The following is a 143824-nucleotide window of genomic DNA, read 5'->3' on the forward strand; positions in this document are numbered from 1 at the left end:
TAACTGTATATTAAGAAAGCATCCCAACCCAGTCCAGTCCAACCCCATCAGTCTAATCTTAACCCATGTCTGATACCAATCTATAAAGTCCTCTTCAGACTCCCGAAACACATGCAACGACACTGACTGCAGGACGATCACAGGCCAGTGGGTAGAAAGTCTTTGGGTCCAGGTGCGATCTAAGCATCTCAGCACTGACAGGAGTCTCTCCGTGGCTTCTCCGGCTTCAGAGGTCTGGTTGCATCGGGGTAGGTCCATGTGGCTTGTCAGCTGTAGTGTCTTCCAGGGAGTTAGCAGAGAGTTTCCTACCTCCAAAGAGAAACTCTGCCAGAGCTCCCAGAATCCTCAGGAGAAGGCCATGCCCATACGGAGGCCTCATTGGTTATAGCTTGATCGCCAGGCCAGGCTCCACCCTTCACTAGTTAATCCTCTCAAATTGACACTAGATGACGTAACTACCACAGTTGCCATCTTGGGGTTGTGCGGCCTCTCTCCTGCAGAGCCTCTGGGGTAGTTAGGACCCCCAACCTCTGAGTTAGCAGGCAGCCAACTGCCTCCCTGTTCTGCCACCAGCACTCCTGCGTTAGCCCCTCTGTGGGTTTGGGGGCAGACTATGGCCAGAGCCGTTTTCATTCCGTGTCTCGCATACCGGAGCGACAGCGCTAGTGGTTCCTGTGGCTTCTTGCCCTAGTCCAATCTTATAAACCCAAACCCTTTATCAAGTTCATTCTCAAAAGTGGGGATTAAATCGCCGTGGTCACTAGTTTGTAAGAAGTGTGTTGTCCTTTATCACCGTACGCAGAGCTGCGCCCATAAGCTTGGCTTTAACGGTCACTAACACAGTGTCACATCGGAGACCGTCAGCCTCCACGCTGCAGCCTGGCCACCTCTCAGATGCTGCGGGTGCACGCAGGTCTACCCACACACACTCGAGCCGCCAGCCTTAAGCGCTGGATCCACAGACCCGCAACGCGCTTTTCCCGTCTTTCGTGATTAAAAAGCTCCATCAGTTGAGGGATGCTATTTGGACTCACTGAATATTGAATTAACGTGTGATGAATTGGACCTCGTGAAGTATTCATGAGTTCTCATTTAATGCTAATTAAATAAAAAGCAGCAGACAGACGTGGGCAGCTGAGGTCCCCGGGAGAAGCCCCAGCCCGTTGGGCTGTGCAGGTTCGGACGCAGCACTGAAGCCGATCTTTAACGAAGAAAGAAACCAAACACGAGGTTTCTGAGGCTGTAACTCTTTACAGGGGCAGAAACCTCGTCTTTGTCCTGAGGAGCAGCTGGCAGTTTGGAATTGCTGGCCCAACACGTAACCCACTAGATCCCCCCACTCTTGGGGGGGGGGGTTGTTAAGTACGTTTGAGCACCTTGAGAGGGAGGCTGGAACTGCTCACCAGTTGAGGCTTTCTGCACCTGCGCCCAGCCCGCTGTTTGACTGGTCTCATTACCACCACCTAGTCCTGGCTCAGGTCAAGTTCATGTCGCATCACAAAGGGAGGCTAACTATATGTCAGATTGGGCCAGGAGGGTGATTACATCATGCCATTGAGCATCTTGGTGTAGCCGGGTGAACACCAATTCGGAGGGGCCACGCGTCAGCCTGTGAGCGTCCATGAGGGGCCAGTGTCCAACCCTTTCTCTAAAGAAAACCACAGTAGCGTATGCAGCCACGAACTGATCATTTCTTTTCGTAATCAAAATACACACTAGATGGTTTCCATTCTATCTTAAAGTAAACCATCCACCTCCGTGCTCAGAGGAATCTGTCAGAGCCCACACTTGAGGGGCTGGGGTCTCCGCTTTCCGCTGACGGGCCCGCCGTCCTGCCACTGGCTTCACCGTCCGCTGGGAAACATCTGTGCTTTCTTCCCTTCTCGGGCTCCTTTTCACCTCACCTGGGTTCGGGCGCCGCGGTTTCCTGGACACAGGACGACGGCTGGGTGTGCACCAAGATGTGAACAGGACTGAGTAGCAGTCACGGGATTACAAGTGGTTGCTAGTTTCCCGGTATTCTCTTGTGGAGACTGTATTTTAAGGCAAACAAGCACACATTACGTTTTCTTGTCCACCTGAGAAACCTGCCTATGAGCGTTCTGCATGTGTGCATTCCAGGTGAGAAACAGCAGCCTAACATTGTCTGGAGAACACTGTGAATTTAATAAACTCAGAAAAACAAGAACGCTATTAACATTCTAGGAGCCAGGGAGACAAATCCGTGTGAATATAAACTGCTTGCAAGAGGAGGCTGTATTTTATCCCCAATCGACCAGGTTCTCAACAGAAAGGGACGCACACACACATTTTAAATGTGCTCCATAAGTACACTAGACTGTGGACAGTGAAAGCGTACTTTGTGGATAGGTCTCTGCAAACTCAAGTTTTTTGTTGTTGTTGAGTTGTTTCTTGATTGAGAGAGTTGGTGCGCACCAAGGAATGTCCATTTTAATCTTTTTCTTTTTCTTAGTGCTGTTGCTCTTGCTGCTAGCAGGCGGGCTAGCTTCTTTTTCTTTGGGATGCTCCCGCCATTTGCTGCCTCCTGAGGGTCACATGCAGGCTCCTTTCTGGGGAGAGGTTTGTTTCTTCCTATTGGGGAGAGGCGTCCCTTCTGGATCACTGCTGACCAGCTCCTCCTTAGACAGACTCAACTTTTAAACCGACATTTTCTTGATACATTTTCAGTCAATTCCAGTTGGATAAATGAGTATCCCTTAGTTTGCCCAGTGAAAAATCCCAACTTGGCTTCCCATGGGATTTTACCTGAGTTTATTACCAAGAGAGGAAACCACTGTGCTTTGGCTTAAGTAATTCTAAATGATCTGGAATTCCAGAACCCGGACATGAAATGCTTCGGTCCAGCCAGCCAGCCAGCCAGTGTTTTTGTTCTGCTGGCTTGCAGTCATTGCCAGTAAAACAGACTTAAAATTTTTTTCAAACTGAAATGAACCTGTATTCACCGCAGATACAAACAGCCCCCCAACCCCCTGCCCCCGGACTTGGGGCTTTATCAAATGAACTGTTCAGAAAACATCCACCAGAGCAAACACCACCACTTGCAATCAGGTTTTACTGTCCTGTCTGCCACTGGCTCTGTAGGGGACAGAATGTACATGTGAGTAATTTGATTCAAGCATCTCCCACTGGTTTCCACATTCCCTTCTGTTCAGTTAGCAACGATAGATACTTGCTCCTTTTTATTCAGTCTTGAGAGAATACAAATGCCTATAAATCAAAGCACACAGTGGTTCGGAAATCTGAAAGTTTATTTACGTGATAATCTTACATGTTAAGAAACAGCCACTCACAGCTGGTATTTGCAAGATGGATTAAAAAAATAGCCCATTCTGAAAACACACATACAGTAATAACTTCTTATCTAAATAATTTTAAACCAGTCAGTTGTAGAACAATCTAAGAATAGCCTCAATCTCTTAGAAGGTAAGCAAACAAATAAAAAGTGCTCAGGTTACATTTGAAAAATAAGATGTGACCATCTGAGAAACCTTGCAGTCAGTGACCTGAAATAAAGATCTTTAAATGAAGATGGCAGTAGGGGGCTGCATCTGTTATATCCATGTGCCTGAGGCGGGGGGGGGGGTAGGAAATTTATTTCCAATCAAAGGGGGGCACGACACAAAGGTGGCCGGCAGTTTCCTGCCTTGAACTGGCAGCGTGACTTGTCTTGACAGGTGGGACTACCACTTCTTTAGATGAGCGCCATGAACGCCAACTCGGTGTCTGCTGGAGAGCACCTGTCAACTGACAGGTCCCTTCTCTTGACAGGCCTCTTCCAGCCTACTGGCAATATTCACGTGGTCAGGACTCCAAGGAACAAAACATCATCTGATCATCGGGGCCAACGCTAGCTCTTCTCAAAAAGCCAAAAGCACAGTAGCGACCAAGTAAGCAGACGGTCATGCCCAAGTCATCCTGCAGATTCCTGGACCACGAGCCTTCTGAGCGGTCTCGAGAGGATTCCGAAGGGCATTTCAGCAGGACGGGAAATCCAAGGAAAGGCTTCTGCTGCTGGCCACCCACAGGGCGTGTGGCAGACGGGACACCCACACTCGGAGCCGGGGAGTCCCTGGCATTGGGATGTCAAATACTAGGCATTTCTTTTGATACTTTGCTCTTAGAATCCAACAAGCTGAAAGTCCTTCTTTAGTGCTGATCTAAAGTTAATGAATTGTGGGCAAAATGGAATCATTTATTCAACTGGCTACAATAGTGGGACTCAAATTGCTAACACTAAACCTTTTAAAAAGCCTGGCTTTTTAAAAGACCAGTTGATAGAATGGAGTTTGCTAGGGACTCGGTGGCCATGCAGCACAAGTTGGGGAGCTGCTGAAAAGGGGAACCCGAGAAACTAAGTCCCTCATGCTCACCAGGTGGTGAGCTGGGCGCTCCTAGAGGCCCAGCTCCAGCTCATCTTGGCACCTAGCACAGTGCCTGCCACTGTGACCATGGGGATGGGCAGGGGCCCGACCAAAATAAAGGTCCTCTCTGCTCCTGTCACTCAGAGCAGTGTCTTCTCTTTGGCCCACAAGGAGCAGACTTTCATTTTCCGCTCAAAACCAAGCACGGCAACCCCCAGGGCAGGCGGAACAGCCCCACAGGGTTCCCGGCCTGTCGTGTTCACAGAAGTGGGCTCCCACATCTCCCCTGTGGGGCCACTGAGGGTGGTGTCAACGGTGCGGTCTCTGCTCGCCGCTGAGCGCATGCACCACCGCGCCATGCGAGCAGTCTTCAGAACACAGCTCAAAAGGACGCTGACCCTTCATGAAGCGATGTTTGGCTTCGGGAAGAACTCGTCTTCCTCAAGAACCAAAGACAAGTCTCCAGTCAAAGAGCAGACAATCTGGGAACACAAGGGGGCTTCAAAGCGCCTGGAGAGGTTTTCATTCCATTTTCCCCATATGCTTTTCAATTCCCCCTGTATTTACATTTTATAGGCATAGATCAAGGGAGGTGCCACCTTAAAAAAAACACCCAAAAAATCACCATAAAAATCCTTAATTATTTAAGATTCTCTGAAATACAGCAAGTTATACAACACATAGCGTTTTATTGTCCACACAGGACCCTCCTGAGACTGAAGAAGGATCATCAGTCACATCTTCTGGGAGGCAAAAACCACGCTAAGATACAGGCAGGAATCTAGCTGTCCTCGGCGCCCAGACACCTGCTCTGGAGACAAGAACATGTCCGTTTTGATTTGGTTTGTCTTCGGGGAGCCCCCTCGTGTCCCTGTCAAGTCCCTCTCAGGCTACGTGTAGGCGGCAGTTTGCTGCCGTCCGGTTGCTGTGCAGTAACACAGACTTCCAACCTTCTTCAGGGGCTCTCATATGAACGAACGTCATAAGTGGGTCTGAGGGGTTTGTCTGGATTTCTGATGGGGGCTGTGGTGGGGGTGGGGGAACCCCACCGCGATGGCCAGGTAAATGACTTAGATCACCTCCCTTGTTCCAGATATTAACAACAAACGAAATTTAGCAAGATACCCCCCCTAGCCAAAAAAAAAAAAAATGCCAAGCCCCATGTATGAGGTTTGGCTCCACAGTGTACAAGCCTTTACTTGAATCATGGGAGTCTCACAGATACATGGCCACCACAGAGTACTTCCGGAAAGCTGCTAACAGCGGGAAGGAAACGTCCTGGTTTCGGGGGAGGGGGGTGTCCCCGAGATCACAGCCACCATGCCTGAGACACTGGGCAGAAGTACCAGGCAGGAGGAGTCCCCTGGACGTGCCCTGTCGGGGGCGAGGGGGTGGCAGCTGAGCCGGTGGAGCGCGTCAGTTTCTGAACAGCAGCATCCTCTCAGCACAGCTCTGCCCCACCAGGCTGGCGTACTGCAGGACCGCCGCGTCCTCGCTGGGGTCCTTCCGCTGCTTCTTGTATATGCTGTAAGGCATGATGGCTTTCTTGTGGAACACTTGCACCCGCCCGGGCTCCTGGCTGCGGTCTTCATCCACTGTAGGGCAAAGGACACAGTGATGTCAGCCTCACCCATCCCAGCTGGGCCCGGCTCCCCATGCCCCCCTCCAAGAGGACACACACACACACACACACACACACACACACACACACACACACACACACACACCCGGCTCCCCGTGCCCCCTCCAAAAGGCCACCTACACACACACACTTGCACTGGAAGGGGCACACACTTACACAGTGAGATGTCCACTTTGCACAGAGACTTCTAGAAACACCGGGGGTGTGGTTATGGTTAAGCTATCATGGACTGTAGCGCAGATTTCATCACCAACCCACCAAATTGTGCTGAGACATCACAGTTTTAAAATGACTTCATGAAATACAAATTCCTTTTTCTGAACTGCTCCCAATTCTATGCACGTTCCCAGATGAGGCTGTGACTGTCTACGTAAGAAGGCACGTCAGCATCACTTAGGTAGAGGTGAATCTGCATATGCCAGGTTCCTGCTGGCACCTTCCTCCCCACTTTGCCACCCCCCGCCCCGCCGGAAAGAGGTACATCCCCCCCCCCACCACCCAGGCACACTGGATTCTCACTGGCCACAAAGTTAACTGTGCAAATGTGGTCCATACAAGGGAGGACGACTCAACTAGTAGGAGGCACAGACTTGGCGTGTGCTAGAGTGGGTGCAGTTAGAAGACATGCTGATTAAATAAGTCACTTAACAAAGGACAACTATTGCATGCCCTCATTTACATAGAGAGAGAGGAAAGGGCATATGAACAGAGTCACGTTTATCACCGGTTACTAGGAGAAGAAGGAAGATGGTGAAAAGGGTTAATGATGGAGCCCCCACATGGATGAAGGGTAAGGTGACACAGCCTTTTATTGTACTTGCGGTCAGTCAGGGACATATCTTTAAGAGCTGACCTGGTTAAAGTTGTGTGGCAGATTCTCAACAAAGCGGGGGGGGGGGGGGTCGGGGGGAGTTGGATGACTGCTGAGGGTGTATGTGCAACACACAACCCAATGGGATATGGGTTCTTGGGGTGGCAGTTTAGGGCCATGGTTTCACTGGAATCCGTTTGTGGTTCCTGGGGTCTTACAAAGCTTGCGAGTTGCCATCAAGGTACAACTGGTCTCTATTCTCAGGAGAAGGAAGAGGACGCAAAACCTACATAAAACCAACTGCCTCCACGAGGAACTGCCTCCCCCTCCTCCTGAGCCCCGAAGAACCGACTAGTGCCCAGCTACCGCGACAGGACCCTCGGGGCAGAGGCCACAGAGGAGTCGTGATCCAAAGGTGAAAGAGGTGGAGCACGAGTTCAAATCCTCAAGGACTCCAGACTCGCTGCCATCGTGAATGTTGAAGCCCTGAAACTATGTCCCTGAGATTTTCTTGAAATAAAAATTATTCCTTCATGTTTTCTTAAAGAAAAACTCAGAATAATTTAGCTTAACTGGATAGAAACCATAGGGGGTACATGCTATGTAAACTGGCAGGGGACAACTCAAAAAAGAGGTTGTACAACTTAAAGAGCATGATCACTTTCAGTAAAAGGTATAAGAGGGGCTCAGTTCATAGAAAAGTCCCATTATCTTTTAATTCTACTTTCCCATACACTTTTTGAAGTCCCTTTATATTATTCTCAAAAACAACACACAAAATTGTATAAAAATCAAACCTAGGAAAGCAAACAAAACTCCTACCAGATATGTAAAGAGCCTGGTCGCCCAAGAGTTAAGCACCTGGGTGCTACCCCAAAGGTTCGAGATTGGAACCCTCCAGCTGCCCAGAGGAAGAAAGGGTCTTGGAATCGGCTTCCACAGAAAACGTGACAGCCCAGGAAGCCCCACGGGATTGTCCCACCCAGAGTCAGAATCCGCTTCACCGCACACAACCACCACCAGACACTTAAAATACCGAAAGCAGTCATGCTGACTCGCTCGAGTCAACAGACGGCAGCCCTCATTCTCAAAACACCTTTGATGATGGCCTGGACCTGACTGCCTCCCCAAAGTTGCCTGTGCTCGCTGACAGCACCTCCAGCTACCGTATGCTCCAGTGCGCATCCTGTGTGCATGCACACCAGGCCTCTTCCCGTGAGGCCCCGGAGGAAAGAAAACGGAGTCATTGCAGAATTAGAGCGCCTTTGCCATCACAGTCCACTGAGACGTCTAAGGAGCCCTGGGAGCAGTGGGAGTTTAGCACTGGGCTGCTAACCACACGGTCAGAGGTTCAAACGTACCAGCTGCTCCACAGGTGAAAGATGAGGCTACTTCTACCCATAACAATTGCAGCTTCAGAAACCCCGACCTACAGGGCATTTTCACTTGTGATCTCTAGGCTTTAATACCCATTGCAATGGCTACACAGAACTCACAAAATTCACAATTAAAGGGTTTATTATGAAGGAAGTAAACAAGTTGTTGTGACAGTGAGAAAGGCTCAGGGCATGTTACCAAGTTCTTTGGGGTCTGCTAACAAATGCCAGAAGAAAACCACTCAACTCTGAGCCTCAGCAGTTCAAGCTCCACGGGCCAAGCAAACCCAACACCCTGAATTGTGTCTACAAGCACCCCACTCCAGTAAACCTCAGCCTGAAGACATTCAGCTCCACTACTGCGGGTCAGCAAGCCCCACTCTCCCAATTACGTGCTCAGAGGCACCCCACTCTGCAGGCCAGCCTCCTGCACCAAACACTCAGCTTTACTCGTCCCTGCGTTGGAAAGCCCATCACTCTCCCACGCTCTGGCTCCTGGTTCTGCTGCTGCTCCCCTGACGTCACAGGTGTCGTCTGGGTGCAGGAGGTTCACTGTGCAGGGACCTCGGGTCCAGAGGATGTGCTCCACTCCTGCATCTTGCTGGTAATGAGACTTCCTCCTACTTCTCAGAGGGCTTGTCTGATGCACAGCAGGATGACATTCCAGGCAGTTCCGTCACACTCACTCACAGGGGAAGCCTATCAGTATCTTCAGCCACCACCTTTTTGCCAGACACATGCAAGGAAAGTCCTTTGGAGGCGTTAGACTCAGCGCAGTGGGTTGGGGTGGTGGCGCAATCTTGGAAATGTGCCCCGGAACTTCCTGTGTCCTTCTTCTCTGCCTCGACGGAAGGAAAAACAAAGGCAGTCTCCCAAGATGAACATCTGCTCGCTCGCGATACAAACACGCTGCCAACTCTATGACATTTTAATCTTCAAGGAAAACTCTGGTGGGCAACAACTGCTTGCCTGTTTTTCCTCAATTCACAAGAGACTCACTGAGCATCACGGTGCCAAGGAAGAGAATCCAGAGATCAAAGCTCACCTGTCCTTCTTACAGGGATTTACTCATTTGTTATTCCTAAAGAGACTTCCTAAAGTCTACGAGATCCAGAAGGACGAAACACTCTATTTTCTCCCTCATTACTTATTGCTGCAGCATTATGACAGAAACATCAAACAAGTCAGTTTCTTGACCGGTGCTCGTGAGAGCTGTCGTTTAAATAAAGGACGGGCGCTGCAGTTGAGGCAGCGACACAAAGTTGGACTGAATGGACACAACTCCAGAGTCTCACGTTCTGAACAGGCACACGACCTAAGGAGAAACACTAGGAGAATTCAACTCTGGGAGGTCAAATACGATTTAGTGTTTGAAAGTGATGGGCGATAGCTAACCAAGGTTTCTACCCTTCTCAGGGAGGGGAGAGGAGAGCAGGAAAGATGGGGAAGGACAAAAAGAAGAGATTCCCACAGGAGATGGCAGAAGGATGGGGCATGGCAGAAGTGACAGTTCAACCAGTAACTATCCAAACCCAGCTGTTGCGGCACTGCAGTGACTTGGGAATCCACCGCAGAGAACTGCGCGCTCTCACCGTCTGCAGGCCTACCTCGCTAGTCGGCTTACTTGGAATGTTAATGGTAAAATGAAAACTAGAAAGGAAATGTAATGATACTGTCCTGGTAAAATACCCTTTAGTAAGACTAGCTCTGTAGTTTACCCAGACATATAGCTCACATGTGTACATTCCACCCACTGAAAGGGTCCAATTCAATGGTTTTTCAGAGACCTCGAGGGTAGTATATCCTGTCACCTTTGGGCCACTGTCCTTACCCCCGAAAGGAAGACTCTCCAGTCCCATACTTGTGGATTTGCCTACACTGGATATTTCTTACCAACAAAACCATACGGCACAGGGTCCTTTGTAAGGGCTTCTTTCACTGAGCATGTTTCACCCCACTCCGTGCTGACTGCTGCTGGGCTGTGGACAGACCACAGGAGCTGCTGGGCAGCTGGAGCGCTGTGAATAACTGCAGTGGACCCTCACGGACTAGTGGCTGCGGGGCTGTGTTTCCACTCCTCTTGGGCTTGCTCCCAGTAGTGGAACTGCTGAATCATACAGTAACTCCATGCTGAGCTACTGCCGGTGTGTTCCAAGGGGCGACACTGACGGTTTGTTCTAAGGGCCTCTCTGGCTGTTGTGTGGAAAGGGGACCCTGGGAGATCATTACACGCTTCTGCCATCATTCGCACAGAGGTAGTGTCACTCAAATGTTAAGTACAGTGTAGGTCCCAAAGCCCAGCTCCCATCTACAGGGACAGCTAGCCACGAACCGCTCATGTCCAAAGAGGACCTGTGGCATTGTGTTGCTCTTTGACTCCTTCCAATGCAATGCAGCCAGAAGGGTTCTTCCTGAAGTGCTTTGAACAACTCTACTTGGAGAATTCTGTGTGTGCACCTTTAGGCACCCCCCCCCCGACTGTTTTCTTCTGGAGGCTGAAAGGAGGGGGTGGCATGGTGCAGCATGACAAGACTCATGATTGAACAGGCATGCCTCAACTCCATCACCTACTGCACAGTACAGTCACTAAGGTCAAAGGGTCCCCCTGTTCTAGACCAGTTCTCAACCTATGGGGCGCGACCCCTTTGGGGGTCGAACAACCCTTTCATCACAGGGGTTGCCCGATTCATAGCAGTAGCAACGTGACAGTGATGAAGTAGCAACGAGAATAATGTTTATGGTTGGGGGGGGGTCACCACCACATGAGGAGCTGTGTTAAGGAAGGTGGAGAGCCCCTGTTCTAAACTCTCATGGCTACATCTGAGCCTGCGTCCTGAGAACTGTGGAAGGCCAGAGGACCTCCTCCTCCTCCCTCAAGCTCACTCTGTACGACTTTCTCGGTTCTCCTGACCAGAAGGGGGGTCCTCTGGCCTGACTCCTCCCTTCTCTCCTTGGCCAGCCAGTGCTGGGAGGGACAAAGACCCCTCTCCCAGGCCAGGCTCTCATCTTGTCCCACTCTCTCTCCTTGGAGGGAGCCCACCATGGCACTGTTTTCAGGACCAACACCACACCTCTCCTGTAGGCGCACAGAAAACTACTCAGCACCCCCTGGCAGTGAAGAGGTTTTGTGCAGCAGCCCCTCATCCAGGACACAGTGCTGGTATGTGCTTTTACAGCTCCTCTGGATCATTTTACTGCCCGCCCCTCCCCACCCAACCAGGCAGCGGTACTGCTCATTTTAGGAAACACTCATCAATCAAAACTAATTAATTTTTCCTGTGTTTCAGAAGACTTAGTGGCGTAGTGGTTATTAACTACGGGCTGCTAACTGCAAGCTCAGCTGTTTGAAATCACCAGGCGCTCTCTCCTGGGAAGGATGACAGGTTTTTCAACTCCCATTAGAGTTCCCATCTCGGAAACTCAGAGGCAGCTCTCCCCTGTCCTATAGAGTTGCTATGGGTTGGTATCGACTCTGTGGCAGTGAGTTGGGTTGTTTTCCGTTTTAATTCAAGACTTGAAAGTCCCATGTGTGGCTCTGGTGGGACTCGTCCTTGTTTGGAAGGCACAGCTACATGAGCCGGCACAGAGTGGCCACATTTTGACAGACACAGATGCAGTAAACCGGAAATGGCCAGGGCCTGTGGAAGGGGAACCCTGTCAGAGAGAGGGAACGACACGTCTTTTCCACTAAAAGGAGGGAGAGAAATATGCTGAGACTGCACCCTGTCAAAGGTCGAAAGCTCGTGAGACTCAGAAAAATAAGGCCGTCCCACGGCATGCCCGTGCGCACAGGGTCACTGCAGTCACACGAAAACTGGAAACTGCAAGCACACCTCAAGGGGAGGCCACTCATGACCGATGATCCATCACCACGTGCAGCCTTAGCAAAGCGTGCAGGCAGAGGTGAGACCAGCGCTGACAGCAGCCCAGGTGCTGGGGTAGGCAGGGTCTGAGTGTCGGGGGGTCAACGAGCACACTGCACTAGTCTGACTCATGGGGACCCTACATCTTGACTGGGCAGAAAGCCTCATCTTTCCCCTGTGCGGTGGCTGGTGGCTTTGAACTGATCTCGCGGTTAGCAGCCCAATGTGTACCAGCACCGGAGCTCATACTCGGACCTTTAAACCAATTCTATACGATACAACTGCAAAACCCAGGACCAGAAAAAGGACCTCGACGTCCCATCCATCGGTGTCCACTACTGTCGCGTGTGTGTGTGTGTGTGTGTGTGTGTGTGTACACGGGTGCACTCAGCAGTGCCTGCACACAGGAGAGTGTGAGTCTCCACATTAGGTCTTTTAAAAACACTTTGGGGGCCTTTTTTAAAAGGAACCCGTGTGGCACTGTGCATTAGGCGCTAGGTGCTGACTGCCAGATGGGGGGCTGGCCCAGTGGTCTCCGAGTCTGCACGGACCTGAGGGCCGTGGGTGTCCAGCCCAGGTGGGCTGCAAAGTGCGGACCCATCACTCCCCTGGCTCTCCTGCTTCCGGCTGTTGGTGAATGTTCGCTTCAGGCACTGGTCTTTATCCAAGACCCAGCGCGGATAGAGCAGGGCAAGGAGAGCGGTGTGGTCCACGCTGGCAGACCCTGCTTCATGCTCCCTTACCTGTGTCATCTTCACCTGGAAAGTCGCTGCTGAGCAGCTCCTCAGTGCACCCCTTGTAAACCAGTCCCCTTCCTACCATTCCTCCTCCTGCCGGTGACCTCCCAGAAACGGGTCTTCTCCACGCAAAGCAAACACAGGTCAGGGCACTGGGCGTTCCCTTTCATCATTTTCCGGAGCTGCCTCCTCCACCCGGCAGTACAGCCCTTGAGAACGGAACCGGATGGTTCGTGTCTGTGTAAGGCCCGCACCCAGACGCCGAATCCCTGAGGTGCCAGGGAGCCAAAGACACGCGGGGACAGTGTGGAGTGCCTGCAAGCCACGGGGGTGATTTGAATCTGTGCTCTTCAGAGACAAGTCCCAGCCACAGATAATCAGAGCAACTGCCCAGCTTTGAGCAATTCTCCAGTTAATTAGCAGCACCTGCTTATTACTCACTGTCTGAATTCCCAAATTAAATCATTCTTGGATTATTTCCCCTGCTTTCTGAATGTGGTTCAAATGTTGAAAAGAGCCTGGTCACAATAGCTTGCCGTGCTGGCCCTGTGTCTGGAGTCTTTATAAAACTGCTCATCAACCACGATCAAGCCTATGGAACGGATGCCCTTGCAGGCGATTCCTGCGGAGACCCCGGCTTATCTGGAAGGAAAAGGGCTTATCTGGTGCCTCATGTTTTGGACAAGTCCATGTCTGCTTCTCCAGAGAAGTTGAGAATTCCAGAAATACACTCCATGGACCAATACCCACACTCCAGACTTTGCAGCTACTAGCCAAGATCAACTGATGATTTCTAGAAAGAGAGAGAGAAAAGTTGGGTCCAAACCCAATGGTAAATCCAGGCCCAAAGCAGCTGAGCTGCTTCAGCAACATCCACTGATACTTCTGAGACCGCTGTGAGCTTCCCCAGGTTACATCTGCACATGATCCTCTCGCCCAGAGGAAGAAATGCTTTAACTGCTTACAGCTACTTAAGAGCTTGGGTGTTTTGCTTTAATCTTTCTTGATTAGATCTTTCCACACCCTTCCTTGTGCTCCAGCCATGTGGAATATTCCATCTACTTCCAGAGCTAAGCTTTCATTCATACTTGCTTCTGATGAAATCCATTGGTTATGTGCTGACCTGAGAAGTATGCCTTCAAACTCTGATACATAAAGTCAGACTCCATCTACAATATTCTTAATGCTACAGTGAAGACTCCAGAATAGCTCCCTCATGCAAACAACGGGTCTCTGAAACTCTGGGACATCTTACAACCAATGAGTGGGTCACTGTCTAATTGGCAGTGTCTCTTCCCCTAGTGGCACATACAATAAAAGACTTAAAACTGACGACGTCTTGGAGCCAAAAGATTAACACAGTCCAACTAGCATTTAAACAGCAGGCTTGGTTCTTATTTTTATTCTCTAAATTAAACTTTTTAATTCCTTCACTTTAAAAAAGGTCACTATCTCAAACGAAACAAAACACACCACAGCAAATCTCAACATACCAAGACCATTTACAAACATGTTCTGAAATGTCATGGGGTATTTTTTGAATGTACTGCAATGATTGCATATTGAGCGCATAAAGGCTAAGCAAACATATTTTCAAAAAAATTAACTGCAAGACTATCTTGAAAAGTAACCCTTTGAAAAATAAGCGGTCATTGACCGTCCTTAGTCATTCACAGTGAATTATTTTCCCTGTGCTTTTCTATGAATGGTCTCAGCAACTCCCACCAAACAGCCTCAGGGGTCTGAGTAAAGGAAGGAGGGTAAACCCTGAGATGTTGGAGAGGGCAAGATCTGACAAAATCATAATTTATAAATGATCAAGGGTTCATGGGGGGGGGAGTGGGAAGGGAGGGGAAAAATGAGGAGCTGATGCTGGGGGCTTAGGTGGAGAGCAAGTGTTTTGAGAATGATGAGGGCAATGAATGTACAGATGTGCTTTACACAATTGATGTACATATTACATATGGATTGTGTAAGAGTTGTATGAGCCCCTAATAAAAGGATTTTTTTAAAAGACTCAGCTGTTAGAGGGTTCACTGCCATCACCATTCTCCTGAGCATCAAATGAGCCAATGCAGAAGCAGGAGGGGGATTCACTGCCAGTCAGAAGAGCCAGGAACAGAGCTGCTCATTGGGATTCACGTTCCTGGCACTGCTGACAACAAGGAGAGCCGACTGACCGCACTCCCCACAGGAGGCGCTGTGCTTCCCGGGAGGCAGAGGTTGGGTGAAAGCTCACACCGGGCACAGAAGGGAGCAGTCCCTGGGAGGCGGGCGGCCCTCTGTCCGGGTCTGCGTGCAGGCGCCATTTCAATGTCCTAAAGCCATAATCAAATAGTGCAGACAGCGACACCCAGTACGGATCAAGTGCCCCCCCCCCCACCCCCCGGCACGTTTCGCAAGATTCAGCACAGAGAAAAGGACCTCCACTGTCTTGGAAGCACCCACCACGCTCAAAGAAATGTCCTCAGGGGACTTGTGAAGACGGGTCCCAGGCAAGGCCTCGCACCATGTGAGCGGCCAACGACTAACTCGCTGGATGGCAGCTTCGTCGCGCCCCCGGGCAGGGCACGCTCGGCAAACAGCCGACGGGAGACCTTGGACGTTTGCCTCAACGGGCACCCTCGTCATCACCTGCTCATTTCACTCATGAGAGCTTGTTCCGGAAAATCCGCTTAAAGATCCAAATCCAATTCCTATTTACTTGACTACCCATTCCGTGCGGACCATTTATTCACCCACCTTTTCAAGCTGGGTACAACAGAGAGATGGTCTCTTTAATCTCCAAGCACTGTAAGAAAAACCGCAACCTTTAAACCAGCAAGACCGGAAAGGAGAAGATGAAAGAGTCCCAAGCCGTGGAGGGTCAGAAGCATCTCCGGCTCATCAGAACGCTCATTGGAAGGGGCTTTTAGATACACTTTTGTATCTAATCTTCGGGGAAGACTCTCACCTTAAGGGACAGCTCTGCTTCCCCTTGAGAAAAACTAAAAGGAGAGTTTCTTTCTTTTTAGGGGGAAGTGGGAAGTGACCACATATAGGCTTTGAGTCCAACTTTGAAACTGGAAGACAAATTCAATGTCTTTTTCCCAGGCAATACAGGTGGGGCCACTGAGGTGTAGCTACGCCCAGCATGGACCGACTAGCTCCTGAGGGGTTCTTTGAGGAGCCTGAGGCGAACGCAGTGTTGCACCCACATCTCTAGACGCTCGAGGCTCGGCCAGGGCTCCTGGCGTCTGAGTCATCAGAAGCTACGGCACACCACCCTGTGTAGGAAGTCCCCAACCTTGCTTTCACAGTGTCTGCTCGAGTTGGGCTGACAGCAAGGTCAGCAGTTTGAAGCCACCAGCTCCTCTGGAAGGAGGAACAGCTCCAGAAACCCAGAGGGCAGCGCTCCCCTGTCCTTATGGGTCCCTGAGTCAGAATTGACCTGGCGGCAGTGCGTTTTCAGAGAACAAACATACCAACATTAAGGATTCCATTTTTAAAAAATGTTTTAAGAAAAAGAACTGTGCATTTTAGAACTGATAATAAATCTCCACATTTATTTATTTATTCCCTATGGGATCCCATTTACTCTTCTCCATGTCTTGAGAGTTTCTATTTGCTCCCCCGCCCCTTCCCATTTCTCTCCTTTTTTCTCCTCAGGTGCCCCAAGTGAAGGCCACAAGAAGCTAACAGGAAAGCGCCTGTAATGAAGAGCTTTCTTTGAAGGAGGCTCTGTGGGGCTCTAGGGGCTCAGAGCTTAACAGCACCGAAGGCAAGGTCAAGGGAGGCCAGCCTAGGAGAGGCGAGCCAACACCCGAGAAGGAATGTCCACTGCCATCCAATCAAAGGGGCCAGGGCAGAGTGTCCACGGTGGAAAACTTGTGAGACATGGAGAAACAAGGGCGGCCCGCTGAGTGCCAGCTCTCACAGGCTGCAACGATTACAAAACCAGGCCACGAGTCCACTGAGGGCTCAGAGGACGGCGTGGAGGAGGACAACTTCGGGTTGTGGGAGGTCCTGAGCTGACAGGAAAGAGAGTGGAGGTGAGCCTTTTCCCAGAGTGAGCCGTGAGGGGAAATAAAAGGCAAATGCGGGGGAAAGCCTGTGACCCAGATGGGGAGCAGGATCCCATTTTGGCTAACACACTTTTGTCTCATCCTACTTTTCGTGGACACTCAGTAAGGGAGGCCCAGGATCAGCTTTATTTCAGAGACAAGCCATCTAAGGCCAGAGGGGCTACAACACTGCCCAGGGCACACAGTCACGCAACTTCTGGTGGAGCCAGGATCTGAACCCAGGGCCTCCGACCAGGCCCTATTAGACCGATTCATGCACAGATTTCTCTGAGAGGACAGAAAGCAAGGCTGGAAAAAGAGGCTGGGCAGTATTGGGCACGAGGAGGACGAGGGGCAGGACCAGAGGGGAGGAAAGCTAAGAAGAAAGTGTGCTGCCACAAAACCCAGGGCAGCAGCTGGACCTCTGCGTGCCCTTCCGGCACTTTCTTCAGACCACTGCCCAATACTCCTGTATCTTCTCCACTTTGGCTGGACCATCAGTCAGGCTGGTGCGCAATGTCCAAGCTCTGTGATGCTTGTAAAAGGAGTACTAACATGTGGCCGTCCTCAGAGCTCGACAAGTTCTTATCTCAGGGCAAAGCTGGGTCAGTAGCCCAACAAACACATGATGTTCCTTGCTTTTTGCAAGCCTGGTTTGTGGGGGCTGTTGGGGGGTAGGGGGGCAACACTTCCCTCGATCTTTGCAATCACACAAGCACAAGCATCCGTACGCTGTCGTTGTTAAATGCCACTGAGTTGGTTCCGCCTCACAGACTGCAAGCATGAACACAGACCAACCACTGCCTGGTCCTGCCCATGCTCATTTGAGCCCTGCTGCAGCCGCCGGGTCAAGGCAAGCCAACTTGTTGAAGGTCTTCCTCTTTTCCAGTGACATTCTGCTTTACGGAGCACGGTGTCCTTCTCCATCTTGATTACAAGTCTTTGCTAAAGTATGTGAGATGGCGTCTGGCTATCCTCGCTTCTAAGGAGTACTTCTTCTGAGACGGAGGGTGGATTTTCCTAGCATTGATAGGCTTCACCGAAACCACCATTCAGGGGCAACGGTTCTTTGGTCTTCCTTACTCGCTGGCCAGCTTTTGCAGGTTTTATGGGATGACTAAAGATACCATGGATTGGGTAAAGTGCACCTTAGGTTTCAAAGTAACACCTTTGCTTTTTTATTACTTTAATGCAACCGATTTGCCCAATGCCACATCATTTGATTTCCTGATTGCTGCATGTCCCTCAGTTGTGGATCCAAGTAAAATGACAAGTACACTCTTTTCTCAGATTATTATTATATTGTTTGTTGGTGAGGATTTTTCTTTATGCTGAAGTGCAATCTATAGTGAAGGCTACAGTTTTGGGTTTTTTTTTTTGCTTTCAGCAAGCAAAGTTGTGTCATTTGTAGATCTAATCCTGATGTCATGTTCTTCATATAGACCGACTTCTTGGATTGTGTTCAACAGATTGAATAAGTAGGGTTAAAGACATAACCCTGACATACACCTTTTACAATTGTAAGCCACCAGTACCTCCTTGCTGCGTTCCACTGGCCACTTCCTACGCCCTGGCTGGGTTCCCCACAAGTACAATGAACTGGACTGGAATCCTGACCCTCGGCCACATCATTCCTCACGTGTTACGGTCTACACAGCTGAGTGACCGCACAGTCAACAAAACACAAGGAAACACCTTTCTGCTATTCACAGGAGGCTCTCATGGCACAGACAACTAAGCGTAGTGTTGGCGGGTCGAGACCATCTGGAGGCATCTTAGAAGAAAGAGATGACTTCTCCTTCTAGAAAATCAACCACTGAAAATCCCAGAGCAGTTCTACTGACACAAGAGGTCGCAGCAGCTGGAGCTGACTCGACAGCACCACACACGCACTCCAGTCGATGAGCCGTCTAGCTGAGCCCTAGCACAGACTACAGTCACGCTCATGTCGTCCATGGCGAAGCACAGAGCTGCCGCCCCTCTGCTGAGCTCGGCCACACTTACCTGCTGCGGGGTCCGGGTTGAGACGGCAGTACTTGGAGTTGTCCAGCGAGGGCAGGCACTGCCCAATGGGCACCCAGACATACGTCTCCGGACACAACAAGTCAGAAGGTCTGTACTGACCCTGCAGAGACGTGAAGGAAAGAAGGCAGGTGTTACTAACACACACATTCTCCCACTCCTTACAAGACTTGAGTTCCAGGAAGGGTTTTTATCGTATGTTTTAAACACACTTCAGTCAGACGCCGCTTTACTGTAAATACCTTATATACCGTATATACTCAAATATAAGCCGACCCGAGTATAAGCCTAGAGTGGAAAATGCAGAAGCTATTGATGAGTTTCAATAATCAAAACAAATGAAAATAAAATTACTAAAAATTGAGACATCAATGGAGTAATGTATTTAAATATTTATTTTAAATAAAAAACATAAATAAAAGGACAAGTCATTTAACATTAGTAAACCAGCACAGTAAGTGGAAAATACGTTCAACAAAAACAATAAGGTATCAACAATGATACCTTAAGAGTACTATTCCCTGAGCTCAATCAGCAACCAAGCTAAAATGTAAAGAGTTAGAATCCTTCAAAACTAGATTCCTCATCATCATCCGTATCCCAATGCAGAGCTTCAGCTGGTGTGAGGTCATCATAGACGCTGTCCTCACCGAGATCGCCATCATCACCATCACTGCTGTCATTTTCATACGAAACGCAGTCTTCACTGCCATCCATAGCATTACTAATACTACATTTCTGGAAGGCACATCGCACCATGTCTTCTGGAATGTCTTCCCATGAATCTCACACCTACTTTGCTATTAACTCTGTGTCAGGCTTCATGAGATTTCCTCCTTTTGTTAGTCGGGCTTGACCAGATGACATCCATTCATGCCACATCCTTCGCACAGAATCTTTAAAAGGCTTATTCAAAGATATATCCAGAGGCTGCAGTACAGATGTAAGCCCACCTGGAATAATGGCTAAAGTAACTTTACTAGATTTTGCCATTTTTTTATGTCATCCCATAGGTGGGCTCTGAACAAGTAACGATGGCTATTTCTTTAAGGCTGCTCCTGGTCGTTGGTTCCAAATTTCTTCCAGCCATTTTTTTGTTCCGTCATCCATCCTGCCTTTAACATGTGCATGCACAGTAATTCTTGGTGGGAGATTGATCTTTTTAGGCAAGGTCTTTCTTTTAAAAATAATGACAGGACGCAGCTTAGTTACATTAACCAAACAGGAAAACTGTAGTGTTTTTTTTTTTCATTTCCTGTGGTTTTGAGAAAAATGGTTTTTTCTCCTATACTTGCCACAGTTCTGTTGCTTGGAAGATCCAAAGTCATGGCAGTTTCAGCCACATTCACAATATCTGCCAGGTCACAATTATAAATCCTTCTTTGTTTTATCATAAATGACTGGAATGACATAATTTTTTCTTCAAGGTCTTGTGGCAATTTCTGGGAAATCTTTTGTTCTTTGTCTCAAACATAGTAGGCCAAACCTATTCATGAAGCGGGTACACCATCCTGCTGACACAACAAATTTTTCAATCAATGCCTGGTGCTTTATATTTGTCATCCTTAGCCATTTGTAGAGCACGCATGCGGATTCCCATGCGTGTTATGCAGTAACCATTTTGATGACATTCCATAACCCATTTATGTAATTCACTCTCTAGAAGTCCATAAAAAGATGTTAAACCATGAGGAGCTTTTTTAGCTTTTGGAATCTGTTCCAAGTCAGCCTTCATTTTCCGCCACTCCCTCACGTGCTTTTCATCAACACAGAATTCCCTACTTGCAATACTGTTATTGCTCTCTTCTGCTCTTGACACAACCTTCATTTTGAAACCAGCCTCATATGACCGGCGTTTTTGTTTTGGTTCAAGAGTATCCATTTCTAATAGGATAAAAAAACAAGACTTTGAAAAAGAACTTTCATGGTAATGCTCCCCCTCCCCCTGCAACGTGTTAGCCTGGCGGAGGGGGGGCAGCCATGCAGGCCGGGGGCGTGGGGGGGGGTGTTGCAGGATGTGAATTAACACAGAGACCAGAGGGGAGAGCAGCCAGACACATCCTTACCAGTTCAGTTGCCTGCATAAGTGAATCACTAGGGTGCTTCTGCGAATTGGCGCTGTCCACATCATAGGACGGCTCTGATTGGTTAGATGTGAGTAAACAAACACTCAAAGCCCTGCAGTGTCAGCGGGGCTTTCAATGAACAGCGGAGGAACGGCAATCACCTGCAAGATAACAGGCGCTGTCCCATTACATTGGGGGGGGGGGGGACAGCGAGATGTTACACCTCGCTGGGGTACCACTGACCCATGTATAAGCCAAACCCCAGTTTTGTTTGTGCTGAAAAACTCGGCTCATACACGAGTATATATGGTAGTTGTGTATAACCTGAGTTTTTACAGCACATTTTAAATGCAGTTTTTGTGGTAAACTTGGTGCCTCGGCTGATATTTGGGTCGGCTTATAGCTGAGTATAAATGGTATACGTGACCCTCCCTCTCGAAAAATCAAGTTTGACTAAAAGGCTCCCTGGGGCCTGGAAGGCCGAGTTTTCTCTCTCTCTCTCTCTCTCTCTCTCTCTCTCTCTCTCTCTCTCTCTCTCTCTCTCTCGGCACGCTCCACACAGGGCTCTTCTTTCAGAGCCGAGGGCTACCAGCGCTCAATGTTCAAGCAACTGTCTGCGAAACGCACGTCATCTTCCAGGCACCAGATGAGGCTGCTTTTCATATGTCAGGGCACTGTGTAAAGGGCGCAGTTTTTCCCAAGTAGAATGGCACTGCCCAGAAGTACACACTTTTTCTTTTCAAAATCCTTTTTGGGGGGCTCATACAATTCTTACTACAATCCGTACATACATCCATTGATCTTTTCACTTTATAGATGCAGCTCATCCTATCCATTCTAGTGTAATGTATCTTAAAAGTCTTCTCAATATACTCCCATGCCAACCCGAACTGAGAAATGTGCTAAGTAACTTTTTAAAACCCAGTCATTTCAGAAGAACACTTGTGAAGCTAATTTCCTAAAGCTTCACAGCTGTACTTTCAGAAAAGTTATTTGTTTATAACTCAATTACACAGCCCAATTGTAAAACAAAATCCATACAGCAGATGCTGGAACACACACACACACACACACACACACACACACTTTTACATAAAATCCCTAAAGGTCCAAGAACCCTCAGAATTTAGTAAGGGCACACAGAATATCCTAAGCTATGAACTCCAGTCAAGACTTTGGTCTTTCATTTAACAAGAACGAGAATGCAATTCTTACTCTTGATAAGGCTCTTGAAACGGGCAAAGCCTCTGAAGGAGTAAAGGTTCCTCAACTGATTATTCATCTAGTCAGAAAGCAATTCTCAGCAAACTCCCCAAACTTGGCACCATACAGATTATGACTCTGAATAGAATAAAATCAAGATTAAAAAACAAAACAGGTAAAATGCATCTGTTGAATAATAAGCACACATACATACATATCTTAATAAACCAAAGGTATCCAGGTGGCACAATGGCTAGGCGGCGGCTATTAACCCACCGGCTGGGGCAACCGGCTTCTGTGAAAGTGCCAGCCTTGGGAAGCGAGGGAGCAATTCTACTCTGCCCCAATGGTCGCCATGATCAGAATGGACTCAGTGGTCCACAACAATAGCAAATGATACCAGGGGAGAAGATAAAGGGGTAACAAAACTGAGCAGACATTACTAACTGAGCAGTAATAAAAACACTGGAGGACAGCAGGAGTCCAACTAAGAACCCATGACCCTGGAGCGCCTCCTTTTTCTACCATGGACCAACTGGTGGGGCTGGTTCTCAACCACCTTTCTCACCAGCCAATAGAAACAGCACAAGAACTGGCTCAGCAAAAGGATCAACACCCAGGACTGGCTCCCACCAATCTCTACATATGACCCTTCATGCCGGCCTCCCTTACAGTGGGCTGAGTCCCATACAGCAGTGGGTCTCAACCTGTGGGTCACGACCCCTCTGGGGGTCTAAACGACCCTTTCACAGGGGTTGCCTAAGACCATTGGAAAACACATATTTCTGATGGTCTTAGGAACTGAGACACGGCTCCTCTTATCCATCTCCACCTAACCACATGCAGATACGCCCGCCTAGGAGGACCTGCTTGCAGACTGTGACCCACGCTACACCATGCTTCAAGAAAAATTTCATTTATTTGTCATTAGAAATAAATATTTCACAATATATAATTATGTACTACTTCTGTGATTATCACTATGGTTTAATTGCAGTATATACTTGAGTATAAGCCAACCCAAATACCAGCTGAGGCACCTAATTTTACCACAAAAACTGCATTAAAAATGTGCTAAAAAACACGGCTTGGGAAAAACTAGAGAAAACCATGCTAAGCAAAGTAATTTAAGCAAAAATGGGCAAGTACAACATGAGTCCACCCAGGTAGGCTTTTTAAAAAAATGTGAAAGGGGCATAGGGAAAAAGCTACTGTATACAAACATTCCTGGGGTGAGGACCAGGTAATATGGCAGGGACCAGACCAAATAGATGGATACATACAGTAACAACTAAAAAGGAGGTGGGGAAAAGAAAAATAATAATAAAAAAGAAATGGGTAGCAGGAGAACAGGGCACTAACCCACCCAAGGGGAGGTATTGTTTATATCTCCACAGGGAAAGAGGGACCAGACTTCAACTCAGTGCTCCAAGAAGTGAATGCAACATGCCGGCATGGAGTAGGGAATCAGTGGAGAGGTCTGAGGAGCCGGCCTCAATCCCAACTAGGTGGACACCTGCCCCTCCCCCCAGAAGAATTTATTTCAAAGGAAGGCATTAAATCTGCAGCTCTGGGAGAGGTACATATCTGATCTGAGCACACGGGAGCAGATGAAGGGGGAGGAGGAGAGAGTGGAGCACATCCTGGCCCACCAGGCCTTGAGGACGATGTTCCCTCTGAGATATGACGCCCCTCACTTACCCACAGCCCTACAGGGGACAACACCAGAGGTACAGTGTGGGAATTGCACCCGATCTGATCCTGCCACACCGAGGCAAAACTCTAAGGGGGGGGGTGCAACAGAACAGCAAGGGAACAGAGAGGCAAGATCCCCAGGGAATGCTGAAGGTGGACTTTGGGGCCAGGGCGTGGTGCCCCAACAGACTGCACTGGAAAACACTCCTAAAGGCCAAATAAACAGTCCTTGAACTAACTACAAGCTTTTCTTTCTTGTTGTGTTTTGTTTTGTGTCATTAATTTGTTGTTGTTTTGTTGTATCTGTTGCCTGGTTGGCTCTGTCTTGTTTTTGTGCATGTTATTCTCTCCGCAGGACTGTCTAAATAAGATTGTCTGGATGAACAATCTGGTGGAGAAAACAGCAGGACCAACAGTTCCAGGATGACATGGGAGAGGGGGAGATGGGAGGAAAGGTAGTGGTGTTAATAAACCCAGGGACAAGGGAACAACAAGTGATCCAAATTGGTGGTGAGGAGGGTGTAGGAGGCCTGGTAAGGCGAGATCAAGGGTAACGTAACTAAGAGGAATTACTGAAACCCAAATGAAGACTGAGCATGGTAGTGAGACAAGAGAGGAAAGTCAAAGGAAATAGAGGAAAGAGCTAGGAGGTAAAGGGCATTTTTAGAGGTCTCAATAAAGGCATGTACATATGCAAATATAGTTATATATGAGGATTGGGAAATAGATCTATGTGCATATATTTATAGGTTTAATATTAAGATAGCATAAGTACATTGGGCCTCCACTCAAGTACTCCCTCAATGCAAGAATACTTTCTTCTATTAAACTGGCATTCTATGATGCTCACCTTCCCGACACAACTGCTGAAGACAAAGTGGGTGAATAAGCAAATGAGGTGAAGAAAGCTAATAGTACCAGCTATCAAAAGATATAGCATCTGGTGTCTTAAAGGCTTGAAGGTAAACAAGCAGCCATCTAGCTCAGAAGCAACAAAGCCCGCATGGAAGAAGCACACCAGCCTGTGTGATCGTGAGGTGCTGAAGGGATCAGTTAGCAGGCATCAAAGAACAAAAAAATCATATTATTGGGTGCTCACCTCCATGATACGATCACTGAAAACAAATGGGTGCATAAGAAAATGTGGTGAAGAAAGCTGATGGTGCCGGGCTATCAAAAGATATCACGTCTGGGGTCTTAAAGGCTTGAAGGTAAACAAGCGGCCATCTAGCTGAGAAGCAACAAAGCCCACATGGAAGACGCACATCAGCCTGCGGGATCACGAGGTGTCGAAGAGATCAGATATCAGGCATCATCAGAACAAAAAATCTTATCATAGTAAATGAGGTGGGGAGTGCAGAGTGGAGACCCAAAGCCCATTTGTAGGTCACTGGACATCCCCTGACAGAAGGGTCTCGGGGGAGGAGACGAGTCAGTCAGGGTGCGATGTAGCAAAGATGAAACATACAACTTTCCTCTAGTTCCTAAATGCTTCCTCCTCCCCCACTATCATGATCCCAATTCTACCTTACAAATCTGACTAGACCAGAGGATGTACGCTGGTACAGATAAGAGCTGGAAATGTAGGGAATCCAAGGTGGATGGTCCCTTTAGGACCAGTGGTCTAAGTGGCGATACTGGGAGGGTAGAGGGAGGTTGGGTTGGAAACGGGGAACCGATTACAAAGATCTACATGTGACCTACTTCCTGGGGGACGGACAACAGAAAAGTGGGTGAAGGGAGATGTCGGACAGGGCAAGATAGAACAAAATAATAACTTATAAATTATCAAGGGTTCATGAAGGGGGAAAAGGGAGGGAGGGGAAAAATGAGGAGCTGATGCCAGGGGCTTAGGTAGAGAGCAACTGGTTTGAGAATGATGAGGGCAATGATGTATAAATTTGCTCTACACAATTATGTATGCATGGATTGTGATAGTTGTATGAGCCCCTAATAAAACGATTAAAAAACAAACAAGAAAGAGTTAGCTACCACATAGGTGATAAGCTGAGAACTGAAGAGAAACACTTGGCTACTGGCTGAGATCAATGACTATATCTTTACTGTTGCTGATCCTAACTTATGGTAACTTTTTGACTTTCCTAAGAAAAACTCAAATACCAACAAAAAATGTGGCTTCTACACGAGTATATATGGTCTGTTCAACTTGCAACAATGAAAATACATCCTGCATATCAGAGAGCTACATTAAAATTCAAAACAGTAGCACAATTGCAGTCATGAAGTAGCAAAGAAAAGAACATTATGGTTGGGGACGTCCCCACCACATGAAGCACTGTGACAGGGTGGCGGCATGAGGAAGGTGGAGGACCCCTGTTGTACATACTCCTCAGAACAATCCACCAGGAGACCGAAAGCCAAGTTCAAAAGGCAGCAGGAAGGGCTTGCAAGGGGGATGTGGGAAATGAGATGAGGAGGAAGACTCCGTCTTTCCCGACGCCCATCTAGCTGTGAGCAGAGGACCCTTCCACACGCACAGTGAGAGAGGTAAAGAAACAAAGTGAGAGCAAGCAACAAAATCCGTCTGTAGTCGTAGATGATGGAGAGTCCAGGACTCTACAGATAAAATGAATCAGAACTGAAGCATTCAGTAAAAGGTTGATTTTTTTAATGCACAAAATGAATTTCAGTGTCTATATCCCAGGAACAAAATAATGACATTTTCAAAATGGTTCGTAGTTTTAAAGGTCATCTGCATTTCCTCTTCCTTAAACTTGACTACCCTGTTTACTGCGCTGCTGGTCGGGTCTTTCTCTATGGCGGCAGCGAGCTTGTGATTTCTAACTGGATGATGCTTCCCCCGTTTATCCACCTTCCGACTTCGCGTGCCGTGTTTTTGTGCTGTACAGCAATCTAACGCGTCATCAAATGTACCATTTTTTAAATGGCTTCGACTCTTGCATCGTACCTGAGAAGTCCCTTCACTTGAAGATTATAAAAGCAACTTCATGTTTTCTTCTAATCTATTTAGGTTTTCACGTTTTACACTTACATCCCTGCTCTACCTGGGATTTATTTGGGCATTAGGGTCAAAGAGAAGCCTCCAATCTAATTTCTTTCAGATGTTCACTCTGTGGCCTCAACATCATTTTTTTAAAAACAATCTTCATTTTCCCACTGGTTTAAAATAACTTAATTTTCTAAAGACCCATCTAGGCTTTAATCTCTTTCTAACGTTCTACTCTGTTATACTGACCTGTCTACTCATGTGCCAGTACCTTACTATTTTAACTGGTAACAAAGGGGTGGGGGGGGGAAGCCTTACATTTTAACATCTGACATATCTAATTCCTCGTTGCTGTTCATTGTGCAGTATCATGGCTCAGAGCTCCTTAAATTACTCAAGGAGTCTGTATTTTAGCACAAAAACACCACCAAGATGGGTTATAAAAACAGAACGGCAGCTCTTCTGCTGCTGTGATGGCGAGACATGAAAGGAGAAATCCCAAGAATGTTCAGCAATGAAGAGAAATATGTCACCTTAAGTTAAAAAAGCAAACAAAATAAAATCCAAAACAAATGAGTGATGTCGTTTTTCAATTTAAGATGGAAACACTGCTGGGCCGCTAGGACGCCCCCATCAGATAGATGTTGGGTGAGGAGAACAGGGGCCTCCATGCTCGAGGTAAACGGGCCAGAGTCCTTCCCGGCGGTGGACAGTCAGCCCCTGCACAGAGAGGCCCTGGGTGCAGCTCACAGATGCTGCAGTGGTAAGATGAGGCAGGCTTGTATTAGCTCATCCACACTCTCGTGGAACTGGCTGACCTGTAGGAAGGTGCATTGTCGCGTGTGATGAGAGTGGACTACTGGCTCGGACATTTTCACAATGTTCCCTTACAATGCTATTCACAAAAATGAATCGAGTACTCTATTTTTCCACAGACACAAAAATCTTCTGTCTTGAGTATCCACGTGACGAAAGTAGAGCCACGTGTCGCATTTTTAACTCCTGTAGCTACTTAGCTTGCTCCAAGCGACCATGGCCACCCACCTTTCTCACTTCTGCTCATTATCTGAAACTAAAACTTTTAGTTGGGTTAAAACAATATTTGCTCTTAATGACGTTTCTTTCTTCTTCTCCAGGGCTTCAAATGGCCTCTCAGGCCATTGAAGAATACAGAGTTTTATTAAATAAACCTCTTTGAGATGCTAGGTTTTTGAAACTCAGCTGGTGGAGAGGTAGGTGGCCGAGGGCCCTGCAGCCCTGCACTGAGTCGCCACCGCACAAGCGCAAATGCAGGGCCTTCAAAGGCGCCCTGTCCCCCAGCTAGAGGAAGAAAACTAGAACTGTTTGCATTCAGAATGTAATTACTTAAGGATTTGGGTCTACTTTCCCGCGGTCAGAAGGAAAAATATTTAATCAACCTCTAAGTACACTCATTCAGACTGCACAATGAAGTCAAAGCAGATTAGCTCTCTCCTAGGGTGCTGATGGTCTGTAAATACTAGGGTGAAACCTGAGTTACCACAAATTCCTAGAGCACTCAAAAATGTGAAACTGCAATTGGTCTGACAGGGCTTAGCGCGCCGTCTTCTTTAGCTCGCTCTTGCCATCGGGCTGCCGTTTTTTGAAGAGCGGCTGGAGAATCCTCCCTCCCACCACCCAGCCCGGGCCGACAGTCACGGGAAGAGATGGAGCGTCCAGCTAGCACACTACTTCAAGCAGGGGGGCGACCATAGAGTGTGGGTAAGGATGCCTGGGGAAGCACTGAAAGTTACCTCTTTTAAAGCCCCAAAATGAAGGGACATGCATTACTGTCAACATTTATTAAACATCCGTGGTGAGAAACAACCACTCAAGTTCAAGTTCACAGAGGGAACTCACAAAGTTACACAAACCCCGTGGTTTACTAACTTCACCAAAATGTTTTCAAACTGGGCACCAAATTTAAACCAAACCAAAGGGGCACACATCAGAGCAAGCCAAGCCCTGGCGAACCCACCTATCCCCTGCTGCTGACTCAGTTCCAGCTTAGAAGGGCCCTCCAGGGGCAGTCCCGCGGTCCCCTCCTCCCTCCCCCAACACACACACTTGGGTTTCTGAAGGTATGCTCTCTAGGGAAGTAGGCTCCCCCATGGAGAGAGAGACTGTGGTTCAAAGCACGCGCCTTTGGGTGAGCAGCGGTGGTTAAGCACTGTACCACCAGGGCGCCTCTTCAATGGCCGTTGAAGAGTAAATGTCTTTGCCCAGCATACAGCTAAGATCATCAGCGGTTTTGTTTTCTTCAATGAAAACCACTTAAATGAAAATTAAAAGAAAAAAATAAATACAATATGGCCCCATGATTTTTAAATCAATTTCAATTGTTGTCACAACATAAAAGTCTCGGAAATGCCAAAGTTCAATCTAAACCATGGGCGTAGAGGAGGAGCTAGCACCCCGCATGCCCCCTTCTTTCTATGAAAACTGCCTCCTCCCGAAGAAGGGAGCACATAATGCCGGGTCTGGTTGGTGGGATGAATAAAGGCATTCCTTTCTCTTGCATGCTTTACACCATAATTTGAAGCGCATTATCATATTGATCGAATTTTCCAGTTTACAAAAGAAATCACAAAATATATTCCATGAAGAACATCTTACATTTCAGCAAAACAGAACCATCAGAATTAGGCCTAGAAATTAGAACTGTTACAACGGCCAGAGGTGAGAAGATCGCACTATCGTAACTTCCTAACAGGCAAGGGCCACAGGTGTCGTGGGCGTACAACAATTACAGGGGTGCGTTGCTGGGAAAATGTGATTTCCCAGTCATGGGTAATTTCAGCAGGACAGCTTCCAAGTCAACGGGCACACCTTACTTCTGATAAAAACACGACGGTCTCTTCTCTCAGTTGAGATGCGTGGTGTTGGCTGCCATGGAGTCGCCTGGGCCCCTGCTGCCCCTTCCAGCGCCACCTTTATGCTTACTGGTATGCTGAAGTCCAACAGAAACTGGACTCTTCTGAGGCCACAGCTGTAGATGTGAGAGGGAGAAGGGGCAAAAAACAGCTCTGGCAAACACTGGCAATGTATGTCCCTTTTTCAATGGAGAGAATTCATATGCCCCAAGTCACTGCCTCCTCTCAAGTCCAGTGCAGGCTGGTCCAGTCCTCACAGGCTTGTCTAATTCCAGAACTTTACCATCACCCCACTGAAACCCCTTACTCATCAGCAGTCACGCCTCCTCCTTTCGCCCGGCAGCCCCTGGCAACTGCTTATCTTCAGGCAGTAACTTTCCAAACAGAGTATTTGCTTTAGTTGCCACACTTCGGACTAGAGCCCAAGTCCACCCCGGAGCTGACACAGCCTCTAAAGCTCCAAGCGACATGGCTGTGCCACTTTCCGGTCCACTGCATCACCACACCCACCTCCTAGCTCCCACATGGGGCGTGGGGGGGTGGCCCACAGACTGCTCAGTCTCTGGGCCACCTTGCTTTGTGCTCGACTCCGCCACACACTTCATGTGTGCACTCAAACGTCACCTCCCAACGAAGGCGATCTGTGCCCACGGCCACCCCCCCACCCCATGCCACTTGCTGTTCTTTTAAAACGACGGCGCGGGTGGAAGTTAGTGTTGTGCTCGTTCTCTGCGGCTGGCAGTCTGCTTGACACAACCGCCTTCCCCCTCTTCCTTCTCCGTCCCTGCTTCCATCGTCCTTCTTCCCTGCCCGGTGAGCTGTTTGGGGCCAGCCCTTTGGATCCCGGGGAGCCGAGTGTTCGGAGTGCGTCCTTGGGGTGTTCTTCACTTGAGGGGCCTGCTGGAAAGCTGCTGCTCCCTTAGGGCTCAGTTCCAGGCTTGCTGAGTGTCCCCTACTACTTTTCACCCAAAGGACTTACTCGTTAATATACTCATCACCTTCCCCGTCTGTACTTCCAATGCACGCACGCATAACCTGCTTCCCTCTTACCTGTGGGAAAGGTGGAATGTAGGGGCCCAGAACTGCTCAGTAAACTGCTCCGGGACGAATGAACAAGGCCCTCCGGGCCTTTCCCACTTCCTTCTCTGCCGCACTAACACCCAGCACACGCGCCGGTCAAGCAAGCCACACGAGGGGGAGGGGGCCAGAGTGCGTGGACAGCATGATGACAATACAGTGGAAGCCCCCCCCCCCCATGCAGTGCCACTTCATTGTCATCATTAGTTTACATAAACACAGCTCCCGCCTTTGGGGAGTCAGTCACTGATCAAAGGATACTAGAAGTGCATTTCCACGAGGGTAGCTGGGGGGAGGGAATGACACGAACCCCCTCCTGACCAAATTATTTTCTGCTTTGACATTTCTGTCAACACTGCTGCTTTCAATAATGGAAGACATGCGACAATAAACCAACAAGCCTTCCCCTCCCCCCGCCCCCCTTTTTTTTTCCAAGGCATGGATTCTGATACAACTGTATCCCTGGATTCTGTTGGCAGAAATGGTGGTTTCCTTAGACTCACTTGGCTCTACAGGTCCCTACCAGGACAAGAGCTTCCCAGAGAAACCCGAGAGGCTGCAGACGGTGGATGATAAACGTCCTGCAAGGTCACCAAAGGGTCAAAAAGGAGGTTCTCGAATTCAGGAAGATTAGAGGCTACGGACATGGATTGGTTTCAGTTATTGACTCAAAGCTGAAAATATTTTCTTGTGCACTTTGTTGGTATACACTTTCTGGCCAAGAGTAACACGTGGCTTTGAATGCTTGGCTTCATTAAGGACAAAGACTTGAGAGAGAGTCACATGAAGACTGAACAGACCAGGTAAGCTTTTAATAAGAAACTCCATGCTCTCTGACCAAATGCCAATTCCCAAACCCGCCAGCAGGTTTTTCCTCCTGACACTGAATGATGTGTGTGAGTGGATCCCACTGAAACCTGGGCATGTCGGGAGGAATTATTACCAAACCCATGGTTTTTAGATGGCGTTCGGTTCTTTTCAACTCATTACAGCTCCCTATTTTTCAAAGTTCCCATAGAAGTACTTTTGAAAGTTGGATGCACAACTGATCAAAAAATAAAAATCTCATTACAGAAAATTCCCCAAACAATCCTGAAGAAGGTACTGACATTCCTAAACATCTCATTTCTAAAGGGTTTTAACATATATTTTTTAATTCTTAGTTTTTGGTCTTTATAAGAAAACATGTGGGTAACCCCCCCCCACCACCACCACCACCATTCAGTACTACATGTGGTTGCCAATCTAACCATCCGGAATTCCCTTTGAATAGGACATGCTGCTCTGTGTGGGCTTAAGTAATATGCAGATGAGAAGCCATTGCTTTAAATGAAGTGAAAGAATTTGAGGTTTCTTTGTCCCCAGCCCCCACCCCTCGTAGCCCCCTCCTCAGGGGGGGGGGGTAAAAATCTGAGAAAAGTAAAGAAATGCTTGCACAAAATATTCACCCAAGTTACCCTTCTTGGCTTTTAATTGGAACCATCTGGGGATGGGCTTGGCCGATGGCAATAAAACTGAAGTTACCAATTCACACCCTGCCATTTTGAGATTTTGTTTTTACAGTTTTCAAATCAAAACCAAACGAACTTTCCTTTGAACCTGGTCCTGAAGTGAAGCTCTGTCTGAGATTTCACTTTCAAGAATGCTTTATAAATATGTGGAAAAACAGGAAGGATTCCGTGAGTATTTGAGAAAAAGTTAAGCTAGCACAGTTTGTTTTGAAAGTTCATCTTAAATTAAACTGTAAGAACACCAAAAAGACAATATTATTGAGAGAGAGAGAGAGAGAGAGAGAGAGAGAGAGAGAGAGAGAGAGAGAGAGAGAGAACCAGTAGCTCTGAACAGAAAGGACTGAATGGACATTTTAATGCCTGTTATCAGGGAAACTCAGTGTCCTAGCCCATTTTGCCATCAATAAACCTGTTGATTTTACTAAAACTAATTGCTGAAAGGGAAGCGCCAATACCACAATAATAAAAATCATTCAGCATAATCACTGGGGTATGCCTCCAGAGAAATCGAGTAGAAATGCCGGCTTATGAATTCCAGTCTTCCCCCTGAAAGACAACACCAAAGGCATCACACCGGCCAGTGCCCTGCGGACCCCTGCGCCCTGACTCCGTCCGCTACACAGAGGCAGACTTTATCAGGCCCCGAGAGAGCGCCTGGCCGTAACTCTAGCTGCTCTGTCTTCAAAAGCTGTGTTTGGACGGTGCCACACTGGGCTGGTGAAGTGAGCCCAGACCGTGAAGACAAAGGGCCGGAACATCTGAATCCACGTGTGTCCCCGACTCGGAGGAACAACATGTGTACTCCATGTGCTGTGGGGGGAAGCTTTGAAAATTTAAAAATACATATTTTTCCCACTGACAGACACAAAGTGGAGCGGTGTTCTGTGTTTCTTTAATTAAAATCCCTGGGCTCCGAGAGGTGCAGGACTTACATGGAAAGCTTCTTTAAGACCGGACTGTTTACTTTACTATTCGCAAAGCATAAGGAATAAAGATTCTAACTCAGTCTTAATCACCATCTTTGCTTTTATTCTGGAGACCCGGGGATAATCTTTTTCATGTCTAGAAAATACAAAGAAAGCCTGTGAAGAAGAGATTTGGGGAGTCTTTTCCAGCCCAAATTTAATTTCAACCTAAAGGTCACAAGTTGAAAGGGGTCCTTTTAAAGAGAAAGATGAAGGAAAAATAATAAGGCTAAAGAAGAGCAAGTAACAAACTCCAAGCCTTCCTCATTTCTGTTGAAAATGAAGCAGGCACGTGATGAGTACATGTGCACACGTGATGAGTACATGCGCACACGTGATGAGTACATGCACACACGTGTGATATGAGGAGTGTCAAAAAGCTTACGGAAAGATGCCTCATTCCATTTTTCACGGACTTCATCAAGTCCCCTACAATGAATGCCTGGCCTTCAGCTCCACTGGTGAGAATGAATTTTCAGCGTCTGTGTGCATATGAAATCACTGCCAGCGGAGACTCACTGGGTCTGGATGGGGTTCCCAGGGCATGCAAAAGGTTAGCACCAACCTTGCCTGGCCGACGATGAGAGGGCCTGGTTCCAGTTCCAGGCCCCACCCTGCCCCACCGCCCTCCGCAAACCCGATGAGAACTGGTGTGCAAACTCCCTATCTACATACCCTTCACGGGCTCTCCGATATCTGTACCACTCAACAGGCGTATTAATATCACCGTTGTACCAATCAGTATCTTGTAAAATCGCGCCTAGCTTTCATAGTGCACACGCATCCCTTTGACAGACAGAAAAGCGCACGGGTCTCTCTGAGAGCCCAGTTTTAGTCACCACCACTTAGAAATGACAAGGATAAAAGGCCACCACTCTCTGAAACGGATGCGGCACTTACCCATCACAGCAGCAGCATAAACGTCTGCATGCCGTACACCCATGTTCCTGTGTTCATTCCACCCCACTCAGCTCGTGAGTGCCTGCCGTGTGACCACCCACTTGCTACAGCTCCCCCAGGTGCCAGGACAAAACCTGCTCTCAGCAGGCCTGTCACACCCCAGCCGCACCCCCAGCCCAGGCCAGCTGGGAACCACAGGTCACCCTGGAGCCCGAGGAGGCCTAGCCACTGGCCCACACTTCTCTCCCTCTGCAGAGCCTTCCTGGGACTGCCCCACTTCACCCCTCACCACCACTTGCTCCCACCCCCCTTCCTCACACCTGCACCATGTGCTTCCTACATGCCTGTCCCCACACCTAGAGCCCAGGGTTCACCACGGGTCTGTACCCCTGCCCACCCGTGTCTCAATTCTCAGGAACCTTTCCATCCAGAAGAGCAGCGACAGCCTTTAAAGAAATGCCCACACAGACACACATTGCTGCAACCTGTGAGCCGACTGACACACAGCGACCCCTTGTGTCACAGAGCGGAACTGCTCCCAGTTGTTCTCTCAGCTGTTATTTAATGAAAAAGTCCAGCTACTGCCCACCAGGCCTTGCTCATTGAGAGTGGGAGGCACGGGCTGGTCAGTGAGCTGGGTTTCCAGAAATCTTCCCCAAAGCTTTCAGCGACCCACTGGGGCTGCCCATCTGCTGCTGTGCTTCTCATGCTTCAGCATGGCCCCTCCTTCCTCTCCAATGCTCCTGCAGAAGCCCTTCCCCAACACACACACACACACACACACACACACACACACACCCCACCCACCCACCCACCCACCTTGTCTGTTTGTTTGCTTTTTTCCTAGCTGGGAAGATGGGCAAGCCCTGGAAGTGTGGCCAACTCGGTCTCAGACCACAGCAGTAGCGAAGGTCTCCCCCAGCCGTGGGCTTCCAGGGAATCTCAAAGGACCAATTACACCAGACCGCAGTCCATGAGACGTGCAGTAGCATTGTGAGACATGCTGAGGTAATTCGAGAATGCCCAAGTGTGGCAGAGACACAGAGCGGACATGTGCTGCTGGGAAATGGCATCAATAGACATGCTTGAAACGGGGCTGCTACAAACCTCCCACTTGCATAAGAAGCAAAAATGAACAACAAACCACGCAATAAAGCCAATCAAACTTAAACGCTGCCTGTCTGTATGGGTCTTTGTCTGCTGACCGGCCTAGGCAGAGTCCCTGGTGTGGAGTGTGTTCCCAACACAACACTATTGGATGTTCACTGAATTTAACGAATTGTGCCCAAATGTCGTCCTTGGACAGATTCTTACAATAGGAGGGGAGGGGAGCTCCAGGTTCTTAATATTAGGAAAAATGTGTGCGTGTGGGGTTGCCACAAAAGTTAAACAAGCTGATCAAGGCCAGTTACTGGTAAAGCCAGGATTAGAACCCAAATCCCTTTCTCCCCAGCACCTAGCCCGTGCCAGCCACTGCCGGTGTCCTGTTAAGAGTCTGGCTCCCTTAAACAAACATACCGTTGTCTACGTTTCAGCATTCTTCTCTTTTTCAAATCAATATGCCCTGAATCAAACAAACGCTAAGCTAGTTCCCAGCACATTCCGAGTTGCCATACACCCAGCAAGCTGCCTGACAGATCATGTCTCTAACCAGGGTTTCGAGAGTGTGCAAACAGTAAACATTTTTCAAGGCCTGAGCGCCTCGATCATAAAGGTCTGTTTGATGCTGCCCAGGGGAAGCCAGGGGCAGCTACAACCCCACAGCCAGCCCAGGGGGGTCTTTGTAATCACCTCTCTCTGCCTGATGGAAAAGTCATCATACGTGACTGAAAGGCTTCAAGTTTGAGTATAACCTTTCCCCCTCAACTGTGCAGCAGGAGGCCTGGGGGCGGGGGGCTCCACATCCCCCCTTCTCGGATGTCGTCATGACCATGGGCATTTCTGCAGGATGGACTCGGGTGGAGGTGATGCCAACAGCTTGGCTTGCTGGGTGCCCACGTGGGCGCAAGCTCCGTGGCCTCCCCTGGGACCGCCATCTCTAGATGATTATCAGTCACGCAGCATGAAGAGATCTATCAAGTGCAGCTTACGCAGAAGCAATTCACACGGTGACCCATGAGGCCTTGTCCCAGAATGCTAGGTTCCTTACTGCTAAGAATTTATCATGCTACAAACATTGAAGAATCTTTAAAATGTCAACCAAGGAAACCATCCTTTTCACTCCCTCTCAGACACGCAGCCTAGGATTCTGCTGGTCTGGACCCCATTCACCACACTGCTAGCACCCAGTGGGAGTTCCCACCACCCCACCAGCTGAGTCATCAGTAATGTTTCCGCCGCAAACTGATCGCCTCGTTCCTTTCACTACAAAATCGTGTACTTGGCCAAACACCAAGAGAGATTTCTCGAAATTTTCTGCCATGATTTATAAGTGCTATTTAGGATTTCCTTTAAAAACATATGAATACGAAGGGTATGCTTTTGATGGCAATGCCAATAAAATAAAGTTCTTCTAGAAGGGCATTATCTGTGATTAACACACAAAACCCCACAGGCACACCCTGCTTGACAGGCGTCACTTTAGGGTGCTCCACCGAGGCTGACCAGATAAACTGCAGGTTTGCAGCACCTGAGCCCCCAGCCAGCCTATTGGCACCTTTCCCCCCAACCCCAGTGCTCACTTTGCGACAGTCTCGCACTATTTCAACATTCTCTTCAGGCCAGGGAACTTAGGAGGCTGCAGGAGAGCATTCACCTAGCTTTCACATGCACAGGGGACACCAAAACCTTCATGTGGACTGGCAGGGCTGCAAGCCCAGCTTCACCACGGCGGTCTAGAACCAAGCCTGCAGTATCTCCGAGGCCAGCCTGCACAGTGCACTCTGCAATGGTAAGAAGCCAGCCATCACCTTTCCATGCAATAACTGTGTGGAGAAATCAAAATAGAACAATTATCTTATCAGTTTACCATGTCAGAGTTCTCTGGAAAGAACATAAGTAAAATTGAAGCTGAAGTCTACATAACTTCCAGATGTGGGAAAGTATACTCTTGACAAGTTACTCTGCGCAGAGCCTGGAGCCACGGCTGTCGTCAGAGACAGGCTGGCTTCCAGCTGAAGCTCGTGGAACATGGAGTGGGTCTGAAAGCTGCTGGTCTGTGGATGGCTGTCAGCTCTGGTGCTGCCGGATCTAAGGGCTACGCGGTGGCACACAGCTCGGGTCTGCAGACATAGCTTGAGTCTCCAGAGGAGCGCACAGATTTAAAGATACTGAATATGTTCCAATCCACCGCAGCCATCCTTTTCAATGGCCACCTCGTCCCCTTTCTGGTCAGTGGCAGCTACTGGAAGCTGGCTCCTGAGTCCTTTGGACCCAACCCTACTAACTTATGATCACTTCCATGTCCTAAGTATCGTTTCTATCTCCACAGACTATGTATGGAAGGTGTTTTTTCTCTATCTTCAGACTTCACAGTGTGTTTCTGAGCCCCAAGGTTGGAAAATTCAACCCTGAATAAATGAAGCTGGCCCCCAGTTATTTAATGTTAATTTGAGCAGTAGGATCTCTGAGCAACGGGGGTCTCTTTCTGCATTAACAATGTTCCACGGGCAGAATGAAAGGTCAACCTCCCAGCGCACATGAAGGAAATCGGTAGCCTTAGTGGAAGGGGATGTTACAGGGAAAAGAAAACAAAAAGCAAATCCCACACACTAGCGTCAAATGCATTGAGGACAGGAAAAGAAAATTCTATTTCCCCGCCTCTTCCTCACATTATCAACAAGGCTGGTTCCCAATAACCATGTCATTAGGTGAAAACTGGCTTCACGTGAAAATGGAAAATGACCACCTCAGATCACAAGATGATCAAATCACTACATAACTGCCAAATTTCATTTCATACAGATTGGACATGTTGGCAGGAGAGGCCAGTCCCCAGGAAAGGACATCACGCTTGGCCAAAAATTTTAAAAAGCGTAAGACCCTCTGAGCAGGACTGACCCCTGACCAGCACAACAGCTGTGCGGACGCCACAGGACAGGGCCGTGTTTCCTCGTGACGGGCATGGGGCTGTCATGTGTGAGCCGACTCGGCAGCACCGAACAGCCACCGTACTCACTGAGGTTCAACTGCACCACACCAACTACCTGACCAGTCTTCAGAGTTACCAGGAGTGGTGACTGATGTCCCCAGTGTACAGATGATACTCAAGAGGAGAAAACTGTGCATAGAAGCCATGAAGCCAGAAATATGAACTCAGCTCTTCTGTTTGAGAATGAGATCATAACTCTGCTGTCCTCAAGGGGAAAAAAAGTAGTTAAAAATATCTACATTCTATTAGGAAAGCTAACCTTTCTTCCGCCTCTCTATAGCACTTCCTTAAGAGAACTCAATCATATAATTCCTAAATGATCATAAATCATGGGACTCCTATCATATATTTAAAAACCCTAATGCTCAGAAGCAGCTAAGAACAAGGCAGCAGGGTTCTGCCATCGGGTCCACTCCCACTTCACGGTGACCCCGGAGCACAGAGCAGAAATGCCCTGTGGGTTTTTCTGAAACTGTACACCTCCGTGGGAGGAGAAAGCCCCGTTTTTCCCTGGAGCTGGGTGGCGAAGAGGGTGTCATGCAGTCCCAGAGCCTGACCTCACACAATGCTTACTAACTGCCCAGGTAAGACCCTGAGCTTCAGGGTGGAGAAAAGGGCAGATCCCACCTACACCAAGTGAGCCAAGTTGCCATCATCATTAACAGGCCGAGCCAGAGTTAAATGACGCCTGCTGGGGTACCCCCAGAATGACCCACCCAAAAAGCTTAAGCTGAGTACAATTACGAAGGAACGAACAAGCTCCAATATAAGCCGATCAAACTTCAAACAATGAAAATGTGGTAAGAGAAAAAATCCGCCAACTACAGTTCTCGCTTAAATTACACTGAGGAAGCAATCTAAATGTAAGGTGTGTTTGTTGATTTAGAGTTATGAATGTGGGGGGAAAAGACCTCACAAAACAGAAACCTGACTTTGAAGTGTATGTTCAATTGTATTAGTTTCAGAACTTTTCACATCTTGAGTGATAATGGTATGCCGTCATTAAGTTGGGAAGTAGTCTTGCTTTTAGTAGGCTCATGCTGAAATATTTAAAAAGTGTGAAATGTCACATCTCTGACACTTCCAATTGGTTCAGAAAATATTACGCATGCGCACCCCTCCCCCACCCCTGCCTTCTATCTGCATGAGCGGGCTTCAAAACGTGGGTGGGAAAATGCAATTAAAAGATAAGGTCTACCGCCCCCCCACCCCACCACCCGGAACTTTGTGAAACCCCTTCCTTGTACATGGTACAAAGAGATAAAGCAATAGCACTGGGGTGCTGATAACTGGAGCCTTTGGGGAGAAGAAGCTGTACTATTCTTTCCACTTTTCTGTACGTCCTGAATGTCAACATTTTGAGAGTGGGGAACACCCCACAGGTACAGACGTCAACGGCACCCACTCAAATGCCAGCAAAAGCCCCCCCTGGGAAACGGACAGGGCTCGCTGCAGTGTGCTCACTGGAAGTGACTGCAGTGCTGGGGGGGGGGGGGGCGCATGGAGACACATGCAGACAGCGACCCGTGAGCAACTCACGTTTGTTTGTGCACCGAGGTGCCATCCTTGGACTCCGGGCCAACCTTTCCCTGAAGAGGCCTCCCTGACTCACTCACTGGTTCCTCCAAGCACTGGGAACACGCAGAATCTTCATGAATGTTCATAAACTCAATTTCCTTCAGTTTTGGCTTCCACAATTATTTGGAAAGATTCCTAATGATTCGCATTTGAATCTGCCCAAAGCACTCAAATTAATTTTAATGGAAACAACTGGTTTTTTACAATCCATTATCAGTGGACTTAACATTTCATTCAATTATATCATTACAATAACAAGTGCTATGGGTCTAACCAGCAGCAAACGTCACCGGGCCGGTCCACCGAAGGATGCCTGGCACACCAAAGGGGCCCTCGCAAGGACCTGGGCAGTGAGCAGGGGGCTCTGGCCCCAGCTCTTCAGCCAGGATGCGGTGCTGACCCACCACACATTTTGGCAAGGGTTCTTATGCCCTAGGGGCCATGGGCCAGAGCTGAGAAGCTAGACTGGCAGCAGGACTCTGTGAGCCAGGGAACGCTGGTGGCACAGTGAGTTCAGCGTCACCCTGCTAATGCTGCTGTTGTTGGGTGCTGCTCACAGAGGCCCTGTGACCAGCAAAAGGAACGTGCCTGGTCCTGCGCAATCACGCTGCGGGGGCCACTGGGGCGGCCACCGTGCCAATGCATTCTCTCCACGGGTTTCTTCCTTTTCCTGTCCTTTTCCCGGGACTGGTCTGCCAAGAGTAAGGTTGAAAGTAAAAACCAACCCCACCAACTGCTCTGTGGGAGAAAGACGGGGCTGGCTGCTCCCATACAGACTTAGAGCAGCGGTTCTCTACAATCCATTATCAGTTGAATGACCCTTTCACAAGGGTGGCCCAATTCATAGCAGTAGCAAAATGACAGTGATGAAGTAGCAATTAAAATCATTTTATGGTTGGGGGGGTCATCACAACATGAGGCACTGTATTAAAGGGTCACGGCATTAGGAAAGTTGAGAACCACTGACGTAAAGAGTCTCAGAAACCTGACAGGACGGTTCTACTCTGTCCTATGAGGTCAGCATTGAGTCAGAATGGACTCGCTGACTGTGGGTGGGCATGGGGCCTTCAAAGACTGCAGAGGAAGCAGGTCAGGGCAGAGCCACTGATGACCTGCAGGTGCTTCCAAGGAAGGAAAACAAGAGGAGGACAAAACCCCAAATGGCAAGACACTGATCTCTTTCCACACTGTCTGAGGTCACGCATCCTCTCCCTGCCTGCCAACCCGTTCTCTCAAGCGAAATAAAGCCAAACGAGCAGAACTTTTGCTCCCTTGTTGCAAAGGAGTTGACATCACTGGGTTGGTCAGTGTTGCTTACAATCCTCGGGGAGCTTGCAAAATGAAGCTGGGAAGGACCGAGGAGGGAAACCTTTTAGTATTCCACCAGAAATCGAAAATAGCCAGGCATAAAGATACATAAAACAAAGCGATTTAGAGATCAGCCCTCCTGGCTTCTAGAAGCTTGTAAAATATATCAGTGCCCCGCCCCCGCACCCCCCACACACAAAAAAACAAACCCCAAATTTGCAAGGAGACAGACTTCCATTTTACCAGTTTATATATATATACACACACACACACGCGTGTGTGTGTGTGTATATGTATACATATATATTCAAAGACCTGAAGGCAAATTGAGTGACATTTAGGGCCAAAAACGTCATGGGGGAAAAAGTGAACCAGGAAGCACCCTTTGCTCTAGTCCTGTGTGCATTCCGGTCTGATTTTAACAATCTTCCTATCGGGTGTTCCTCGGTGCTCCTTGGAAGGATATTTCCCAACTGGACAGACACACACACAATTAAGGATGAAGTCCTTAGACTGAGCAGGAATGCATATACGTATATGTAATAAGGATTTCGCTGCCACTGAGTTGATTGTGACTCACAGCAACTTTATAGTGCAGAGTTGAGCAGCCCCTCTGAAGCTCCGAGAGCTCACCTTCTTACAGGTGCAGGCAATCTCCCATGGAAGCTGGTGGCTTCAAACAGCAGCTAGCAGCTCTGTGCGGTTAGCCCACTACGTCGGGTTCTAACTGGCAGGCGGCCTATGGAAGAAGGAAGTGACTACAGGGTGGAGGGTGCGTTAGGCGGGGCTGTCTAGAGAAACCATCCCAGTGACACTCATCTATGTATAAGAAATAGGAAGGAGCGCTAGTGGGGGAGTGGTGGCGTGCTGGGCTGCCATCTGCGTGGTCAGCAGTTGGAAACCAGCAGCAGATCCTCGGGAGAAAGACTGGGCTCTCTCTCTACTCCCATCAACGGTTACAGTCATGAAAACCCACAGGGGTCACTGTGAGTCAGCATTGACTCAATTACAGTGAGCTTGGTTTGTTATTTTATATCAATAAGCAATTATATATGAAGAAGGCATCCCGCCCAGTCCAACTTAGGGATACTGGTCCATAAGTCCCTCTTCATAGTCAAGAATAAATTTGATGCATTCGACAGTACTGGAATGACATCATGGACAATTTACATGAAGAAAGCAAAGTCATTAAAAAGACAGGAAAGATAGAAAAAAATCCAAACTGGATGTCACAAAAAACTCTGAAAGTTACTCCTGGACGTAAATGACCGACGGAAGCGCAGGGAAGAACCAATGAAGTCGAGGAGCTGAATGGAGGATTTCAAAGAACCGCATGGGGACAACAGGTGGGAGGCGGGCAGGGAGAGGCCGGGCTGAGAAGGCCAAGAGGGAGCATGCTCGGCATTTCTCAAGCTAAAAAAAAAAAAAAGGAAAACCGCAAACCCTGAGTTTTTGGAAGGGTTGATTCTATGGGTAAAATATCAAATGGCGTGGGCACCATCAGAAGAAGACAGAGGGCTATACAGTCACTGCCCCAAAGGAATGGTCAGTATTGAACCGTGCTCACAGGCATGAACTAATGGCCCTGAAAGATGTGGCTCAAGCTGCCCTGAAGGCACTGGCGACCAGCGAGGCTCCATGAACTAATGAAAAACCAACTTATAGGCTTTCACCATGCAATGCTCAGAGCACTCACTCACCGATGCCAAAACATTTAAGAAACGGTAATCTAGCCATCACCTGGACGCGATCCATCCCTGCGCCCATTCCAAAGAAAGGAGCTCCAACAGAACAGGGACACTTGAACATTGGATCACACACACGCAAAGCTCTGCAGAAGCAGGTGATGCATTCTACTCACAAGGAACTGCCACAAACTCGAGCCAGATTTGGAAGAGAGCTTCGAATGAGGTATTGCTGAGGCCAGAGACCTTTTGGCTGAAAGCAGAGAATACTAGAATGATGCTTACTTGTGTTTTCATGAATATGCACAGGTATTCAACTCTCTGAATCACAATCAATTATGGGTAACATTTAGAAGAAGGTGAATTCCAGAACATTTCATTGTGTGTACAGACCAAGAGGCAGTCACCTGAAGAGAGCAAGGAAACCGTTTACCGTCAGGAGAGGTGTGTGTCAGGGTTTGTATGCTTCACTTGTATCCACACCTGTCCCATCTGGATGTTGAGCAAATAGTCCAGAGCTGGGTTGTGTGACGAATGGAGAGCTGGCCACCTCGGTGTGCAGATGGCACAGCCTTGCTTGCTGAAAGCAAAGAGGCCTTGAAGCTCCTAGTGAGGAAGATCCAAGAACAGGCTACATACGCTTCAATATAAACAAAACAAAAATTCTTTCAACTAGACCAATAAGCAGCATCATAACAGATGAAAGGAACGACTGAGCCTGTCACCGATCCCACCTGAGTGGCATCCACGATCAACACCTATGGAGGCAGCAGTCAGGAAATCACATGACGTACTGCACAGGGCAAATGCCAGGATCTCTCCAGTCCCCTCCTGGGCACGTGAGAGCTGGTCAAGGAGTCGGGGAGACGAGAAGAGCTGCTGTCGCTGAATCGCAGTGTTGGGGAGAAGACTGGCTGCACCATGGGGCTGCCAGAGAAGCTGCCTATTATTTGTCTCGGAGAATCCTCCGTACCAGCAAGGCTTGTGAGGCAACTCCGCCTCGTGTCCTTAGGACATGCTTTCAGCGGGACCGGGGCTTAGAAAAGGACGTCACAGTTGGTAGAGGGCTCAGTGAAAAAGGGCAGACATTCAACCGGAGGATCGACACAGTGGCTGCAACGGTGACCGCACGCACAGCAGAATTCATGAAGATGGTACAGGCCGGGCAGTGTTCTGCTCTGTTGTCCGCAGAGTAGCTTTGAGCCAGGGCCATCTCAAAGGCACCTCACAACAGCCAATGTAAAAATGCACTGCACTGCACTGCACTGCAAGCACGTGAAGCGGAGCCCTGTGTTTTACAATTTCACTCGGAACGGTAATTGAGGGCGTTGGCCGTATCTGGAAATGGCAAAGTTTCCCAGGCAGAGCTGGATCAACACGAGTACAGAGGTACCCCTCACTCAGAAAACAAGCCAAACTGCCTGCCAACCTCTCATCCAAGGCTCACCAACTTCCCACGCTGACCCCACAGAGAATTCAATAAAGCCTCTAGGGAAGAGTTTATTAAATTACAGTTGAACTAAAGCAACAAAAACACTTAGCATCTCACTAGATTCTTCTTTCTAGGAGTCTGTATTGAGACAAAGGAAAAAGCTCTATCCCCTTGTGATGTTTTCCTCATGAGCAGTTGTTTGTTAGCCAGGAGCCAAGCCCCAAGTGGACGGTGCTGAAATGTGGCACCTGGAATACAGGGTGCAGAAGTCAGCCTACGTGAGAACTACGTGGTGAAAGGCTACGGGATGCCATGGCAACACCAGGAGCCTGCCCGCATTCCCAAGGAGCGTCCTGTAGTCAGTTTTCCTCAGCCCATCCCCAACCTCATGGGAAGTACAAAGTAAAGAAAACACGATAAATGGGGGAAAAAAGAATTCTATTTTTAATGTCTTATTCTTCCAAGACCCCCTAAAATTGATTATGAGTTCTGGCCAGAGAGCACTTAAACATTTCCCAGAGAACTAGAGAACAAAGAAAACACACATCTACTGGGGCCAAATGTCCTTGATAATGTCTTTCCCTCACCATAATTTGGTTTGGAAAGTCAGTTCCAAAGGATGCCCAGCCCAGCAAGCACGGAAAGGCCACAGGGCCCAACACAAAGCTCTGCTCATACCCAGCTGCTGCCCCAAGTTACAGAAGACACGAGTAGATTTTAGGGGGAAACATGAGTCAATCCTCACCCCCTCCTTGGGACCCATGGTCGTGGTGGACGGACATAGCTGAACGGGGTTGTGATACTCCTGAGGCTGTCTTTCAGGGAGGGTCACCCACCCTGCCACCGGGATCCCAGAGAGCGAGGCTGGTCCTGGGGCCTGAGCGGGGGTGGGGTTCCTGGGGGAGTGGGCAAAACGGCAGGCATGGATTTCTTTTGAACATCAGCAGGACCCAGGCAAGACCGGACAGGAGCTGCCCACCATGCACTTGGTGTGCGCCTACACCATCCACTTCACCATGGCAGGCTGAAGCACGTGCGCCTCGGGGAAGCCGGGCACGGGTGCAGCCACCCACCCTAAAACGCATGGACGGCACTGTGCTCTCGCACTTACAGAAGATGCACTGGATAGAGCCGCTGGGATACGAACATTCAGCTCAGGGGGTTACCAGGACGCTGCCGAGTTTCTCTTTATTTCCGCCGCGGTGAGGAGAACACAGTGATGGATCCATGCTACTGGCAGACGCTCCGTGACCATCAGAAGTGGAGAGAAGCAGCCCTGATCCTTGAGCAGTTCAACTGTACCTGCTGCTGCTGCCCTGCTTCCGAGAGACACCAAGATGCGCACGCCATACGGTTCACAACATTCACTGCCTCTGCGCTGACAGGAAGGTCCCCCTTAAGTCCCTCCGAAGAACATTTAAGACAGTCCTGGGGTCATGGGTGAGCTGACAGCTGCACGGGGCCATGAATTAAACACGGGAAACGTTTCTCTGGTGTACCATACTCAGGATCATTTATTTCAAGCCTGTTATAGGGAGCTCAAAATTAATCTTTCTGGCAGTTCCCCTTTGACAGCAGTAGTCAAATCACCACAGTCACTGTGCAAGCGTGCAGCTCGACAGCGCCCAGCGGCCATGAGGGAGCCCTCGAAAGCCGGGCTCGCTGCCTGGGCGCGCAGCACACTCTGGACGAGGAGCTCTGCGGATGGGGGCGGCCTGCCAATGCAGGGCACAGGGAGCAGTCTCCCTGGTTTATGCCCACCAGGCAGAGGGAGCGCCCACGCCAGCTGTGACGGTCAACCATGTCTCAGGACACTGTCAGCGGTTCTCTGGAGGCAGGTGACGGGATGGGAGAGGACGACGACGTCCTGTCTGAGAACCACTGTGCTAAAACAAGAGTGGTCCCTAGCAGGACTCAGCACTCTGTCTCACGGCCCTGCTTCTCAGACATAAATGACCAGAAGTGATTAAGTAGGTGTCTTCTTTTTCACAGACACTCATCTATATGTACATGTATGTCTGTATGTATGGAGCAAACAGGAGGAGCCCAGGTGGCTCCTTGTGGTTACACGTGTTGGGCTACTATCGGCAGGGTCAGCAGTTCAAAACCATCAGCCTGCTTAGAGAGAGAAACATGGGGCTTTCTCCTCCCATAAACAGTGTCAGAAACTCACAGAGCAGTTCTACCCTGTCCTGTGGGGTCGCTCTGAGTTGGCATCCACTAGATGGCAGTGAGTGAGAATATATTAGATCATGAAACAAATTTCATGTTACTGAATCAAAATGGTAAAATTGTTTTGTACTGTCTTCTATGAGCTATTTCAGGGATTTTTTTTCAGTCACATGTAAGTCATGTGTTGTAGTACACTGGCTCTTTTCAGAACAGTACATGTTCTAACTATCTGCCATTTCTGACCACAGGTTGCCCGCTGCTTTAAAAGGAAGGACTCCTTTAACACACCTCGTCGATGAATATTGCCAACAAGACGTTGTTAAAGGCAGATCCCGAAGAAACGCTCAATGACACCAATTTGGGTGGCGTACCAGGCGCCTCCTCACCGTCGCCACAGTCGTTATTCTTCTATTTCTACCTGCCCCGAGATTGCTGCACATTCACCACAACGGAGGGCCGCTCCTAGAGCACACAGTAAATCAGCTCCGAGCCCCTCTCTGGTTGCTCGGAGCCTAATGAGACAGGCCGACGGGGAGACGGGAGTTACAAAGTCACGCACTCAATGGCAGCTCCTGCAAGGAAGCGGCGCTGGAGGCAAATTCTGAGTCCAGGGAGGTGGGCGAGGTTTGTAGCCATGGCCGCTCTGTGCGGACTCGTGCAGGTGGGGAGGAGTGGAGGGAGGACAAGGAGAGCACCTAGTTGGGAGACAAGGCCACACAGCCAGCCAATGTCCCGGCAGTGGCTCCTCTGGCCTCATGGCAACAAGTGAAAAAGGAACGACAGAGCAGACCACACTTACAGGCCAAGTGGGCAAAAAGATGGTGCACAGTTCACAATGAATATCAGCATGTCTTCTTCAAAGATAACCCGATGCTTGCATGAACATGAAAGATGCCAAAACACTCCACTCACTGCCAGAGATTCATGGTTCCTGGTGCCCCTAGAGGGCAGGAAGAACTGCCCCTGTGAGCTTCTGCGACTGTAACTCTTTACAGGAGCGGAAGGAGGCATCGTTCTCCTGGGGAGTGGCTGGTGGTCTTAGACGGCTGACCTTGCCCATCGCAGCCCAACATGTAAGCGGTGTGTCACCAGCGTCGTGGTTAACCAGTGTCTTTGTTATTACTTACTGTGTCCGTCTGCAAAAATCAGGCTGGTCTACAATGTAAGGTTTGGGCATAAACATTAGCATAAGGCTATGAAGGCCAGGTTTCCTGGATTATACTATGAAGATCATTTTGAAAAATACATCCCCAGCAAGCAATTTAGGGTTAGGGCAGACAGAAGGGCAGCAGCAGCATGGGAGCATACAAGCACAGGGGCATCGGGGGCAGACTGCAGAAATTATACCCATTCCAGAGCAAGTCCATGGCTATTTGGGGGAAAGCCCTATCCTTTGAAACAGTGGTTCTCAACCTTCCTAACGTCGTGACCCTTTCATACAGTTCTTCATGTGGTGGTGACCCCCAACCATCACATTATTTTCGCTACTACTTCATCACTGTCACTTTGCTGTGATGAATCGGGCGACCCCTGTGAAAGGGTCGTTCAAGCCCCCAATGGGGTCGTGACCCACAGGTTGAGAACCGCTGCTTGAAAAGGACCACATGGATTCCAGTCCAAAGGTCTCTCTGCTCACTGGATGAGAATCGTGGGGAGAAGACAATGCTGGTGGGTGCGATGTGTTTCCGACATCCTTGATACGCTATAAGAATCTGCAGAAACCTGTTGACCACAGGACATCCTGGGCACAAAAGCAAGCACAGTTGTTTCCCACTTGAGCCACACTCGGACCACGGCACACACACAGCCATACAACCAACCACCGCTCAAAACCACAAGGGCTAGTAAATACTTTACAGTGGTTAATTCTTGGGAGGAAAAAAAAAAGCAAAATAATTGCAGGTAGTTCTGAAGAATACCACTGCTAGTGAGTGGATTCTGAGGGGCAGGGATGCTGTAGGACAGAGTGGAAATGCTCTGTGGGGGTTCCTAGGTTGTCTGTCACCTTGATGCAGGCTGACTGCCTCCTTTCTCCCGCGGAGCAGCAGCTGAGAACATCTCCACGGCACCACCACCAAGGGTCCTTATCCCCCAGTCAGCAGGCGCCCAAGGAGCACCAGAGAAAGCAGTGACAATGAGAAACACACCTGGAAAGGTCACCTGTAGCTGCAGCAGGTGGGGAGTGGGAGTGGGGAGGAGCTGAGGTGCTGTCAGGGAAGAATGGATGCCTGGGCACCAGCCACAGGGGCAGCATGAGGCCCGGAGCAGAGCCAGGCAGGGGCACATCCGGGGGCCAGGCTGCAGCGAGCAGCTGCATACAGAAGGGGCTTGCGAGGAGGTAGGTCAGGGCTGAAGCTGCACGTCAAGTGTTTTCTACAAAGCCCCAGGAAGGAGTCTGCTATCTTTCAAAAGGGGGGACTATCCTGGCATTGTTCACCAAGCTTTCTGTGGCCAGGGCACAGGATGGGACAAACAGGGCACATAATTACAGCAGCAGCACAGGCTGGATTCAACACGCCAGGAAGTTACGCACACCTTATCCTAAGACTCGTACAGGATGCCATTTACATAAATCTCAGTTCTTCAAACTATCTCCAAGGTAGATCCAGTAAAAATCTGAGCTACTGCCAGCCAACTGTGGGCAGGTGAGCCATCCAGGGCTTCCCGTTTCTCGGCTTTACCCAGCAGTTTGGCCCAGATGACTTCCTGTGGCAAGCATGAGAATCCCGCTACTGCCCATGGCCTACAGGGGGCAGCGACAATCCCTTACTATGATATCTGTGCTCATCGCTTCCACTGAGACTCGCTCACTGGACATCTGCAGAAATAAATGCTGGGTGCAGGACTGCGCACTTGATGCTGTGGCTGAGCTCCTCAGCACCCTGGCCAGCCCAGCAGGGGCAGTCACTGCCACGTGGCCCCAGTGCATCAGGCTGGATTTTGCAGACATGGCTCTGGTACCTGTGGTGCCAAATGCCCCCTGCAGACAAAGTCCTGCTGACGGCCAGGGTCCTGTGTGACCGACTGAGGCATGCGGTTCAGGAGGGCGAGGCTCAGCTGAATCAGCCCTTTGTTTCTTTGCTGACGTTACAGAGCCCTCTCTGGTGTTTCAGCTATCTGGTGTCTGGCCCTGTCATGGTACCAAAGCCGTCTGCCTGAAATCGCTGTTTATTTTGGCCCACACTCAAGTCTGGATGAAGAATTCCACCCAGACTCCTCCTTCAGATCCCAGGATGGTCATCGAGCAGCACCCCGAGAGAGAACACGCCAAGAAATGCTCAAATTGTGCCTGACATCAGTCCTAGATTTCCCCGTGTTCACTTACAAATAAAACTGTTCCTTCAGAAGGGTCAGAAAGAGTCTCAACGAAGCTCGGATGGAAATGGAATATACTGAAATACGCTTTTATATAAAAATATGAAACATACTGACAGCATAGGAAATTCCATTTGGAAACCAGAAAACTGAACAAAACTCAAGAGTTTAAAGGAAAATAAACCTCTAAGTAGTGACGGTCAAACGTACACAGTGACCACTTGTCTATCAGCCCCACATCTCCCACCCCCTACGGCCTGTGAGCCTGTCCATCCATGTCCCCCTCTCAGACATGCGGGCAAGTTGCAGCATCTCTTTGCTATTGTGAATGGTGCTCCGTGAGCATGGGGACACATACATCTGTTTGCGCCAGGGATCTTATTTGTCCGCGCTATTCAACAAGGGGAGGGGGGTGCTGCTGGGTCCTATGGGATTGCTATTTCCTGCTTTTCCAGGAAGCTCCAGGCCATTTTCCACAGTGGTTGTATGTTGTAGCTCTCCAGCCACAGCCGCAGCGCATGAAGATTCCAGTCTTGCTGCATCCTGGTCAGCATCTGTTGCAGGATCAGTGTTGACAACTGAGGCACCCTGGTGGTGAAGCTGCTTACAAGTCGGGTTGCTAAGCACCAGCCTCTCTACAGCAGTAAGATGGGCTTTCTACTTCCACAGAGTGAGTCTTGGAGACCCACAGGGACAGTGCCACCCTGTCCTACAGCATCACCCTGAGTCAAAATTGACCCGATGGCGGTGAGTTTTTATTACTTCTGGGGTGAGACGATGACCTCTCATCATCTTTGGTTTGCGTGCCAAGAGGAAGAGCCAGTGCGGCACATGCCACCTGTCCAGCTTTAATACAGGTGCTCACGGTGATCTTCATCCTAAAGGGCTCACCACCAGTCAGGCAAGCAGAGGCAAGATGGGGCATCATGTCAGGAATTGCCAGGCAGACCCAGGTCAGGTATTAAATGAAAGGCCTCATAAAGCGGAATTCTTACAAGCTGTACAAACCAGCGTATCTCCGGTACACATGCATATGGAAATAGCATGGATTTGCCAACCCTCTGGCACATCAAGCCTTCACAAACAGCTCAGCCGGGACAGGCCTCTGCACAGCTCAAGAGAAAATGAAGCGTTACTTCCCTGCTGACATCAAGTGTTTCAGTCACCCACTGCTGCCTGGCTTCAACCACCCATCGTTTATGACTCCTTGTGGTTCTGGGAGCAGGCTAGAGCGCCGCTGGGCCACCGGTGCTTCTCTTGACCACCTCGCCTGCGCTCAGTCTCATGTGGGACTCTCCGGGAGCCTGGATGGGTCCTGACTATCCTAGATAGCTTGTTTCAGGCCTCACCAAGGTGGCCTCTCTCTCCAACAGAGCTGGAGCCATAACATCATGGCTCGTGTTGAAGCCAGAGGAAGCAAAGGCTGCCAGACTCCTTAATGCCAAAGGCCTGGCCGTCTCCAACAGTGGTTTCCTGGTCTCCCACCACTCCTCAGTATAGGCTGTAGGGCAGGCCAGCCCAAATGGGAAGTGAAGAAAACATTCCGTCTCTTGATGCGTAGACCATACAGAGCTCAAAGGAATGGGTGGTGGCCACTTCTGGAAACTATTTACTAAAACCATGCCCCACTTTCCTCATCCCCAGTCACAGAAATAAATTCAGCTCAGCTTGCCTTTCTGATAGTTCATTATCCAATAACCCACTGCCATCCAGTCGGTGCCAGCTCATGGTGATCCCATAGGACAGGGTAGAACTGCCCTTGTGGGTTTCCAAGACTAAAACTCTTTATGGGAGTAGAAAGCCCCCCGAATTTCTCCCTTGGAGTAGCTGGTGGTTTTGAACTACTGACCTTTTAGATCACAGGCCAATGCATAACTGCTATGCCACCAGGGCTCCTCCATTACCCAATAGAAGGGGGTAAAATAAGCGTGTGTGTGTGTGTGTGCACGCGCGCGCGCGCATGCACCTCAGACCTGCTGTTAACTATTTTACTTTGCTCTGCTTCCTACAACAAATGCTGAAGACTGCTAACGTAACATAGGAGCCCTGATGGTGGATGATGGGCTGGGCTGCTGAACACAAGCTCAACAGTTCTAACCCACACGAGAATGACACGGCTTTCCACTCCTGCCAAGAGTGACGGTCTCAGAAACCCACAGGGCTAATTCGACCCTGCCCTAGTGGGTCACTGAGTTGGAATGAACTGGGTGGCAGCGAGTTTGGCTATTTTTTGGTTAACTCAGCATATCCAAATCTACTGGAGCAAACCCAAAGGGAACAGTTGTCTAAACCACTAAATCCAGGTCCCTGGGCACGCCTTCATGCTCTGCCTGCAAGGGAACCATCCATATACCTTCTCTCCTGGGAGGAGTCTTACCTGCACGGCGGGGGGGGGGGAAGGGGGTGGTTTTTGAAGCTGTGCCCTTGTTAGAATGCTTCTATCTTTAATTATCTGACACATACACACACACACATACATACAGGTATATAGATTAAAAGGCCCACTGCCACTGAGTTGATTCTGATGCACAGTGACCTTAGACACAGAGCTTTTAAGACTATAAATATGCCCAGAAACAGACAGGTGCTAAGTACACGTTTAACACACACACACACACACACACAAATACTTTCTTTAACGAAAAGCTTTTTATACAGCTTTATGAGGTAGAAAAATATACTGCGGCAATGCTTTAACCTCTTATTTATATTCTAAGAAAGAGAATTTTAAGTGTAATGGGATTTACATGCTAAATTTAGCCCTTCCATCTTGAAAGTGAGAAACCTTACAATCATGGAATTCATTTCTTGTGAACTATTTTTATTAGGCGGCAGTCCGAGGCATTCAACCCTGCAAAGAGAAGTATGTGCGCCTGGGTCCACACCTAGCCGGCCTAGGATTCTGAACGTAGGCTCTGAGGGAAGCGCTCGAGCCACTGCTTCCTGAGTGTCCTCCTTTGCTCAACATAAAACATCCACAACTGCAAAAAAAAAAACAAAGACCCTTCCTCCTCAGTTACCAGAAAGTACTTACCCTCACTCATAATGCAATGGTAACGATTTTCTTAAACGAGCAACATAAAACTTAGGAAAGCCAACCTGCTCCTGAGGGCCACAAAAGCGTTCACACCACCATGCCAGGCCAGTGTTAGTTTTGTGAAATTACTTTAATCTACAAAATTCTTTTCACCCTGATCTCATAAGGACCTCTTCTAGAGACTCAGAACCCTCTCACAAGGAGGCAAATACAGTGCACAGGGAGAAATGTGAAGTTGTGTTTGAATGGCTAGGGCTTCGGCCCAGATCCTTTTTCCATTCTGAGCTGAACCATTAACACGATGCTACTTTTGTGGGATTCAACAGTGCTTCCAAGTTGCCACGATGTCATTGATTTGGAGGGTTAGGGAATAAAAAACTCCATTTCTCAAAATTGTAAGTCTTTCTTAAAATGCTTCCAACTTTCTTCACACTCTTTTACCATTATTGCCGATCTCTTAAACTTGTTTAATAAATAAGACACATTTACTTTACTAGTACTTCCAACAAGGCATCCTTAATAGCAAAGATTCAAACCCCAGCAGGTCGCGGTGAACATTATGGGGTGTTCGCTGAATGAAGAGGAGCCCTGGCAAGCAGTGGGTTATGCACTGGGTCAGCAGTTTGAGCCCACCAGCCAGCTGTGGGACAAAGATGAGGCTTTGGGCTCCCCTAAGGATTCAGAGCTTCAGTCCCCCACGGGGCAGTTTTATTCTGTCCTGCAGGGTTGCTAGGAGCTGGCAGGACTCAACAGCAGTGGAGCCGGTTTGGAAGGTGACAGCCAGCGCTCCTCAAAAATCAGCAGCACTACACAGAATCATGGGTTGCAGTGCCAATTTAGGTCGTTATTTCGCTTCCAAAAGTTGTTCTCTTAGAACAACATGCATAGGATCGCTAGGACTCGTGACTTGTGTCCTGTCTACTTTGTGCATAAGCGTATTAATATTTATCTACTGACACTGTTAGCAGCAGACACACTCAGGAACATGGCAGCAGTCCCCAGCGGGGACTGACTGGCTGTGACTGCTCTGTGCCAGGCCTGGTGCCCGTAAGCGTCAACTTCAGCTGTCAGCTCCACCGTCAGGGGCTTCCTGCTCAGGATTTCACTTGCTGTCAGTGGGTGGGTTCCCTCGAACCGGTAACACTTCTAGGTTGAAGGGGAAGAATTCATTGTTGTGGGAGAAGACTCCACAATGTCCTGGTTTTTCAACCCCTTTCTCTGAAGATCTGCAACTCAGAAAAGCCCGGAAAACCACTAGGAAGGTATTGCTGCAAGGAAAGCCTCGTTTTCATGTCAGATTAGCTCTGCTCAAGAGAAGACCGGTCTGCTTCTGCAGGTGCTTCTATCAGCTCAGACCAAGTGCCCCCATGCCAGGCGATGTGCCCAATGAGAACAAAAACACTTCTAGAGCAGCAGTAACTCACTCACTGCAAACGGGTACGAGACGGCAGTCATCTCCAGATCAGGAGACTGACTGAATTGCCTGTCTTTGTTCCCAAGGAAACAAAACTAGCCTCACTGCTGCTGACGTGACACACACCAGGCACTAAACCACTGGTGTGGTGTTCTGCCAAGCTGGGACTAGTCCTCCTCGGAGCCAATGGCTCCATTTGGGGGACAAGGAATGTTACTCTGGTGCTGTGTACAGAGATGTTTTTTTCTGATATAAATGGCCTTTAGCTAAATATTGATTGGACTGGCATTAATTATGAGATGCAGCTTAGAGACCCAGCTATCCGAAACCAAATTCTCCTCCTGTCAATGGAGGGAAATAGCCTGCTGATTCCTCTGGCAGAGCTGGAGCTCTAAGAGGGGTTTGGTTGGTTGGTTTGCTTTATAACCTCATTACTAGGGGTTCACCATGTAACACCAACCCCTCATCTAAGTCACGTCTCTCTAAGCCAAACACAAGTGCCCACAACTTGAGATTCTCAGACAGGATGGGCCCCCACTAGCACAACCACTTTTCTCCAGCATCTGAACTAAACCAAGAAATCTGGCAAACAGCACAAGCAGTAAGGGAGAGCGCTGCCATTCTCAGTACAGAACTTGCTGGATGCCCAGGCAAGCTCAGGCAATGCCTGTACCTTCGTACCACTACCCAACTACAGAGTCTAGACTCAAATGGTGCTGGCAATGCGGTCTCTCTTGCGCCTACATCAGACCCACGTAGTGGCTGCAGGCACTGAGCCTGGCTGTCCTGTGCCATCACCTCCTTGGGCTACCCAACCATTTCTGAGTCCTCGGCGATGTCCCGGCACAGCACTCACCGTATCTCTTCTTAAACTCTGTGCATCTGTTACTAAGGCGCAAACTCTGGAAGAGGAGCTGTCCCATCATCCTCAGGAACTTTCTGGGAAGCAAAGGAAGGTGCTCCTGACAGTGCTACATGCTTCTAGGACTTTGCCATTAGTCCTCTCCCTTATAAATTCAACAAGAGGCTAAGAAGTGCTCCACACACTGCCCGGTACCTGGAGAAGACACGTGTCCAGAGCCCTGTGTGCATGGCGAAAAGCACAGGGGAAGAAATGGGGAGTTCTCTAGAACTGGGGGTGCGGAGGGTGGATGGTGGTCAAATTTAGTCCCGGGCTCAAGCTCCTTTCTAGCCCCTCCTTCACCTCAGAGGCTTACAGACAGCAGGTGGTATCCTAACTTCACATTAGAAACACCTATGGGTTAAATATACCCGCACGCATACACACATATATAAATGTACACCATGTCTACGGCTGACTCCGGAGCAATAATGAGATTGATTCTCTGAGTACAGTGTCCAAGCACTGGTATTTCCAACAGTCAACACTGATGACCACCGACCTAGAGAAGGGCAGCCTCAGCTAAGCAGTGCCACTCTCTCAAGCTCTTCCGTCTTCCCACTGGCTGAGTTCCCCTTGTCATTCACATCTTAGCCTGACCTGGACTCCTCAGAGGCCCTCCCTGACCATCCAAAGCAGCCACACCCCGTACGTAATGTCTCCTCCACATGCACTCCTCACAGATCTGGGCACCTGCCCCCTCTCCTAACTGACCAGGGCCTCCATTAGCAGTGACCTCCACCAGGCTGCACCGCTCTGGCTACTACTCCCATGGGAGCTCAATAACTACCTGACACATGAGGGGAGGGGAGGAAGTGTGACAGACAGCAGGCCTGGGAGGCGCAGGCAACTGGCATTCAGAGAAAACTCTTCTGAAGCTCTCATCCGGTCGGTTTAGGCTAGATGCTACTATGCCAGATTTAACAGCAATGGAAAACATTTTCTAAACCTTGACCCAAAATGAGACACAGACCAGAAGTCCATTTTCCTCGGGAGAAGACTAAGGAACATCAACTATTTAGGCTGGACCAGAGTCAACAGAGGTGTGAGCTGAAAGTCGCCTGAAGAGGAAAGGGGTGAGGAGTGCTCCATACTCCCACTCAGCCCAGCAACAGGAGAGGCTTGAAGCAGCCAGCACCTTAGGGTCTCCCTAAGAAGGAAAAAGGAGCGCAGGGAAGTACATCTGCTGATAGGTCATGAGGGGTGGGAGTTACAATCGAGATTCCTGGCATAAAAAGAGGGCTGTGTAGAAAGGCTCTCACTAAAACCTCACCCTAATGAGATGGCTGACAGGGCAGGGCAGATCACGGGAGTCATTACCAGAGGCTCGTGGACCATCTGTCCCTCCTTACAAGTCTAGTGTTAGTGTCCCAAGAGAAACACTTTTAAGACTCCCTTTTCTACGACAAAAACCTAACGGTCCTAATGAATCCTATGTTCCTGGGACCATGTCAGTGCTGCTCACCCAGAGCGTCAGGTCCCTGGGCGGTGATGGGTGCAAATGAAGGAGGGTTAACACCAAACAGAGGAAGCGAGGGAGGGAAAGAGGGGGGAGGAGGGGAGCTTAGGATGCTCCTGGTGGACTTGAGGCAGCTACCCAGGACCCAGAAGCAAACACATCCTACTGAAAATCCAGACTACCTGGCATTCCCGTATACTCATTGATAGCCTTAACCAATTAATTCATCAAACACGAATGAATCAAGTGCCTATAAGTCAGGCGTTATTCTAGGCAACGAACAAACAAGGGCCTACTGAAGTTTAAGGCATATTTAGAATGGATAATAATTATGATGTGTATCAGAAATGCAGAAGCCACATACATAGATATGACAATGAACTGGGAAACAACAGAGCAGGGGTTTCCATCACTCGAATTCAGAGCAGATCTACTTTACCTTGTATCTCATTTTGGAGCACGAGTGAATGTAGAAGCCCATGTAATAGTAACTGAGCTGTGGCGTTCCCTCGTGAAGCTGCTTAGTAAATGCAATCTCTCTGTCAAAAGGACAAAAGATACAAAGAGGGGACATTTAATTGTTTTCAACATTCAAATAACTCTCATTTCATGACAAATATTTCATGAAGTCTGATCTCTCAAACAATTCAAGTCTTATAAAAAAATAATTTCCAAAACACTGTTAAGATTGAGTTTTACTAAAGAGATAACCAAAAATCCTGCTTTAAACAAATGCATCTAAATTCAAAGTTTTACCATGTTACTGGGCCAAGCAGCTGATCAAAAATTCAAATAGCACAAAATTAAAGGCAATTAACAAAGGGGCTTCAAAAAGTTTGTGTAAAAATACAATGGAAAGAGAACGGAATTTTTCCATTAACTTTTTGAAACACCCTTGAATTGAACTTAATACGGGCTCTCATTATTGTTTATTTTACCCTGGAGTTCTCGGTGAATCTAGGCTTTCCTAGGTTAAACATGCAAGCGTGCGCACACAAATAAGCCATATCTGTTACAGGATAATTACTATCACAACCATTTACATGCAAAATGCAAGACTTTCGGTTGTGTAATATTTGTAACTCCTTCCTATACTAAACTGAAACTTTGATATTTTTTTTACTCCTAAAGAGGGAAACAAACAAAACTAAAGCAAGAATAATCATGTTATCTCATTATTGTATTCTTTTTCATATACCAAGCCAAACTACTGCCGTTGAGTCAATTCCAATTCATAGTGACCGTGACTGCCCGAGAGTCTACGGCTGTAACACGTTAGAGGAGCAGAAAGCCTCTCTTTCTCCCGAGGAGGAACCAGTGGTTGTGAACTGCTGACCCTGTCAGTTAGCAGCCCAGTGAATAACCACTTTGCCACCAGGACCCCTCTTCCTTTACAGGTGCAGGCAATCTGAACAAAGTGAGCAGCATCTCCCTGCAGCACCTTGCTCGGTTCAGTTTGCATCCAGACCCACCAGGCCTCAGAACTCACCCCACCGCCCAGCTGACCCATTGGCAAAACGTAAGCACGCGTGCAAAGCAAAGCACGCGGAAAATTGGCTGTGGTTTCGTCTGCTCGTTTTACTCGTGTGTTTATCTCTTGATGCCTTTCTTGAGCGAGGCCTGCTCCTCTCCCCCACTTTTGGTAGCAAAGGATGCTTGAGAATCAGGAGAAAAGTATTTCTTTCTAGTCCACGTTCTGTATATCTTGTGATGTCAAGTTTAAATCTTAGAAAGGATGCTACCCCCCAAAATGCTTCTTTAAAATAAAAGTCTCTAAATCCAAGGAGACAAATTCATTAGGCCATCATAGAATAAACGCTGCTCTCCCGAGCAGTGAGCCGCTCCGAGATGCAAACTCCGGGAGGAAGCACTGAGCCAAACACGCATGGCCACTCACCTCCCACAGAGAGTGGCCACGCAGTGCTGCTGCGCCTATGGCAGTTCACCGTGCCGCTGATGCGCCGACGTCACGTGCGCAGACCTGTGCGTCAACCTCACTTCTTCCTTTTCCCAGTGAGGCAGCTAGCTATCTGTTTTGTAAGCAGTTATTTTAGAAGGCTATTTCTACTAAAACTACTTCTGTAGGTCACTGGGCTTTATTTTCAAGGGCACTATCTGTCTCTCCTCATACCCAATCTACCGGGAAGTCTGACTGGCTCCACCTCCAAAATCTACCATCAAAATGACCACTGCCTACCACCTACCTCCACCTCGGAGAGGACTGGCTATCAGGCTTCCAAGTACATGTCCTCTGGCCACTCTTTCCTCTCCACCGTGCCCAGAGAAGTCCAAGGGGTCTCTCCCAGTGTTAACCAGATTGGCAAACTCCCCATGGCCCTCCCTTGGGCTGGCTAGAAAACCCACGTTCCTCCAAGTCCTGCTCCTGCTGCCCCTCCCTTCTAGCCACTGACAGCGCTCCTTGGCCCACCTTGGTAACGCTCTGGCCAGCCTCCTGTCTATTCCCACATCCAGCAAGGCATACCCCTCGGGGTTCTTGGATCTGCCACACCTCCACGTGGACGTCTACCCTCAGATTTGTACTTACGCCTTTCTTCCCCCGGGGTTGTCTTCTCATACCAGCCGTTCCTGCACCCCACAAAACCAGGCCTGTGCTTGTCCCCGTGGACACTTTGCTAGGTGGTGCATGGAAACTGACGTGGTGGGCTTTCTAATCTGCTGTCGGCTTTGACAAAGCTGCAAACACTGTCAACAGTGCCGGCACCCAGAGTTCGGGCTCAATAAATATTTGTTAAGTGAATGACATTGTTAAAAATCCATGGTCTAGAACACCTATTTATAAGTCATGCTTGTGATTTCCAATTCAGAGGTTTTTATAGGGTGGGTTACATAAAAATCCTAAAAATAGAAAATGCTATATTGATTAAAGGGCCATTTAAGAAACTGAGGGAAAATTCCCTAAATAGGTTTTCAGGCCCCCCCCCCCCAAAAAAAAGTTAGAATCAAAACTGAGATTTATAGCTGCAATTACTCTCCCCGATTCAGCGTCAAAGTGTCAGCCTGCTTCTCCGTGTGCACACGCAGCTGCCTCTACGCTCGGCTCCTGGGAGAGGGTGGCTAGACTCCGAGGCAGGCCCTCCTCCAGACCGGGCTGCCACCTTTTTCCCTGCCACCAGCTCCAGCCTCAGCTCCCGACGACAGGATCCTCAGAGATAAGCCACTCGACATAAGAACTCCAGTATTTCATTTTGCTGGGATTGAATATGTACCACCTCAGAAGTAGGAGGATTTCCAAAGCACCTCACAGCTTACTGAGCCAGGAAATAAAACTTCACACCTACATAGGGATAAAGACCCTTCTTGACGTTCATCTGGAAAGTGCTAGGAAAGTCTGTAGCTGCACCTTGGAAAGTGAAAGATTTGGAGAGGAAAACAGGACTGATGGATTTTGGTGCAGAGAAGACGGATGGCCCTTTTCTGAAATAAGCATAAACCTCTAGAACAACATCATCTGAGCAGACAGAAACTTCTGAGGTTACAAAACGTGAGGGTCTTTCCATTCTCCGTGAGCTCACCGAGAGCCCGGAATGCTTTTGAGCTGTTTTATACAAACAGTGAAATAAAGCACATCAGGAAAGGAAAAAACATTACAGAACGCCATTAAAAACACTGCAGAATTGTGGATTTATTTATCACAACGCAGCGGCCAGTCAGATGGAAAAGATCAAACCGCAGCCCTTCTTTATCCAGTGGCCAGTCACACACCCAAAATTAATCAACCGCAGATTGCCCCAATCAAACTGCTGACTGACCAACTCTTCTACTTAACTAACTTAAAAAGGACACACACACAGTAAGCAAAGCAAATACTTTGTAAGTAGTTGATCCTCACTTGACAAATGTGGCCAGACACAAAGACCAGAAACCTAGACAGGAAAATAGGGACGGACGGATGGACGGGGACACACACACACACACACACACAGACACATGCACGTGTGCGTCCCCAACCTCCTTCCCTCCTCGACAAACAGCCCTGCTGTTGGGAGTCGACTGCATCCCAGTGGCACGACAGACAGGAGACTGCCCATAGGCCCACAGGCGATCCTCTCCCTTTAAGGAAGCAGATGGCCTCGTGGAGAGGCTGGTGGGTTCAAATTGCCATCCTCTGGTAAGCACCTGAATGCTTTAACCACGTGCAGCAGAGCGTCATTAAACATAAAGAGACACCGATCTTTTGGTGAAATAAGATGGGAATCTTCTCACCACTAGGACCACGCATCTACAAAGTTCTGTGTGATGCTGCCTGGCGCTGTAGCCAGAGACCAAGGGAATCACAAGCTGTCAGACGCCAGGGGCTCCGGGCCTGCTCCACACACTGCCACCCCGCTCCACTTCTTCACAGCGACTTCAGAACACGGCTCTAATTCATTGACACCAGTGTCCCCAAAGTGGGCCGTGCCACGTCCGCGGGGGCGGGGGGAGTTGGCACAATCAGATACTCACACTGTCTTCTGGGTTATGGGCCGTAAACAAACAGGCCTCGCTGCTGATTGGTTCCCCCCGCCCCCCTGAAAAAGGATGGGAGGGAAACTCTGCTTGGGAACCTGTGATTTCCACTTAGGTTCAACTCACTCCAGTTTTAATCCAGACCCTGGAGAGTCACCACACAAAAACGAGCATCAACAACGTGGAGAAACTGACATTCTGACAGAGAAGCTTGTCCAAGAAGCACTCTTACAGCAGAAGTGCCGCAAATCCAGGGCTTCTCATGCCCTCACCCGTGGGCCCCTTCGAGAGATGGAGCCTCCTCATGAAGTGGTGGCACCAGGTGGGAAGGTGGCAGGTACTCCCAAGTGTCACCGTGGGAGGAAGAGACGACTCAGACTGCACCTCCACCGCGGGCGGAGTGCCACCACCGAGTCACAAGAGCGAGAACAGATCTGAGTTCTAAGTGGCCCATCACGACCGCCAACTGCCACCTTACCTCAGTGCAGAGTAGACACCCAGCGACAGAAAGGAATAATCGGGATCGTAGTACAGGTACACGGACGACACGCAGGACGGGAGAATGTCGATCACCCCCACGGCAATGATCTTCCCGTCGAGCCAGTACTGCTGGTGGAAGGAGCCATAGCCACACTCGGGCCCATCCGGGGGCTTCTCGACCTGTAGAAGGTGGACACACCGACACCAACAGGCTGGCATGACTCTTGACATAAAAAAATCCCTCACATACGCATCTATTTTCCTCAGGCGAGGGGGCCCTAAAATTCCCTTTATGGCCATCACCTTCCCTGGTCAATCTCTGTTCAGGCTATAAAAAGTTTTCTCCAACCCAGCAAAAAAAGGAATTCGTTTCTTTTTTTCCATCTCAGAAAAGTCTTTTATAGGGCAGTCTATAACTATTAAATGTTATTTTTCTGTCCTCGATAGAGGCTAGTGAGGACACGGTGTGTGAAAGAAAGACGGAGACCATGGAGGAAGGGCTGGGTGACAAGGCAGAGCTGTCCCATCCTCTGGCCCTTCTGAGCCTGACACGGCCAGACCTTCAAATTGTTTCCCTCACAGCCAAGGAAGTAAGATGGCAACGGTTTCTAATGTATAAAAATGTGGGTGACCTCAAACACTACCCGAAGAGGGGAAACTCTAGGGAGGCTCAGAAGATGTGCGGTGAGCCCACTGAGGAGCCTGGCGCGGGAGACGGAATAAATAAGGCTCCTCAGCCTATGTCTCTGCACCTCCCACCAAAGGACTGGGTGGCATCGTGCAAAAAAGGGGGGGTAAAACACAAATAGAGGGGATTGGCCAGTTGTGCCATTCTTCTGGATATAAGACTGCCGTCCAGAAGCAGGGAGAGAGACTCCTGGGGCCATCAGGAAAGGACAGCCACCGAGGAGCATGCACAATGTCCCTGCACAGCGCCAAGGAGGCACAGCTGCAGAAAGCCTCCCTGGCCCACAGCGAGGGGCAGAGGCCAAGGGACTGCTTGACCGGAAGCTGAAGCTGCGGGGAAGCGCTACTGTGGAGCAATGATTTTAACCTGACTGCTTTCTGATCCTGACTTGTACCTTGGCCCAGGAAGTCCCCACAGCTGTGAGTATTGTAAGTTCTGTGGCTATGGTAACAGATTACTGAACCCAGGAAAAAAGCGTGTGCCACGGGACGCACAGGGTGTGGAGAATGTCTGACTTCTGCCTTGGGCGAGTGTGGTGCTGGCGCCTCCTTCGCCCTACTTAAGCTAGAGGGGCCAGAGAGGGGCGAGCGTCAGAGAAAACAACTTGTGAAGGCTCCTCTCCCAGGGCCCCCCACTTTTCCTGAGTTTTACCCCCAGGACCCCCACCTACCAGGCGTACATGGTGATATTAAAACAAAAACCTCCCCTCATGCTTCTGATAGCGGAGGGGCCAAAGGAAACCATCTTGTGTTGTTCTCTTTCACGAGGAGCAGAACCCAAGGGTGCCACCAGAGCCCCTGGACTATAGGCCCAGGCGTAGAGACCATCTGCAGGCGTCCACACTGAAATCAACGACAGTACACGGAGAAGAGCCAATTCTGCCAACATCAGAAGGAGCTCCTCTGCCCCACAGGAAGTGGAGGGCAGCTAGGCGGCACGCCGTGACCGCTTTTCAAAGAGGGCGTCTGAGTGGGGGGAGATATACCGTGGTCAAACCAGGTGGTCAAGGCGCCCGAGAGGGTGACAGCTCCTAAAACTGCCACTGTGGCCGTCAGGGTAATAAATACAACTCTAAAAGGGCTTGCACAAGCCATAGAAACAGACAAACATCCCTGCCCGAAACCCACTTGAGCATTCACGGACACACCGAGCACTCAGCTCGCACAAGTCGTTTCTCTGTCCCTGGAATCAGCCTGAGGAGCAGTGTGCAAGTGACACACAGAAGCATCAGCCAAAGGCTGGGGGAAGGACAGCAGCCTATCTGAACAACTTGTGAATGGCTAGCGGTCCTTTAGACTGCCAACGGGATCCAAGCCTAATCGCCCGCACAGGAAGTGAGACTGCTCCAACTGTGTCGCAAGAAGTAACAGACCTGTGTACATGTGACCAAATTTATGAAACCACCTTTGAAAGGTGAGCCCTGAGGCTCGGGGGAACAAAGCACTGCTTCATTAAAAATAAGCATGCGGGAAAGCAAGCATTACTCGGGCGGTGTGGAGATGAGACGGGAGCCTATCAAACATCAGGACACCTCCAAGTCCAGCGCTAATTAGGTGGCTTTGAAATGACTCTGAACTCTTCTTCCAGGATTCTACCTCGGTGTGTCATGCCAGCACTCAGGAAGTCGGTGTGTGTGTTCCTTCACTGATTTGAAAATGTGTTTTCTAAGGACACAGATCATCAAGTGAGAAATCAGTCAGTGCATTCTCAGTAAGTCATCAGCGCCCTGAAGGCCCTGAGTGAAAATCAACCCAAGTGGTGCTGTCATTTTTGTCATGGTTTTGTTTGACCTCTCACTGTGAACTGGGTGAAGGTGTCCAGAGCAGACCAACAGTGTGCGTGCAACAACTCATGTGCATGTTGTTTTAACTCAGCCACTGCAACCTCATCAGTGTATTACTGTTTCTGTTCCCCCTCCTTTCCTGACCTACTGAACTCTGATGGGGCTAGATGCTGCCCTTGGGGTCCTGCATGGTTGCTGGCTCTAACCTGTGGGGTGTGCTCACTCCCAGATCTGGAGGTTGGCCAAGGGCCCTAATCTAAGGGTACCACCTGTCTCTAACCCATCAGTAAGCCCAGTCTGACTTGGACTTCTGTCCCACCTTTTTCTCGCACTCTGTTCAGGAGCTTCTAGAGGAATCCCTTTCATAGCCATTGGTAGTAGAAACAGGCACCATCTAGTTGTTCTGGCCCCGGGGCTATGGAGACTGATGTGTGTATGGTCCACTAGTCCTCAGGGCTAGCTGCTTCCACATGTCTTTCAATTGTCATTACTCTTCTTTCAGGAGAGACTAAAAAGATGCTCCTCCTTAGATGGCCAGCTCACTTGTTTCTCTGACCCCCGTCGCCTCACCAAATTCAGATGCAGAACCTTGTCTTGGTGAACTACGACATTCATGTCTCCAAGACAGCAGCCCTGAGCTCCTGGGCCCAGTGAGTCAGTCAAGGATGTGGTTTGGGTTTGTTTTTACCTTTTCTTCAAAAAAGAAATTTTATTGTGAGTTAAGTGAGAGCTTACCAAGCAGATCATTTATGTGTTCAACAGCTTACCAAACCTCCCAGTGCTGACCCTGCTTCTCTGGGTGTACTTTCAAATGGCAATTATCTGCTCTGAATACTGTGTTCATACTTCCTTCTCATGCCCCGGCCCTCCCACCAAAGACCCTGTTCCATATCCATCTCTGGCCGGTTCCAGCGAATCTGCCCCACGACTGACATTACTCCTGGCACTTAGGTCCTGTGATAGCCTGGCCGGCCTTCCCCATTCAAAGTTCTCTACAAAGACTGGCCTGCCTTACACCGCAGGAAGGAGGAGTACGCTGTTATCAAGGATCCAGTGGCCCCCAGCCCACAACGTTTCACAAGGGAAGACATGGGAGTCCATAGGGCTGAAGTAGTGCAAAGATTACAGAGCCGGCATGGTACAGATGGGCTCACCGACCAGCCTCCTCGTCCCTGGGCCACCCGTATTTTTAGGAGGTCATGTGGGCAGTAACTCATCAAACATCGTTCCAATAAATTCCCTTTACAAAGATCCCAAGTACACCCAAGGCAGGAAATTGAACAACACCATTAAAGGCAATGTCTCGGTGCTCTTTCTCCTCCCCTGGAACCGAGCTTGCTGTACTCCCTATTTCTGTCCTATCTTGTTGGCAATTAAGATGGGAGGGGGCCTCAAAAGGCTCGTGGGAAAATGGAAATGAGGAGATACTGGAGTCTCCTACACAGTTCTTCTTCGCAGCCCACTCTCTCTGAGGAAGGGCGTCCTCCTCTTCTCCCTCTCAGGCCCCAGCTGGCTGACCTCAGAGAAGCCAGATTTCACAATGGAAGAGGCTCCCGGGAAAGGCAGATAAGAAGCCATTTCTCTCAATGCACATCTGGCCATTGTGGGTGAATTTGGATCTGCTGATCTCAGTTGAGGGAGCCCTGGTGGTGCTGCGGGTCAGGCACTGGGCTGCTAACCACCAGTGGTGGCAGTTCAAACCCACCAGCCACTCTATGGGAAAAAGTTGAGGCTGCCTGCTCCCACAAAGAGCTGGAGTCGTGAAAATCCTTTATTGGGATACTCTGAATTGGAATCAAATCAATGAGAGTGGATTTGGTAAGTCAGTTGTTGATACATTAATGGTCTCTCAAGTGGTAGGTAGTAGGTGTTGAGAATGCCAGGGCTCCTATGTCACTCATTTCTGGCTCCAAAACTCCGGAAACATGAGTGCCGATCCGGTTTATAGGAGTAGAAAGCCTCCTCTTTGTCCTTTGGAGCAGCCTGTGGGTTCCAACTGCTGACCTTGAGAACAGAAACCCACCATGCCACCAAGGATCATTTTCAGTTCCCATAGAACCTCTGGAAAACACCCCACACACTCCTGAGAGAAGACGGGGAAAGAGGTCAATAAATCTCGTGTTCCATCTGGAGAAGCCTGTGCTAAGGCCTTGGGAACCCCGAGGGTTGAAGCACCGCACTTTTAAGATCCGCTGATACACATCGATTTTAAAAATAAGTAGAGGAGGAGCCAAGTAGCCTGGCAGTGCCATGGTCAAGCACCCAGATGTGAACCAAAGGCTCAGTGGTTCAAACTCACCCGCCGCTCCAAAGGAGAACCACGTAACAGTCTGCTTCCAGAAAGACTTACAGGCTAGGAAGCCCTAGGGGGCAGTTCTACTCGGTCCTCTAGGGTCACCGTGGGCAGTAACAACTGGAGGGCAGCAGGAAGGGGGCCCATGGACTGCACAGTGCAGGCAGAATGGGGGTGGGGGGCGAGTATAGCTCGTGGATTGCTTCCCGAGTCCGAACTCCTCTGTCCACTCTCTGGCTGTTCCATCTTCACCAGACGGTCACTGAACATCTTTTAAAAGTGCCACTATCTGCCTCTTTGAAGCAGGAATCAGCCCCTTGCGCAGGCTCAGTGGTCACTGGGAAAAACCAATGGCAGAGTCCAAATAAGGGAGTCTCTGCTGGTGGTGGGCAACGCTGGGCCCGGCTGGGCTTTTCCATGTGAAGGCTCTGGAGAGCACACACACAGCCTCAGGGACTGTTCCTAAGAAGTCAGATGCCTTCAAGCAAAAGTGGATCACACTACCAGCAGCTATCTTCACTACCCTCCTTGTACGTAAACCAAGGGTGCAACTAGGAGTTATGAGAGTTTTTCTTCTTCAGTCTGCAGTTAGTACCAGCGGTGGATAGTGAGAAAAACGAGTTAGCAACGCTCTTTTTCAAAAGTTCCTCCAGTGCCGGGACCTGGCTGATAATAGGAAACACATCATCCAGCTCACCCTGAGCTGTACAAAAGAAACGGTCGGCAGGGCAGCTACCACGACTGCGGTGATTAATGGGCGCTGCAGTGTGGTGCCCCAGCACTGTGGGCAAGTGACATCAGCATTAATAGGCCCGGCCTGGCTTCTAGCCAAACTGCTCCCCAAGTGAGTGCCGGCTGACTGTGATAAAGTGCACCTCTCTCCCGAGCCCTTGCCTCCCCAAGCCTCAGTAATGCCTCTAACAAGCCCCGTCAGGGCTCACAGGGCCAAGGCCAGGGCCAGGGCCAGGCGGGTCAAGTGGAAGGCCCCTGAGCCAGCACTAGAGGGGATGGGACAGGCTGAGAGTAGCTGCAGCTGGAGCAGGGGCTGCTCCTCTCTCAGAACTCCAGGAGGAAGACCCCTCCCTCCTAGCCCTGGTCGGATAAATGCCCTACAGGCACGCCACTCTACCAGAAGCCTCAACCCAAGGGGCCTGCATCAAACCTATCGGCTCAGCAAACCTAGCTTCCCTGAGACATGACACTCCACAAGCCAGCCTCCTGCCAAAGACAGCATCGCTTGCTCCACCCCGCTACCCACCATCGTCCTGTGCCACGGCTTTTGGTTCTGTGGCTGCCACTCCTCTGCCTTTTCTCTTTCTGTCTCCTGGATCTAAAAGGTTCAGTACACAGGGGTTTGGGGGTCCAGAGAGCACACCCTACTCCTGGCTCTTCCTTCTTGAAGGTATTGAGACCCCTTCTGCTTCTGAGATGGTGCAGTTCACACCCAGCAGAAGGGCAGAACTGACCTTAGAGCTCCAAGGTTTCACCATCACCATTAACCCTGTTAACTCCCTCACCACTGAATCACACAAACTATCAGCACTTTTCACCATCTCCTCTTCCTTCCAAAGACCCATTTTTCCACCTGGTATAACGCTTCTCAGGTTTACCCACACTTTCATTTCTAGCAGCAGTTTGATTCGCTTTACCACTGTATAGGATTCCATCATGTTTCTATGTCTTCTTGGGTTAAAATGTCTATTCAGTCTTTCGCCAATATTTTAAACTATTGTAGCACTGAGTTATAAGAGTTCTTGGTATTGGTTTCTAATTTAATTCTATTTTGGTCAGAGGAGATTTTAGTCCTTTTAACTTTATTAAGATTTATATAATGGCCCTGCCTGTGCTGTCTTGGTGAGTGCTCCCTATGTACTTGGAAATAGGGATTTTTTATTTCGGTTGTTGTATATAGCATTCTATCTATGTCAATTAAGTTGATAGATAGTGTGAAGTCTCTATCTCTTCTAATTGTTTTGTCTCCTTGTTTTCTCTATTACTGAGCACTGTGTCCGTCTCCAAGTGTAACTGTGGATTTGTCTCTGTGTATTCTGCAGTACACATACATGTCGAATGACTGTGGATTGATGGGAGGGACTGCTCTCTCCGTCATCGTGAAACGCCCCCCTTTCTTTCTGGTAACGTCTCTGTACTGAAGCCTTCTCTGTCGGATACTCGTGTGACCGCGCCACCTTTTCGCAGCAGTAGGTTTGCAAGGTACTCTCTCCCCTTCGAGGTTTAATCTATGCCTGTTCTCTGTACGTAAGGTGGAGTTTGCATTTTAAAAAAAACTAATCTGAAATTACGTCTCGAATTTGAAAGCGTGGCTCCTAAGGCACTCAACAGCTACCTATGACCAAGGCTTCCATTTCTGTGAGACACACACACAGAGCACTTCCGTGCTGCAGACAGTTTGTGTCTAGTCCACTTATATTTAATGTGACATCGCTCCCTGTAGTTCAATTTAAGTCTAATTTTGTTTCTTTGTGCGTTTTGTTTGTTTCTACCTGCTCTTTGTGCCTGTGTCTCGGCCTGCCTCGACTGCAATTTTAGTGTGCCATTCTATCTTACCCACGCGGAGCCCTGGAGGGGTGACCGGCCACAGAGTCCGCAGTGCGAGACTAGCAGCCACTCCAGGAGAGACGCGGGCTTTCTGCTTCCTTAAAGGACAACCGTCTCAGAAGCGCACAGGGCACTTCTAGGGCAGAACTGCTCCTGCAACTTTCTGCGGTGGTTCACGGGAGTAGAAAGCCCCGTCTTTCTCCCCCGAAGCAGCTGGTGCTTCCGAACTTCGGGCCCCACGTGTCCACTGCCACCAGAAGGACTGCTGGCAGTGAGACAGCGAGAGACCTAAGTGACACGTGCTGACGTCTTCCCACAGTCCTGCGCATCCACTGCTGACAAGACTTCAGCAGATGGGCATTTCCATGACGAAAGGTCATAGGCACATGGAGAAACCCACGAGCACCAGACAAGACACACAAGCACCCGCCTCCAGCAGGGGGTGAAGAGCTTCATCCCCTCAGCCCCCGAGACGGCAATGGTGAGGCTGCACCCACATTAATGGCTGGCCAGGTTTGACTCGGAAGAGAATTCCAAGCATCTTCTGTTCTCTGACATAGAATCCCTTGTATTTACCTATGTCTAATTGGAGACATCTGTACGTGGTGCCACACAAACTGTGGTGCAGGCTCAGGAGACATCAATAAAACCGTTTGCAGGGGACAGGCTCAGTGTAGAGGGCTGAGCGTATGCATCAGCCACCTCCGAGCCACCCACAATTAGGGGCACCCGCTGCCTGGCTTGAGGTGATAAAGGCTCTTTTCTCATAAAGCGTAATGAGCTCCATTAGTCTGGAGCTTACAGGAATGTAACAGGGTCAGCCCCATGGAGAGTTACTGCGCCTCCACACATGGCTCTGCTCAAACGACATGGATCGCATTACTGATGTAATTACTATAACCTGACAATTTCATTAGAGTCAGGTGGCAGTTAACCGTTTAGGGCTTAACAACAAAGGGACGACAAGGACATGGCATGCATGGCCCAGGCACTGTCGTTAGTTTTGGGTTTTTCCCCGAAAGGTAAAATAAAATTTCACATATCCTTTGTTTTTGCATGCAAGTCTCGGTTAGGGTATTTTCTGCTCGCTGTCAGGATTACCATCCTGTCCCTCCAAATCGGGGGAGGTATCTGGGTCTGTATCATACTTGTCATCTTCCTTCTCCAGCTCAAACATCAGACAACATGAAGGACGTTTCCCCAAAGTCTCCCACCTTGGCTGTGCTTTGCTCCGAGCTCAGTGCTGCTGTGGCAGTCCCAGGGACAGCCACCAGGAGCTAAGCATCAGCTGGCCACTGTGAACTGCCAGCAAGAAAGGCAGCAGCAGGCACCACTCAAGGTGTGTCCCACCAGGAAAAGAGGGGGGCCACGGGTAGCTCTCAAATTTATTGTCTCCTCCCCCATGTCCATCAGGTCAGTAAGAAGAAAGGTCCATCTAGACAAGTTAAAAGACAAGCCCAGATTGTTAAATAGCAAGTCCAGAGCAGACAGGAAAGGACCGAAATTATCCCTGAACTTGAATGGTGACACTTTCCCTTCTATTTCCTTTGTAGGGTGAGGACATTTTAATAAGGTGTATGGAACCCTGAAGAAGGATTGGTAAGCTGGATTTAAAAGAGAGCCAATCTCAGAACAAAGTGGGGAGGAGCCCACAATCAAAGTAGAACCTGACGTGGCCTCGGGGTCCCTGTGCTAAGACCCTCAAAGACCCACAAAACATTAGTTTCCGCATCAATGTCCCAATATGCAAGAGTAGTAAAATGTAATTTAAGAAAACACTGGTTCGGCTTATGTAAAAGCGGGCATGTTATTGTCAGCTCCTGTGCTGTAACTGCATGAAGGGGAGGGGAACCACCTCAACTCAAGAACGACTCCTACGGGAAGAGCTAGACGTACCACCTCCTCTCTCCCGTCTCTTAGCCCATTGTGACACCAAACACCCCTCCCACAACACGTTCTACTTCTCTGCTGGGTTAAATTAACTCATTGCAATGGCCACAGAAAACTCTAGACCCTACATACTCAGTCACGAGCTGACTGGGGAAGTAGCAGGTTGTGATCCAGCATCAGGAAGCATGTACGTGAAACCTCTCTTCTTCAATGCAAGGCAGCCCGCAGCCACTCTGGGCTCTTCTCAGGAAGGGCTCCTCTCTCAAGACAAGCCCTGAGGACAAGCTCTCTCTCAGCCTTCAGCTTCTCAGTGCCTGAGCGAGGCAAGTGTTACAAAGCTCCTCAACTCAGCCAATGATACCTAAAGGAACCACTTTGCCAGGGAGGTGCTCCGCAATCTCACTCAGGAAGTTGGCACATCCACTGGAGTCACCCTGCTCTGTGGTCCAAGAAGCCCTGTGCCATCTCACCCTCGTCTCCTGGTTCTACTGCTGTCTCTGATTTTACAGCTCCTCTTTGTCTCATGGTCGATGAGATGCGCAGTGCAAGACCCTTGGTCGAAAGGATGTGTTCCACTCCTGGCTCTTCTGATAGTAGTGAGATCCCTTAGCTCTGGATTGGCCCTCTTTTAAGCATAGCAGGATAGCAAAACTGACCCAATCCCCTCATCAGGGTTCTGTGCAACTGATCTACATCATGAGAAATAGTGTCCAATGCCCTTGGTGGACCACCAGCGCTTTATTTACATAGTCCCATCCAATAATGTGGGAGCTACAGACTAATAATAAACAAGTCTATAAGGAGAACAACAAAACTAGTGAGAAAAGCATACCTTTAGAATAGTCCATCACGGCAACAAATGTACAAATGTGCTTGACATGATGGATGGATGGATTGTGGCAAGAGTTATATGAGCCAATAAAATGATTTTTTTTAAAAAAGAATCCATCACTTCAGATCAAAAGGCAAGACAAAGGTTGGAAGGGATAAGAAAAGATGAGGAACAGAAACCAGAAGCACAGAGTGGAAGTGAAGTGATGGTACATCTGTGAGAAAAGCAATCAGTGATGTGAAACAAAACATGTAAGCCTTCACACAGTTAACAATAAAAAGCATTAAAAAAATTTTAAAAGGCCTGGCCCACTCAAAGGATCACTCATAAATTATCTAAGAAATGGCCAATAGATCGACAGTGACATTCCATTAGTAATTCTAGTCCGGAGGTTCGTGAGGAAGTTCTTACCTCCAAAGGTGAGCTGCACAGGAATCTTGTGAACTTCAGGAGTGAATTTTCATCAAATTAATTTCACCCAATAAATGGGCATTTTCACCCAAGAAATGATCAGCCAAAGGGGACAGGAGGAAACAAACAAACAAACAAACATTACATAAACTTTCCAATAAGAAGACCTAAAGCAAATAAGTTAGTCTCCACAAAATCAATATTCTCATCCATATACAACTGCTTGAATTAATTTAAACAGCTCTGAAATGTGTATAAAAGCAAGTAAGAGGCAATAAACTAGACCCAAATATCTCATTCTTTACAATTTAATGTCCTAATCCCGCCATAATCAAGCACCTGCCAAGGGAACAGTTAGTATGTCCTGGCCCGATGTGCCACCCCAACACTGAGGGAAGGCAAAGCAAGGGTGCAGCTATAAGCCCCAGCCCGGGGGAGAAAGGCGAACATGTTGAGAGGCTGGCGGGGAAGGGGTCTTCATGACTGCCCTGGGCGTTACAATCAGGCGCGTGGGCCTCTGCTTGCCCCACTCGCCCTCTTCGCCTGGGTCTACTTGCATGCTTCCTTCTCTGCTGCAGAAGCCCACGCCAGGCTGCTGGAATGTCACCTGACACTGAGTGTTGGGCCGGTTTCTCTTAGCTTTTCAATGAAGAAATCTACACTTTCTCTCGGGGAAGGGAGCAAGTACACATGACAGCAAATTACAGCTCGACCTGAAATGAAGGCCGTCAAGTCACCTCATACAGAACGCATGACAGCAATTTCTAATGTTTCCTTCTCCAACGTTATTTACCAACTCAACGTTTCCAGTCCTCCGAGACTGACTATCATAATCAAAGACCAAGTAGCAAAAACACTCACTCTTTCTAAATGGAAATTAATGACAACGAGATGCCATTGGAGGACTAAACATTTCCAAGCCCGCCCCCCCTCCCCCTAGAACTGCTGCTCCCCAGCCAAGCTAGCTAAGTCCTCCCGGGGAATAGAAGTCATTTGGATTCCCTGTCAAGAGTTACACACAGGGATACTGATCGGTGAAATGAGAGCAGGCCTGCCTTGAGAACGGTGTGGGGAAGAGGAAGAGCAGAGAGTACCCGGGTCCCGCGCTGTCACACTGCTCACGGCAGATGAACGCAGTGAGCTGCGGGCCCACGAACTGCGTTTGGGACACTCTCCACGTAGCGACAGTGTCAAGTGTACAAAACAGAGTGGCCACCACCCCACCCCAACCCCAGACCCCATCGCTGCAGCAAAGATAGCATTAGCGGGTGGCAAAGCCATGCGATTTGCAAGTATCGTTTAGATGCTACATGATAAGGGATTCTGCGGGAGACATCTGAGAGTGCTTTCCAAATTTGAGTCTTATCAATCAGCAATTCAATGACAGGGACTGTTTACAGGAAACTTTCTGAAAGTGCAGGCTATACCAAAATATCCAATTTTCATCATGTTAACAGGACACGAATAATTTCTTTGAAATGACATTTTAACTGCTGTGGGCTTCCATTCAGGTCACCGGCAGCCCCAGGCAAGACCACCCCGCCCTCCCTACCCTGGCACACAGTGCTCCTTCAAAGGCCAGCCAACGTGACATGGGAGAAAGGAGGCCTGAGGGGCTTTTAATGGCAACATGAGAAAGCTGGCTTCTTTGGGGTCTTTATGCTTGTCCCCAATATGTACATTCCAGCCATTTCATACATGCTATAGGTCTGACTCTAGAGACGGTGTCATTCAGCAGTAACTCATGTAGCCGCTCAGATGGGAAAAGCAAGTACACCTAGACTTCTCCAAGAACACCTGGCTCCCTTCGAGTGTCAGGGACGGACAGTCTTATTTGTTGGTGGCGTGTGCAGCATCCGAATCATGGCCATTTCAAAACACACCAAAAAATGCCTGTCCTGTTTGAAGCTGCCTAAGAGTGAAAGGCATAAATAAAAGCTCCTGTCCCCGAAGCAGTAAAAACGGAACAACAGATCACAAGCCACATTCACAGTCCTGCTCATGGCGCACAGAAAGGATTCCACAACCGGCTCCTCCTCGATGAGTGGAGCCGAGAAACTCTGTGCTGTTTCATTTCACTGCAGCTAATTACTGGGTAGGTTCTTTCACGATGAAATTACCCATATTACGCTCAATCCAGATGGAAATACTTTGAAAATAAAAAGCATCAAAAAGCAAATGGGAATGCAAAAGACATTTCCTACACCCACTGATGTTCTAGCAAACCGCACCATGATGTCTGGTCGGTATTGTAAAAGATTAATTTTTATGAACTCTATGGCCAGGGCTGGCAGCGTGCATGAATAGTTCGTTTCCAGTATGGCGAGGTTACGCTCTTCAACAAGTCATGTCTGGCCTTCCTGCAACACCAATGGCCATCGAGTCCATTCCAACCCACAGTAACTTCACGGGGGGCTTTCCACACTGTAACTCTTTACGAGAGCAGATAGCATCAGCGCTCTCCCTCTGAGCGGCTGGTGGTTTTGAACTGAAGACCCTGTGCTTAGCAGCCCAGTGCCTAATCTGCAGCACCACCAGGGCTCCTTTCAGCCAGTCAGCTCAGAGAATGCTTCTGTATTCAAGAGGCTTACACATGGCATTGAGAAGACTTAAGATGCCAGGTTTCACAAAATATTGTGCTGGCCTCCCAAACAGGAATGAAGTCGCCAGCTCAGCAGTAACTGGGAGTAACCATCGCCATAGCCAGCCTGCCTGCCTGCCTCCCTCCTTCTCCCTCCCTCCCGCTCTTGATGGACTTTAAAGGCTGCAGCTAGAAGGACCTTTTTAGGCACCAGATCAGCAGTCGGAGCTGGAGGGTCCAGCCCCTTGCCTACAGACCCTTTAGAAACTGTCCTGTGGCGAGGGCCCTCTGAGCATAAGGACCCCGTGGGCTGTGTGGTCTCCCTGAGCTGGCTTTGTCCACTGCTATCACATGATGGCCCTGCAGCTGGCCTTCCTTGAGGACCTGAGACTGCACTGTCACCGTGACCCATCAGGCAGCAGGACCCCGGCGGATGGAAGCACCAAACCAGGGTGAGTTTGACCATCAAGAGTTAAAGCCACACACCCACTGGAGAGTCATCAGAAGCATTAGAACAAGCAAGGTCTCGATCACATTCAAAAACAGCGAGCACAAAATCAGTCTATTCAGACCATTGGGGTGGCATCATCTAACTCACTCTTAGGAACCTCGAAACCACCCCGTCCCGAGCCCCTCCCTCAAGTCAATGTTCCACAGAAAATGACTCGACACAAAAGCACTCGCTGATATAAAGAGTCGTATAAAGGTAGGAGCGAGCTTTCCTAAGTCAGTGGGACTCAGTTTTCATGCATAAAAAGCACTCTGGAAAGTATGAGTGGGATTCCACCTACAGCCCAGGATTTCGTCCAGACAAGAGGGAAAGACTGCCTGATACTGGACTTCGCGACCCTAGCTAGGCGAACTTAACAGTGTCATCAGTTGGACTCATGATCTGAAACTCATAGAGAAGAATTGAAATTATTAATTATTGTCGCATCTTGGATCTTTAAAAAAAAAAACAAAGAAAAAGGCTTGATCGATGTTTAGAACCCATGTCTCTGACAGGGAATGAGGACCTTTGGGAGTTAGTGACTGTGCTGCCCGCAGAGCCCGCCCGCGCACCCTTCCGGGGATCCCAGCTCTGTCCCTCACTGGCAGTTGCTCCCTATCCTCATTCCCTCCACTCAGGCACTACTGATGACCACGAGTCGAGTCCACCTCCCCACGACCTTGCAGGGCAGGAACCATCGGGATCTGAGACGATAGCTCCACAGGAGCAGACAATCCCATCTCATCTAGTCTCCACCGCTGAATCCCCAGTTAGCAGCCCACTGCCTAACCCACTGCCCCCATGGCTCCTACATTCTCGCCAGAAGGCTCCAGAGTTTCATACTCCATGTTAACCAGAAGTTTCTATGCCCTCTTCCAAGTGCACATACTAGTGGTGACATTCCCTATCACGCACAACATCCTCTCTCTTCCTTTGGAAAGAATTCCTGCAAGGATCATTCTGTGGAGTCACTACTCAGAAGGTCCCCACATGAATGGCACTGCTGCTGACGCTGGGGGGTGCTGTCACGTCAATCTGGAGTCACAGCGAGCCAGTGTGCAACAGGACAAAGCACCGACTGGCCCCAGGCCACCCACAACATCGTGATGCTTGAACCGCTGTTGTGGCCACTGCACCAATCTATCGACTGGAGGGTCTTCTTTCTTTGTTGCTAACCCTCTCCTTGACCACGCATGATGTCCTTCTCCAGGGACTGGTCTCTCCTGTAACACGTCCAAAGTACAAGAGGGGAAGTCTTGCCACCTTCTTTTCTAAGAGGCAATCTGGCTGACCTGCTTCCCAGCTAGAGCTGTTCATTCTCCTGGCAGTCCATGGTATAGTCAGCACTCTTCAGGAACACTGTCGTCCACCCCATGCATGGATTCTTCACTAACTGCCCACTTTCTCATGCATGCGGGGACTGACACACCATGGCTTGCTTGGGTCAGGCACACCCTAGTTCTCCAAATGACAATCTAGCCCACTGCCAGGGAGTCGACGACTCACAGTGAGCCTGCCGAGGGTCTCCAAGGCAGTAAGCTTTACGGGAGTACATCTCCTCATCTCTCCCACGGCCAAGTACGCTAACCTGAACAGTGAGCGGCCCGAAGAGAAACCACTCCACCAGATGGACTCCTCTCAGAGACGTCAACAGCCGGAGGGAAAGAACTGACACTGACCTGAAAGATGACTTGGTGTTTTCCAAAGACCAAAGGGTTATATATGAATGAAGGAGAAGTCGAGAAGAACGCAAGTGAGAGACAAAAAGTAAACAAGAAACCACAATCAAAGCAAAATTTTTAAAACCCACTGGTCAAAGTAGTGAAGTGGACTGTATCATCGCTTAACCACCAGCCACTTAAGTTTTAATGAACTTTGAGCACTGATACTAACCTGTAAAGAAAAGCTTTTAAGAGCCTTTTGGAATTATAGGCTAGCTGCAAAGTGCATGGGCCCAGCTAGTCCTTCCTCAGCACTAGAAATTAAACATTTGCGTGAGCGCCCGCAGAGAACAGCGCGTCAGTCGGTCCCCCACGGCTCGCGTGAAGGGACTCTACAAGCCATTCTGTGCTCAGATTCGGAGCCGTTGCGGGATGCCCGCTATGATAAAGCTGACAAACGCAGCCGACATCAGTATCCACGGACCTATCCGAATGCATCCAGAGGTTTTCTGCTCTAGGAAAAGAACCACCTGTATGATACGCCCCTTTATCAACAACGTGTTTTCCTCACGGGAGCACGGGCATACAAAACGAATCGCCCCCGCCGAAGCACAGGCTTCCCTGGTGCAGAGCCCCCCCATCAATAGGCAGTACTGTTCACGTGTCAAGCCAGTGCCCGAGGGTCATAAAACTTGATGCGCCTCAGATTTAATGGGAAAAACAGTCTGAAAACACAAAAGCGAAAGACAAATGGTGCTCACAGCAAGATCGTTCCACTCTCCCAGAGCTTTGCACTCACTAAACTGCGCTTAGCTCCTGGTAGGCGAGCTGCTCACATGCCCTCACAGGAAATTAAGAGCAGCTTTGACTTATTGGGGAGGACACCCTTCCAGAAGCTTTTGACATCCCGGGAGTTTTCCTGTTGGGAGTTAGGGAACAGGCTTCAAGAGCACGACTTCCTCCCGACTGGTTTTCCATTTGGTGACGGCCAGCTCACTCTCTGGAGGCTCCTGGTGACCAGCCCACCTGGTGGAGACTGGCTCAGCTCAGTCGGCACCTGGGCAGCTCAGAGCACTCAGCGGGCCAGCCTGTTCTGCCTTGGGCCCAGGTGCTTCGAAGTTGGTGGAGCAGACACAGATGTGTCCTGGGCTGTGGCCATCCCATAAAGCTCAAGGAGCCAAAAGACGGAGGGCTCGAAACAGATGCGAGCCCTGGTGGAGTAGTGGGCTCTTCCCCGGACAACATCTGCTGCAATCGACTTTTAAGTGGTAAAAAGCAAGCCAAGGAAGGCATTTTCAATGGCCTTCTGTGCATGTGAAAGCTGGATAATGAATAAGATGGAATGCATTTGAATTAGGGTGTTGGCAAGGAATACTGACTACATCAATCATGGACTGTCAGAAGGATCAACAAATAACCCTGAAAATCAAAGGTGGCCAGGGTAGTTTGGACAATTTATCAGGAGGAACCAGTCGCTGCAAAAGGACATCACGTAGGCACAGTCGAGGAGCAGCGTCATAGAGAAAGCCCTCAGAGATGGACTGACACAGTGACGGCAGCCATGGGCCGAAACATGATGTTAACTGTGAGGACGACACAGGACAGGCAGTCTGCTGTTCTAGGGGTGCAACGCGCCAGGCCGACTCACGGGCACCTAACAACTGTCTTGCCACCCACCTTGTGACATACTACAAATACACCACTGTGCCTTCACTTAGTAGCTGCTAATGAAAAATCAGGGAATTTTCAAATACTTGCCTGAGGCCTCTCTCGTTCAAAGGAGCCCTCATGGTGGTTTGGGATAAGCACTGGCCTGCTAACTGCTAGGTCAGCAGTTCAAACCCACCAGTTGGTATGCAAGAGAAGGACCAGTCTGCTCCCATAAAGATTTCATCTTGGAAATGCTAATGTGCAAGTCTGCTCTGTCCCAGAGGTCACTGCATCAGAACTGACTCGATGGCAATAGGTTGCCTTTCAATTTTAGTTCTACTGTATTTAGCGAAATCATCCCTGAGGGGGAAAGGCTCAGATTCTGGCAACACTCACAATAATACACATCTAAGGCTGGGCAAGGAGCCCTAGTGGTGTGGTGGCTACACTTTGGGCTGTAATCTGAGGGGTTGGCAGTTCGAAGCCACCTGCAACTCCAAGGGCTTTCTACTCTAGTCCACAGTGACGGTCTTGGGAGACCCACAGGGTCAGCACTGAACTGATGGCAGTGAGAGATGGCACACAGGTAGGAGACAAGCCCCAGGTACCACCCAAAGGAGGCACCACTGGGCCGTTCTACCAGCAGCAGCTGTGAGAGGTCACTCACAAGGCAAAGCTAATGGACTCAGGCACCGCTCCCCTTGAACAACCTCCCCTCCCCCCATCTACGCCCAGGGCGTTCAAAGCGTTTGTGGAAGAACCCCACTATTTTTTCATTCTGTGGTTCCTCAAACTTGCTGAAGCCCTTTCATATAATATATACAGTGACTATTTTCACATACCTAAGAGCCCAAGGATGTTAACGGGACTGGGGACTGAAAATCTCTCTAAATTAAGTTCCAGGAAGATTACTAAAATCTTACCAAATCAAGACTCATTTGGAGCAATCCCATTAATTGCTCCCGAGAAAGGGCTTCCAGTAAATGGCAGCGGAAAAGCCTTTGTTTCTGCTTTGGGGCTGCCAACACCCTACTTACTGGTTCCAGGAAGGAACAGAGCTAAGCCACCTCAGAAGGGCAAACTTAGGCTTAGAGCAGCACCTGGTGGCTGGAATGAGGCAATACACTCACATTCTGCATCCTTCTCCCACAGAACTTACTGGGAGATACTAAATGCCCATCTTTTAGGTAGCAGTCAAGCGCTTTAACCACTGCACCATCATGGCTCTTGATAGTAATGGTGTGGCCTAGCGAAGCCAAGAGGGGACTTCTGTGCACTGTAGTCATCAATGCTTTGACCTGCGATTGGGTGCAACTGTGCAAATACACCTAACTGCTGGGCGCATAGGTGCTGTCTTTCGATTTCCCTGTACGCCTGGAAATGTTCAAAAAACTTGGGAAACCATACTGATGATGGTGTCTGGCTATCAAAAGATGTAGCTCCTGAGTCTTAAAGGCCGGAAGATAAACAAAGGGCCATCCAGCTAAGAAGCAACAAAGCCCACATGGAAGAAGCACAGCAATCCTGTGTGACCATGAGGTGTCGATGCGATCAGGCATCAAAGACCCAGAACAAAAAATCATATCACTGTGAATGAGGGGGAGCGCAGCATGGAGACCCAAAGCCCATCTGTAGACGATTGGACATCCCCTCACAGAGGGGTCACAAGGAAGAGACAAGCCAGTCAGGGTGCAGTACAGCACAGATAATACACATGACTTTCCTGTAGTTAGTTCTTCAATACTCTCCCCTCCCAATTCTATCACTATCCTGACCCCAATTCTACCTTACAAATCCAGCTAGACCAGAGCACGTACACTGGTACAGATAAGAGCTCAAACACAAGGAATCCAGGACAGATAAATCTCTCAAGACCAATACTGAGAATAGTGATACCAGGAGGGGAAGGGGAAGAAATGGGGAACTGATCACAATGATCGACATACAACCCCCTCCCAGGGGGATGAACAACAGAAAAGTGGGTGAAGGGAGACAGCAGTGTAAAGACATGAAAAAAATAATTTATAAATCATCAAGGATTCATGAGGGAGGGAACGTGGGGGAGGAGGAAAAATGAGCTGATACCAAGGGTTCAAGTACAAAGAAAATGATGATGGCAACATATGCACAAATGTGCTTGACACAATAGATGCATGTATGGATTGTGATAAGAGCTGTAAGAGCCCCCAATAAAATGATTAAAACCAACCAACAACAACAACAAAATAAAAACCCCTGGGAAACAATTACCTAGTGACCTGGAAGTGTGATTAGACTGACTACCTTAGATACTGGGCTCTGAGGAGAGTCTGTTTTTCAGACAACACCCACAAGCTAAGAGAGCCATTTTAATTATTCTAGAACTATGTGCACTTAGTATTAAGACATAACAGCATTGTCTAGGATACATTGTTATTAAAATTTCAGGCTAAAATTCCACATTTACATAATTTAAAGTGTGAAAAAGCAAAGTTGTCACTTTGAGGACTAAACTGCTGCACCTGATCATGCCAGGGTAGTTCCACCATCTCCAGCGCCTGTAAAAGCTGAACAGAGAGTAAGGAGCTCCAAGAATTGATGCCTTTGAATCGCAATTTGGGAAAACATGCCACGACGATGAAAAGAGCGAACAGATCTATCTCGGAAGCGCAGCTAGAATGCGCGTTCGACGCAAGACTTCACCTCGCACGCTGTGCACGTGCTGTCAGGAGGCCCAGGCCCCAGAGGAGGGCAGAACGCTTGGCAAAACCAAGGGGCAGCGACAATGAGGGTGGACTGACAAGGAAGCTGCAATGATGGGCTCAGACCGACGCGGCCTCCACCGTCAGGACAGTGCAGGGCCGGACTACGCCTCCCGCCGTGTGGCTGCCGAGGGGAAGGACTCAGTGCACCTAAGAGCAGCAGCCACACATTCATTACCCCCAGCAACTTGCACGGCGTTCTTTTCTGAAAACTGGGCATCTGTACCAAAATTACTGAAAATTATAAAGGGAACAAGAATATGGATGCAATTTATAGAATTCTATGTACACTAATACTTGCTGTAACTCTCAGCTCCTTTTTGTAAAGGTGCTATTAAAAATTGCCTTGCTTTTTTGGAATACCCAGTCTACATTTCTTTAACCTCTCACCAAATATCTTTCCAAAACTAGCCTACTTTCCAACGGTTTAAAATAATTCATACTCAGTTACCACCGGATTCAAGAGGCTGAGTTGCTCATGGGTAAGCAGCGGTTGTTAACAAGGTCAGCAGTTAAAGCGGCGGCAGCAGCTCTGCGGGAGTAAGAGGCCGTTCCCACACACAGTTACAATCTGGGGCACCCTCCGGGCAGTTCTCCTCTGCCCTAGAGGGTCAAGAGGAGTCAGAATCGACCAGATGACAATAGTTTAGTTTTTTATTCCCAACAGAGAAAATGCTAAAGAATGATGTTGGACCCCTTCCTCACACCATATACAAAAGAACTCAAAATGGATCCCAACGTAAACGTAAAAAAACACCTGTAAATTTACGCTTAGGCAAAGTGTTCTTGAAAACATCAAGACCCCAGTCCACTGGTTTGAAGTGGGACTTCAGATGCTGCATTCCAGGTGGTGTGGAAGCTGGGTCTGCAAAGGACTGTCTCTTATCCTTCTCAACATCCTCAGCACCTAGCACGGGCCTGGAAAGAAGTGGACACCCGAGTCCTGGTTGCTCATGCTGCTTTGTGTATTCCCAACACACTTCACTTCTGCCCACTTGCTTCTGGGTAAAACCCTGTGTTGACTGGTCTGTTTTTTTCAAAGCCTCAGACACAGAGACACTTTCCTGAGGTGCTGGGGGCACAGAGCCTGGCACAACAGCCCCTCGGGACATATCTAATGGCTTACGCTGGAGAGCTGACCTAGCAAACCCGCCACTCGGGTTCCTGGAGAGAACACACCAGGACAACACGGCCTGGAGTTGCCATCCTTCTGAGGAGTTTTAAATGCTCGGGCATACGACTTGTCCCAGCAAGAGCTCAGCAACACACACCGAAAGGCTTATCAGCTCTGCTTCCAAAACAAACAAAAAAGGGCAAGAATGGAGACTATGTCATACTGACTTATGCTTCTTCATTGACCACCTCATCAACACAAGGAAGAACATTCATAAGTGCACGGTTACCTCAGTCTGCCCACATTCATCAGGTGGATCCTGGTGTATGGTCATTTGATACTTGACATACAAAGAAAATGACTGGCTGAAGGACGACTTGAACTCTGGGTCCTCCAGAGAGACAGGCACTAGCCTCACCTTCAGAGCAAGGGAGACACAAGGAAAGGCTGTTGAGACGTGTCTAGCTGGCTGCCTGCTTCTGAAGGTGAGGCCAGGGGCAGATCTCCGACAAATCCGCTCCCAAAGCGCCAGGGCACACGCTGGGCGGGGTGGCTACCACAGCACCCGGAGCACTACATTTTTGCAGCCTTAGGGCCAGCACCACTGTTGGGTGTGGCTCCAGCCGCGCCTGCCCTCCTCTGCATGCACTGGAGCCCATGCGCGGCTAATTCCCTCCGAGCACTGCTGGGGCGCCCTTCGGAGGCGTTGTCAATGGTTTCTCCTTCCAGGTAATGTAACCATGTGTGTAGGACTTATTTCAAGATGATCTACTATCGGAATGTTTGAGCCTTTGCTGGGCCTGGGTAGCTCGTGTCACAAGCATCACGGGGCTGCTACGGCCTCGTGCTGAACGGACCTTGGGGCTAAGGCAGAGGAGCTGTGCTGGCAAAGTAGGCCCGACGTGAAAACAGGAAGCGTTCTGCCTTTTTGTCTCCCCAAAGACAGTTTTACTTTGAGCTGGAGGAAGGCGGTCACTACCACTGCTACTCTATCATTCTCACGAGCTTTCAGAGGAGGGCCTTCCAAGAGAAGCGACTTTCAATAAAGGGAATTCTAGTTGCTACTTTTCAACTGGAGCCAGAGTTGGCTGCCACCAAACATGGCAGTAGGTGGAATGTGCACTTTCAGAACGTTCCTGAACCCGCAGCCCCTCTCTGCAGGCGTGCGAGGCGCCCCGGGAAGCACTCAGACGATGCTCTCTCTCAAAGGGGGGAGGTCGAGGGAGAGGCGCCGTTTGCGTGTACAGCTGCCGCGCGGCCCGCTGACCTGGCTCACGGTCGGTTTGTCAGATGGGTCCTTGTGAACAATCATCTGGTAGCGTTTATAGATCTGGTAAGACTCCTGAAATGTGGCTTTGAACTGAGCACTTGGCGGAGATGACCTCACCACCCTCACCTTCAGAAGGAGTTGAAAACAGTATGGTTCATTAATTCATTCGCCCACTCCCAGCTCCTCCCACCCACGAGAGAGCCCAAATGAATGGTCGGTCATGGAGAGAACATTCAAAATCACAGGAGGGAATCCCTCCTCCAGCTGCTCAGGCTCGAGGGCACTCAAGCCCACCGAGGATGCACGTGACTGCTGGCTCAGGTTGGGAGAGCCGGCCCATCGTGTACAACACTGGCATGCCAAGGGTACCAACTCTGTGGTCCACAACTCACCTTCAGTCAGGCTTTCCAAAGAACCAAATTTGAGAATACCACTTTTAGAAGTGACTTTACTCATTGCTACTAACGCTGCATGGGCTCTTTTTCGTGCTAAAGTATACAGGCAGTCCTCACAAAAGGGCTCCTACTTCCCAGCACAGTGAAGGAGGAAGCTCTCCCATGGGAGTTCTTCCATTCTAATTCTACTCCACCGCTGCTGTCAAGGGCCTCAACCTCTGATAACTCCCTTTACTCCTACTACAGTAGAGGGGTCACCGGCCCCAAGGCACCCTGACTAGAGTCTGCTGAGTCCTTGCTGCTACCTGAGCACCACTGCTGGTACTGCCACACACTGCTGCTCAGGAGCTCCGAGACAACACCCCGACTTCCTGCTCGAGTTTGCAAACCTGGCTGGCAGCAACGTGGGCTCTGGTGCACCTTTCCTGGGGTGTGCGATCTGTGGGCAGCAACCATTCAAAATAGGAAGAGAGAATGGCAAAACCCGCCTGCAGAGCCTAACGTAACCTACTACCAGATGGAAAAAAGCTGGAAAGAGAAATGAGATCCAGGTCGAATAAATGTATCAGCAAAAGATAAAAACGAAAATCAAAAGCAATAAAGGCATAATAGCAAGTGTGTGTGTGTGTGTGTGTGTGTGTGTGTGTGTGTGTGTGTGTGTAGGGGAAAGAGTACACGAGTGCACAAGCACATGCATGGGAAGTGAAAGGAAAGAGTGACACCTGGTGGACATGAGGGCTCTGAATATCCTAGGCATCCCTACAAAGAAATCGGCGACTTGTACTCTAGAGCTGTCGTGCCATATGCCTGGGCTCCTGAAGGGGCACCAGTGATGTAGTACATGACACAGTGGGCTGTTCACCTTAGGATCAGCAACTCGAAACCACTAGCCACTCCACGAGAGAGACAAGGCTTTCTACTCCCGGACAAGATTCAGACTCTCGGAAACCCACAGGGGCAGTTCTACTCTGTTCAATGAATCAGCATCAACTCGATGGCAGTAAGTTCAGTTGTTGGTTGGGTTTCTGAAGACATCACTAATAAAAAGAGAAGACTCTTCAGAAAGGATTGTAAGTAGTGTGTCCATTAAGAAGAGAACAAAGCCTCTTTGCTTGGGAAAGATCAAGGGCAATGCCACACCGCGAGCAGCCATGAACTCTACTAGCCGCCGTTACCAAGAGTAGTTCCTTTTCGGGGTCAGTTCCTTAGCAGCAAGTGAGAGTCATACAGGATATTAAGTATCCATTCAAAGGCTGACTTGTTCTTAATTAAGTATGAGAACACAGTGGCACTGCTATAGCTAACAGGTTTTCATTTTAATTTTGGAAATACCACAACTAGGATTGAAATACCTAGACTTGATTGGGAAAATGGCACATTAATTTGAAAGGGAAAGAAAGAAAGAAAGAGAGAAGCAGCATTCCCTGGGGTGGAAAAAGAAGGGAGAGGGTGACAGGGTCGCTGGGGCAATTTCCTCCTCTCCTTGGATTCTGAACTGCGGGCCGGCCGGAGATCAGACGGTCAGCCGGAGAGCCCTGATTTGCCAAGGGTGGACTCTACTCATTCCCTTTCAACCCTTAACATGAAAACCAGCAACATGAAACACATTTTCTTCCTTTTGCTTGTACCTATTAAGTCTGATGGGTAACCCAAAAGCTAGAAGACTCTCCAAACAAAATGCTACCGCTTGAACTGTTTCCATAACATTAACAGCCAACTTATCTGATGGATTAAAAAAAAAAACTTAAAAAAAACAAAAGGTTCCCCTTGACTAGCAATGAACGAGGACACGCAAAATGGTTTTACATTCTAATTCCCTTTCACTTTGCTTGTTACTATCAAAACACTGATTTGCAGAACTCAAATGAAAATACTCACTAAAGAACAGAAAGTTAAGTCACCCTAACCAAGCACACCAAACCAGACACCCCTTCCAAATACCTCCAACTTGTGTGCTGCGTCCTCTGGTAGAGGCCCAAACATTAACTCTTCCAGTGACTTGGGCTGGTTGCACTTGGCCTTTGGTGGGAACGAAGATGGCGCCTGTCCTTGGCCCTGGGGGCCCTGCAGTGACCCCGTTGGGCTTTGCTGCACCAGCTTTAACCTTTTCCTTTCTTTGCGAATTTCCTTTGCTTTTCGACACGGAGGCTTGCTCAAATCAGCCCCTTTCCCTAGAAAGAAGGTCAAGATATTAGAGCAGTTACATTTGGCTCTGGAAACATTTCTTCCAGAGTCCTCGAGATCTCCAAAATCAGTCCAGAGCGTTCTGCCAGGCTTGCTTGGGGCATCACTGCTAAGGCGACCTTAAAGAGTACCTCAGAGGCAGGAAGCCAAGGAAAACAGTCAGAGAGCTGGTCAGGAGAGCTCCTCCTGTTGGGCGCCTTTGCTTGCTGTCTCCTGGGGGCATTCTTCCCAGCTTCTTTCCGTCTTGTGGGCAGAAACAACAAAACCAAAGGTCTTTTCTGCTTAGGGACAGCTGCCTCGAGTCCGCATTTCTGACGCCCCATTCGCAGATGGTGCTGTTACAGATGAAGACTTGAAGGCAAAGTCCCGGAACACACGCCGCCAGTGCAATGACAAATTCCTTCCCAGTTCAAGGTCTGTGTGTCTGTCTCCACTGAACTAAGGGACCTCACTGGTTCAGTGCTCGTTCATTAAAGTTTCCTTTTAATTAGAGGACCAAATACCAAATTGGTGACCCTTTTAGATATTAAAAAAATCGCTTAAACTCACAAATTTGAATACGTTATAGGGGAAGTATGTCCCCTTTAAGCTAGCTACTCTATAACTTATGCTTTCATTCAGATTTGAAAATATTCATACCCCATAACATGCAAAACTTCTTTATCAAGGAAATATTCCAAAAAACTAAGAAGAGAAGCAGCAAATACTGACAAACACAAAGGAGAACGCACAACAAACTAAATGCTCAATTACAAAATGATACATTTGTTCAGAGGAGCAAAGCAACAGACTGCGCAGCAGCAGGGCGTTCCTTGAGAGAGGTTACTGGGGAGCTCCTGTGACGTGCGAGAGATCAGTCGTTATAAACACACATTGAAATGGTTTTCACACACTATGAACGAAACGGACCACACCACCGTGCTAATCGTCAGTTTACCTTTCACATGGGCACATTTTCTCTTTTTAAGAACATTCTTTTCTCCATATTTTCTAACAATGACAACTAATTTTATTTATTTTTGGGGGGGGGGTTTTAAAAATGCACTTAGCAAAACAAGGTCTGTCCTTTTTTAATCTCCCCAAGCCCTGTATTCAACAATTCATTGAAAAGTCAGCCACAGAGAAAGGAGATGGACAGGAAGGAACTCAGACCTAGCGCTGGTAAGGGGTTTGCGAGGGACCAGGAGTTGGTCTGAAGAAATTAATTCTGTGAGAAAACAGTGACTTCGTAGTCACACATGGATCCATAGGCAACCTCACAAACATGTTTTCAACTAAAATCCAAGTTGCCTATGAAACACAGGCAGACTCGGAGCTGATAGAATGACCAGACGTCACCGACGCCTGATTTGGTCATCAACCGCTGCCTTCGTCAGATGCACTCTCACAGGCACTCTGCGTGGCTCTACCGCCCACAGGTTAGGAGCAGGACCTCAGCTGGGGACTGCCTGATGCCATGCACAGGCCCTGTGCCTGGGCCGCCCACGGAGGGTGAAAGCAGTCCAACCACTGAGTTCTCAGGAAGATTTGAGCTATGCTCACCGAGGGTTACTGACGGCGACACTCATCTGCATCTCCTATACTTCAAAGGCTGCCTCTATCGATAAACATTCCAGAAGTGGGAAAAATTTTAACTACAATTTTTTCAGCAAGTGCTCATGACTGTGGCCTGCCAAGAATCTTTAAAGTGAACTGCAATAAATGATTTTTCCATATTTTGATCAAAGACTATGTTCATCGAACTAAGCAATCCATAACCATGATTTGTTCTCTCTACATTGAGAAGGCGATTTCAACAGGCAGCAATCCAGAAGTTCCCTCGCCTATTAAAGGGCTAGGAGATCCCTGCAGTGGCATGGAACCCCCACCAACATGCCCACTGTACCCCACACCAACCCTGACCCCACAGGTGCCCAGCATGGACGAGTCCCAAGGGACTTGAACAGCAGCAGTGTGCACAATCCCCCATAAATCCACTGCACATTGGATTATTTTAAAATAAAATGGTAATGTGGGTTTTCCAGAGACATTCCAAATATTCTTACGCTTTCATACTAGTGCCCAGTTCCTAGTGAGAACGATGCTGAAGAAGAGGGAATGCAAACACCTGCCCCTTCTCTCAATCAGGGCAGGACTGTTCTTCTTCAGCTGTGGTGTAAGGGGTCAAATAAACTAGGCAGCTGCGTGCAGTCTAACTGAATAACCGTCAATGTCCCTGAGACCCGGGCTTATCCGCTTTAAAGATACACGCTCTGGATAAAGGTAAGACCACTCTAATCCTGAATTTGACCGTCAATGATTTGCTAGGTGCCAAGCTGGCTCCAATTAATAGTGGCCCATGTCTGCCAGAATGCAATGCTGCCTAGCCAGTCGGTTTTACACCGTCCTCACCCTCCCGGTGGAGGACCTTCCTTGTTTGTGTAACCCTCTACCTTGCCCAGCATGACCTTCTTCAGGAGCTGGTCTCTGCTGACCATTTCAGCAGTCTCTGCCATCACCAGAATTCAAAGACATCTTTGTCTCCAGCCCTCCTTATTTGTTTTGTTGTCCATAAGCTTGGAACTTGGGAATTTAGGACCCCTGAAACCTGTCCATTGAAAAGGCCCAGGAAACAATGACCACCTCATTTCTCCTTATAGTAATATTCCAGCCACGAGCTCAGAACCTGGTGCCCCCATTGCAACTGGTGTCCGAGCATTCAGTCCCAGACAGGACGCGGGAAACACATGGGAAACGCAAGTGATGGTTTAAAATCAAGTGGGACAAACGAACAGTAGAAAAGAAATCATCGCCCCCACTCTTTAAACCTAGCACTGAGCCGGTCCTCAGAGCTCCCCTTTGAGCAAAACCCAAGACTATCCCCTGTCGGCTCAGCACCCTATTTAAAAGCATCTGGGTGAGACCTAGAAGGCAACAGTTACTCAGAGCAGATGAGGAAATAAGGGAAACTAGAGTCTGGAAAAGAGAATCAACAGAACACAATGAAAGAGAATGCTGATACATTATGATTGATGTGACAAACGTCACCGAAACACTGGCGTGAAAGTCATCAAAAGAATTAGCTGCGAAGACTTTCACCAACCACCTCTGTCTTGGGAGAAGCCCAGCCAGAACACTCCGCAGAAGCCAGGTGGCAAGACTTTGTCTCCCGTACTTGGGATGTGTTGTCGTCGGCAGGGGCCAGTTTCCAGAGCAGGATATCATGCTTGTAGAGGGCAAGTTAAGAAGAGGTAAACCCTCCATGAGACGGACGGTTACAGTGGTCACCACGATGGACCTAAGTGAAGGAAGACTGTGCGGATGGGACAGGGCTGGTCAGGGTCTCATTCTGCTGTGCGTCGGGTCCCTCGGAGTCAGAACAGACTCAATGACACCTCACGAGGTCGTCTGAAGAGACAGAGCCCCTTGACAAGAACCGCAGTTAGGAACAAAATAATACGGCTCTTATCCCGCCCGGGCTCTAGAAACAGTGGCTGGAAAAAAGACAGGCCATGATTTGTGCACCTACGTCCAGTAAGAATTCCTCAGTAAGCAGTAGAGAAAAAGCATCGCACACACAAGTGCACTACCTGGCTTGGGCACCGTGTGAACCTCCGTGAGCTGCGATGACGCGCCAGAGCAAGGCCCCTCCTCTCTCTGTGGGGCTAGGACAAACTGCTGGGGCGCTTCTTTCTGTGATCCTTTTCCTTTCCTCGTCTCTTCACTCTCCAAGCTCTTTCTGAGGTCATCGCTGAGGGTGGTAAGGTCACACTGTACGTCCAATTTATTTATCAATGCGAAGTCACCCGCAACGGCATCCTCCACCAGGGAATCCATGGGCTCATCTACAAACAGAAGAAAGGCAAGTCCATCAGTCAGACCATCTGACACAGTCAGATACAGGCGGAAAAGACCCCTTAGCCCCACAGCAGAGACCGCTGGGGGCCACCAAATCCACTTTCCCATCATCCATGTTCACGGTGCAGCCATCAGACTGTGGCCCTCCCACAGGGGACAGCAACTGATGGCGGAGTATCTGACACTGGAACAGGCACAAAATGCTAAGACAACTTCCGCCCCACTTGCTTTATAGGACGTTTGTGGCCCTGGCCTCCCCGCCTTCCCCCTCCCTCCCTGGATGCAACAGTGAAAACGGAATGACCTTGGCAACCAAATGTGGGGGAGGGAAAGTCCCAGAACCATGGGGGACAGGGCTGCAGCACCTCGACATCTGCAGCAGACTCTCCACCAAAGTGCCCATCATACACGCATCTTGAGTGCCTTTCCTTGTTCTAGCAAGTTAGCCTTCTACCTTGGTGAGTGCGTGACTCTCAGCCCCCCTTAACACACAATAAGTCACAAGCCAAAGGCAAATGAAGATCCCCCAGCAAAATCCCATTGCCATCAAGTCAATTCTGATGCACAGTGACCTTAAAGGACAGCACAGACCTGCTCCATTGGGCTTCCATGACAGTCATCTGTGGGGGGAGCAGGCTGCTGCAGCCTCCCAATATACACAGGGACATTATCTTCAAATCACATCTGTGTGATTTCACATGGTTCCCATCCACCAAAAATACGTGACATTGATAAAGTCAACAGAAACCTTAACACTGAGAGCAGTAACCACAACTCTGCCATCTGCAACCCTCCCGCTCTCGTGACCCTCTCAGATCCGCACCCTGCCCGTGCTGCCCCGTCTGCTCCAGGTCCTCGGAGCACACTGTGTGAGCACAACGAATAATGGCCTCTCCAAGGCTGAGAATACTCTGGAATAAACTGCATCAACCCATCTGGTGAAAATGCCACTGTTTTTCTCACAAGAGAGCATTAGGGGGGAGCACCTCAGAAACTAAAATTTCAATAGGCTCCAGAACACTGCAGTGTCTTTGAAAGGCTTCAGACACACTCAGGAGCATCTCTCCTCGGCCCCAGCCTTGAGGACCACTGGAACAGTGGGCTGGAGCACAGGGCCATGGCAACGACCTTCCCTGAACTTAGTAAAGGACCATGAGAACTCTGGAAAGACACAGCAATGCCAACTGTTTCTGGACCCCAGCTCCAATTACCCTCACCATTTCCTTTGGCGATTTCTCCTTTGGTCAGAAACTTCAACATTTTCTTCAAGACTTTCTTGTGGGATTTTGATGGCTGAAACTGCAACGGGTGGCACCTGTGAAAGCAAAAGGAAGAAAGAAAAAGTCAGTGTGGAAGAAGTCAACTCACTTCTAGTTCATCTGGGCCACGAGGAACCCAATCTCACACCTGGGATTTCTGCTGAGAGGTGGGCCTCGTGTAGCCTGTAGTCTCTTCCTAAACCTCATTAAAAAAAAACGCCTAAGGGTTACTCAAAAAAGAACATAAATCCACTCAGACCAGGAGCCTGGGAGGAATCTGGGGAGCTATAAAGTGGATATACAAGTGGTGCTGACGTAGCAGAATGATGAAAGTTTAAGCCTAAACCAACAGCAGGAAAAGTAGATTTCTCTAATCCTAACAGTCTTGGGAACTGGTGATGCTTGCTACTTCTGGACACCTGGTGGAGCTGGGCCTCAGGACTGGAGGAACCCTTTGAAAGCCTGATTCAGAAGGGATCAGATGCCGGGCCCTTCCCCACACCCAGGCAGAAAATGACAGACTTTTAGAAACAAGCAAGCAATTAGACCTGAGACATGGAGGCTACAAGGCCCCACAGAAGACAAAGGTAATGTGCTGGTAAGAGGGGAAAGGAAAGCCCATACATGGGAGGTCAAGACAAAGTCAACCCTCTCTGAACCCAGCACCCAGAACACTGCTGGGTGTTTATCTTCTCTCCCAATTGTGACCACACCCATCAGGGATTCCCTATGAGAACAGCCCAATCAGATACCTCAAGTCCACACTAAATCATTCTACTCACGATGCACTAAATTTCCAAAGATAATACAAAGAGTAGGCCTCTGCTACACAGACAGATGCCAGTCAAACCGGAGAAAGTACATAGGAATACAGGCTCAGAAAAAATATCCAAAGAAATCTCTTATGACTCTCAAGCTCTTATAACCATATACTGTCAACATGTTCCAAACAACAAAGACAGCGGAAGTACTTTCAGAAATAAAAATTCATTTGGAGAAAAAAATTACAGATTTGAAAGAGGAAGTTTCATAGATCTTCCCGCATCACAAAAAGAAATGGGAAATTGAGGGGAAGAAAAAACAAAACAAAAGGCAGACCAGTCAAAAAGGTCTAATATCAGAACTCTAAAGGTTTACATAAGATCCACAAAGGAATTCCAGAAAAATCTCTGGACTGGAGATGAGGAGAGCCCTTGGATAAGCAGAACCTCTGAAGTCTGGATGGAAAACAGGACCAAAGCAAGACACCACGTGAGCTACTCCAACACCGGGAAGGAAAAAACCCTAGCAGCCTCCTTCCATAGAGAAAGAACGGGTTCTCACAAGGGAACAAGAATCGGGAGGTCCCTGGATTATTCAAGGCAAGCAGGCAACAGTGGAGCAAGGCCGACAAAATTCTGATGGAAAATCATTTCCAACCTACACCTTTGTACCCTGCCAAACTATACACTAATTTTAAGCATTCAATGAAAACATTTTGAGACGTGCGAGATTTCAAAACAATGACCTCTCATGAGTGTTTTCCTATTAGAAGTGCTTCCCGAAAACCAAGAAGGGAGGCAGAGGACCCAGGAGAGCTGGGACAAACTACAGACAAAGAGCATCCCCAGGAGGACAGAGCGAGCTCCAGGAAGACAGGGAATGCATCAGGGAGAGGAGCAAAAGGCCAGGTCAGAGGCTCCCAGCGAAAAGGAGGTTCATCAAAAAGATAGAAGTGATAGCACACTTGATTCATCGAACTTATTATGAGGAAATCACACAAACATCTTAAGGAAGGGGATTGAGAAACCCAGAAGACTAAAAATAATAGAAGAGTAGGAACACCTTTTGTTGTTGTTAATTTAAGCTTTGAGGTAAGAAAACTAAGGAGCCCTGGTGGCACTGTTGGGTAAGCACTGGACTGCTAACTGCAAGGTCAGTGGTTCAAACCCACCAGTCACTATGTTCCCAAGAAGATTGAGAGCCTCAGCCATCCTAGGGTTTTGATGAGTCAGAATTGCCTCAATGGCAGTGGGAGGTGGGTTTGTAAAATCTACACTCTATATACAAGGGGGGTACAAAAAAACACAACAGGATTTTTCCCCCAATTAAAATTTTTTTAACAAAACATACTTAATACATTTGTCAAATCTGTGAATCCATTCTTGGAAACATTTTTCAAACTCATCTATTTGGATAGCTGACAGCACCTCCCTAGTTTTTTTCTTCACCTCTTCTACAGCATCAAATCGTTGTCCTTTCATGTCCCCCTCTTCATTTGCAAAAACAAAAAAGCCACAAGGAATGAGGTCAAGTGAGTCAGGTGCAAGGGGCAAGAGAGGCATGCTGTTTTTCGCCCAAAAAGCTGGCGCACTGCATGAGCAGGTGCATTGCCTTGGTGGCAAACCAATCTCCCACCTGCCACAAATCAGGTCTTTTCTTGGTTGCACACGATTACTCAATTTTTCAAAACCTAAATACAATGTTTGATTTAACAGTCAGACCTGGTGGAACGAACTCCGAATGCACTATCCCCCCTCATCAAATAAACAAATGAGCATCTGTTTTTGGGGGGTATCCCCTTGTAAAACAGATTAAGCCCTCCTCTTTCTACCAAGTAATTTATAGAATCCTGTATCTCGCTTAAATAAAAGACATGGGACAAACAGTGCACTAGAATACAGAAATCCTAAGATAAACCTCTTAAAACACAGACAGCAACAACTAGTAAACAAAGGTAAGTTAAGTTGAAATACTATTTTCTCAAAACTTCATGATAGCCACAGACTAAATTATTAGAGGTAATTCTTCCAAGTCATATTTATCTCTAAATCAATTAAACGGTCACTAAAAGCGATCAATCAAAATGTAAACACAATCTAAGCATGCTGAAAGAACAGAACACATTTACTTTTACCTATAAAGAATCTTCACATAGAGTAGAAAAATATCATTAAAAAATTCTACCTAAAATGTGCAATCTTCATATTGTAGCTCTTCTATTAATTAAATCCTTACCTTATTGTGTACTGCGGACAACATGTTTGATTCATGACTGGTTTGTACACGTATTTCCCACTTCTAAAATTACAAAAGCATTTTGTTAATTTCTCATAAGTACCAACATCCTATGTTTCTCCTGCAATGGCTCATCTCTACCTTAGGAAACAAAAAGAAAGACATTCCCTAACTCGGCATGCAAAGTCCTTCACCGTCTGACTGATACCTGCCACTGACTGCCTCATGATGAAGTTAAGAGCGCTGCTTGGCATAAGGTTCTTAGAACTGCTTATCTGTGCAGAAAGAACAGTCATCATTGGAGAAGATCACAGAAACCTCATCAACTAGGTAAGCAGTGACAAGGTAACATGAAGGAATTCATCATTGGATAAGGGAGGACAGAGTCGGAGAGAACAAAGGGTCTTTCTGAGACCTGAGAGTTAATGTCATTTGTTCTGCTGAATATGGGACTTGCTTGATGCCACTACCCTCCTTCCCTGCAGTCTTCTCAGTTGTGATGGAACGGTGTCCCTTGTACCTGTTAATTATATTCTGTATTTCATAGGTAGACACAGGAGTTGGAATGTTGACCCAAGACTGAAAATGCCTAAAATGTCATGCATCCATGATTTATGCAACCAGAAAGTGAGATTTTAAAGTTGGAGCTGATTTAAGATTAATTTAAGAATGAGATGCTGAGATGCCTGGTGGCATAGTGGTTATGTGTTAGGTTGAGATCTGCAAGGCCGAAGTTTGGAACAACCAGCTGTTCCATGGGAGAAAGACTTGGCTTTTCTCTCCCATTACAGTCTTGAAAATGCAGTTTCCCCCAGCCCTACAAGGTCATGATGAATCAGCACTGACTCGATGGCAGTGAGATGATGGGGTGCACATGTGAAGGAAAAAAGTTAGGGTGGGCAAAGCCAAAAGGATGGAATGTTATAGACTGAACTGTGTCCCCCAAATACCTATAATGAGATACTGAGAGGGGGTCTGGGCTTTGCTATAAAGTACTTGGTGAGGGCGGAGGATAGAGAGGAACACAGGCACAATGCTGGCGCGTATAGCAGCTGGTGATGGGGGATGAGGGCCATTCTCATAGACGCCCCACGTGCAGATGTATTTGAAATTTCCCTAATGAACATCTGTCCTATAACACTAACATGTTGGGGTTTTAGTGTTGTGTGCATATGAGTTCTCCTTATTTTTACATCAAGTTTACAGAACAGTCTTTGGGAAAAGAACAAAGATTGAAAAATGAAACTGAGTTTCAATCATTGGAAGAACCTGAGCAGCAGCCACACGGATACGTATCAAGGAGTTTTACCTTCGCCATCCTCGGTCTATGAGGTCCTGGTAATCCTGCGCAGTCAGGGAGTGCGCCCACATGCCTAAAAATGCAAGCGGAGTGTTAATGAGACAGATTTAGCACCTGGGTTGTTTTTTTAATGCATAGCATGCTTAGGTTTAGATTGTTTTGTTAAATTCAAAGCATGAGTTTGTTTCATGGCAATCTTTAGGAAACAGAACACTGGCACTGGAGGAACCCAAGTATATGCCTACTTCACATTTGGTTGGCTTGGTACATGCAAATACAGAACACATGGACAAAATATTGATTTTGCTTTAAAAAAATCAAGTCTCTTAGTGATTACATTTAGCTCAAAGTTTGTCAATAGTATCCATGACATTAAACATGTAGGTCCTCACTATATTCAGACTATATCTTACTTTTAGGTTAACGTCCTCAATAACTTATCTGATTTCTAAACAAGTCTGGTGGCTGCAACGATGGCTCAAACGTGAGCACTGGGAAGATGGGCCCAGGACCAGGCAGTGCTTCATTCTACTGCACACAGGGTCGTATGAGTCAGAGCCAGCTCCAAGGCATCTACCAACAACACAGAACTCAAGGCCACGTTTCCTCCTGTGTATGAACTCTTCTCACTTTGACATAGGGTGGACAGAATAGAACGGACTGCAGGTAAAGGGCATGTTCTTTCTAAACGCATAAACTAAAAATAGCCTAAATGCCCCGGAATGGGGAAATGACTGCAATATGATGGACTACCGGATATACTCCTGTACAAGCTGAGTGTTTCAGGACACTTTTAATGCAGTATTTTGTGGGAAAATTAGGTGCCTCGGCTGACATTAGGGTCGGCTTATACCCAAGTATATATGGTAATCATTGGGCCATGGGAAAAGAAAAAAGAGGACCAGAGAAATCTTTAAAAGATACATTGAAAGGAAGGTTAAAAGGCCCTCATGGAGTACTGGATTACGAGTTGGGATACTAGCCCCAAAGTCAGCAGCGGTTCAAATCCAGCAGCCACTTCTCAAGAGAATGATGAGACGCTCTATCCCCACAAAGATCTGCAAGCTCGGAAACCCACAGGGGCCGTTCTGCTCTGTCCTGTGGGGTCACTGAGCGGAAACAGACTCAATGGCAGTGAGTAAGGCTGTAAATGAAAACCATAAACATAATTGTGTCATCAGTAAGTTGCATCAAACTATGTAAAGGTGGAGGTAAGCTTGAGAAAGCAGGCTGAGAAGAAAATGGGTCCTAGAGTCCACCAGAACTGACTCAAGGTCCTGATTAACATCAACGCCACACTCAGCTCCTCCAATGAGGAGGATGGGTGGAAAGGAGGAAGACCCTGGAGGAGATGGCACAGCCAGTGTCTCCACCATGGGCTCCGACCTACCCGCTGTGAGCCTGGGGGCGGGCGGGGCAGTGTTTCCTCTGCTGCACAGAGGGTCACCACAAGTCAGGGCAGACAGCTCAATGGCCTTACACAGAAGCCACATCCCCAAAGTCACCACCCGCCTGGCACTTTGTTGTGGTGACTTGTGTGTTGCTAGGATGCCGGAAGCTGTGCCATCAATATTTCCAGTGCCAGCAGGGTCACCCACGGGGGGCAAGTTTCATGGAGCTTCCAGATTAGGACAGACTCAGACATGCCTCATGGATGACAGCAGAGAACAGTCTGAAACACTCTGGATGACAAGTCCCTCCGGCTGGAAGGCCCTCAAAATAAAACTAATGGTGACAGAGATATGCAAATAGGGAAGGCCAGAAATTCAAGCCTGATTCAGCAAAGGGCATCGAACAAGAGATATCACTGAAGGCAGGGGAGTGTTAACTGAAAGCAGAAAATACCAGAAAGATGTTCACCTGTGTTTTATGGACCATGCAAAGGCTTTACACTGTGTGGACCAGAACAAACTATGGATAACAATGAAAAAAAAGTGATTTCCAGAACACTTCATTATGCTCCCTTGGAACCTGTATAAGGACCAAGAAGCAGTCATTCCAACAGAACAAGGAGGATTCCATGTGGTTTAAAATCAAGAAAGGTGTGTGCCGGGGCTGTACCCTTTCACCACACTATTCAATCCGCATGCTGGGCAATTAAGGCAAGAAACTGGACTATGAAAGAGACGGAGACATCAGGACCAGAGGGAGGCTCATAACCAGCCGGCCACATCCAGGTGACATGTCTTGGCTCACTGAAAACAGCAAGGACATTTAAGGCACTTACTGGGGATGCTCAAAGGCTCCAGCCTTCAGGATGGACTGCACCTCAACAGAGAGCAGAGAGCAAACAGAAGTCCTCTCCACTGGACCAATAAGCAACACCATGATGAACAGGTAAGACTGACGCTTTGTTTGGATCACAATCAAGGTGCATAAAATCAACAGTCCAGAAATCAAATGGCATACTGCATGGGCAAATCCGCTGCACGAAACCTCTTTAAAACTGGACAATGAATAAGGAATACTGGGTAAGAACGGAAGCATCACACATCCCCTGTGTTTGACAAAGTGAAGACTTGTGTCAATCCTGCAGGGATCAAATCTAACGACACCATGTTTCCAACAACATGGACTCACTTTGTGTCTGTGTCTCATTTGGGGAATTTTCATAACAGTTCAAACTTTTTCATACTGTTGTTACATCCTTAACAGACTATCAAAACCAAATCTATTGCCATCAAGTGAACTCCAACCCACAGAGATCCTATACCGGGCTCCTGAGGCTATCAATCTTAATGGGAGCAGTTAGCCGCCTCTTTTTCTCGTGTTGAGGCTTGAACCACGACCTTGTAGTTAGCAGTCTAATTCTTATCTCAAAATGCCATCATACCAAAAACCAGACTCACTGCCAACCAAATCAATACCAAGTCATAGTGACCCTACAGGACCAAGCAGAACTGCCTGCATGGGTTTCCGAGATGGTACCTCTTTATGGCAGGGGAAAGTCCATCCTTCTCCCGACAGTGCCACAGTACAGCGTAAGTATAATTCATACATGCACTGGGAAACCACAAATATGTGTGGCTCACTTTATTGCCACATTTACTTTATTGCAGTGGCCTGGAACTCAGTCCGCAATATCTCCAGGGCTGCCTGGATGGTGTTGGCTATCCCACTGGTAGACAGAAGAAATCTGTGTTAGAAATACAGACTGACCCTCAGAAGCCAAGCTGGTGAGACTGGACAGCACCTAACGCCATCATCTAACTGCCACCTCCACAGTGCGCAACAAGAGCAGTCCACTTAGAACGAGCCCGTGGTGCAACAGTCAACACTAATGGAAAGGTTGGTGGTTTACACTCCCCTATGAGTTGGCACGACCACCCAACAAGTCATAGCAATTTATACCACAGATTAGAATTAAATTGTCTTAATAACAAATTCTCAATGATCTTTTTGCCCTTATTTCCATTTTCCTTTGTCTGCTGACATATTTCACAACAATAATTAAACATTTTAGTGGTTAACACAACATATTCACTAGGAATACTGTAAAACATACAAGTGCATCCATAATTGTCTTGGAAAATTCTTCAATTACACAAATGATAGTAAAGCTATAGTACATACACAGTTCACACCTAATAGAGTCACCGTTACTTACTATAGCGAGTAATTCTTGGAGCCATTTCAACAACCAATTGTGAAATTGCTCTGATTAAATTGCTCTGAAATGATTAAATTATGGTTGGCCACAATCAGTACTAGCCATCTTAATACAACAGTAAGTCAAAAGGTATTGGTACAAAATCATATAAACCCTTTTTAAATAAAAACACCCAAATGTGAAGCTATATATCCACCATCTAGTTCAACACCAGAAGTGAGGGAAATCTGGACCACAGGGCATATAAGGCCTACATAATCATCAATACAATCTAACATCACATGCCTCATCGAAGGAAAGCAGTTCCAGCCATCAGCTTAGGGGTGAGTTAACTGAATGTCTGGCCAGTACATCAAATGGCCCTTGGCAGAGAAAAGGTTCCAAGCCCCATTCTATACACTTTGGAAGGTGGTGGTTCCTTCTCGCTAATCCTTTCCCAAAGAATTCTGCACTCTTCCATTTACATCAGGTCAAAAGTACAGTGCTGGCACCCTTTGGGGGCTCAAGGGAGCCTAGGTAGCATAGTGCATCACATGCTGGGCTGCTAACTGCAAGGTCTGCAGTTTGAAACTACCAGCTGCTCACCGGGGGAAAGACGAGGCTTTCTACTCCAGCAAGGAGAAACCCAGAGGGGTGGGTCTACCCTGTCCTATAGGGTCCTTCTGAATGAGGATTGACTCGATGGCAGTGAGCTCTTTGAGTTTGGGGTTCAAATCATGTTCCTTTTCAACGCTGTTTAAGTCTGGGGAACAAAAAGACATCAGAAGGGGCAAGATCAGGGTTACAGAATGGACAAGGGCAAGTTTCCCAATGAAATTCCCATAGCCCTTGCTGCCCTTGAAAAATGAGCAGAGGTGCAATTGTCTTCATGTGAGAAAAAAAAATTCTTTGACACAACTTTCCGGGTCTATTTCTCACCAACATAGGGTAGCTTTCAATTTCCTGGAAACTTCTCTCTAATAACCCACTGTGGCCATCCTGCGTCCTTTGCTACATCGATTCCCAAACACAGCCACCACACCTACTGAGAGGATCTCTCTGCTTTGACTTTAGCCCAGCAGATGCCCTCAGAAGCCATGGCCACCTCCAACAAAACAGCATTCGTTGGGCTTTTGTGGAAGACATCGTACCAAGACGAAGACACCGTAGCCATACAAGTATCACCGAAAGAACTTGTCCGCAGTCAGCTGCGAATGGCAGAGACAGGTGTAAACACATTTTGTTGGGGATACATCCGTGCTGGTATGAGCTGGAACCCAGGAGCAATACTTTCTGATTCCCCTTCTTTTTTAGGTGAAACGAATCAGAGGTTTCTTCTACTGAACTTACCGCACAGAGTACCTATAGCAACCAATTTCCCCCTCATTAAACAAACTGGAAGAAATCCTATAATTTAGTGCCTACTAAAACACACATTTTACACGGTGAAGTTAGGCGCCCTGAGGGCATACTGGTTACTGGCTGGGTCAGTTCAAAACCACCAATTCTCTGCGGGAGAGAGACCAGGCTTTCTGCACTCATGGTCTCAGAAACGCACAGAATAGTTCTAGCCTGTCCCACTGGGTCACTATGAGTCTACACGGACCCTTTGACTGTGATTTCGGGTTTGGGTTTAGCATAACTGGCTCTAGGAATACTAGCATCACAAGCCTAAAATTCAGAAAGGGGATCTTCTCATACCCGTGTTCTCCTAACTGTCACCACGTGCCGCGTGCTGCCTGAGGGTCTGTTTAGTTTCTCCACTGACCCCCAGGCAGCCAGCATCGCACTCCCAAGAGCTGCAATGGCATTCCGCTCCCGCTGCCCAAACTCCACATAAATACCTCCTACGCGCAGCTAAGTGGCCACGCCACAGCCCCATCAACTCTCTGATGCACTCAGGGTACTTGTTCCTGTTCAAAAATGAAAACGACCTTAAAAACATACCCCCTCGAGGCGATCCCGTTTCCTACCCTGCTGGATTTCCGCTTCCGAAAAGACCAGCTCCTACACTCTGCGTTCCCCGAGGCAGGACGCGCAAGAAAGGCACGCGACTTTCTCTTTACAAATAGCAACTCTTTCCCGTAAAAACACTGGATCCCGACTGAAGGGAAACCCAAGCACGCCAACCAACAGGAGGGTGGCGCCGTCGTCGCCCAGGTGTGCAGGAGGAAGGACGCGGGATAGAAATAAATGCCAGGGGAACATTCTCCAAACAGATGGGTGCCCGCCGCGGACCCGCTTCCTGTGCGGTGACATTTCGCCTATCAGTCTCACACGAGGGTTCGAGCCCCCTCCCGGGGCTCCACCCCCGTTCTGCAGTGTCGGGGACCCTCCCCCGGGAGCCTTGGAAGTCAGCCTTGGCCGCCAGCCCCAAGGCACCCCCGCGATACAGACAAGCTGCCCTGGCCCGCTAGTGACCGGCTCCCACGGCCGGCGTCCGTTCCCGACTTGTTCCGGGGCTCGAGCGCCAACAGCTGGCCGGCGGCTGGTGGGATGGGTTTGGGGACGAATACACCCCTAGCAGCGCCCCTGCCGAGTCCGCGTCCCACTGACAGCCGCGCCCCCCCCCCCGCAGGGTGTCCCTCCCGTCGCTGTCCCTTCAACCCGTCAGGCCCTCGAGCGTCAGCCGGGGCCGGCGCGCCGCGACCCCCGAAAAGCCACGGCCGGCGCCCCACGACCGCGGCCCCGCCCGCTCACCATTGGAGCGACTGCCCGACTCGTTCTTGCAGTAGCCGCAGCGGTAGAAGTCCTCGCCCTCGAAGTACTCCACGATGCTGGGCGACAGCGCGGCCCAGGACGCCATGGCCTCGGCCGCCCCGCTCCGCCGCCCGCCGCCGCCCCACAATGCACCGCGCCGCCACCACCCCACAATGCACCGCGCCGCCGGCCCGAGGCTCGCGCGAAGCCGCCCGGGCGCACGCAGGCCCGGCCGCCCAGCCAGCCACCGGGGCCGACGCCGCGCGCGCCATCTTGGCCCCGGGCAGCTGGCCGCTCTTTGCCATGTCTTCGGGGCGAGCGGCCGCCATCTTAAGTAAGGGAGAGGCGGCGAGCGGGAACCTGAAAGGAGACCGTCGGAGGAGCCAGTGGTAAGAAGGGGCCAAGTGGAGCGGACCTACCCACCCTCCTCCCCCCGGCCTGGTGTGACCTGGCCGCGGCGGACGCGCCGCGACGGCGAAACTCACCGCAGGACGCCTTGCCCTCCTTGGAGTCGCAGTAGCCGCAGTGGTAGCCGCCCCTCAGCCCCTTGTACTCCACCACCGAGTCCATGGCCGCCGGGGTCCGCGCGGCCGGCCACGCCTCTGCGCCCCGGGCTGCCCGGGCGGCGGGACGCGGGGCCCGCGGGGCGGGGTCGGGCGTGGGGACCGGGTGCCCGCAAGCCGGAGTCGGCCCAGCCCGCCGCGCGCCTCGTCGGCGCCCCGCTTCCCGACCCGAGACTGGGGCGCCGGGGTGGGGACCCTGACGTGGCCCTTGGGCCACCTCGTCCGGCCGGCCCTTCTCGCGGAACCCCGGTGACCTCGGAATCCGAGCGTGCCTCCCGGGAGATCTTTGAGCCTTTAGATAACTGGGTTAACAACCCCGCGTTTTTTGTTATTTTTTAAATCATTTAATTGGCGGGCTCTTACAACTCTTGTAACAGCCCATCATTCAATTGTATCAAGCACATTTGTACATAAGTCTGTTGGATTAAACATTTTCTTTTTGCCTGAGCCCTTGGTATCAGCTCCTCTTTTTTAATCCCCTCCCACCCTCGGGAATCCTTGATCAGTTAAATATTATCGTTGTTATTTAGTGTCAACAAACCTCCTTTAAGCCAAACCATTAGGGGGGAAGGGAAATAAAACATTGCCTTTGAATCTATTTCAATGCCTACCAACCGGTTGCCATCCAATTGATTCTAGTCCAGAGGCTCAGGTTCTCAGCCTTTCTAACGCCGCGACCCTTTCATACCGTTCCTCATGTGTGGGGGACCCCCACCATAACATTATTTTTGTTGCTACTAAATCACTTATTTTGCTACTGTTATGAATCCGGCGACCCCTGTGAAAGGGTCGTTCGATCCCCATAGGGGTCGAGACCCACAAGGTGAGCACCGCTGTTATAATCCATTTAAAAAGCAAACACCTGATTGCAATAAATGTTGGTTTCCGATTCCGGGTTGCTGAGGCTGTAAACCTCTAGGGGAGATGACTTCATCTTTGTTAATAGGAGCAACTTCCCCCGAATCTTGCAACTTCCTACAATCATCCAGCGAATTTGAAACGAGGTTTTGCCTTGGATGCAGTTTCCACAACAGAAGCTCCAAAGTCAGAGGAGAGCGGTGTGCTATGCTTTTTGAAACAAGCCCAGGTTCAAAAGATATTTCTATAGGGATGCTTATTAAGCCTTAACCAGCACAGTTGCCTGAATGGGAGATTCCCTGGAGGAGCATTTACCTAGGACAGAGGCCCCTGAAGTCTGCTGAATGGGCCATGATATTCAAGAAGGAAAGCACATTTTCAAGATTGTATTTGGTGGCAGGTCACTTCATCACTGTCACAGGTGGAACCACAGAAGCAGGGAAAAGACCATGACTGGTATGCTTAACAGAATCACAGGTTACAGGGTTACATAATTGACCCTGATGTTTTAATGGCCAGGCTTACCTGGTGGTCAGGACACACTTGAGCATTAGAAGCACCAGGATTCCAAGCTTTTAACTTAAATGAGATAATGTGCTGCTGATGGGCTATTTTCTGTAAATGCCTTAGTGACAGGTCCAGGAAGTTTCCTAACTTCTTTACTTCTTCTTCCTACAACTGCATTCATTTTGAAGGCAAGCTGCCCCTCCCCAGGCTTGTCAGATCTTGTCTCAGCATAACCATGGGGAAGTAAAGTGAAGAACTGGAAATGGGGTGAGAGTACCTGACGTAGGCTGCCACATCGCTTAGAAAGCTGTCGAGTTTAAACCTGTTTCAATGCCGACCTCATAGCAACCCTGCAGCACAGAGTACTGCCCCTGCAAGTTTCTGAGACGAACTCTACCAGAATGGAAAACCCCATCTCTCCAAACAAAAAACACCATGGAGCCCACAGCCATCTAGACAATTCCAACTCAGAGTGACCCTCTGGGGGGTTTCAAGACCATCTTTTTTTTTTTTTAAGTGTTTCTTGACAGGTGATTCCAGAGCTATAAATCTTATGGGGACAGATAGCTTCATCTTTCTTTCCTGGAATAGCTGGTGGGTTTGAACTGCCAACCTTGAGATTAGCAGTATGCATACCTGACAGCACCACCTGTGTTGAGGTAAATTGGTAATTCTTTGTCTTGTTCTTCAAAGAGGATGTCACCACCAGTTATTCTGGCCCTGTTTCCATGGCAATGTAGAAATACTAGCAAGAAGTAGAATAAGAATCTTTGGGAACAGTTTTTCTTCTTTGGAAGATGTTCTGCTGCAATTGGAAATGTCCCAATTTGCAAGTTGTGAAATGGACTGGCTGAGTGTTTTTCTTTTAACAGTAGTAAGGAGAGTGTTTTCCAAACATGCAGGCACGCACTTACATGCTCAGAGACCTAAGTACAAAACATAAAGTTACATGATTGGTTCTGAGGTACACAAGGAACCTGAGGGTACAGTGGGTTCAGTGCCAGGCTGCTAATCACAAGGTTGGCAGTTCAAACCCATCATCCACTGGCTGAGAAAGATGAGGCAGTTTGCTTCCGTAAAGATTACAGTCTGGGGAACTCTGGAACAACTCTACTAAATTGTGTAAGGTCACTGTGAGTCAGAATCGACTTGATGGCAGAGAAAGTTTGGGGAAGTAATTAACAAATCAAAGGGAATAACTTCAACATCAGTCCAGTTGTGCATCATCCTCATAGTCGCTATGTTTCAGCCACGCCATAAATTTATCTTTTTTTCATCCATCCTCTACCAAGCATGAAGGACTGGCTCCTCCTGATGACCTGTCCAAAGTACATGACAGTCTTGCTATCTTGGCTTCTAAGGAGTCTTCTGGTTGTGCTTTTGGCAGTCCGTGGAACATTCAATATTCTTGGTCACCACCACAATTAAAGCCATCCCTGCTGCTTTGATCTTTATTGTCTAGCCTTCACACAGATATAAAAACAATTCAAATATCCTGTTTGGATCAGGCACATTTTGGCCTCAGAGTGACATTTTTTTTAACACTTTAAAGAGATCTTTGGCAGTAGATTAGTCCAATGCTGTACTGTTTGATTCAGTAACTGCTGCTTCCATGACATTGACTAGGGATTCAAGTAAGATGAAGTCGTAGGCAATTTTCAGCTTTTTCTTTATGTATCAAGCAAGATGCTGCTCATTGGCCTAAATGTCTGGATTTTTGTTTTCTTGATGTTGAAGTGTAATCCATACTGTCTTCCTAAGTACTTCAAGTCCTCTATGCATATTGCAGGTTGTTAATGATTTATTTTCCTTTAATCCGGATCTTCATCCTTCATATAGTCCAGCTTCTTAGACTAGTTGCTCAGCATAGATATTGAATAATTGTGGTGAAATGACACAACCCTGATGCACACCTTTCCTGCTTTTAAAGCATGCAGCATCCCCTTGTTCTGTTCCAAGGACTGCCTCTTGGTTTATGGCTATGCACAGGTTCCACATGAGCAAAATTAAGTGTTCTTGAATTCTCATTCTTTGAAATGTTATGTTATGCATGCAGTAGAATGCCTTTGCGTAGTCAATACAAGTAAACATCTTGGTAGCATTCTCTGCTGTCAGCCATCTGACATCAGCAATAATAGCCCCTGTTCTCCATCCTCTTCTGAATCTGTGTGTAGGTCTGGGTACTTAAGAGAAATCCACCGAAACTCGTGTGTAAGAGAGAGTTTTATATAAAGGTTAAGTGCGCATCAAGAAAACATCCCAACCCAGTGCTGCCCAAGCCCACAAGTCCAACATTAACCCATATGTTCAACACCAATCCACAAAGTCCTCCTCCATCTCACAAAACACGCAGTAATATCAACTGCAGGAAGATAGCCGAGTCAGTGAGTGTGTAAGCATCTCAGTGCTGGCAGGGGTCTCCACACGGCTGCTCCAGCACCCAGGGCTGCATTGGGGTAGGTCCATGTGGTTTCTCCTCAGGGATGTCTTGCAGGAAGTGAGCCTTGCCAGCTAAAGCAAGGAACTGGCTAAGGCAGCTGCACGCTGGTCCGACCATCAGAAAGCAAGAGACCCGAGAACTCAAATGGCGAGGCTCCCTGAGCCATTTATCCCTCTGCCCTTCAATAAACTAACTACATCAATCTGTCTTCCATTTCTGGCCATTCTCAGTGAACTTTAATTACCCTCCCATATTTGACTTGGGTGTGACAGTAATGATACCATTCAATAATTTGTGCGCGCTATTGAATCATCATTCTTTGGAATGAACAGTTTGTTGACCACGTTGCTGCCTCCCACATATCTTGGCATAGACAAGTGAGTGGTGCTCTTTTGTTTTAATTTCTGGCCTACAGTGCCCCTACTTCTTAGAGTACCATGTGGCTTTCTCCCCCTCCTCCACCAGTCTGTCTTTGTCACTTCTTTCAAGGCTGCCACTGGGGAAATTCCACACACTTGTGCCAGTTTAGCATGTACCCGCAGGCCGGTCAGCTCCAGCCCACTTCCAGTACTCTTCTCCCAGACAGCTCTCTGAGCCGGTTTCTGCATCTGCAGAATGAAGGTAGTAATATTACCTTGCAACGTGGTTTGCCGGAGCTCTTTTGTTTAGATACTACCAAAGATACTTTTGATTTTTATTTAGTGTTATTTTCAAGCTCTTGAAAAATGAAAGCAACAAATGGTGTTCCCAATACCAGTCATTGTGCTGAACACCATGAAGTTCACTTTGTTGAAACATGCGAGTGGTTAAGAGTGCGTTCAACTCGGGAGTCATCTCCTTAACCCAACTAGGACCTTCGCATGACTGTCTAATGCTAGCAAAGAATCTTTTACTTTTTACATTTATTGCAGGAAAACACAACCAGGGCTCTGTCTCACTTGTGTTCAAAGTTTAGCCTTGCCATTTTTCTCAACCTGATTTGCTATTAAAGGGCTCCTTGCTTATCTCTCTGATTTATAAATCCTTTTTATCCCTGCGATGGTCAAGGTGACTTGCCAACATGGCTGGACGTGTGTCTCTGGCATGGTCATTGTAACCAAGATGTAACCTGATGTGATCAACCCTGAAACTGATCTAATGTAAGGGCCTAGAGGGTGGGATGTACATACTCAGGTAAGTGGATTCTGTTGGGGTACAACACTGTTATTCTGGTTACAGCCCTGAATCAAGGTAAAAGGCGTCTCATGGGGTTTGGGCCTTCATCCACATCCTGGCCATGCTCTCTACCTTTTAGCTCTCTGGGTTGGCATCTGGCCCCCATCATCTGGGGCTCTCGTCATTCTTGGGATTTGAGCCAGCAGCCTGCTGTGTTGCTTGCCAGCATTGGGATTTCTTAACCTCCACAGCCTGTGAACCAGCAGCCTGATGACTTACATGAAATCTTGGCTCCATCCACCTCCATAGCCTGTGAACCAGCAGGCTGTCATCCAGCCTGCTGCCCTTTTTGTCAGCCCCTGTAGCTACGAGTCCGAAGCCCCCAGCCTGGTGTCTGACACAGAGTTGGGACTTCCCAGTCAACACCCGTGAGCCCTTTTCTTGGGATAAAGCTCTCTATGTAAGCTTCATTATTTTTGCTTCTCTAGAAAATTCAGCCTTGTCTTTATCCCTAGTTAAGAGAAAACTTAAAGCATAATATTTAATGTGAAAAGTACTTTTAAGTTTGTGTAATTTACCTTATTTTTTAAATTATTAAATAGATCATTTGCTTAAAGGGAAACTTACACTCAGGATTGTATATTTTTATTACGAGAAGGGAAGGGAGGTGTCTAATATAAGGTGAACAGATTTTAACATTAGTAAAGCAGGACACCATTGACAAAACTCATACCCTGGCAAAACAGCCACATGGCAGCCGAAAACCGTCTACCCTAGCTTGTTGTGAATTCTTTCCAAAAATCGGGACTTTTTAAAAACACCGCGGGATGCGGGAAAAATTGTTAAAAATTGGGACATCTGGTCACTAGTCTAATAATGTTTCCACAGTAGGATGAATAAAATGCTGCCTTTTAGCATTTGACGCTGTGCCTAGCTCATAGTGACTCTGAGGACGTATGGAAGTACAGTCCTGTCAGGTATGTGGGAAATCTGGCCCAGTGACTATCTCATGACTTTGGCATGTGAGCGGTGGGACATGACTAACATCAGTGTCCAGATGGTACCTTGCTTGGCTTGGAGAGCAAGTAAACGTTACCATGTAGTGAGCATGTCACTTGGAGCTTTGGAAAAAAGAAACACCCCCCCACCCCTGATTTCCGGAAGCATAAAGTACACGTGCTTCATTTTATGCCTTTGCCTGCTTTAGAGTGTTGTCAGTTCTAGGCTACAGTTTCCAGCTCATCTGTGGAAATAGCACATTTGGAAGGGCTAGATCTTATCCCTAAGGAGAAACAAAAACTGCTGACCTTGCAGTTGGCAGCCCAGTGCTTAACTCACTACACCACCTAAGCCATTAAGGGCTCCTTCATGTCTGTTAGGAGCACAATTAAGTCACACGAGGTAGTATGAACACTCAGAGCCTTGTAACAGCCAGGAGTTTGGAGCTGAGTGGTACACTTGGTGTAAGGAAACACAAAGCGTGGCCACATGTTACTCCTCTGCCACCAACTGTGAGTGGGCACACAAGTTCCACTTGGAGGCCCATGACCATGTCTCCTCTCCAAAGGTAGAACGCGTTGCCTCTCAGGGTGCCCCGCAGCCCACCTCACAGAGGGAAACGTGCGCCCTACCAACCATACTGTGCCTCCACACCCTACCTCACAGTGGTCTCCCTCCAGGGCAGTGATGACGCAACAAGGCTGTGCCTTCTGGTTACCCTAGAAACCAGCCCCCTGGGTGCTCAAAGGGGCAGCCACAGAGAGTGGGAAAGGCTGAAACAGGGCCAGAAAAGGTAGAGACAGAGTCTTAGGTGGGCAAGCAGCTGAGAGGAGAGCAAAGATGCTGTACATGAAGCTGGCCATTGAGAGGGCAATGGCTGAACTGAAGGAAGCAATAGAGAATCAGCAGGAGGCCAGAGGGAAGGAAGCTGGAGACAAGGAGTATATGGCGGCTGAGGCTGTGAGCAGTGCGGGCGGCCCCAAAGGGGAGGCCAGCAGGGAGTCCTCCAAGGACCAGCTGGCTGCCCCCTGCCAGCCTGTGTGGGTGACAGACTCCGAGTGGTTCCGTCTGAGTGTACAACAACAGTAGGTGTCAAGCCCCTGGAGTAAAGACAAGGGGTTCGTTTATATGGGAGCAGGTGCACAGGCATAGGGCCCCTGGTGGCACAGCGGCGTACGCATTGGGCTGCTCACAGCAACAGCAGCAGATTGAGCCCATCAGCACTCTGCAGTCGAGGCTGGCTGCTCCTTGAAGGATTCCGTCTCAAACAATAAATCTGGGCAATCTAGTCTGCCCAATAGGGTCTCTAGGGGCCGGAATTCACTAGAAAGCAGTGGGTGTAATTTAGAGATGAGAGGTCTAGGCTCTGGCATCCTGCAGACAGAAATCCTGCCCCGAAACTCACCCTGGGAGATTCGGCAAGTTACGGGCATTGCTCTCGGCCTGTTTTCTCCTCGATGAGTTGTCTTGAAGATAGAGTCCACTTAGAGTCATAGCAAAGTGCTTCCCTCGCTCCCATCGAGTTGATTCTGATTCCTAGAACCATACAGGCCAGAGAGCCGTCCTCGTGGGTTTCTGAGGACATCTTTACAGGAGTAGAAAGTCTCTCCTTGCTCCTGTGGAGCAGCTGGTGGTGGTTTCAACCCGCTAACCATGCAACCCAACATGTAACCCAAGAAAGTCTTGTTATGGAAACAATACTATATTAACCTCTTAAAAAATTTTTTAATTAAAAAAATTAAGTGGAAATTGGGATGTCTCTTTAAGAAAGGGATGACCCACCTCTCCTAGAGTGGCCTCCAACTTCTGGTGTCACACCCACCAACCCCACCGTGTGGCAGAGCAGAACTGCGCTCGCTCCGTGAGGTTCTCAGTGGCAGTTTTTCCGAAGACATGGCCAGGTCTTTCTTCCACAGCACTTACTGGGCACTCGCAAACTTGTAGTCCTTCAGTCAGCAGCTGAGCAGGCTGTCTGCCCACACCACCCGGCAAAGACATTTGTCTTATGGAGAAGGCAAGTCGAAACAAAGCACTTGGATCTAAACATACTTTGGTCTTCCCTTTTTCCAACTCTGCATTATAAAATCATTCTTTTGTCGCTAAGTGAGGAGAAAGCACCGTTGACAGCCCAAGATGCATCACAGAGAAGCTATATGCTGACAAGTCAGGTTGAGACCCAGTGGTCTGAGGATGCATAAATGACCGTCCAATTTAAGTGACACATTTTCTCAGCTATTTAATTTTTTGGCATTTAATTCTGCGAAACAATAAAAAGCTTAAAAACTTTTTTTCTTTATAGTCAATTTGTTTCATCTTCCTATAGTGTATACTTTTGACAAGAACCAGGAAACCTATTTGGATAGCTGTTGCCAGCAATTGAGCTTTTCCATTATGTTTGTCAGTAAGTGAACTTGAAATGGACTTAGCAACCCTGAAGACTTCCTTTATCATCAGACCCACTCTGTTCTGTCAACATTATACAAAGCAGTAGCCTGCCTGCAACGAGCGTGAAGACATGCTCGTGATCACTAGCCATCTGAAAGATGCAATCAATCAAAGCAACAGTGAGCTACCGCCTTACCCCAGTGTTGGTGGCAACGTTCCAATAAACAGAAAACAAACGCTGCAGAGACTGGAACCCTGCTACCCACACATGGTTGGTGGGACTGTCAAATGGTATGTCAAGTGATATGGTGCTTCCTCAAAGTCGGAAACACATTCCACATGACCCAGCAGTCTCTCTACTTGGTACATATTCCTGAGATCCATGGCCCAGAGATCTCTGCCCACCCTACATTCATCGCAGCACTACTCAGAAGGGATGGAAACAACCTAAAGGCTCAAGGTGGAACAACGGGCGAAACACACACAATGGGGCGCTACGTGGCTCTGCAGTGTGAAAGAGTAGCTGATTACGTTAGCCATCACAAAAAGGGCAGGTGTGCATGAAAGCCATGTAAAAAGTCCAGAAAAGAAACAGTCTCTGATAGTTTCCAGGGCTGGGAAGAAAGAAGCGAGTAAGCCACTGGCTAAGAGACACCTGTTACTCTGGGGGCAAGGGAAGGCAACGTCCAGCCCACCGGCTGGAGGCTGGAAACCATAGAGGATGGCACGAGTCCAGGACCACAGCAATAGTTCTTATCCAGGCAATCCTGCAGTAGCGGTCATCTGTGGGGGATACCTGGATAGGCGTGCAGGCTGGCCCGGGCTGAGAAGAGGCGCGGGAGTTCACCCATGAAGATGGAGAGGTGTGACAGAATATTTGCACATGGGTGTTTACTAATACGGCAAATATAACCTTGACTGTGGTGAAGCATACAAGGGGCAAACCAGTGAAAACTTTTTAGATCTAACCAAACCCCTTGAGGATATGCCCCGCTGGACCTGGGGTTTAGGACCATTGTTTCAGGGACCCCCAAGGCCAACCCTCCCTCGTACGAAACCCACAGTGCGCTACATCCTACTCTGGTGAGCAGCAACTGGGGTCTGTCTTCCAAGCTTGTGACCAGAGCAACGCTGCTCTTCGGCCACCTGGAGGGAAAGCAGTGAAGTCTGAGGACACATGGAAACAATTCGTCCAATGGACTGGTAGGCCACAGGAGGGAGCATCAGTGTCCACATCCCTGAAGCCAGAAGAAAGGGACTGTACCTTTGTACCCGGCTATCACCACCAACTGTTCTCAAAGGAATCACATTAGAAAGGCCAGGAAAGAGGAGGAGAAAATATAGAACAAAACTCAAAACCACCACCGAGATCAGGCTTACTGGTTGGATAGAGATAAGTGGGATAGGACTCACCCCCGTGCCTCCATCTCCTGCCAAACAATACCCAGGTTTATCAGGAGAACAAAAACACCCATGAGGCACACACCCCTCAGAAATAGCAACCCCGTGAAATCAAAGGGGCATCATTTCCCCAGACAAAATTCAGACGCGCCAGGAGGCCGGTGGATGCAGGAAACACATGGCAGAGGCAGGCTAAGTGACTGAGGGGACTGCAAGGAAAGAGACTAACCAAAATGCGTACGATTTGTTCAATGTTTGACGATACATCGACTCCGCAAGCCTTCACCCAACGCACAATGGTGTTTCAAAAGCAAAAGGACAGCGGCCTGTAATATTTGAGGCAACTTGGGCTTCCCTTCAGGGTGAAAAGAAAGATGCTCTGACTGCGCCATCCACTTGTCCATTCATCCTTTTGCCCCTCGTCTTCCTTCCTTGCTCTGGAAGGGTCAGGGGCGAGCCCTGCCTGCCCAGAGAAACACTTCCTGCTACAACAGGAAGTGGATCCCCAATACAACCCATTAACAGAAGTTCCCAGAAGCCTAGCCCCACATCCCAGTCTAATTGCTCTTTTTCCTCTTCTCCAGGTTGGCGTGGGCCAGATATACTCAAGACTCTCGGATCGCAATGGGCTCCCAGTCCCCACTGGAAAAGAAGATCCAGGTGAGGAAGAACAGTGCCCAAGCAACCCGAAGCTGATCGCAGGGTGATGGAAAGGGGCTCAAAGGGAAAAGGGCTTGCCTGGTACGCCCGTCCAGTTCAGCTCTTGGCTCCTGACATAACCAGGCACTGGCTGGACAGTGATGAACAAAATCCAGCCCCGCTCATTTGTGTGGGGCTTGCTCTAGCAAGGGAAGTTGGCATTTCACCCACCATCTCCACACATGAATAGCAGTTAAGTGTCATGAAAGGTTGGGGTTATATGACAGCTTATGCTATGGCCCCAGGAAGTGACATGTAAGCCGAAACCTACCAATGGGAGGGCGGCAGCCAGAGCTGCCACTGTGTCTGGGAGCAACCGGAGGAACTCAAACCACACCCACTGCTGTCAAGCTGGATCCAATCCCCAGCGACCCTACAGGGCAGAGCAGAACCGCCCATGGTGTGTCCAAAGCACACTCAACCTTTACGGGGACAGACAACGTCATCCCGCCCCCAAGAGCGGCCGGTGGGTTTGAGCTGCTCACCTGTGATTAGCTGTCCAGCACCGTACCATGGTGCCACCTGGGCTCCTTGCGGAAAGAACATGTGAAAGTAACAGCTTTCATGTGACAAGAGCTCAAAGTTTTTGAGGTACAGAAATGCCGGTGTGGCTGGCACAAAACCAGCAAGCAGGTGTGGCTCTGCCAGGAGCAGCAGGACTCAAACCAGGGCTGTGCACAGGTTTATGTCCTGGCAAGATCTCTGTGTGTTTGCAAGGAGATGCTGAGTTTCTGTGAACAGTGGGGTGCATTGACAGCCATTGTCCAACATGAAGCAATCCGTATCACTCCCGTGGACATCGCTGGATCCACTAGCTGGGCCATCAGGTGCCCTGCCTGCGTACAAGGTCAGGGGTTTAGCTGCTAACCACTAGGTTGTCAGTCCAAAACCAACAGTGGTTCTATAGGAGAAACACGAGACCTTCTGTTCCTATAAAGTGCTTCTGTCTGGAGATCCACAGGCACAGTTCTACCTGGTCCCCTAGGGTGGCTGTGAGTCAGAATCTCTTGATGGCAACAAGTTTGGTCTTTTGGAGCTCCGCTGGGCTACTGTGAAGCCAGTGGAACTGAGGCAGAAGGGGCCGAACTGGAAAGAGAAGAGGAAGAGCACTCGTGGAGATGGAAGTAGGCAGGATCCAGGTCCCAGCTGAGAGGAGGGCAGGTAGCCCGGGGCCTTGTCTGTCTCTTCCTCATGGCCCCAGGCTCTCGGGCAGCACTGGCACCCTGCGGGATGGCCAAGACCACCATGTCCGGAGAATGTGACTGACCTTGGCCTCTGCTCCATCACCCCGCAGCACCTTGAAAAGGCAGAACCGTCTGAGGGAGACAGGGCCATGCGGTGGGAGGTGGGAGGCGAATCTGGCAGGGTTCTTCTGGCTGCGGGCCATGACCTGCTCAGACAGGAGAAGGTGGCCACGTGCAGTGACAGCTGCTGGCAGGTCCAGGGTGGTAGGGGCAGAGTGAGTCACAGATGTGGCCGGCAGAGGTCACTGTGGACCGGGCGTGTAGAAGCTGGAGATGTGCTGGGGCAGGACCCAGATGGAAAGAAAAGGTGAAAGGGACGGGTGAGGTGACCACAGCTAATGCCGCCTAGACAGTTTCCTAGAAAGGAGGCTGACCCGGGGGCCGACGTTGTGGAGCCGGGCGGTAAGGGCCGTCAGATGGCGGCCAGGGCGCGTGCTTTCCTGCAGCGGACGGTCCAACGAGGAGCGAGCGGGCAGCGCAGGGGGTCCGGCGGTGTCTGACAGGCGAGGGGGCCGGGTCCGTTGTCGCCCCTGGGGAAGGTGGGAAGGCTGAGTCTGGGGTAGAAAGCAGACAGCCGTCTTAGCGATGGGAAGAGGGGGGCGATCCTGCGAGGGCCGCCAAGGCAAGGTCGTCGACTGGAGGGGCAGCTGGGCAGCTGGTGGGAGGGTGCCAGGCCGGCTGGGGGCCCCGGGGCAGCGCGGGCAACTGCGCCCGCGGGCAACCGGCCTAAGACCACGCTACCATCTGCCCCGACAAGCGTTTAGGTGGAGTCCAGTCCTCGGGAGTGAAGAAACTGCTGGCCCGCGAGTTCCAAACGGAAAACCGAACGCTGCGCCGGCTCAAGGAGCTGTCCTTTGACTTCCGGTTCGCGCAAGTGGAGTCCTTCTACCACCAGCGCTACGTGGACATGCTGGCGCGCGAGTGGAGACGCCGCCTGGCCGCGCCCCGGCACCCCGCGGCGGCCGCCCCGCGGCGGGAGCCGGCCGACCCCGAATGGGAGTACCTGGTGCCCCCCAGGGAGCTCCACCAGATCAGGGAGCACCTGCTCCGCGCCGAGCGCGCCAGGGGCCTCCTGGACCGCAAGCCCCGCCCGCTCCCGCAGGGGCTCCCCCAAGGGCTCCCCCAAAGAGCTGAGCCGGCCGGCGAGGGGGCAGCCGCCGCGGAGAGCCGGCCCAGAGTCTTCTCCAGGGGGAGGAGGACAGAAGCGCCCAAGGCCTCGTGGGCAGAGGCGCAGATCCAGGGTCACCAAGACCGGATGGTGCGAGGGCGAGTGCTCTCGGGACAGAGGAGAGAGGCGCAGACGCTCTGGAGGCAGGCTGCTCCGCGCAGGAAATCGCAGGCTCCTGAGAGCGAGGAGGAGGGAGAGTTCGAATGGGTCAAGGTCTACCCCATCCAGCAGCCCCCCCAGGAGGCGCAGATCCATGTCACCATTCTGATGGAGAAGCCCAAAACTCCGCCCACCATGGTGAAGCCACCCCCCAGGGAGCTCCTGAGCATCCCGCCATTTCTGAAAAGTCAACTCAAAAAATACAAAGTTTAAATTCTTTTCATGTTAAATGACTTCCATTCCCTTTTCATACTAGCCGACTTCCCCGGTTACTCTCATTTAAGTTAAGCTCTACCGCCCTGTTTCTAAGCAGATCTAACCGGTGGAGAGAAAGTAAATCAATCTAGACACTATGTCCCCAGTGTCCCAAGCTGCCCAAGGGGATTCAAGAGGTGGGACAGATGCCGGAGGGAGGGAAGGGTACGATCATAGTGGAGAGAGAGGGAAGAGTAGCAGGACAGTGTAAATCGCCTGCAGCGTCACATGGAATGGCAGATGTTTGACCCTTTTTTTTTTACACACAAAAACAACTTTGATGTTGTCTTGACTAGCTAACTTGCAGCTAAAAGAAAGGTGAAAAACCAAATTTACTGCCATCACGCTGATGCAGACTCAGTGAGTCCCCGTGCTCCTGGGGTTTCCGAGACTCAGCCAGGAGTAGCTGGTGGGTTTGAACAACCAGCCTTGCAAGCTAGCAGCCCAACACCTGACCCAAAGAGCCACCAGTTTTCACTGTGAACAAATGGAGAAAGGGCCGTCCGGACACACTAGGCCATTAACCACCCCAGTACTCAGAACTCTCAATGGGAGCAGGATTGGGGCAAGGAGAGGCGTCCCGACCCCAATCAAAAAATAATGAGGCACCACCATTATACTGTGAATATTGCAGTGAATTTCCTTTAATCAAAAGACAACCATGACAAATTAATTCACTATCAAAAGCTACATTTTACTAAAAACTTAAGTCTTTTTGAATGTTGAATAATACATATATATACAACACATGCTGCTTTGCGGTGTGCAATTCTCCACCGGAGTCCTACAAAAAAAGGGGGGTGATGGAGGGGGAGAATTAGTTAGTTTATAGATGACAGTGCTCACTTAATATGCACAGATACAAGCAAATTGCCGCCCCCCACCCTCTTTTAGCCTCCGCACACAACACGAACCTGTTTGTTTCCCAATAGCTTTCTCCTCTGCCCCTGGATTTTTTCTAAAGGAGCTAACCTATTGTTTTGAATAACCACATTAAAAAAAAATTAGCACAGCGGTGCTTTGGGAAATTCCATTGGGGAAGGGGGTAGAAACTGTTGGCACACGTACATGGGGTAAAAATACCACATAGCTATTCTTCCCAGGTCTTAGATCCAAGGGAACGGCCACTAGATCCAGTCTCCAGGCCCACACCCCAGCCGAGTGCATTAGGGAGCGCCAGACTTCTTCCCAGACGGGGTTCCCTCACCCAAATGACGCTCCCGCAGCACAGCTCAAATTTCAGAAACGCTTGACTAGCCTCTGTGGCCCCTCTTCTGCTCTGTATCTACACATTAAGCAAGCCCACTGTGAACAAAACATCTCATTTATCAGTGAATTTGAGGGCTTGGAAGGGGTTCCAAGCCCAGGAGATCAGAGAGACCTATGGGGTCTCTTTCTGGTGTAAATCTCAAGAACACCCAAAGTGACAAGTCCCAGGGGGGGAGCTTATCACTATGGCCTCAGCCTGGGTCTTTGTCCTGAGCTACCGCCATGCTAGGAAGCTAAGCACAGGGCACCGGAGGGAGGCAACACACAGCTCTCTGGAGTGGCAGGTGGGAGAATTCTTAGTGAATGGCGTACCGGCAGGGAGGGGTGCCCGGGGCTGGCCTCAGGCGCTCTGGCTCCGCTGGCTCACACTGGAGGCAATCACAGGCTCAGAAATCTCAAAGGTCTTCACAATCTCCTAGTGGAGAGGACAGAGGGATTCAGGCGAGGAGTGTGAGGCTCGGGAGAACGGGTCAGGACCGGCATGTGCCGCATAGGCTTGTTACCTCCCAATCCCGGTAACTCAGGGAGATAATTCCTTGGTTCCGATTTTGGGTGCTGTGGTCGATGCTCTCATGGTCTTCATTCATGTTCACAGGCTCTGTGTGAAAGACCAGGTTGGCAAAGGGTTACCACCTCAGAAGAGGTCATCAGTCCAAACAGAAAGGGAAGGGTAACAGGAAGGACCCAGCCAAATGCAACGCGCTGCGAGGGAGTCCGTGCAGACGGGTAGCGACCCTGGAGGACCAGCTAGAACTGCCCCTGTGGGTTTCTGAGACTGTAACTCTTGACGGGAGTAGAAAGCCCTGAGGTTACTGCAGAGCAGCTCGTGGTTTCAAACTGCTGACCTTATGGTTAACAGCCCAATGCGTAACCCCTACTCCACAGGGAGGGAGCCTGTACTTATTCATAGTCCTGGTGGCGGCGGTGTACCCTGTGTGGATTCCTATGCACAGCGCCCTGACATGTAGGACCGAGTAGCCTCATGGGGTTCCCAGAGCTGCCACCATTACTGAAGCCGACGGTTAAATCGTTGTCCTAAGCAGCAGCTGGTGGGGTGGCAGTTTGCAGTCGGCAGCTGGGTGCTTCACCGCTGCATAAGGACCCAAGGGTGCTTTTCACAGCATATACACGTTGGCTTCAAAAAGTTTAGGAGAAAATTCAATTTAACTTTTCAATTCCATTTTCTACCAACTTTTTGAAGCACCCTGTACTTGAGATTCTGTGCATTATTATTCTTACGTAAGGAGAACATGTATTCAGTTTTAAAGGGGACAAGGACATCTGTGATCAGGATGAGGAAGGCCATCATGGCCATCTGAGGATTCACGCTAGTTAAATAAGGCATGGGACAAAGAACTGTCACAAGTTCATGATTGGTGGCAGGTCAGTCCATCCGAATTGCAGGTGTGGCTGTTAGGTTTCTGGGGTGGTTTGCCTCCGTCTTTCCTCTCAATACTGAAAGCATTCATGTGACAGAAGCACGTTGGTAATCCAAGTAACTCTGATGAGGGAAAGGGAAGTTTCAGGTAGTACAGTCTCAGAAAGTACACGCTGTCCTGGAACACATGCAAGGCCATGTGGTGTGTGCCGTGGGAAAGTTCACAATTGAAAATGGCCGCTTCAGGGGATCGCAGAAGAGAACACAGAGCCAAGAGTGTCTAAACCCAGAGTGGGCACCAGGGGCACGGAGGAGAAATCTCACCCTCTGACCTGCAAGGGAGCCCCCAAAATCCCTGTACCTTATTAAGCTATTATGGAGTTGTTACATAGCAAAAAACCCCAGCCTCTCCTTTCTATCAAACCAAAAGAACCAGATTATTTAGAAACCTTCGCCTATCTCGGTACCCGAGCACAGAGCACAGCTCCGGGAGTCAAATAGGAAATCAAGCAGCAACGAAATACAGGGAAGCCCTCTTTTCCCTGCAGATCCTGGAGGTGGGTGTGAAGTAGGAAGGAAAAACTCCTGGACCCTGGGGTGGGGACCGTAACCAGGGGAACAGTAGGGAGAAAGAAGGAAGTGGCCAACAAATGATCACAAATTGCTCTTCTAAGGGTTAGTATGAGCCGGGACTGATCCAATGGCAGAGATGAACCTGACTTGGAATCTGAGAAATCCTTGATAGTACTGACTCCGTCGATCATGAATTTGTGATACAGTTCAATCCACTATGGTCAGACGTCCAGGATTTTCAGTTGGGAAAGACATAACCACGTGAGAGTCTGCTACCTACAAAGACAACTCCTGTGCATTCCTTACCCATCAGACCTCGTATCAATTTGCTCCATTGTAATACCAAAAAAACCCCAAAACCAAACCAAACAGACATCAGTGGTCACTAACAGTGAACGCCATCCCTAAAGTAAATGTGAGACGGTCAGGGGACCAGGGGAGCTAGACTAATGGAAGTGGAACAACTAGAAAGAAAATGAGAAATTTGAGGAAATTATTACGAATGTCATGGAACACCATGAGGGGATTTTCAAATCACAGAAATATCCTACTGCCTGAACTATCACACAAATTGTGTGATATATGGAATATATCCTAATAAAGCTGTTTTTTTAAATCCTATTGTCTTTTAATACAATTTCTTTACACAAGCTTTTTGAAGTTTCCCCTGACAGCCAGAAATCACTCAGTGAGAACTTAGTTTACTGTGTAAACTTGTACCCAGTAGAATACAGTCTCTCTTAAAACTCATATACCTCGTAATCTCATAAACTAATTGCAAATAGAATTTCTTGGAAATTTTTTTTCCTGAACACATGCCTACTTACCTATGATTGGCAGTCGATCTTGGTCAAGTCTTATTCTTGCAAAGCCATCCTAAAATACAAACATGATTTTTAAGTCAAGACCCAAACCTGGATTCAAATTCTATACATTTTTAAGATTAAACAAAAAGCAGTGAAAAAATGTGGTATCAGGCACCCAAAGTGACTACAACAGTAACATGAGCCTGCTTACAATGTCTTTTTCTTACACAGGGCAGCTGTCCGTTTTCCACTCAGACTTAAAAAAAAAACCAAAAAACAACTCACTGCCATCAAGTCAATTCCAACTGACAGCAAACCTGTAGGTTAGGGCAGAACTGCCCCTGTTGCCTTCTGTGGCAGTTACATAATCTGGTGTCATTTTGAGGATTGAGAATGTAGAGGGTAGTCTGGCCTGTCAATGGGGATATAGCCAATGGGGCCTTTGTGTGGGTATGGCCCTCTTTTGATTCTGGGAACTCCTGTAGTTCCTCCTGGAGGGGGGACATTCTCTCTGCTCACTCCCTTGGAGACTCTTTACTGACAAGACTCACTCCCCGCGAGACAGCCACGTGAAGCTACCCTGAGGCAGTCTGGGTTTTATAGCTGAAAGAACCATGTGGAGACCCTGCCAGCGCTGAGATGCTTTCAACGCCACTGGATCCACAAGACCTCCAACCAGCTGGCCTGTGATCTTCCTGCATTTGGCATGATTGCATGTGTTTCGTGAGTCTGAAGAGGACTCTATAGACTGGTAGTGGGCATATGGGCTTAGGGACTGGGTCTGGCCTGGGCTGGGCTGCTGTGTCAATAATCAATTGCTTTTGTGTATAAGGCCCTTTCCTACACACATATGGGTCTCCCTGGCTTTGGTTCTCTGGTCTACCCAGACTAGCACACCTTCTAACACTGTAACTCGAATTAGTTTTTTATATAACTCTTCTTCATGCAGTAGAAAGCCTAGTCTCTCTCCCTCAGAGCAGTTCGTGACCTTGCAATCAGCAGCCCAGCGGGTAACCCGCTACGCCAACCTGGCTCCGTGAAAAAAATTAAAGTTGAAAAAAGAGAGAGAGAGAGAGAGAAGGGTTACCACCTTAAACACCTCCCAGATTCCTCCCCCTTCAGACCCAGGCACTGGTCTCTGGTTATAAAAGTAGGAAATGCAAAGTCAAAAGTGACCTAGATTCTCTGTGACAGCCGCAGCTCGTTCCAAACCAACAGACAGACCGCCACACGGAGCAGTCCTTCCTCAGGCCTGGCTCACATTGCTGAGTCAGAATCAGCTCACAGCAAGGTTTTGTTTTGTTTTCCCTCCATCCATCCATCCATCCATCCATCCATCCATCCATCCATCCATCCCCCTTCGTGACTCGACAACACAGCTTATTAAATAAAAGTAACCAGCTGGCCTTTCTAACTGATTCACACTTACCCATTTGATTTGGGATCCTAAACATGTGACGAAGCATATTGCTCTCATGTGCCCTTGTCAACATTGTTGAAGAATGTTTGGGTCAACACAAGAGTTTTAGCTAAGGTTAAAATCAAAGTGATTTAACACAGAGCTTCTTAAACCTTTTCCATCCTCAACTCCTTTCACCTGAGAAATTTGTTACATGGGCAAGACTGTCCAATACCTGGCAATCACGACGTGTTAGATTTTAACTTAATGTTTGGTCGCTCAGAGTTCAGAAACCTCTGACTGTGGCCAGACTTTTCAAGATCCCCGCATTTAGGGTAGAGACCCACAGTGGAAGAAGCTTTGATCTAACACCCAAAAATGTAACCTGACTTAAAATTACAGAGAGTCTAAAGCTGATTCCCACTGTACATTTCGGAATAGTTTTCTATTAAGCCCTCGTTTTGAAATTATTTCACACTTAAAGAGCCGTATGGCTGGTGTTAAGGGTCACCCACCCCTTTGCCATATTGACCGTCTCACAGGGGGAGTCTATTCTGTGAGCCACCTGGGGCCTGCTCCTTTTCCCCTAAGACTTCGGCAGTCATTTCTCACCTAACATGAAGCCATCAACATCTGACCATAGGATGAGCCTTTCTGGCACAGCAGAGAGGCAGCTCAGCTACCAACTGGACGCTAGACGGTGTACGCCCCCCAGCAGTTCCATAGGAGATCCGCGTTTATAAAAAGAAGAGCCTCCCATGCCTATGGGGCAATTTTACTCTGTCACATGGGATTGCCGAGTGGAGCTCAGCGGCCCCTCACAACAGGACAATCGCCAGGTTGCTAACGAGCATATAGTCCCATACACAAATGCTGCCAAGTCCCTCTCTAAATAGCTTCTAAATGTAGACACACGCACGCACCTCCTGCCCAGTTTCTTCCACCTACATGCCAATTAATGTTTTGCCATACAGGATCTAAAACACACACCGGTGAGCACCAATAGCTTCGCCAGCAGCGTTTGCTATTTGCCCTTGTAAAGCTATAGGAAAACAAACCGTCTCAGAACTTACCCTGATAATGAAGGAAACGTGAAAGATGTTCTCCACGGTGCGGGGGAAGGAATGGGGATCTACCACGAAGTCAAAGAAGGATATAGGTGTCTCCGCTGCAGAAACAAGAGAGAGAAAGTTCACCAAAACGAGGACCTGGGGGTCGCCACGGCAGACGCAAGAGAAAAATCATCATCCAAGCAGGAAAAGCGCTTTCTGCTTCTCAGGCTGGCTCGTGGAGCCCAGAACTCTCTAGTGCCAGCCAAAGAGTTGGAAAGAAAGTGTTGTGGGCAGATAAGCCAACTCTTCTAGAAGACCCTTTGCTGCTCTCCATTAAAACCCGTACGCCCTTCTCCTGGCCATCGCCCATGAAATAGGAGTCCCATGGCACTAGCACAAGTGCCCTCGGCACAGAGTCAGTCCTCAGGCCATTTACTCAAGAGCACAGTGCTCTAAAGAACCTTACGGGGGTGGGGGTGGGGGTGTTGAAGGGAACTGGGGAGCAAATGGTGAATCCCCAAGAGGGAGGATGAACTGGCACTGTTTGTGGTGAGGTCTGTATTACTCAACGCTCTATAGACAACTGCACCGTGGGAGCGATGTGAGATATGAATGATATCACAACACAACTATTGGCGGGGGGTGGGGTGTTAACTTTACCAGGCAGTCACCAGAGGATTACTTAAACACAGGAAGGAGCTGCAGAAAGTTTGGGTGTAAGGGGGGCATGGCATTAGTTTTTCACTCCCTGGAAGGACAGCAGTTGGAGCCCACCCAGCGGTGCCTCGCAAGAAACGCCTGGTGAACGGCTCAGGGCAACAAGCAACAGTCCCTGCCCACACGCGGGCACAGTTCTACTAGGACTGACCCGGCTGTCACGGTTTCTCTGGGTTCACGCACATCAATACGGACGGGCGTCCTGGCTGACGTCATGCTGCCCAAGACTGAGTACATTTCAAACAGCTTTGAAAAAGACAACAAACGGGAGAAACGGGGAGCTGACAATGGCCAATGTATCATCCCTCCCCCCCTACCCACCGCTCCCTTAGGGGGATGAACTACAGTAACGGGGGTGAAAGGAGACAGCGGGCGGTGTAAGATATGAAAATAACAACATAATTTATCAGGGGTCCATGAGGGTGGGAGGAGGGGAAAAGCGAGGAGCTGATACCAAGGGGTCAAACAGAAAGAAAATATTTTGAAAATGATGGCAACATATGTACAGATGTGCTTCATAAGACTGATGTACAGAATGTTCTAAAAGCTGTAAGAGCCCCCAATAAAATGATTTATTAAACTTTTAAAAAAGAAACAAAAGCAACAAAGAAAAAGTCGGCCATTTGTATGTGCGTTTGCATGACTGACATGATTTCTTCACACACGGCAGGCCTCCTTTTGATCCTGAAAAAGCGTGACCCATCTTTTAAAAACACATGATTTTATCTTTAAATTATTATTATTTTATTTTTCATTTTTTATTGTTTCTACTGGGTTCCCCAGTTGGTGAAGCACAGGAGTAGATGCTCAGAGACAGTAACTAATGCAAGGGTTGAAGACGGCATGTAGGGGTGGGGGTGGGATGTGGGGGGGTGAGGGGATTGAGGGAGTCAACAATGAAGGCAGGAGGGGGAAGGGAGCACTAGCATTGATGGTGATTACAAAACTCATTTTAAAGGCAATTTAACCATTGGGGGGAAGGGGCAGAATATTCTAAAATTGATTGTGGTAATGATCGTACAATTCTTGATATGATTGAACGACTGAACTACTGAATTGTATGACATGTGGATTAGGTGCCAAAAAAAATGTAAAAAAAATAAAACAGGAAAGGGTGCTCCGCCCACGGCCTGACGTGGGGCTGCCTAAGAGGCCTCTTACAAACGCCCAGGTCAAGAAGGGCTCCACACGATTCAAATCGGACAGACTGGCAAAAAAAACACCCTTTCTCCCCAAATCCTCTGTGAGGGCCTATGGTCGGATTTTAATCAACACAGCTCGCTCCGGGGCAAGTCAGGTGCCATACTTACGATCTTCGTGAAAATATGTTTGCAGCAACCCCAAGATCCTTTCTACTTCTTTTTCTGTTGCTTCCTGGTGAGATTCTTCCATTCTCTTTAACTGAAAAAGAAAGCCATTATCAAGTCTGCCCCGCCTTTCTCTACTTCCCAGGCACCCAATCAGCCCACCGGCCGCCATCAGACAGGCCGTCATCAGACAGGCTGAGTCCCCCCAAGTAGGGTTTCCCAAGCATACGGCCCCAATGTCCTCTAAGGATCTTTGGGACTGCCAGCAGCTTCTCATCATCCCTTAAAATTTGCCTTCTTTAAATTAAAAAAAAAAAAAGTTCTCATTTCAGTAACAGTTTTACATTTGCTGCTATTTAACAGTGAAGAACATTAATCAAAAACCTATGTTCAGGTTGAAATATAAACATACCATCGGGGGTGATTCCCCACCCCTAACCCTTTGAGGCATATATGCCAACCCCTTTAGACATTTTTGGTGGTCACAAAGGAGGGGAGAAGGGTCTTACTGGGGTCTAATGGGGTTGAGGCCGGGGATGCTGCTCTACATCCTACCATGCACAGGAGAGCCCTTGAAAGCAAATGGTTAAAAACCCACTGTGTGGGGTCGGTTTCAGCTCAGAGCCACCCTTGGGGGCTGCGGTGGGTTCCTGAAGATGTCACCTGAGAGAGCAGACAGCCTCCTCTTTCTCCTGCAGAGGGGCTGCTGGGTCTGAACCACCGACCTGGAGGTGAGCAGCCCCAAACTTGACCTGCAGCGCCACCAGGGAGCCTCTGAACACCCAGCCCCAAATGCCTCGAACACAAGGTGGAGACACCCTGGTCTAGAAGGAGGAGTACAAATGAAGAGAGGGAGGGAATGAAAGGGCTTAAGGACAACTCTCAAAGCCAAGCCTCGGTGCCGCCTCAGAGTGACCCAATAGGACAGGATGGAACTGCCCGGGAGTTTCCCTGACTGTCCCTCTTTGCGGGAGCAGAAAGCCCCACCTCTCTCCTCCGGAGGGGTTGGTGGCTTCGAACTGGGTGACGGACCTGCATGCCACTGCCACTGCCCCAGGGCCCCTTCCAAGTGAGGAAACGATGAATGAAAGGCAGCGGTTGCCGCGCCCTGGCTCCCAGGCCCTCAGCCATGCAGACTCAGTAAAGGCAGAAAGTGACATGGGAACTTGACATTTAAAGCTACAAACCTGGGCGGGCATTGCCCTCTGCTCCTCCACCATTCGAACTCTTCTCGGACGATCGACTCGTGGCTTCGGCACGGGGAGCTCGCCTTGCACTGAACCCAACCTAGTGAAGAAACGGCTCTTCTGTCGTTGCATCAGAAACAGCCTGTGTTCACTAAGAGCAGCCCCCAGAGGGGAGAGAGACTCAGACTAGGCCCCACTAGCACACGGAGCTGACAGCAGCCCAAGACTCTTGGGAGCAAGTGGGTGGCTGGTGCCTGGCTGATCCCTGTGATCCTCAATGCCCTTTCTGGCGCTGACGCAGCCCGAGACCCCCTCAGACGCCCTCACTTGGCTCCTGCCTGGAAAGCCTCCCCAGCTAGTCAGTCTCCTGTGCACTTTGGAAAGCCGACTTCCGACACCAAGGAAGGCTGCCACGCTGGATGGGGACGGAACAGTTCCAGGGGGGGGTAGGTGTCAGGGGGAAGGCTCTGGGCCTAGACAACAGCATACCTGCCTTAGGACTAAGCCAGGGGATTCATTTCCCTGTGGGGCTTGTCCCCCACCCCCAGTAGACTTAGCTGCACTAGAGCCATGGACACCATGATGACAAGATCAAGGTCCTGCTAGTAAAGGTCAACCCAGGCCCTGACCCTAGAAGGGATTAGAGCCCAGCGTTCAACTCCCCGCAGACCCCCGAGGGCGCTGACCGGAAGCACTCAAGAGCCAGGGGAGCAGCTGGACAGGAAGGTCTACCTGGAATTGGGAGAGAGCTGGCCAAGAACTAACTGTCTAGAGAAGTCACTGGAGGCTCAGCGGGAGGAGGGTGTTGCAGGCCAACGGAACCGGCACTACAGGGGCACAGGTTCTAGAGCTTCCTTGTGGCGGGGTGATGACCCGAAGTCTAAGACCACAAAGGACTTTCTCTGCCGGCCCTGGACAGCGCAGCCGGGACCCGGTCCACCTGCAGTTCCTGTAGGTGCAGCAGTTCTGGGCGCTAGTCACCCGAAGGCTCCTTAAAAACAGCTGTGCGCCCCCCCCCCCCCACCTACCACGTCCCCAAAGCCCAATAACGGAGAGGCTGCCAGTCTCCAGGGACTTAGGAGGCCGGCTTGGAGTAACAAAGGCGGGGGGCCGACACTGTGTGCAGAGCAAGCGACGCTAAGAATGGGGTGGTGACTACAGCGGGATGGCTGGAGCGCCTGGCCTGAGGGATATTTAAGGCCCTCGAAATCATCCCTACCAAAAAAAGAAACCATCCCTCCAGCGAGTCACACGCCTCCCCTAAGAGCAGCAGTCCACATTGGGGAAGAGTGAATTTCGTGTTTGACCGGTTCGGCCCAACAATGATGTTATAAATATCCAAATGGTTCTTGGCAGAAAAAAAGGTCCCCCACCCCTACCCCACCCCCCGCCTACCACGGAGTGTACTTGCAGGCTGTCCTACAAGAGAACCCCTGAGAGCCCTTGGCCCGCCACACTGGGGCAGGAGGTCAGGCCAGCTCATGTCCTTTGAAGAGGAAGAAACACTTTTCACAATAAGCAAAAAAAGAAGAAACGAAGTGGGCTGTTTAGGTGACACCGAAGGGTTCCAGTAACTGCCGTGTCACACATGTCGCTGGGTGCCATCTCTGACAGCATCCCAGTCGGAGATCTCCTGGTTCGAAAAGCTACAAAGGCAAACCCGTGACACGATGCTGCGGATCCAAAGCCGCCAGCTAGGCAGCAAAGGAACCCACACAAGGGCTCGGGGACGGGGGCCCACGGCCCCTCCCTGCTAACCAGGGGCAAGGGGGCCTTTCCGGTCCATCCCCACCGGGAGCTTAGCTTAGGGGCTGTGAAGCTGGCACCGTGACCGTCCATGCGACACTACCGAGCACGGTCTTCCCTCTAAAGCAAGCAGCAGTCATTTCAGGTTTACAAATGGCGGGCGGGCCGGGGGGGCGGGGTTTCCCAAATGTCTTACAGAAAGTGGAATGTGTGGGTTTTATTAAAGGTGTTTTCTGCTGTTTTGCCTGATATTTTCCAGGAGTCATAGACTATCAATTCAAAATCAGAACTATCTTCATCACGGATGAGTTCTTCAGCTTCTAGCGGATTTACACCCATATGTGTCAGCTACAAAAGTGAAGGAGACAAAAGACCCCAGTTAAGCCAGCAGCAATCTCCAGCCCAGTCACCTATATACCACTACACCTATATACCTATACACCACTACACCCAGACACCACGACACCCAGACACCCAGACACCACTACACCCAGACACCACGACACCCAGACACCACGACACCCAGATACCACTACACCCAGACACCACTACACCCAGACACCCAGACACCACTACACAGACACCACTACACCCAGACACCCAGACACCACTATACCCAGACACCACTACACCCAGACACCCAGACACCACTACAGCGGCATGAGCTCAGTCACAGGCCTGCCTGCTTAAGGCCTCCCAGCATGCTGGCTAAGCCCCACCCCTCCCCTCCCCCACCCACCCACCCCGCACCCCACAGAGAAATTCCTGCTCTGAAATGGAAACCCCCATCTTCTTTTGAGCAAAAGCAAAAAACTTCCTGAAGGCACTCAGGTAAGGAGGGGAAGTGATCTCACCCGCAGGGCCTTTGTGGGGAGAGGGTGGGGGGCTACTCTGGGCACCTAGTGGCAGAGATAAAGTTTGCTCCACAGCATCCTGTGTCATGCACAGGGCACGGAGGCTCAGCCAGTCCCAAGTGCCCACGGTGTCCGGGCCAAGAGGGTTTGGGTACACTATCTGAAAAAGCTAAGGCCCAGGGCAAGCTCGGAATCACCAGTATGGTTTGTTTTAAACGCCCAGGTAAAACAATACAAGCACAAAGAGGATCCCAACCCCACAGTTCCAGGACAAGACTGGGAAGCAGAGCTGGCCTTTTGGGTCTGAGAACCCCAGAGAGCTCTACTCGGCGTGGGTCTCGGTCTGGGTCTAAGGGCACCACCAAGGGCACCCAGCGGAAGTCAGTGACTGATTTCAACCTCACTTCCGTGGAGCTGCCCTTGGTGGAAGGACGCGTGGAAAGGTTCTACCATGAAGTCCAGTGAAAGCGGCCACGTCCTGTAACAGCCAGCCCCCCAAAGACCTCCGGGAGCTTAGCGCTATAAGAGGCCCCCCACTGAGGGCGGGGGTGTTATGCCACAGGATCCCAGGGGGAACCCTCAGCACCCCTCCACTCTCCCACCTCCTGGTCCTTCCCCACTAGGGAATAAAAGTACAATTTTTAAAATGACTCCATCTGTGGTCTCTTTCAGTGCAGAGAGTGCGTGATCTCGTACACTGTTCTTAAAGCAACGTACTTCATGAAAAAGTTTTGAAAATTTTTTTCAAAAAGACAATTGTAAGGTTTTGAAAACAATAAACTGAAATACTCCTCTGCCTCATGTAAAAGAATGCCTTTATCAGGCCAGAGGTCAGGGCACCAGGCCATTTTGATAAGGAATTAACATAAACATCCTGTCTGAAATTCAATATTCACACAGAGGGATACACTGGTGTGTGTCAGGACAGAGGCTGGCTCAAAGGAGAACAGCAAGAAAAAACGCCACGGAGGGAGAGGTCTCAGGGTGCTGAGAGGAGGGCCGTGCCCCGGGCGCCCGAGGAGCTCACTATCTGTGGGAGCAAACCATCACATCTTTCTCTTAGGGAGCGCGGCGGGTGGGTCAGAGCCTCCAGCTTAGCCATGGCATGCCCCAGCCACTGCGTCACCACGGCTCAAAGCCAACAAGGACCAGTATTAAAATTCTAGAGAACAACTACGAAGCTTACCGAGAAGCAAAAACAAAATCACGGTGAATTTGAAAAATAAAGGAGAAAAAACAACAATCTTGGAATGATTCTAAAAGATTCTCAAAGATGGACCAAAACACACTGCCTCCACCTGGTCCAGCTCAAAGCCAGCTGCGTCCTAATACCTGTGGTGCTGGGCTCTTGCCCAGCCCAGGGCCAAGGTCTCAGGCTCCTGAGAAGATTCTAGAATACTGAAGAACCAATAACTAACTGAAGCAGGGCCCGGGAGGGAGGTAGAGAATCTCCATCTCTAGCCCTAGTACGCAGGGTGGAGAGAGAAGGGGGAGAGACGGTCATGTAGGACTGGGTCCCAATGGCCACCCCACACACATTCCACCAGCAAGCAGCTCTCCTCTCACTTGAATAGTTTGATAAGATCCCCTTGGAAGAGCCCCGACCCCACCAAGGGAACACCACTAGCACAGGCACAGAAGTAATGTCCTAAAATAGATCTACTGAAAAGACAAGGCTTTCATAAGAATCGGTACTTACCAGAGTCTCAACATATCGCAACATATCGAACGAGTTCAGATCTGAACGCAGCTGTTTGGCTTTCTCTTTCCCCAGGTCGGAAGCCAGAACGAGAAACTGGGCATCCAGGACGGCTTCTCTTGCTCGGGACACTGAAGAGAAATAAGCAAACAAAAAAGGATGCACACACATTACGAGATATACAGCAGCCTCCTTTCCCTACATTTCCAACCACTTACAAGGTGGTTTCCACTGGCCCCCAAATCATCTCAGGGTGCTGGAAACGGATCCCTTGCCCCCTGGAAGCTGGCCCAACCTAGCTCTTCAAAACCGCGCCTTGAATGAAAGTTGACCAGCCAGTTCTGAATTCGGCTTTCCTACTCCTGTTAACAATCTCTTAATAAATAATTCCCACTTAGCAGAAGCATTTATATTTTTACCATTTCGGATCACTCACCTCACTATGCAGGGCAAGGTTGGTCCCAAAGACGGGTCACTATGCGCAACCAAACCAAAAAGTGATGGGAAAACGGAAGTGACCGCATCAGATTACAAAATGGAGGATGACTACATCGCGTCACTGCCAAAGACACTACTACATAGATGCCAGACCACTGAGAATCACGACCCCGCCAGACACACAACCTGCACCATCCCAGCCGAAAGAGTTCCTCTTGCTTCGGACCTCAGCATCGATACTGCCAACACCGTTAACATGGCAGACCGCTGGATAGATTTTTACTGTTGTTGTCGATGAGAAATGGGTGGGTGGCAAGATCATCAAGAACCGAGGCAGAGGTAGATCACTGTCTGCGCTGGGAAATCGGCCATTGAAAGCCTGGGACACAGCGCAGTTCTCTTCGGGCAGACGTGGGGTCACCACGAATTAGGACGCACGCACTGAGTGGATAGCAACTGTTTAGTTTGCCTGGTCTGGTTACCCTTTCTATTCCCACAGAAGGGCCCAGTAGGGAATGTAGTCTGGGGGGCTGCCTTAGGGCTTGGGGACTCAGAGCTCCTATTGGGATGCACCCCCACTCTGCCCTGTTACTGAACTGCTCTCTCTCTCTCTCACACACACACACACACACACACACACACACAGGCAAGTCTCGGAGGTTTTGTGGGGTTGGTTTCAGTCCATCGAAATAAAGTAAATGGCGTGGCTGTTCTGGTTTCCCGCGGGGTGCATAGAAGAGTCACACTCGCACTGTATTACCATCCATTACACGTGCAATAGCGTAACAGAAAAGCGTGACATAGCGTGACACAGTGTTGACAATGCCCAAAATGCGACCCAGAAACATGGAGGGCATGCTTGTGGAAACTGACCGCCATAGACTTGATGGCTACAGGGTTGTCACAAACCTTCACCTTGTAAAGACGAGATAAAACAACACACCAGTGTCGCCGAAGTGCGTCAAGTGACGCACAATAAGACAAGGTGGAAGGGAAGAGAAAAAAAAGATGAGGTCGGCCTGTCCTGGGGCTACAGCAGATGGCATCATGAAACAAACAGATGACAGCACAAGTAGGACCCAAACCCAAGCCCGCCTCCTCCCATCGCAGTCAGCCCTCCAGGCCAGAGTGGAACTGGCCCCCGGCGTTTCCAAGGCCTCAAGAAGCTGACCGCCTCGTCTATCTCCCTGGAGTGCCAGGCAGGTTGGTGCTTCGCCGTGGTGCCACCAGGGCTCCAAGACAAAAGGGCCAGGAGTCCTTGAGCTGAGAGCCTCTGAGACCCAGGAAGATGGATGCCAAGGCACGTTGACAGCAACTAGAAATGCCCCGTCCAAACCTGCTAGAAGTGGGCAAGGGCCTTCCCCCGGAGCCAACAGAGAGCAAAGCCCGGCACCATGAATGAAGGCTTCTAGCCTCTGCAGCTGTGAGACAATAAATGTGTTTGCTAACTCGGGCCACCGGTAAAAGTAAAATAAAGCCAGCCACCAGTGGTATTTCTGTAACAGCAGCACTAGAATAACAAAGACCTTGTTGGAGTGATAAGTTCCCAAACTGGTAAAGCATCATTGCCCACTTCCTGACATCAAGGCCCTCTGCCTCTTACACAAAGTACGGAAAATGCCTCAAGTGGCAGGACAAGGAGCTCCCTGGCACACAAAAGGGCGCATTACCTCCATTAAACAGAGTGTTGGCCTCTTCAAGGACCTCTGTTAATTTGTCCCCGGCACTCAGTATGTCCTCTCGGTTTTCTATGTTTACAAGGAAAAAAAGGGCAGGCTTTGGGGAATGTGCTATTCAGGCACTGATCCAATCATGACCACGTTCGTTATCCAGGCGTGGTGACTCAGCTCACTGGGAAGGCACCCACAGTACTGACCACATACTACTTTAACCAAGCGGCCAGCGGGGGAAAGCAGCACGCGCTTCGGTGGGCTCCGAAAGGCACGACCCTGCGGTCTCCTCGTGGGAGAGTCTGCGACCCCCCGCGCACCGAATCCCACTGGGCAGGTGCCAGGTGGGGGCAGAAGGGTTGCCTTTCTGCCACCAATCCAAGGTCGCAGGATGCAACCGAAAGAACAGGTGCCGGCGTCCAGCGCTCCCCGCGACCAGCTGCCCACTGCCGCTGGCCCGGCCTCCAGCGTGGCCATCCTGCCAGGCGCGGGCCCCCCGCCCTCCACGGACCAAAGAAAGGCGGGCGCGCGACCAGCCGTGGGCAGCGCGGCCAGCGGAGCGAATCGGAAAGCGAAGGCGGCGGGCCGGGGCCTCCCGCGGGCACACGGGACCGGCCGGCCCGCGCCCCTTACGTTGGACCGAGGTGATGAGCGCCCGGTACTGGTGGCGGATCTGGCGACACAGGCCGTGGTCGGTCTCCACCTCCAGGATCGCCGGGTCCAGGCTCTCGTCCCCCGAGTCGGACGGGTCCGTGTCGTCCAGGCTGGGGTACGCCGGGGCCTCCCTGCGTGGGGGCGCGCCGCCGCGGCGGCCCCCCGGCGACAGCGGCGACCGCGACCGGGACCGCGAGCGGGAGCGGGCGCGGCCCCGGTGCGCTTCCCGGCCCCGGCCGCGGCCCTCGGGCCGGCGGACGCTGCTGTCGCCGGACATCGCCCCAATGCCCCCGTGCAACTTCGGAACGGCGGAAGTTCGCGCCAGAAACTGAACGCCCTGCTCGCGCGCTGCGGCTCCGCGCGGACCGGCCCGGGCAGCCGGGCGCACAGCGACGCCTGTGGCCGGAGGCCGACGAGGAGGCGCGCCCGGTGCGGCCTGCTGGGCTGGCCGTGGGGCGCGGGACAAGGGCCCGGCGCACCCTGACTCTGAGGACAGCGAGCTCTAGAGCCCCACGGGGGCTGGTGATGGACCGGAGGCTCTTGAGCCCCTGGCTTAGGGGACCTGGCTGAGAGCATGCCCCGCCCAGGTACCTAGGAAGGACTGAGTGCCCCTTAGACGCCCTGGAGAGGGACCTGCCTGCTCCCAGGACACTAGGGACAGCCAGACCTTATAGCAGCACCTCCCCAACAGCATCAGGCCCCTGAGCTCTTGCTTGGTACACTGGTCCTCCACTCCTACCGACTGGGTAGCAACCGTGGGCTCAAACCTGAGAGGATAGTGCAGGACCAGGGTGGGTGTCCCCCAGTTGTACACAGGGTGGCCGTGAGTCCCAACAGCACCTAACATCAACCACAGACCCGTCCAGTGGGGGACCCAGCGGGTTCAGCAAAGCCCATACCTGATTTTTTGTGAGTTCAGTGAGCCAGTTGTGACAATGGCACGTGTAGACTGGGTTCTTTCTGAGGTGGGCGGCCGCCCGGTGTGGAAATCACCCACGCACCTCCAATGTTCACCTGTGCAAAAGCATACTCCAAGCGCCCGCAGTAATGTTCATTCTGTCCATGGGTAAGAAAAATGATGGTGGAACGATATTGGTAATATTCATTCATTCATTTCATGAAACTTGCTATACGTGTGATGAAATACTACATGTTTATTCCCTTACATTTGTTACTTAAGTAAACAAACATAGAGCCTAAAGAGATAAATGCCAAACAGCATGCTGTCATGAAGCCCAAGTTCCTGGGAGATAGGATGAGTTAGTGACACGATTCCCGAGAGTGCTCCAAGAGCTCAAAGAACACTGTCAACACAATTGCTGCAAGTTCAGCAGAAGCAGGAGGAGGTTTTCCAGAGAGAGAAGTCGCCCGTTTCTAATAGAGCAAACACATGACTGTTGTCTCACTGGCCCCCTCTAAAGGTTGGCGATCCTGCTCCAACAGTGAAACAATGGTTGAGGACAAAGCACACAGGCTGAGGAGGCTCAGACAGAATCAAAGAATATTGCAAATGAGGACACCTATCCAGAAGCAATATGGAAATGCTTTCAATAACAGCTTTTATTGTTTTTTGGGTCAGGTAATAGTTAACATTTTTCATTAATATTTTTAAATGCTCTCTTAAAATCCAGCTTTGTGTCCCTCTCTTATTCTTACTTAAGTCACAACTGAATGAAATAATAAACAATTTTTCAGCATATTCTTTTTTATACTTAAAACGGTCATCAGGGCAGCAAACCAGGGGTGAAGCTATTTGCATCTCACCACTGCACCCACCCCACTAAGTTTTCACCCTCCCAGGCTCAGACGCAGCCCCGAGCAGCACCATGGGCCCCCAGCACTGCACAGCTGGAGCTGGGTGGGAAGAGCTCTGGACTTCAGTCCTGACACTTCATTCTGCCACTCACCATCTGTGACCGCCCACAGTCACTTGGTCTTTCTAAGCCACCTTGATGGGGCGCTGTCAAGACCACTCTTGCTCTTGCTAAGGGCAGAAACAAGCGTTCTCTGACTTCTTCGCAGTCAGCGGGGGTTTACTATCCCTTGTACACATCTACTGCACCTGGCAATTTCTGTTAATAATCGATTCTCTCATAAAGATCCTAAAGCCTCTTCTAGAGGGCTCAAGAAAGATGGGATAATGATCAGTATCGTTTCCAAGAGAAGTGTCCTGGGAATGCCATTACGCGTATATTGGATTAGATTGAAAGTGTCTCCCCAACGTTCTCGTTGGTGCTGAGAGCACATTTTGCTTTCTCAAGCAGAAATATTAAAAATTAAGTGATGACACAAACTCATATTCAAACTCAATGCCATTGATTCAGTGCCAACTCATGAACCTGCCTCTGGAATTTCTACACAAGCCTGCCCCAAATGATTCCCATGTTGTATGTTGTGCATCCATGTCATAAACCTGAGACAGGTGCTATTATTCAGTTGCTGAACAGCCAGACCCTCACACCCAATGCCTTTCCAGAGTTCAGGAAAAAACAGACTCTTGGGGGGAGTGGGGAGGGAGGGAAAAAATGAGGACCTGGTGCCAGGGGCTAGTGGAGAGCAAATATTTTGAGAATGATGAGGGCTATGAATGTACAAATGAGCTTTACACAATTGATGTATGGATGGATTGTGATAAGAGTTGTTTGATTCGAGCCCACCCAGGGACGCCAAAAAAAAAAAAGAGTTGTTTGAGCCCCTAATAAAATGATTTTTTTTTAAAGGCTCTTGTGCCAGTTTCACGGGGTGGAGCAGGATTGGTCTGAAGAGTGCGACCCAGCTCTTCCCTCGCCCCAGTGAACAGTCTGAAGCTGGAGTGTAATCCAGTTCTGGCCAATAAGGAGGCTGCCTGCTGAGATGGAAGACGAAGATTCTAGGCAAGAAAGCTCTGGTCTCACCCTTGCCCCTTCCTTCAGATGCTGGCATGAGGCCCTAGCACTGGCAAGACGGCAGCCATCTGCAGACGAGGAGGTAGCGAGCCCACGAGGAAAGCCCCAATGCTAGAGGCCGCGGAGAGAAAGGATGGGCGGGACTGAGGTGCTGGCTGAACTCTAGAACTGCCTATGTCTGGACTCCGTGGGCAGCAGGCAGTACACAGCCTTGTAGCTTAAGCTCATTTTGACCGGTAGCAGTCACTCGAGGCCCACGGTGCACCTGGCCCAAGCCATGGAATTTTCCATCGCCTCGTATGAAAGTTGAATATTGCACAAGGAAAATCGAAGACGCATCGATGCATGTGAATTGTGCCGGTTAAGAACATTGAAAGTACCATGGACTGCTTTAAAAAAAAATCTGTCTTGGAAGAAGTACAGCCAGGATGTTCCTTAGAGGCAATGATGGCAAGGCTTTGTCTCCGATACGTTGGACGTGGTGTCAGGAGAGACCCGTCCCTGGAGAAGGACATCATGCTTTATGGGAAACTGCCACTGAGCGAAATAGGACTGTGACTCTTCCCTGACTGATACAGAGGGAATCTGGAAAGCCAGAATTCCATGGTAGGAAAGCCGCCACTCTTGTAGTTGGACATAAAATCCAAGTACATTTTCCTGCGGTCACCTGTCATTTCCACAGTTTCTCCCCTTAAAGCTGTGCTGCCTTAAAGTGAGCACATGGTTGATTCTGTCTCCCCACAGAAGCAGACGCTCCTCTTTGGTCCATTTCTTCCCATCGTGGCATCCAGGCCCTCTCATGCCTGCTCCCAATAGCAACGGGCATAGGGGGGCTTTATCCCCGAAGCCTGCATTCAAAACGCTTGCCACGAGCCAGAGTTTTGGGCCATATTAATTTGGTCATTATATTTGCCTTGACAGCTTTCAATGTATAGAAAATAACCATGTAGCCACTGTGGCCCTTTTGAATTCTATATATAAAACAAAATGGAGGATTGTGGGAAACAGAAAGATTTCTCCCAAGTTGTCTCCCCCCCCCAATAAATGCCAAACTTAGCTGCTTGCGAATGACTATGCATTTGGAGGTCATCAGAAGGTCAGGGGTTACTCTCCCTAAGGGTTATCAGTCATCCAGAGCAAGCAGTCACCACGGTTTATCCCACAAGCAATAGGGCCCACTCCCTTCTGATAAGGATAGTAGTGAATTGTCTCCCTGAAGGAGAGCCAGGGAGGTCAAGCCCACTCAAGGGTGACCAAGGTCAGGCTGCCATATTGAGTGTAGGGTCCGCCCTTCTTGTCACATGTGTACCTCAAGTCCCTCCCCTTCCTATGGGCACACCACTAGCTCATCCCCTTCCTGTCACACATGCCCATTGTACATCCCCTTCCTATAATGTGTATGCCTGTTGTACTGCCCTTCCTGTGACATGTGTGGTTACCTGTAAATCACACCCCCCTAAAAGAGATAGCTAAGCCTGGGTTAGCAATAAACGGGGTCTCCTCCATCCCAGCCCACGTCGCCCCGTACTGTGCGCTGACCTGCCTGGTAAGATCATGGCCATCCAGGAGGGGACCATGCTATCAAGAAATGTGTCTGCCAAGGCCCAAGTGTCGGCCAATGGAGATCCCCTCATAGAGGGGTTTAGGAGAGGAGATGGGTTAATTAGGGTGCGAGGTAGTACCGATGAAGAACACAGCTTTCCCCCAGATCCTGGATGCTTCCTCCCCCCAACTACCATGATCCGAATTCTACCTTGCAGGCCTGGATAGGACAGAGGCTGTACACTGGTACATATGAGGGCTGGAGGCACAGGGACTCCAGGGTGGATGATACCTTCAGGACCAAGGGTGTGAGGGACGATGCTGAGAGAGTGGAGGGTGAGTGGGTTGGAAAGGGGGAACTGATTACAAGGATCCACATGTGACCTCTTCCCTGGGAGAGGGACAGCAGAGAAGGGGGGAAGGGAGACTCCGGATAGGGCAAGATATGACAAAATAACGATGTATAAATTACCAAGGGCACATGAGGGAGGGGGGAAAGGGGAGGGAGGGGAAAAAAAAAAGAGGACCTGATGCGAGGGGCTTAAGTGGAGAGCAAATGCCTTGAGAATGATTGGGGCAGGGAATGTGCAGATGTGCTTTATACAATTGATGTATGTATATGTATGGATGGTGATAAGGGTTGTATGAGTCCCTAATAAAATGTAAAAAAAGAAAAGAGGAGAAAAACATGATTAGGGCAAAGACTGTACAGATGTGCTTTATACAACTGATGTATGTATATGTATGAACTGTGATAAGAATTGTATGAGCCCCAATAAATTGTTAAAAAACAAAAACAAAATAAAACTATCTGCTTATAGGAAAAAAAATGTGTCTGACTCCATTATTTCCATCTCTCTTCTATCTCTCATGCTCGCTATGACTTTACAATAATCTTTACATATCCCAACCATACAATTGCGCTTACTGAACCCGTGATTAGTGGTGGGGTGGTCTTCCCCTGGCAGTGCTTGGGCACGTGGAGGGGCAGATACCAAGTGGAAGGCTGTAGGGGAGATGGGCAGCGCAGAGGCTGCCACAATGAACTCCACCTAAGAACCGTGGTGAGAATGTCGCAGGACCAGCCGCTATTGAATACCCCTCGGAGCCCGGTTCTGAGATGACACACTTGAAGTTGAAACAGTGGCACAGAAATTAGCAACAACTACTCTGTCTGTCACCCTTAGCATTGCTTTGAGTTTCATTTGCTCCAAGGACGTTTCCACCATCCGCAGTCCCGGGTGCTGCCTGCGGAGCACTCCTTTCTTTTTGTCCTTTGCCACAAAGCTTGTTATTGTCAGCAAGGCTGCTACTTGCAAGGTCAGCAGTTCAAGACCACCAACCGCCCTGCAGGTGAAAGACTAGGCTCTCTACTGCCGCCAGGAGGGACAGTCTCAGAACCCCAGGGGCTGCTCTACCCTGTCCTATAAGGTCGCTGGGAGGTGGAGTCGCCTCGATGGCAGTGAACTTGGTTTGGTGTTTGTGAAATAAAATAAGCAATGGAACATCACCAGGGGGACATTTTGAAATACTGAAAATCTATCCTTTTTTTTTTAAGACGTTTGTGTGACATAATTTAAAAAGTAGTCTTTTGATCACCAACCCGTTCACAGATGGCAGGATCAAAAAAGGAGATTAAAAACTGCACTTGCAATGCTGTCACATGGGGGCGCCCCTTCAGCTGCTAAGCAGAGAGGCCTTTAGGATTGTGGGGCCTTCCTTACTGGCTTTGGAGCTTTGGCGACGCTATTGTAACTAAAGCTATTTTCCAGATCGCAACAATTGCGGAGTTTTTATTCAATGGTGTCGGTGTGAGAGAAGCTCTGGTGGCCCAGTGGGCAAAGCACTCAGCTGTTAACTTCAAGATCAGAGATTTTAACCCGGCCCCCCAACTGCTCCACGTTAGAAAGCTGTGATAGCTTCTCCGCGGTGGAAACACACCACAGTTTCTGCAACCATCACAGCCTTGGGAACCCTCTGCACCCCAAACTCAGTGCCATGGAGTCAATGCCGACCCATGGCCTCCCTATAATGCAGGCTAGACCCGACTCTGAGGAATTCTGAGACTAGGACATTTTACAGGAGTAGACAGCCTCATCTATCTCCCACAGAGCAGCTGGTGTGTTGGAACTGCCAACCCTTTGGTTAACAGCCAATACATAACCCACTCTCCACTATGGCACCAGAGCTTCTTGGACAGCCTATGGAGCAGCTCTATTCTTGTCCTCCAGTGCCCTATGACTCAGAATCAGTGGGACTGGGTCTTTGGTTGGTGGTGGTGTGAGATTGTACGGTAACACAGTGGTCAAACTCGTAGCTGCTAACCCGAGGCTGAGCAGTTTCACCCCACAGCTGCTCCACAAGAGAATGATGTGCCAGTCTCTCTCTCTCTCTCTCTCTCTCTCTCTCTCTCTCTCTCTCTCTCTCTCTTTCTTTCTCTTTTAAATCATTTTATTGGGGGCTCATACAACTCTTATTGCAATCCATCCATCCATCGTGTCAAGCACATTTATACATTTGTTGCCCTCATCATTCTCAAAACATTTCCTTTCTACTTGAGGCCTTGGTATGAGCTCCTCATTTTTCCCTCCTTCCCCACCCTCCCCGCTCATGAAACCTAGATAATTTATAAATTATTGAGTTAACCTTTATTTTATTTTTTTGAGTTAACCTTTATATAAAACTCTCTTATACATGATTTTCTGTGGATTTGTTTCTCTAAAGTACCCAGACTAACACATTATGGTACCTTGGGAGTGGGGTACCGGAGAAACAGACCATAAGATGGAGAGGAGATGTTTGTTTGACCTCTCCCTCGTGGTAGTTTTTCTTGTCTAGCCAGAGGTCAGATAAAGTCACACTATTTACTCAGTTGTATTATGGGGAAAATATGGGAAGTATGAAAATCGAAAGCTTGTAAGCCCACTTGCTTTGAACCATTAAAATTTGATCTCTGGATGGGTTTAGGCCATGCCTGCAAAGAAAGCTATGCAAAGAAAGATATGCCCCACCCAGTGCTTTGGAGTACTCAGGAACCAATGGTCTTTGTCAGAAGCTGGAAAAAATCTGGAATTATGAAGAAAAGTCCTCTCTGGGACTGAATGTTAAAGGGAACCTGAGAGTGGGCTAAAATGCTTGCCAGGTAAACACCTGGATCTACTTGTTGAGTGGAAGTGAGAGAAATGCAGCAATATAGAGACCGGTTGAGTTTGGCCACTGACACCTGTGGACTTGTTTACAGGCAAAAGAGAAGATACGAGCGGGTTGATTGGTCTAAGGTTCATGACTTAGCAAGAGGGGATAGGCTTGTTGAATATTGGTGAGAGCCCATGGTCTAAAGGCAAGGTGACCAGGGGCACCCTGAGAAGGCTGAGTGAGGCAGCCCACATTGAGTTGACCAGAACTCAACCAGATGGAGATTTTTGAGACTGTGAACTGGTGCATATTGTTGCTGACTTCATGGATGGCCTGTCCGGATTTGACTTTGCTTGTGGATGCAGACTTCACAAGGTTCCAACTGGAATGAAGAGTCTTCATGTCGGAAAATGAATGTCTTCTCAGAGAACTGGGTTGATGTAAGTGGGCAGTATATAAGTTGGATACTCAAAATTGCGGGGATAAAGGCATGAAGTGGTTGGCTTACAAACTTTCATAGGTGGGGGAAAATTCACAGGATTATAGGGTTAAGGTGTAGGTGTTACTTAATTGCAATTTTGAAGCTAAAGAATGATGTACAGGTGCCAAGTTGCCCAGGGGTGGATTGGATTAGTTTATTGTGCCCATCTGGCTGATAAACACATGTGGGGTTAATTGAAGGGCAGAGGAATAAATGGCTCGGTGAAGCTCACTATTTGAGTTCTCAGGTCTCTGCCTTTCTGATGGTCAGACCAGGCTGCCTTAGCCAGTTCCCTGCCTTAGTTGGCAAGGCTCACTTCCTGCAAGACATTCCTGAGGAGAAGCCACATGGACCTACCCTGATGCAGCCCTGGGTGCTGGAACACCCTTGTGGAGACCCCTGCTAGCCCTGAGATGCTTACACATTCACTGACTCAGCTTTCCTCCTGCAGTCGGCATCATTGTGTCTGTTTTGTGAGATGGAGGAGGACTTTGTGAATTGGTGTTGGGCATATGAGTTAATGATGGACTTGTGGGCTTGGGCAGCGCTGGGTTGGGATGTTTCTTGCTGTGCACTTAACCTTTATATAAAACTCTCTCTTATACATGAGTTTCTGTGGATTTGTTTCTCTAAAGTACCCAGACTAGCACAATTATTGTTTTTTTCATGTCTTACACTGTCTGACATCTCCCTTCATCCACTTTTCTGTTGTCCATCCCCTATGGAGGAGGTTTTATGTAGATCCTTGTAATCAGTTCCCCCTTTCTACCCCACCCTTCCTCCACCCTCCTGGTATCGCCACTCTCACCACCAGTCCTGAAGGGTTTATCTGTTCTGGATTCCCTGTGTTTCCAGTTTCTATCTGTACCGGTATACATCCTCTGGTCTAGCCAGATTTGCAAGGTAGAATTGGGATCATGATAGTGGGGGGAGGAAACATTTAAGAACTAGAGGAAAGTTGTATGTTTCATCATTGCTACACTGCACGTTGACCGGCTCATCTCCTCCCGGTGACTGTCTGTAAGGTCCACAAGTTGCCTCCACAAGAGAAAGACATGGCAGTCTGTGTCTATAAAGCTTCACAGCCTGGGAACCCAACTCAGGCCCTGCCACTGTCCTATGGGGTCACTGCGTTAGGATGAACTAGAAAGCGATGTGTTTGGATTTTTTGTTTTTCTTCATATTAGTGTGAGAATGCCACCGTGCTCTGAGGTTAATAAATTGGAGAAGCGACATGTGATACAAAGCCACAAAGGAGACCGAGGACTGTGAGATGCGGCATAAAGAGAACCAACCAGCCAACCAATTCATTGCATGGGGGTTGATCCTGTGTCACAGCAGCGTCCCCAAGAGAACCCTGCACCTCTGGGTTTCTGAGATGTTAAATCTTTCTTCCAGGACCAGGCAGCCTTGTCTTTCTCCTGAAGAGCAGCTGGTGGACTTGAACCACTAACCTCAGAGTTTAAAGCTCAATGCCTAACCCACTATGCCACCAGTTTAATGTAAGGTGGGGTTTAGGGAATGAAATGCAGCGTCAAGACAAAGACACGCAAGAGTGGTTTAGACACACCTTCTGGAAGTCCTTGCTTTGCTTTTATACTTGCTCCTGGGGTGGGGGTGGGGGGCAGTGACCTGGATTATTTGCATTTTGAATTGTATATGATCTTGGAAAACACATCTCCCCCCAAACATGTGCTTTCCCTGGATCCTCTGCTCTTCATTTTTGTAGACCTCGCCTTGTTCAGGAGCCCCTGGAAGCATAGTGGTTACAAATGGGATTGCTAACCGCAAGGTCAGCAGTTCAAAACCACCAGCTGCTCCATGGGAAAAAGACAGGGTTTTCTATTCCCATAAAGAAATATGACAAAATAACGATGTATAAATTACCAAGGGCACATTGGGAGGGGGGATCGGGGAGGGAGGGGGGAAAAAAGAGGACCTGATGCAAAGGGCTTAAGTGGAGAGCAAATGCTTTGAGAATGATTGGGGCGGGGAATGTATAGATGTGCTTTATACAACTGATGTATGTATATGTATGGATTGTGATAAGAGGTGTATGAGTCCCTAATAAAACGTTAAAAAAAAAACACCAGAATTGCAGTTTGGAAACCCACAGGGGCAGTTCTCCCCTCTCCTATAGGGTCACTATGAGTCAGCATCAACTCAATGGCAGTGAGTTTGGGGGCTGGGGGTTTGCCTTGTCTAGATCATACCATGCAGGTGGCTTCCAGAATGACCTCCATTATTCTCCAATGGAATCAGTGCTGTCAGCTCTTGGACAATGGACCCATGTGCCCTGCCAGGGGCTCAGTGAATCCCATGACAAACTTGGCCTTTGGACTCTTCACTTGAAATGATCTGCTTCCTCTGGGTGACGGAGTTTCAATTATTTTTTCTATTTTAATAATTTTATTGGAGGCTCTTATAACAATCCATACAGTCATTGTGTCAAGCACATGTGTACATGTTGCCATCATCCTTTGCACGCATTTTCTTTCTATTTGAGCCCTTGGTATCAGCCCCTCACTTTTTCCCTCCCTCACCCTTGATAAATTATACATTATTTTCATATCTTACACCATCAGCTGTCTCCCTTCACCCATGTTTCTGCTGTTCGTCACCCAGTGGGGTGGCGGGGCAATTAATATGTTGATCATTGCCCCTTTTTCCCCCGACCTTCCCCCGAGTTTCAATTCTTGCACAAACTTGTCATCTTGAGGAACCCTCTCCCCCAGCTCTATCAAAACCCCTCTAGACATGTGAGAAATGAGCTACAGCAATGCAAATCCAGGGCTCGGAACAGAATTATGAGGAACATGAACTATGTCTACTGGATAGTAGAATACTTTCCAATGTTCCTTTGAAACACTTCCTCGTGTGCATCAGATTAAATTCCTAGTCTGAGGGAATGTGTAAGTCAGCAGTCGTCCTCCTCTGTTCCCCCAGCCCTGCCTACCCCCGCTCTGCCCCCGACGACTTTCCTTCCCTAGAGGCATCCTCTGTCTCCAGTGGCTTCTATAAATTTCCAGAAAGGGATTATTGGTTTCTTCCCGATATATGCAAACACAGTGTGCAGGAGTTCTGTATAGTGTATTATGGGAAGCAGTGGTGGTCTTTGGGTGACATTCTGGGGGCAGAGAGAGAGCTCCTCTTTTGCGAGGTAGCCCGAGGCTTGAGGCCAGGTGCATGTACTTCCTGCGGGGCCATGGTTCTCTGTTGCTGGAGGTTTGCCTGTCACTAGGATGCCGACCAGATCTCAGCAAAGCTTTCAGAGGAAGATGGGCCCAGAGGAAAGGCCTGGCAAACCACTTCCCCAAACCATCCGGTGAAAATCCCAGGGATCCCAACTGTCTGGTCCAGTTGTGCGCGAAGCCATCAGGAGCCGGAATCAACAGCCACAGCAGCTTGTCCACACGGTGTCGTGTAAACACACCCACCCACAGGCTGATGCCCCGGAGCGGCAGCTTGTCATTCACACGGCCGCA

At 49.2% G+C, this 143824-nt stretch overlaps 2 protein-coding genes across 9 annotated transcripts; both read right to left on the reverse strand.

Annotated features, from left to right (window-relative positions):
- Window positions 1-3251: 3251 nt before the first annotated feature.
- Window positions 3252-102504, reverse strand: ATE1 (arginyltransferase 1). Of its 7 annotated transcripts, XM_075534826.1 has the most exons (13): window positions 101715-101859; window positions 95435-95498; window positions 94126-94188; window positions 91087-91184; window positions 89602-89856; window positions 85790-86019; window positions 83451-83579; window positions 82473-82601; window positions 71947-71979; window positions 61489-61670; window positions 56983-57082; window positions 18859-18979; window positions 3252-5977 (listed from the first exon to the last, which is right to left on the reverse strand). In XM_075534826.1, exons 1-13 carry the CDS (start codon window positions 101818-101820, stop codon window positions 5799-5801), a joined length of 1689 nt encoding a protein of 562 aa, XP_075390941.1. In that variant the 5' UTR covers window positions 101821-101859; the 3' UTR covers window positions 3252-5798. The 7 variants fall into 7 exon arrangements, with proteins under 7 accessions (XP_075390941.1, XP_075390942.1, XP_075390939.1 ...); XM_075534827.1 differs by lacking the exons at window positions 83451-83579; window positions 101715-101859 and adding an exon at window positions 102200-102504; XM_075534824.1 differs by lacking the exons at window positions 82473-82601; window positions 101715-101859 and adding an exon at window positions 102200-102498.
- Window positions 102505-116173: 13669 nt separating this feature from the next.
- On the reverse strand, window positions 116174-132622 carry NSMCE4A (NSE4A component of SMC5/6 complex). Of its 2 annotated transcripts, XM_075534426.1 has the most exons (11): window positions 132276-132620; window positions 131643-131720; window positions 129535-129665; window positions 127178-127329; window positions 125236-125335; window positions 124052-124142; window positions 122046-122140; window positions 119595-119643; window positions 117320-117414; window positions 117129-117231; window positions 116175-116331 (listed from the first exon to the last, which is right to left on the reverse strand). In XM_075534426.1, exons 1-10 carry the CDS (start codon window positions 132571-132573, stop codon window positions 117157-117159), a joined length of 1164 nt encoding a protein of 387 aa, XP_075390541.1. In that variant the 5' UTR covers window positions 132574-132620; the 3' UTR covers window positions 116175-116331; window positions 117129-117156. The 2 variants fall into 2 exon arrangements, with proteins under 2 accessions (XP_075390542.1, XP_075390541.1); XM_075534427.1 differs by lacking the exon at window positions 131643-131720 and having other exon boundaries at window positions 116174-116331; window positions 132276-132622.
- Between the last annotated feature and the right edge of the window lie 11202 nt (window positions 132623-143824).

This window comes from Tenrec ecaudatus, chromosome 16 (genome assembly GCF_050624435.1).
Source record: "Tenrec ecaudatus isolate mTenEca1 chromosome 16, mTenEca1.hap1, whole genome shotgun sequence".
Lineage (NCBI taxonomy): Eukaryota > Metazoa > Chordata > Mammalia > Afrosoricida > Tenrecidae > Tenrec > Tenrec ecaudatus.

What these genes read in the sequence shown, in the direction of transcription:
- ATE1 (XM_075534826.1), bottom strand. Translation starts at nt 101,820, where the DNA reads ATGGCGTCCTGGGCCGCGCTGTCGCCCAGCATCGTGGAGTACTTCGAG. An exon ending in ATAGACCGAGGATGGCGAAG is followed by an intron (nt 94,189 to 95,434) that starts GTAAAACTCCTT and finishes TTGTAATTTTAG; the next exon opens with AAGTGGGAAATACGTGTACA. An exon ending in TCACACGGTGCCCAAGCCAG is followed by an intron (nt 86,020 to 89,601) that starts GTAGTGCACTTG and finishes CCTTCTTTCTAG; the next exon opens with GGAAAGGGGCTGATTTGAGC.
- NSMCE4A (XM_075534426.1), bottom strand. Translation starts at nt 132,573, where the DNA reads ATGTCCGGCGACAGCAGCGTCCGCCGGCCCGAGGGCCGCGGCCGGGGC. An exon ending in CAACACTCTGTTTAATGGAG is followed by an intron (nt 129,666 to 131,642) that starts GTAATGCGCCCT and finishes ATTTCTCTTCAG; the next exon opens with TGTCCCGAGCAAGAGAAGCC. An exon ending in TGAGTTACCGGGATTGGGAG is followed by an intron (nt 117,232 to 117,319) that starts GTAACAAGCCTA and finishes CCTCTCCACTAG; the next exon opens with GAGATTGTGAAGACCTTTGA.